The 144,179-nt window shown below is 41.3% G+C and overlaps 2 protein-coding genes and 1 long non-coding RNA gene across 6 annotated transcripts in view; 2 read left to right on the top strand and 1 right to left on the bottom strand.

Moving 5' to 3' along the window:
* Positions 1–62,794: 62,794 nt before the first annotated feature.
* On the top strand, positions 62,795–69,522 carry LOC140134073 (uncharacterized). Its single transcript, XR_011856067.1, has 4 exons — positions 62,795–62,925; positions 63,491–63,559; positions 67,599–67,729; positions 69,086–69,522. It is a non-coding gene; the product is annotated as an uncharacterized lncRNA (long non-coding RNA).
* Positions 69,523–81,256: 11,734 nt separating this feature from the next.
* On the top strand, positions 81,257–140,214 carry MAK (male germ cell associated kinase). 4 transcript variants are annotated; one of them, XM_072152583.1, is made up of 15 exons: positions 81,257–81,408; positions 115,007–115,272; positions 115,640–115,694; positions 116,604–116,725; positions 120,922–121,004; positions 122,610–122,742; positions 122,900–123,071; positions 124,266–124,433; positions 127,816–128,109; positions 130,527–130,708; positions 132,937–133,064; positions 133,821–133,949; positions 134,999–135,124; positions 136,664–136,753; positions 138,653–140,214. In XM_072152583.1, the coding sequence occupies exons 2-15, from the start codon at positions 115,172–115,174 to the stop codon at positions 138,808–138,810; spliced, it is 1,941 nt and encodes a 646-aa protein (XP_072008684.1). In that variant the 5' UTR covers positions 81,257–81,408; positions 115,007–115,171; the 3' UTR covers positions 138,811–140,214. The 4 variants fall into 4 exon arrangements, with proteins under 4 accessions (XP_072008684.1, XP_072008685.1, XP_072008686.1 ...); XM_072152584.1 differs by lacking the exon at positions 120,922–121,004 and adding an exon at positions 119,091–119,170; XM_072152585.1 differs by lacking the exon at positions 136,664–136,753.
* A 1,976-nt stretch (positions 140,215–142,190) lies between these two features.
* LOC140133030 (transmembrane protein 14C-like) overlaps positions 142,191–144,179 on the bottom strand; it is a 13,366-nt gene continuing 11,377 nt past the window's right edge. Inside the window, exons 4-5 of the mRNA XM_072152582.1 lie at positions 143,608–143,695; positions 142,191–142,346 (exon numbers count right to left, since the gene is read on the bottom strand). Coding sequence (XP_072008683.1) covers positions 142,289–142,346; positions 143,608–143,695 — 146 coding nt within the window. The 3' untranslated portion in view covers positions 142,191–142,288. The remainder of the gene's footprint in view (positions 142,347–143,607; positions 143,696–144,179) is intronic.

Raw genomic sequence — 144,179 nt, 5'->3', positions numbered from 1 at the left:
GCCAGCCCCCTTAAAGTATACAGCCTGCCAGCCCCATTAAAGTATGCAGCCTGCCAGCCCCCTTAAAGTATGCAGCCTGCCAGCCCCCTTAAAGTATGCAGCCTGCCAGCCCTTAATATACTGCCAGGCACATTAAAAAAAAACCTTCCATACTCACCTACAGGTGGCTCCCTGATGCTGCATTCCCCGCAGCTGGTCTCCGGTCTTCTCTGTGTTGTATCAGCCGGCAGATACACGTCCGCGCAATCTCCCGGCTGGCGCACAATATCACGTGACGGTGTCGCCGTTGATGACGTCATTGGCTGCGACACCGTCGCATGATATTGGGCGACAGCCGGCAGATCGCGTGGACGCGTATCTGCTGGTTGATACCACACAGAGAAGAGAGAAGACCAGCCTCGGGGAAGACAGAAGAGGAGCCGCCGAACATCGGTAGCCACGCGGACCATCGGGCCTCCGGAGGGTGAGTCTGGAAGTTTTTTTGTTTTTTATTGACTCATGTATAAGCCGAGGGGAGGTTTTTCAGCACAGTTTTTGTGCTGAAAATCTCGGTTTATACACGAGTATAACGGTATCTATCTATCTATCTATCTATCTATCTATCTATATCAACCAAAAAAATGAGGCAGCACTCCAAAATCAAGAGTGAAAAAAGGAAGGGCTTAATCCAAAACCAGCAACGTTTTGGTGTTTTACCACCTTTCTCAAGCATTGTGTGCATACAAGTGAACAATCTTATATACCCCTTAGTGGGAGTGTCTACATAATGACATCATAATAAGAAATATACAAAAAATGTGCAAGTACAAGTATAATCATCAAGATTACAATGGTGATATGGTAAAGTGCAAGTGCGTATATTAGTAATAATATATTTCATATAAATACATAGATTAATAAATCTGATCGCATAATTGAACTGTGTAAAAACAGTGTAAGAACAGACTGATTACCAGTATCCGGCATCTCTGTGCACATGTAATGGCGATAAAGTGCCTAGTCGCGTCTTATTCATAGTTTCATAGTTTATACGGTTGAAAAAAGACACTTGTCCATCAAGTTGCTCATGACACATATCTAGTGTCTTATAGACTGTCTATTGTCTATAAGACACTAGATATGAATATATGTGGATTGTATTATGCACTTGACTCGTTATCGCTAGTTACTTAAGTGTACATAGACATTGCGGTTCCCTTATCCAATATGGCCACTGCTACTCTCGTATCTGTTACTACGTATTTTCACGGGTGGTCCCGCGACCCACATCGCGGTTCGCGGGCTCACCCGTGCCTCTCGCTCCCCGCAGGCGCCGCGCCAGCGCGTCTCACCTCTCCCCGCTCCTGAGTCCCGGCCTTGCTCCGTGTGCGCGCGGCCCCGTGCCGTAGGGCGCGCGCGGCACTTCTAGGAAATTAAAAGGGCCAGCGCGTCATTGATTGGCGCTAGTCATTTCCCAGGAGGCTATTTATATCTGCCTCTCCCATCTAACCCTGCCGGATCTTTGTGCCTCAGAGCCTTAGAGAAAGCTCTGTTGTGATTTGCCTGCGTTCCAGTGTCTCCTGCGTTCCTGACTCCCTCCGTGTTCCTGTGTTACCTGACCTCCTCCATGTTCCCGTGTACCAGTGTTCCTCCATGCTGCTGTCGTGTGTGCTGTGTTCCCGTACCCTTCTGCTTGGACCTCCTGTTGCTGACCCCAGATTGGACTCTGACGTTGCATCTCTGCCGCCTGCCCTGACCCTGTGCCTGGACTGTGACCTCGAGTTTGACTGCTGTTTCTGTACTTCAACCTTGGCCGCCACTGCAGACAAGTCACGCCTGAGAAACGACCTGGTGGTACCACGCTGCAGCTTGTCTAACCCGTTTTGCGGTGGGCTCTGGTGAAAACCGGGTACCACTTAGACTCCGGTCCCAGGTAGTGGCTTGAGTTATCGTCTGCAGTGGTCCAGTGGATCCACATTCCGTAAGCCTGACAGTAAGATCCGGCCATGGATCCCGCTGAGGTTCCGCCTCCCAGTAAGCCTGATCTTGCTACCATCGTGATCCACCAATCTCGACAGATTGCTGCGCAACGAGATCAGTTGGAACAAGTTACTGCCATGCTGCAGCAATTACTTGCTAACCAGCAACAGATTCCTGAGACTATCCCTGCAGCTTCTTTTGCTCTGGCTTGTCTTCCCGCTGCTGAACCCAGACTATGGCTGTCCATGCCCAGCAAGTACGATGGCGACCCCAAGATGTGCAGAAGCTTTATTACTCAGTGCTCCCTGCACATAGAACTTATGCTGTCCCAGTTCATCACGGAGCGATCTAAGGTGGCCTTTATAATCAGCCTTCTCTCCGGGAAAGCCTTAGCCTGGGCTACACCTCTTTGGGATAGTAATGACCCAGTTACAGCTTCTCTTACGGCCTTTCTATCTGAATTCCGCTCCGTGTTCGAAGAACTGGCCCTCCTCAGCCGAGTCGGCCTTGCTGAATCTACGCCAGGGGAATTCCTCCGTGGGGGAGTATGCAGTCCAATTCCACACGCTGGCCTCGGAACTTTCCTGGAATGATGCAGCCCTGTCTGCAGCTTTCAAAAAGGGTCTTGCCTCTCATGTGAAGGACGCTCTGGCCGCTCGTGATCTACCGTCTACTCTGAGTGGTCTCATCACCTTGGCCACCAGGATAGACGTGCGATTTAGAGAGTGTGCTGAGGAGTCACACCTTGAGCAACCTCAAGTTTGTCCTCGTGCCTGCCCTGCCTGGCCCCGGCCTTCCAAAGACCACTCCAACCTCAGGTCATACCATCCACAGAGGAGCCTATGGAGGTGGACAGAGCAAGACTCTCCTCCCAGGAACGCATCAGAAGACGCCAGGGCAACCTTTGCCTTTATTGTGCTAGTTCGGAGCACTTCATCGGGTCCTGTCCTATCCGTCCTCAGCGTCCGGGAAACGCCAGCACCTAGGGTTCTTGGGAGAAGCGTCCCTAGGTGTCTGCCAAGCTTCTCCACGTCTGATGATTCCGGCGCTTCTCGGCATTGGCGCCAGCCCCAGATCCAAGTCTCCGCTTTCTTGGACTCCAGTTCTGCAGGGAATTTCGTGGATGCCGATCTGGTCTCCCGGCATCACATCACAGTGGTTCGTCTCGAGAAGCCGTTGGTCATCTCATCTGTAAGTGGCCAAATCCTCTCTGACCCGGTCCTGTACCGCACCAACCCTCTGTTCTTGCAGGTGTTGCACAAGGAGAGACTGTCCTTTTACGTGCTACCTCGGTCCACGTCCTCTATCCTGTTGGGTCTTCCGTGGCTGCAGCTTCATGCACCTGTTCTCAATTGGATGACAGGGGAGATCCTTCATTGGGGTCCTGAGTGCCGGTCCCGCTGTATGGGGGACTCTCTGCCTGTACCTGTATTGGCCTCTCTGTCTACGAAGCCTTTGGAGGGTTTACCCATGTGTTACCAGGACTTCTCTGACGTCTTCACTAAAAAGCAGGCTGAGACTTTGCCACCGCATCGACCCTATGATTGCCCTATTGAGTTATTGCCGGGCACTTCTCCTCCCAGAGGCCGGGTGTATCCACTCTCCGTTCCTGAGACCACTGCCATGTCGGAGTATATCCAGGAGAACTTGCAAAGAGGTTTCATACGGAAGTCCTCTTCTCCTGCGGGTGCAGGATTCTTCTTTGTTAGCAAGAAGGACGGCTCCTTGCGTCCTTGTATTGATTATCGTGGCTCAATAAGATCACAGTTAAAAAACACTACCCTCTGCCACTGATCACAGAACTGTTTGACCGCCTGCGCGGTTCCAAGATTTTCTCTAAGTTGGATCTTTGCGGGGCCTACAATCTTATTCGTATCCGCAAGGGAGATGAATGGAAGACAGCATTTAACACCCGAGATGGTCACTTCGAGTACCTTGTGATGCCTTTTGGATTATGCAATGCTCCAGCTGTCTTCCAAGAGTTTGTCAATGACATCTTCAGAGACCTTCTGTATACGTGTGTAGTGGTCTACCTAGATGACATCTTGGTGTTCTCTCCAGATCTCAAGACTCATCAATCTCACGTACAGCAAGTCCTTGGCCGCCTTCAAGCCATTTGTCTCTACGCCAAGCTCGAGAAATGTCTCTTCCATCAACGTAGTCTACCTTTTCTTGGTTACATCATATCCGACAGGAGTCTCCAGATGGATCCTACCAAATTGTCTGCCGTTCTGCAGTGGCCACGTCCAGAGGGTCTTCGCGCCATTCAGAGGTTTCTGGGCTTCGGAAACTACTACCGACAGTTCATTTTCATTTTTTTTACTCTTGTTGCTCCCATCGTGGCACTCACCAGGAAGTGCGCTAATCCACGCCTTTGGCCTCCAGCAGCTGAAGAGGCCTTCGCAAAGTTAAAATCCGCCTTTGCCAAAGCTCCGGTCCTCTCTAGACCTGATACGGAGAAGCCTTTTATCCTGGAGGTGGACGCATCTTCTGTCGGTGCAGGGGCTGTGCTTACCCAGAAGGGACCCAGGGAGAAGAACTACTCTATTGCAGAGAAGAACTACTCTATTGGTGACAAGGAACTTTTGGCTATCAATTTGCCCTGGAAGAATGGCGATATCTTTTGGAGGGTGCTCGCTATCCAGTCTGTGTTTACACAGATCATAAGAACCTTTCGTACCTCCAGACAGCCCAACGTCTTAATCCCAGGCAAGCCCGTTGGTCACTATTCTTCTCCCGCTTCAACTTGATGATCCACTTCGACCAGCAGAGAAGAATATCAAGGCTGATGCCCTTTCCTGTGCCTCAGATGTTGTTGGAGAAGAGCCGGTTCCTCAGTATATCATCTCTCCGGAACAGTTGGTTGCAGCCGCTCCTGTGGATCTTCTGCAGCTTCCCACTGGCAAGACGTATGTCCGACCTGCTCTGCGGAAGAGGATTTTTTTTGGGGGACATTCTTCCCGCCTGGCTGGGCACTCTGGGGTGCAACGCTCCGTGGCCCTCATTTCCCGCTTCTACTGGTGGCCTGACTTGGTCAAAGATGTTTGGGACTTTGTGGGATCCTGTGCCTCCTGTGCTCGAAAAATAAGCCTTCTCGTCTAAAACCGGCTGGTCTCTTACTTCCGTTGCCAATACCCAGTCACCCGTGGTCACACGTGGCTATGGACTTTGTCACGTTGCATCTCTGCCGTCTGCCCTGACCCTGTGCCTGGACTGTGACCTCGAGTTTGACTGCTGTTTCTGTACTTCAACCTTGGCTACCACTGCAGACAAGTCACGCCTGAGGAACGACCTGGTGGTACCACGCCGCAGCTTGTCTAACCTGCGTTGCGGTGGGCTCTGGTGAAAACCGGGTACCACTTAGACTCCGGTCCCAGGTAGTGGCTTGAGTCATCGTCTGCAGTGGTCCAGTGGATCCACATCCCGTAAGCCTGACACGCATGTGCACTCCGGATATATTTCCTGTCATGGGCATTTGACACATGAAGACGCGACTAGGTACTTTATCGCCATTACATGTGCACAGAGACACCGGATACTGGTAATCAGTCTGTTCTTTCATTACAGTTTTTACACAGTTCAATTATGTGATCAGATTTATTAATCTATGTATTTATATGAAATATATTATGACTAATATACACACCTGCACTTTACCATATCACCATTGTAATCTTGATGATTATACTTTTACTTGCACATTTTTTGTATATTTCTTATTATGATGTCATTATGTAGACACTCCCACTAAGGGGTATATAAGATTGTTCACTTGTATGCACACATTGCTTGAGAAAGGTGGTAAAACACCAAAACGTTGCTGGTTTTGGATTAAACCCTTCCTTTTTTCACTTTTGAATTTGGAGTGCTGCCTCATTTTTTTGGTTGATATATGCATGTAAGTCTTGTACCAGGACTTTTGAGTCTTTGCAACCCCCCCCCCCCCTTATCAGGGGTTTCTTTGACATTGTGCTGCTGTGGACTTTTTTTCTTTTATATCTATCTACCTATCTAAGTAAAACTACAGCACAGCACATGAGGGGACAGCTTGGAGACTTGGAGAGTCTCTCCTGCCATTTCCTGCTGTGGAGTTTGAGGCGATGGGGGAGGGCAGATTGTGATGAACTGAAGCTTGTGTCTGTGTGGATTATGTGTTTATATACAAGTGTAGGGAAAGCTGAGGGAGAGATAAGTGTAGTTGTTTGGTTACTACATTAGTTAAGGCTCCTGGCAGCACATGACTGAGTGCTGGAGCAGTGAGAAATGAGGTAAACAGCTGAGAGAAGGGATAGAGAGGGGTGTGTGTCTCAATCTCCCTCTGTAGTCAGCTCTCCAGTGAAGATGGAATGTGCCTAGCAACATCTATATGAGAGATCACTGACAACAGGAGGAAGTCTGCAGAATACAAGAGGAAGGAGCAAGATTTAGTTAACTAATCCTATTGCAATAGGGCTTAAAATCACCTGCCCTACAACATATCAAAAGTTTTTTGAAATGACGGTTACTCTTTAAATCAAAGTAATTTTTATAGACTGATATTATTCATTTTATGTTCATGGCATTTCTGTATGCTACTTGTAGGGTTTGATTTTTATTTTTTACTACTTTGGGAACCAGAAGTCTATTGTGTGTAGTGTGTTGCATAAAAATTGAGACATACTGTAATAAATACTTACCATATTTTAAATACACTTTATATTAATAGAATTAATATTAAAAATCTACTTTTTTGTATCTGAAAACAATATAATTAACATTTTCCAAGTAAATAGTCTTAAAGGCCTAGAATTTAACAAACACATTTAGCTGACTATGAGTAACATTTTTCACATACCTACATGCACAAACTATTTAGTTATAGATCTATAGTCTCTCATTTATTGACATAAGTGCATATTTATCAGGGCCTCTGTATCACGTCAGCTTTTTGCTAGCACTTGTGATTATTTAGCCCTCTACGCCACCTTCACGCCAGTTACTGTCCCTGCGCCTGCGTACTTGCTGCAGCCGGCAACATTTCACATGTGATAAGGCAGGGCCTGGCGTAGAAATAAACACTGCTCAGGACCCTGCATCAAGAGGCTGAAGCCAAAATAATCAGATGATAAATATCCCTGATAGAGCCCCTTTACCAACTCATAGATCCAAAGGATAGAGCATATACAACACCAAAAGCATATTAAGGACAGAACCAGAGCCAAGCTGATACCACAAATACAGCCCCAGAAGCAAGTGCATAAATCAGTGTATTAATAAATCAACAGGACCTAGCTCAGTACATAAATACAGCATGAGAATCCAGCTCAGTACATAAATACAGCACCAGATATGATCATATGTAATATCACTCCTGTTTTTGTAAATACTTGTAATCTATATGAAGTAACAATTGTAACTTATCCATTTCTGGGAGATTGTGCTTCTGTTATAACTCTGTATATGTATGAATATGTTCACTACTAGGTATCACATTGTCTCCTGTTATAGGGCTGTGCCCAATCATTTCTGGGGAAACATCCTAAGGACAGGGAGAATGGTAACACTTATTGATAATGAGCTGTGGGTGACACAGATACTTTTTGTAGAGGCAGTCTCTAAGATTCCAAAGAACTCAATATGTGGCTGTGTACTGCTCCTGTAGGTTCCATGTATGGCTGTGTACTGCCACTGTATCTCTATAGGTACAATGTAGCTCCCTCCCATAGGAAAAAATAAGTAAGAAAAACTGAATGTAAATCCAGCAACGCATAGATTATGGGGGTCATTTACTTACTTGGTCCTGTCTCGTTCTCCGATGAGGATTCGGGTCTTCCGGCGATTCACTAAGGTCGTGCGCCCGATGTCCAGCAGGTGTCGCTGCTCCCGAGGTCCGCTGGAGTTCACCAACCTATGCCCGGAGCATGTGAGTGATTGATTTTGCGACAATTCGTTTTTTAAATTCTTCTATTTTCCAAATCCGTCGGGTTTTCCGACGGCCACGCCCCCGATTTCTGTTGCGTGTAAGCTGCCGCCAATGCACCACAATCTGATCGCTAGCGCCAAAATCCCGGGGCAATGGGCACAAATCGGAAAAATTCGGGAAACCCGGCAGAAAAAAGCGATTCGGACCCTTAGTAAATGTGCCCCTATGTCTTCAAAAGTAGGAATTCTCCTTTGCAGTCTTCTTCTGCCTGACATTTTAATGTTTTGTTTTATGTTTAATGTTTTGCCCTGTGACATTATAGAACATTATACCTTTCTAACGCTTTAACATATCCAAGGGATTTTGAGATTGTACTTCAGAATAATAGAAACATTTTTATGATATCTTTTGTGTTTAGTTATGAAAATAATGGAAATTTGGCAAAATTTCTAAAAAGTATTCATTTTCAAAGTTCAACATTTTCTGGGTTTTTTAGGCAGATAGTCGTAGCACCCGAGTAACTTTATAGCTAACACTTCCCAAATGTCTGCTTTATATTGGGGTGGCTTTATATGCATCCTCTCTCTTGGAGTATGTTAATGCATCAGGTAATTGGAAAGTAGAGACACGTCCAGCTGAGCATGGATAGTCGGTCAATAGGTAAAAAATATAAGTGTTTATTTCGTCCTTTTTTAAAAAATATAAACATGCACTGCACAAAAACATATAAGAAGTTAAGGTCGAATCCCACTGCAACAATTCAAGTTCAGCTTCACAATATGTTGGAATATGGTTTACCCCAATCTTTCACTCATTGCCCAAAATCCATAAGGAGATTTTCCCTCCTCCCCTTCGCCCCATTGTTGCGGGCATTGGGTCTCTGAGTGAAAGATTGGGGGAATGGGTGGATCACCACCTGCAACCGTTGGTATGTACTATACCTGGTCTTCTAAAAGATACCAAACATGTCATTTCCCTCCTAGACGGTAAAGATTGGAAAGAGGAATATTATTGGCTATCTTGCGATGTGGTGAGTCTGTATCCATCACTAGACCATGATGTTGCGTTACAATGTCTGTCTCACTGTTTGGAGAAATTTAATCAGTATACACCTGCAGTTAAGGAATTTCTCATTCTATCAGTTGAATTTCTGTTGAAGAAAAATTATTTTGCATTTAATGACGAATTCTTCTTACAGCTTTGTGGAGCCTCTATGGGGGGAAGGTGCTCCCCGTCCCTGGCTAATCTATATATGGCCAGATGGGAAGAGCTCTACCTGTTCACGGAGACCAACCCCTACCTTTCCCATATCAGGTGGTATGGTCGCTATATCGACGACCAGCTCCTGATATGGGAGGGTACGGTGTCTGATGCCAATAGGTTTGTTCACTATCTGAATTCTAACAACATGAACCTGAAATTCACCCATAACATTCAAGACAAAAAAATTAATTTTTTGGATATTGAATTAACGAGCAACACTACAATACAAATTTCTCCATACGAAAAACCAACAGCATCAAACTCTATTCTTTTGGCAAATTCTTGTCACCCTATCCATGTGATCAAAAACATCCCCACGGGGGAATTAATACGCACCAAAAGAAATTGCTCCACATTAACAACATACATGACAGAGGAGAAAAAAGTACATAATAAATTATCGGAAAGAAATTATCCGAAATGGATGCTCAACAGGGCTTCTCATATTGTGAATAACATCTCACGAGATGACCTACTATATTCAACCAAAAAGAACCCTGGTGGGCCAAAAAGTAATGCTAAAATATCTGTAACTACATCCAAAAAACCTACCTCTCCAATTGTATTTTCCACTGCATACAGTGTTCAATACAAAGAAATTGAAAAAATAATTTTTAAAAATTTACCTATATTATACACTGATCCAACAGTGGCGCAAATAGTAGATAAAAACATAAAATGTGTAGCTAAAAAAGCACCTACCTTGAGCAGCATACTATCACCAAGTTTATTCCAACAAAGAAAGACAAATATTACGTGGCTCAGTTCTAAAGGTTTCTTCAAATGTGGAGCCGCACGATGTAAATGCTGCTCCATTGCTGAACCAGACAAAACTTTTTCATCCCATCACTTGGACACAAAGTACAACATAAAACAGTTCATCAACTGTAGTACTAAATATGTGATATACCAGATATACTGTACCGTCTGTTGTCTTGATTACATTGGCTGTACTACCAACAGCCTAAAGACACGTATAAGAAGACATCTATCAGATGCGAGTTTAGATGGTGCGGTTCACATTTCAGCGGTATCAAAGCACATCAGGGACTGCCATGCAGGTGACTGCAGTGTCCTTAGATGTAAGGGGATAGAAAAAATCACCAAACCAAAAAGGGGTGGAGATCTAAGGCGGATACTCCTGAATCGGGAGACGTTTTGGATCTTCACATTGCAAACTAGAGTACCATATGGTTTGAATAAAAAACAAGATTTGATCCATTTCTGTTAAGATGTAGTCCTATATCTAACATCTATTTAGCATTTCAGCAAAAACATAATGTTTTTAACATATACATTTTATTATACATGTTTTCAGCATAGTAAGAGTTAAAATTGACTGTGAAACCATGTGACCGGGAAATGACGTATATAAGGCGATTGTGCAGTAAGTTATGCATAAGCCATGAGTAAGGTTGTGTACCGAAACGCGTAGGCTTGTAGCCTTTATGTCTTTTTTCTTCCTATGTTCTGTGCAGTGCATGTTTATATTTTTTAAAAAAGGACGAAATAAACACTTATATTTTTTACCTATTGACCGACTATCCATGCTCAGCTGGACGTGTCTCTACTTTCCAATTACCTGCTTCATTTGCACCTGTGGCCGAGGGTGTCCGTGCGGGAGCTAGTGGAGTCGGAAAACTGCATTGTCTGGACTTTCTGGTGAGCTGATTTTTTTCTTTTGAGTATATTTTTCTATTTGTTTGTGCCGGATCGTGCACACCAGAACATGCCAGACCGTATTTTTGCACAGTACAATGGATGTGAACCCTGAAGAACCTGGAATCAGGTGCTTAATAGATGTTACAAACTGCACCGATAGAGCTTCAAAAGCCGCAAGTATTTTTACATACAATGCTTCCGAACATCAGGGTTCAAATGATCTTGCAATGCACATGAAGAAACTAGAGGATCTTCTTATCAAAGAAATCAAAATATGGTGGGACTCCACAACTTTGAAATCATATGTTGAGAAAAACATGATCCCGCGGGGCCTGCGGTTAAGAAAATTCCAGACCACAGAATATAGCCCCGAATTCACATTACAATGGAATGCAGTGTTATCAAGCTGTTCCCTAAAACTAATGCAACTCATCATCAGAGAAGAGGAACAGGCTCTCGTTCAGACCCGCAACCAAATAAAGGAAATTCAAGAAATAATACAACCCCTGTCAAATACGGCAGAATTCATTGCAATGGACTCTAAATTACGCAATAATATCACCAAGATTGAAGACGGTATCATGAATACAAAACAAAATAAATTTCAGCGTGATGCACAGGACTATGCTACAGACCAGGTGTACGTTCGAAGACGATATAATGGAAGTATACACAAAACCAGGTCAATCTTAAAAAAGAGGAAATCGCATAAAAAACGCAGGAATGATAGTAAAGTCAGTTTTACAGATACTGACACCTCAATTGCTACCACCTCTGACGATTTGTCAGATTCCTCTGCATCTTCCATCTCTGGAGCAGGCGAGACCTCATCCGGAGCTGTCCCCAAACAACAGAAAGGCAACCAGAACAAAAATAAAGACAAAAAATCGTCAAAAAACGCCGAAGAGGAGGCAGGAAACATCGATCCAGCCTCCAAAAAATACACTTTGAGGAAACAAAAATAAACCATAGCCCCGTGTACAATCTATCGAGCTACATCATTAGCCCTCAACAAATCTCTCTCTTGTCCAAAGGTATGGGTTTTTCCCCTACTAACAATTTTGATGTCTTTCGGACTATTCTGGATGTAAATAAACTGGTGCGAAACATCACACTGCGAAAACATTTTTTCCTATGTGAAGATAACCGCCTAGGTGATGCTGCTCTTGGAGAAAACACGGTTGAATTGAGTCTGAACAAGGGGATGAATTCCTTTGAGGATCAACTTTATATTACAACACTACGTCAACTACAGGGGGAGTCAGAACATGGAACCACTATAAACCTTAATACCACATTTAGAACCACCAACCCATATTTCTACCCCATTGCATCACGTTCACCAGTAATGGATACTTTCCAAGAACAAGTGGAACGGGACCTTATTAAATTGAAAAATGAAACCATACGTCCACAACAGTGTAATATCTCTAAATCGGAACGCAGGGCTATTCAAGAACTAAAAAATAACTCTGACCTCCTTGTTCGCGCCGCGGATAAGGGAGGGACCATTGTATTGTTAAATGCTGAGTTATATAAATTTTTAAATTTGGAAATCCTGGGGGACACAAAAACATATAAGAAGTTAAGGTCGAATCCCACTGCAACCTTTCAAGTTCAGCTTCACAATATGTTGGAATATGGTTTAAAAATAGGGGCTATTACTCAAAAGATTGTTGACTATTTGAATGTAAAATTTCCGGTTACCCCAATCTTTCACTCATTGCCCAAAATCCATAAGGAGATTTTCCCTCCTCCCCTTCGCCCCATTGTTGCGGGCATTGGGTCTCTGAGTGAAAGATTGGGGGAATGGGTGGATCACCACCTGCAACCGTTGGTATGTACTATACCTGGTCTTCTAAAAGATACCAAACATGTCATTTCCCTCCTAGACGGTAAAGATTGGAAAGAGGAATATTATTGGCTATCTTGCGATGTGCTGAGTCTGTATCCATCACTAGACCATGATGTTGCGTTACAATGTCTGTCTCACTGTTTGGAGAAATTTAGTCAGTATACACCTGCAGTTAAGGAATTTCTCATTCTATCAGTTGAATTTCTGTTGAAGAAAAATTATTTTGCATTTAATGACGAATTCTTCTTACAGCTTTGTGGAGCCTCTATGGGGGGAAGGTGCTCCCCGTCCCTGGCTAATCTATATATGGCCAGATGGGAAGAGCTCTACCTGTTCACGGAGACCAACCCCTACCTTTCCCATATCAGGTGGTATGGTCGCTATATCGACGACCAGCTCCTGATATGGGAGGGTACGGTGTCTGATGCCAATAGGTTTGTTCACTATCTGAATTCTAACAACATGAACCTGAAATTCACCCATAACATTCAAGACCAAAAAATTAATTTTTTGGATATTGAATTAACGAGCAACACTACAATACAAATTTCTCCATACGAAAAACCAACAGCATCAAACTCTATTCTTTTGGCAAATTCTTGTCACCCTAACCATGCGATCAAAAACATCCCCACGGGGGAATTAATACGCACCAAAAGAAATTGCTCCACATTAACAACATACATGACAGAGGAGAAAAAAGTACATAATAAATTATCGGAAAGAAATTATCTGAAATGGATGCTCAACAGGGCTTCTCATATTGTGAATAACATCTCACGAGATGACCTACTATACTCAACCAAAAAGAACCCTGGTGGGCCAAAAAGTAATGCTAAAATATCTGTAACTACATCCAAAAAACCTACCTCTCCAATTGTATTTTCCACTGCATACAGTGTTCAATACAAAGAAATTGAAAAAATAATTTTTAAAAATTTACCTATATTATACACTGATCCAACAGTGGCGCAAATAGTAGATAAAAACATAAAATGTGTAGCTAAAAAAGCACCTACCTTGAGCAGCATACTATCACCAAGTCTATTCCAACAAAGAAAGACAAATATTACGTGGCTCAGTTCTAAAGGTTTCTTCAAATGTGGAGCCGCACGATGTAAATGCTGCTCCATTGCTGAACCAGACAAAACTTTTTCATCCCATCACTTGGACACAAAGTACGACATAAAACAGTTCATCAACTGTAGTACTAAATATGTGATATACCAGATATACTGTACCGTCTGTTGTCTTGATTACATTGGCTGTACTACCAACAGCCTAAAGACACGTATAAGAAGACATCTATCAGATGCGAGTTTAGATGGTGCGGTTCACATTTCAGCGGTATCAAAGCACATCAGGGACTGCCATGCAGGTGACTGCAGTGTCCTTAGATGTAAGGGGATAGAAAAAATCACCAAACCAAAAAGGGGTGGAGATCTAAGGCGGATACTCCTGAATCGGGAGACGTTTTGGATCTTCACATTGCAAACTAGAGTACCATATGGTTTGAATAAAAAACAAGATTTGATCCATTTCTGTTAAGATGTAGTCCTATATCTAACATCTATTTAGCATTGCAGCAAAAACATAATGTTTTTAACATATACATTTTATTATACATGTTTTCAGCATAGTAAGAGTTAAAATTGACTGTGAAACCATGTGACCGGGAAATGACGTATATAAGGCGATTGTGCAGTAAGTTATGCATAAGCCATGAGTAAGGTTGTGTACCGAAACGCGTAGGCTTGTAGCCTTTATGTCTTTTTTCTTCCTATGTACTGTGCAGTGCATGTTTATATTTTTTAAAAAAGGACGAAATAAACACTTATATTTTTTACCTATTGACCAACTATCCATGCTCAGCTGGACGTGTCTCTACTTTCTAATTACCTGCTTTATTTGCACCTGTGGCCGAGGGTGTCCGTGCGGGAGCTAGTGGAGTCGGAGAACTGCATTGTCTGGACTTTCTGGTGAGCTGATTTTTTTCTTTTGAGTATATTTTTCTATGTGTTAATGCATCCTCTCTCTTGGAGTGTGTTAACCCTTTAGATATTTCACAGGGGTTAAAAGAAAATGGAGTTGCAATTTACAAGCTGCAATTTTTTTAGACAATATATTGATTTTGGCCAAAAATTAAATAGTCTCAAAATATTAAATGACGAAAAACTCAATTTGGACATATGGGGGATTATTTTCAGATCCCCTTTTCAGGTACATCATTTACGGGGGTTCAATAGCTAATAATCAGATTTTATTAACTTTCTTGACGGTGATTAAAAAAATCATCAATTCTTGTTTATAGTTTTTAGCATTTTTTTCCCAGATATCTACCCTAAAAATAATGTGATATCTTGATTTTATGGGTCATCGCGATAACGGACATCTATTTTATGGTTCACTTGTTTTGCAAAATATAGAAATCATTGTGTAAGAAATTAGCTTATTTACAATGGGTAAAACATTTATATTTTTTATAGTTTTAGAGCTTATTTTTTGCAAAACAAGCTGTACTTTTTCTTGGTGTCATGTCGGGGTAAACGTTGCTTTATAATCCCTTTTTATGTACTTTTTATGAGGTCAGATGTGAAAATTTTGAGTTTTTTGCATTTTTTACAGCGTCCCCCGTGCGGTTTCAGAATCTATTTTATTTTATTGTACAGGCTGTTACAGACGTTATGATACACAATATGTTGTGGTTTTTTTTTGGGTGATTTTTCACTTTTTTATGTTTTATTTGATTATTGCATGGGACTTCAGTGGACTTTTATTCTTTTTTAATTTTAATTGCACTTTTGTTTTAAACTTTTTTTACTCTTTTATTTTGTCCCAGGGTGGGACATGAATAACTGATCATTTGATCACTTGTTCATTGTCATATACTGCAATGTATTTATGTATAATGTAATAATGTATTGCAGCATATAACATAGTCAGCCTATGCATTCTACATAGGTTGACATCAGCACTGTTAGGACCGTGCAGAATGCACAATCCTAACAGGCTGCTACTGAAGGCAGCCTTAGGGTCTTCATCGGACCTCAGGGTTGCCATGGCAATGTCACTGTGACCGCGGTGTCTATAGGCTACCACGTGCTCAGATTCTACGTCGAAGTACCTGCATTCTATGACATAGAATTACATCACGCTGCGGGAAGGGGTTAAAGGAGTATTCCAGGAGTAAGCATAACTCATATTCAAATGGGTCTTTAAAATCTAAGCTTAATGTATTTAGTTGTTATTTAAAATGTTGCTCCCATTAGCAGAAAAATGTTGTGGACATGCAGTGTAATTAACAATAAAAATGCTACTGGCCCTTTAATCAGTCCACTTTGTATCCGTGGAGCAGACACAGGACAGAACTTGGCCACTGGTTATGTGTCCACATCACATGCCCTGCACTTTCCTGGGTAGACCATGTGATCATCACTATGTTTGGCTGTAGTCAGCTGCTTGCAGTATGGTCAGTGTTGTGTTTAGACATCACCTCAGTAAGGTAAAATACAGTGATGGCAGTTACACACATCATTACTAAGGTAACAGAGCAAGACTATTTATGAGATCATCACTGGGAGCAGACCTTAAGAGAGAGTAGCTGTATCTGAGAACTGATGAATCAGAGGGCCGTGGCATGATGCACAATGTGAGAAGAATTATCTCACCTGAGCTCCTACCATACTCTCCTGCCATTTATCCTGCCCAGGTCATTTGCATGTACCGCCAACATCTTGTACCAGCTAGTGTCCTGCTGCCACCAGTGGGCACCTTGCAAAAAAATGCTGAGCCACCAGAAATGTAAAGGAGGAGAATAGAGGGAGAGTGCACTGGCCACGCCATCTAAACAACATGGTGCCACGGCAATGGATCAATTGCAAGCTGTAGCCGCACGGCTGGAGAAATTTGCCAGGTCAGTGCCATCGTCTGCAGGGCAATACTACTCATCTTCCTCCAAAACTCTGCCACTGAAAAGGTGCAGCGAGGACAAAGACTAATTCTACACTGGCATGCTCATATGGTGGAAAGGCTGCTGCATCTGCCATTATACTTAAGGGACCAACTCTGCAAGATAGTTTTGAAGTAGTTAATCAGAGTGGAGCTGCTATAGGAGTGCTGAGAACTGAGGGATCATGGGAGTTGTAGATGGCAGTCATCTTGGAGATATTTCTGCCTACTTTAGAAAGCCCTATTGTGAATCATAACCGCAAACTATTTAAGCAGTGTTATTTGAGTTTTGTTGTATTTATTTATTTATAGCATTATGGGTTTTTGTATCAGATATACATATTCATGGAATACCTTTTTAAGTCTGTGTTTTCTAGACGTATCCTGGGTAGCTTTACAAGTGGCATCTGTGCAATCCTAGAACGCCAGCAGGTTACGCACCATACAAAACACATCTGGGAAAGCCTTCCGCTTCTTTTACTAAACAGACAAATTAAGATAGATCTCAAACATTAAAATAAACTACTTGTAAGGAATGGTCTGTGTTACACTGTCAGGCAAAGGAGAATATATCCAGAAAGCAACATTCAGGTGTACTGCCTGCCTTGTGCACCTCTTATGTTTTTCAAATGGTTCTACATGAAATACCAAGAAACGACATCTCTAAGAGAGACAAATGAGGCGTTCTGACAGCATTTGACATCAAGTCTTTGTTCGGGATTGTTGGGGTCACATGACAAAGACACATTGTGAAATAAACAAAGTTAGGTTCACACTTTAAAGGAAATTGTCCCCTTTTGTGTAAAAGAATCCTTTGGAACTATTGGACCAAGGTTTCTATATAGACACACCACAAGTTCTGACGCTGGATATATGTCTATGTTAATCAGGAGTACGAGAAGCTGCCCATTGATAAAGAATTCTCCAGCTATACAAACACATTTGTCAAAACAAGTACACAAACTACACTTAAACAACTTCTTTTACACTTTATTTGGTATGTGTTAGAGCTACCACTAGGAAGCAGAAATATAGGATGTATCCTTGAGCTTAGATCTATTGTTATGGGAGTAGGAGTATAAAACTATTATTTATACTATATAGTTTAATTATTATTATTTAAGTAAACTACAGAATTCTACAAAAATCTAAAATAATTGTATATTTTTAAATAATCACTTTATTTTAGAATTCTTAAAAATAACATTCTAATCGTCACAAAAATATTATAAATCATACATCACATAAAACTTTTAGTATAAGCTAAAATCTAAGCAAACACTGCTAATTTCCATCATATAAACTGTCAAATAACAAAACCTATAATTGAATATCATAAAAAAATTTTAATAAATAAATGAGTTACACATATCTGTATAAAAATTGGTCTTTCTGCTACAGCAAATAATTACAGAGTAGCTTTCCTCTTTTCAAAGGCTCGTCTCATACAGTATAGAAAAACTGTGGTTGGGCATTTCTTCACTTGAATTTTACAGGAGAAATGCACATTGTTGTATCTTTGTGGTCTAAGATGTCTGTACACAGAGCATCCTGGAAGTGCTTAATGTTAGGGAAATACATGTATTGCTGTATTCAAACAACAGGAAGCTGAAATGTCAGAAGAAAAGTATAAAAATATATCAAATATGTGAACTGACCAGTAACGCAGGATATAACTAAATGGTGTCACTGGGGAGGTTGTAGGTGGTTTGTTACTTATAAGTGATATTGTTTTTCTGATACCTGTAGCTGATACCTGTAAGTGATGACACCAAGCAGACGGGATGGACATATCAGTGGGACAGCAATTAGTGCACCTGCATTCTTCAAACACTTTGAAAGCCTCAGAGAAGTTAAGTGTCTATTGATTTTCTGCATTGTGTCCAACAGTGAATGTCTGCACCTCATTTCCATACCCTTCCATGGGTTCATGAAGCTTTACATGAAATGATTTCAGTTTTGGTAATAAAAGGAAAGACAAGATTCAGAAAGTTTTTAACTTTTTTATTCAGTATATTATTGGTTTTTTATTCACCCTCAAGGATTTTGGGACAGGTTTTGAATGTAGTTATTCTTGGTTTTGGGTGTAAGGACATTAAAGGGGTTTGCCCATTAAAGAAAATTCTCAAATTTCAATCTCCTAGTGATGTTTAAACAATACATTTTTTTAACCCAATCCTTTACAATTTTACTCAGTTTTAATGTTGTTTTAGCTCCTATTGCTCAGTAAGCAGACACTTCATATTTCCTCCAGTTCTGTGAGCTGACAATGTGGTTAGATTATCAGAGAACAGGGATTATATACACTTTTATTTAGATTCTGAACATTCACTAGTATCTGACACATAGAGAAATGAGACAGATCAGAGATGAGAGATGATGAGATCCATGAGATGCATATTACACATGACATTCTCAACTTAACAATCACAGCCATAACATACACAGCACTGCTTTATGCTTCCCTCCCCTGGACAAAGATTTGATCTGTCTGTAGCTTGTAGCTTTACTCTCCTCACAATGTTGTTGTTTGCCAGCAGGAAGTCTCTGTGTGAGCTCCTCATGGAATGCAAGGGTGGGGGATAGAGGCAGAGAGCAGCTCAGTGCAGCCTCAGAAGAACAGTATGTCTTCCCCGACCCTAAACTTAGAAGATCCAGGGTTGGGTCCAGGGGCAACCAAAATTTTATACACAGGACTGATGGAAACAGGTTGGAATGATATCTTTTGAACTTTTTTTATTAATACTGTAATTTGACAATTTAATAATGTAATGTGACATGTGTAATGTGATCTTCTGATCACTTTTTCATACTAATTCTCTCCTATAACAATGTATCAAGTGTCAGCCTATGCACACGCCAGGGGATCGAGCAGGCACATGCCGAGGACAGACCTGGGGACCATCATTAGGTTCCCAGCTGTCCATGTAAAAAGATGGTACCCTGCAATGTGATCGTGGGGTGCCAGGAGTACGAGAGAGGGAGCCCCCTCCCTCACCAGGTACGTAGATCCTGTGGTCGATTCTGTGACCATGGGATCGAACGGGTTGTCATATGTCATTCTGATCAGGACTGTTAGAGGAGGGGCCTGGCTATAATATGACAGTCGGGTCACTGCACTTCTCTGCACGGGGGATCCATGCAGAACTTAGGCTAGGCCAACTGAGAAACCTGTCAGTCAAGCCTAAGGCCCCATTCTGACCGATGTGAAAACCTGTAAGGGTGGTCCCTGAGGGGTTAGTTGATACATTCAACCTCAGTTTGTTACTTTTTTTTAACAAGGTAGGGAGCCGAGTTTTGAAGGGTAGTGTGAACTTAGCTTTATAGTCTTGTGGTTTTATAAATATATTAGATATATTAGCAACTTTAACTGTTCTCATCACAAGCTTGGACACAAGCACATAAACATGATGGATAAAAAAACAATAAAGTGTTTCTACACACCAGCAGTCTATGTTTGAGATAATTTCCTCCTATTCAATAGTTACCTAGGGCAAGTCAAACCCTGACAAAAGATTTTAAGGGACACTAATGCAAGGATAATAAGCAGTAAGCATGACATTGACATATTGGACTACAGTACAACAGTCACAACAACAGCAATTGTGTCTGCAAATTTGTTTACACATAATACCAGTTAATTAGCAAATAACACTAAGTATATTGAAGATCACCCAATGAAAAAAGGGCAAGTGAATTAAAGTTAAAAAAAAGCTAAATTAAAAAAAAAGCTTTGTCTGGAGTTACACACAGTCCTGAAAGAAGAGAAGGTATCTCAAAACTTCTCTCTTTCACATCCCCTTTTGACTTCAACTCTGGCTTTTGCTCTACAATATTTCAATGCTCGTTTTATACTACGAAATCTTGAGGAAGTCCTGTTAGTGACTGAACAGCTGCCATGTTTTGTGTGCATAAGCCGATATATATGTCACCTGTTAAGAGTACCATGTCCTTAATGTTATAGTACAAAAAGATCATACATATTCCTGTAAATGTAGAAAATAAAAGTTATACTTAAAGGGGTATTTCAGAAATATGAATGTCTGATACACAAAATCACAATGATATAAATGAATGAATATAACAAAACTCAATGTCATTAGTCACAAAATGGAGCTAAGTAGTTTGATTTTATGATTCACAAAATGTTATGGGCTTTCTCGGTGGATTTATCACCGAGATGCCTGCCACTGGAAACTACAAGCCCTGTGATCCTTTAGTTCTCCATAACTCCTCCTCCCTGTTATGCTCTGCTTCCAGTGATGATCTAACAGATTGTCCTGCTCTGTTACTATAGTAATGATGTTGTCAGGATTCTGGGATAGTGTAGTGGGGTGTTTCGTAGAGCAGAAACGTGGTCGCGGACAGGCAGAAGTTCAGGGCAGGCAGCACGGGATCAGAGTTAGGGATGTAGCGGAAGGTCAGGACAGGCAGCAAAGGATCAGAGTCGGGAACATAGCAGGAGGTCACAACGGGAATCACACAAACAAAATAGGAAAGCTTTCTCAAAGGCATAGAACACGAAGATCCGTCAAGGTTTGCAGGAAGAGGCCGGCTATTTATAAAAACCAGCCCAAATCAGCGGCCTGCTGGCCCTGTAAATCGTGAAAAGCCAGCGCATGCGCGCTATAGTAGGCGGGGAGGCGCATGCCAGAAAGCGCTGGATCGCGCACAAGTGAGACTGCTGCGGCTGAGCGGGGGGACAAAGGGGCGCACGGTTGTGCCTGTCCAACCCAAAATTGTTTTGGATATTATAGTTGCTATTATTTTTAAAAGTATCAATAAAAGTAAAGTTTTAATGACAAATGAGTTTCAGTGAGGCTTAAGGCCTTTTTTGTAAACGGTTGTGCAGGAGCACTCGTGACAGAAGTCTCTGCCATCACTGCACATTACCTCACTGAGATGGGTCTCATCACAACAATGGCCATACTGAATGCACTGCAACCAACCAACTACTGCCAAACATAGTGTTGGTCACATGACCTGCCCAGACAGGTCCAGGACATATGACGTGGACATGTGAACAGTGGCCATCTTCTGTCCTGTGTCTGCTCCACGCTGAGAAAATAAACAGACTGATTAAAGGGCCAGTAGTATTTTAATTCTTCATTGCTGTGTATGTCAACAGCATTTTTTTACTAAGGGGAGAAAAATGACAACTAGTTACACATTAGCTTACATTTTAAAGACCAGTTTGTTTATGAATGATGCTTATTCCTGGTATACCCCTTTAATATTTTCCCACTAATACATGCTGTACTGCTGACCTAATTCTGCCTGCAGAATACCCTACATTTCCCAATATCCCAGGACATTTACTAATGGCCGTGCACAAGTTTTCTGTTTGAATTTGCACATTCTTTTTACTGCACTAGGCATCAAGCGACACAAATTAGGGGGCGTTCCGGGGCTCAGTCGGACCCTGTGCCTGATTTAACATGTGAAGTCTGACATAATTGTGTCACACGCCCTATGTTAAAAGAGCACCAAAATAAAAGTGGTGCATTCTGTCGGAGCAGTGCAGGGGGCACCAGATTTATGAAGAATGTGTACCACAAATCCTGAATCTGCACTGTTGTTAGTAAATGTGCCCATGTTTTGCAAGATTTGTTTTACAGGGTAAGTTTAAAATCCTAAAGAATTCTCAGAATGGGTTCTGGTTGCAGGCTTTTGAGCCACTCCCACATCTACCTTGTACTCTCTCTGGAAATCTAGGTGGTTCTTTCTGCAGCTCAGGGCTACTTTCAGCTGTAGGTTGAGTGATGCAGGGCCTAGCCAGTTACTACTAGTTTTCTACTAGAGTCTCCACTGGTCTCTGCCCCAACACTCCCATAGTGGTCAGAGAAAGCACGAAATTATCAGGGATGGGGAGATTCCTGTGGTTCCTCTTCCAGAAAATTGGCAGAGAAGCCATAATGAATTTATCCTAATGTGTGGTTACTAGAGATGAGCGAACACTAAAATGCTCGGGTACTCGTTATTCGAGACGAACTTTTCCCGATGCTCGAGTGCTCGTCTCGAATAACGAACCCCATTGAAGTCAATGGGAGACTCGAGCATTTTTCAAGGGGACCAAGGCTCTGCACAGGGAAGCTTGGCCAAACACCTGGGAACCTCAGAAAAGGATGGAAACACCACGGAAATGGACAGGAAACAGCAGGGGCAGCATGCATGGATGCCTCTGAGGCTGCATAATCGCACCATTATGCCAAAATTATGGGCAACAGCATGGCCATGACAGAGTGACAGAATGAAGCTAGATAGCATCTAAAACATCCAATAATTGACCCTGACACTATAGGGGACGGCATGCAGAGGCAGCGGCAGCAGGCTAGAGAGTGTCATGGCGACATACCCTAAATGGACTCAGGCTTCAAACCAATGGGTGGCAGAGAGGAACCAAAGGAGGTGAGCAAGAAGCGCTCAAATAATATCGGTACATGATAAAAGTTTGCCAGTATATTTTGTGGATTACACAGCAGGGTGGCGACAAAGTTAACATGGAAGCCATGAAAACAACCCAAAATTCTGCCTGACACAGCTCGTTTGATAAGGGGACGATGTATGGAGGCAGTGAACTAGTAGTAGATTAAAGGTGCTGCAGTTAAAACTATGTTAGTTGGATCTTGGCATGGAGCTGGCGCTCCGCTGCCAGGCGAGCTTTCGCCAATCCAAGCCCCTGTCTATAGGCTACTCCCCAAACAGCACTTCTAAGAACCTTTTGTATAAGATCAAGTGTAGTAGCGTTCTTATAAGTTTAGGATATGCCGGGTGAGGGGAATGTAAACAGATGCGCAAGAAGCGCTGAAATACAACCCAAATTTCTGCCTGACACACCTTGTTTGATAAAGGGACGATGTATGGAGGCAGCTATATGGACGACTTTTGGAGGTAGCAATGGAGACAACGTGTGGAGGCTGCTATGGAGACAATTTAATTTGGATAGTGCCTGTATGTGGCAGTCCCAAACATTTTTCAAACCAGAGGAGCAGGTAGGTGGCCCTCCAGTAAAATGGGATAGATTGAGTGCCTGTATGTGGCAGTCCCAAAAATGTTTCAAACCAGAGGAGCAGGTAGGTGGCCCTCCAGTAAAATGGAATAGATTGAGTGCCTGTATGTGGCAGTCCCAAAAATTGTTCAAACCAGAGGAGCAGGTAGGTGGCCCTGCAGTAAAATGGAATAGATTGAGTGCCTGTATGTGGCAGTCCCAAAAATTGTTCAAACCAGAGGAGCAGGTAGGTGGCCCTGCAGTAAAATGGAATAGATTGAGTGCCTGTATGTGGCAGTCCCAAAAATGTTTCAAACCAGAGGAGCAGGTAGGTGGCCCTCCAGTAAAATGGGATAGATTGAGTGCCTGTATGTGGCAGTCCCAAAAATGTTTCAAACCAGAGGAGCAGGTAGGTGGCCCTCCAGTAAAATGGAATAGATTGAGTGCCTGTATGTGGCAGTCCCAAAAATTGTTCAAACCAGAGGAGCAGGTAGGTGGCCCTGCAGTAAAATGGAATAGATTGAGTGCCTGTATGTGGCAGTCCCAAAAATTGTTCAAACCAGAGGAGCAGGTAGGTGGCCCTGCAGTAAAATGGAATAGATTGAGTGCCTGTATGTGGCAGTCCCAAAAATGTTTCAAACCAGAGGAGCAGGTAGGTGGCCCTGCAGTAAAATGGAATAGATTGAGTGCCTGTATGTGGCAGTCCCAAAAATTGTTCAAACCAGAGGAGCAGGTAGGTGGCCCTGCAGTAAAATGGAATAGATTGAGTGCCTGTATGTGGCAGTCCCAAAAATGTTTCAAACCAGAGGAGCAGGTAGGTGGCCCTCCAGTAAAATGGAATAGATTGAGTGCCTGTATGTGGCAGTCCCAAAAATTGTTCAAACCAGAGGAGCAGGTAGGTGGCCCTGCAGTAAAATGGAATAGATTGAGTGCCTGTATGTGGCAGTTCCAAAAATTTTTTAAAACAGAGGACCGGGTAGGTGGCCCTCCAGAAAAATGGAATAGATTGAGTGCCTGTATGTGGCACTCACAAAAATTGTTTCAAACAGAGGACCGGGTAGGTGGCCCTCCAGAAAAATTAAATGCATGAAGTACTATAGCAAGAGCCAGTGGGCCCTGTCAAAAAATAGCCAGTTTCCTCTGCTTTACTGTACAAAGAGGAGGAGAAGGAGGAAAATGAGGAGGAGGAGGAGGAGTGGATCAATTATTCAGGTTGAGCTTCCTTCACCTGGTGGAGATTGGAAATTCTGAGAAATCCAGCCTTTATTCATTTTAATAAGCGTCAGCCTGTCAGCGCTGTCAGTCGACAGGCGTGTACGCTTATCGGTGATGATGCCACCAGCTGCACTGAAAACCCGCTCGGACAAGACGCTAGCGGCAGGGCAGGCAAGAACCTCCAAGGCGTACAGCGCCAGTTCGTGTCACATGTCCAGCTTTGAAACCCAGTAGTTGTAGGGAGCTGTGTGATCATTTAGGACGATGGTATGGTCAGCTACGTACTCCCTCACCATCTTTCTGTAAAGATCAGCCCTACTCTGCCGAGACTGGGGACAGGTGACAGTGTCTTGCTGGGGTGACATAAAGCTGGCAAAAGCCTTGTAAAGCGTACCCTTGCCAGTGCTGGACAAGCTGCCTGCTCGCCTACTCTCCCTCGCTACTTGTCCCGCAGAACTACGCACTCTGCCGCTAGCGCTGTCAGAAGGGAAATACTGTTTCAGCTTGTGCACCAGGGCCTGCTGGTATTCATGCATTCTCACACTCCTTTCCTCTCCAGGGATGAGAGTGGGAAGATTTTGCTTGTACCGTGGGTCCAGGAGAGTGAACACCCAGTAATCGGTGCTGGAATAAATTCTTTGAACGCGAGGGTCACGGGATAGGCAGCCTAGCATGAAATCTGCCATATGCGCCAGAGTACCAACGCGTAAGAATTCACTCCCCTCACTGGCCTGACTGTCCATTTCCTCCTCCTCCAACTCCTCCAACTCCTCTTCTTCTGCCCATACACGCTGAACAGTGAAGGACTCAACAATGGTCCCCTCTTGTGTCTCGCCAACATTCTCCTCCTCTTCCTCCTCATCCTCCTCCACCTCCACCTCCTCCGATATGCGCTGAGAAACAGACCTCAGGGTGCTTTGGCTATCAACAAGGGAATATTCTTCCCCCGTCTCTTGTGACGAGCGCAAAGCTTCCGACTTCATGCTGACCAGAGAGTTTTTCAACAGGCCAAGCAGCGGGATGGTGAGGCTGATGATGGCGGCATCGCCACTGACCATCTGTGTTGACTCCTCAAAGTTACTCAGCACCTGACAGATATCAGACATCCACGTCCACTCCTCATTGTAGACTTGAGGAAGCTGACTGACCTGACTACCAGTTCTGGTGGAAGTTGACATCTGGCAGTCTACAATCGCTCTGCGCTGCTGGTAAACTCTGGATAACATGGTCAGTGTTGAATTCCACCTCGTGGGCACGTCGCACAACAGTCGGTGAGCGGGCAGTTGGAGCCGGCGCTGCGCTGCCCTGAGAGTGGCAGCATCTGGGCTGGACTTCCTGAAATGCGCACAGATGCGGCGCACCTTCGTGAGCAAATCAGACAGATTGGGGTATGTCTTGAGGAAACGCTGCACTATCAGATTTAACACATGGGCCAGGCATGGCACATGTGTCAGTCTGCCGAGTTGCAGAGCCGCCACCAGGTTACGGCCGTTGTCACACACAACCATTCCCGGCTTGAGGTTCAGCGGTGCCAGCCACAGATCAGTCTGCGCCGTGATGCCCTGTAATAGCTCTTGGGCGGTGTGCCTTTTGTCGCCTAGGCTCAGCAGTTTGAGCACCGCCTGCTGTCGCTTAGCGACGGCACTGCTGCTGTGCCTAGAGCTACCGACTGATGGCGCCGTGCCCACGGATGGTAGTTCGGAGGAGGAGGTGGAGGAGGGGTGGGAGGAGGAGGAGGCATAGTAGGCCTGAAACACCTGGACCGAGGTAGGCCCCGCAATCCTCGGCGTCGGCAGTATATGAGCAGCCCCAGGGTCAGACTCGGTCCCAGCCTCCACCAAGTTAACCCAATGTGCCGTCAGCGATATATAGTGGCCCTGCCCGGCAGCACTCGTCCACGTGTCCGTGGTCAGGTGGACCTTGTCAGAAACGGCGTTGGTCAGGGCACGGATGATGTTGTCTGACACGTGCTGGTGCAGGGCTGGGACGGCACATCGGGAAAAGTAGTGGCGGCTGGGGACCGAATACCGAGGGGCGGCCGCCGCCATGAGGTTGCGAAAGGCCTCGGTCTCTACTAGCCTATAGGGCAGCATCTCCAGGCTAAGCAATCTGGAGATGTGCACATTAAGGGCTTGGGCGTGCGGGTGGGTTGCACTATATTTGCGTTTCCGCTCCAGCGTCTGGGGTATGGAGAGCTGAACGCTGGTGGATGCTGTGGAGGATCGTGGAGGCGACGATGGGGTTTTTGTGCCAGGGTCCTGGGCAGGGGGCTGACTAGCAGCTGACACAGGGGAAGGAGCAGTGGTGTGCACGGCCGGAGGTGAACGGGCTTGTTGCCACTGAGTGGGGTGCTTAGCATTCATATGCCTGCGCATACTGGTGGTAGTTAAGCTAGTAGTGGTGGAACCCCTGCTGAGCCTGGTTTGGCAAATGTTGCACACCACAGTCCGTCGGTCATCCGGTGTTTCCTTAAAGAACCTCCACACTTCTGAAGATCTAGCCCTCGCCGCAAGAGCCCTCACCACGGGAGCTTCACTAGTTGACAGTGGCGCTGATGCACCAGCTCTGGCCCTGCCTCTCCGTCTGGCCCCACCACTGCCTCTTCCAACCTGTTCAGGTCGAGGACTCTCCTCCGTCTCAGAAGCACTGTGTTCACCCGGCCTCTCAACCCAGCTTGGGTCTGTCACCTCATCATCCTCCGATCCCTCAGTCTGCTCCCCCCTCGGACTTCCTGCCCTGACAACAACTTCCCCACTGTCTGACAACCGTGTCTCCTCATCGTCGGACACCTCTTTACACACTTCCACTACGTCAAGAAGGTCATCATCACCCACAGACTGTGACTGGTGGAAAACCTGGGCATCGGAAAATTGCTCAGCAGCAACCGGACAAGTGGTTTGTGACTGTGGGAAGGGTCCAGAAAACAGTTCCTCAGAGTATGCCGGTTCAAATGCCAAATTTTCCTGGGAGGGGGCAGACTGGGGGGGAGGAGGCTGAGGTGCAGGAGCTGGAGGAGTGGGGATTTCGGTGACATGGGTGGACTGCGTGGAAGACTGACTGGTGGTGGACAAATTGCTCGAAGCATTGTCAGCAATCCACGACATCACCTGTTCGCACTGTTCTGGCCTCAACAGTGCTCTACCACGAGTCCCAGTAACTTCAGACATGAACCTAGGGAGTGTGGCTCTGCGGCGTTCCCCTGCTCCCTCATCAGCAGGTGGTGTCTCACCCCGCCCAGGACCACGGCCTCTGACCCCTGCAGTAGTTGGACGCCCACGTCCCCGCCCTCGTCCTCTACCCCTAGCCCTCGGGTTAAACATTTTTAAAATGAGAGTTATAACTTTTTTTTTTTTTTTACTTCTTTTTGTTTTTTTTGGTGTTTTTTGTGTTTTTTTTTTTTTTTGTGTTTTTTGTTTTTTTTTGAGTTTTTAAAACCAAACAATCCTATCCTATTGCTATGGCTATTTTCTAGCCAAGTATCAAAGGAAGCACACTACTATGCCAGATGAGATGACACTGAGTTATTGCCTAATAGAAATCCAACCCCTACTGAATTTTGCCACTTCGGCCTTTGCTATGGATATGTGCGCCACTAAGCGCAGAACACAGCGGTCGCAAGTCTCACTACAAATTGCTCAGAATTGGCAAGTACATGCACTGCAGAAACTACAGCCACCAGCAGATCAACCAGAAATCAAATATATAGAACGCTACTGTAGGCTTCAAGAAGCTGTTTGTATTCTCCTATGGCTATTTTCTAGCCAAGTATCAAAGGAAGCACACTGCTATGCCAGATGAGATGACACTGAGTTATTGCCTAATAGAAATCCAACCCCTACTGAATTTTGCCACTTCGGCCTTTGCTATGGATATGTGCGCCACTAAGCGCAGAACACAGCGGTCGCAAGTCTCACTACAAATTGCTCAGAATTGGCAAGTACATGCACTGCAGAAACTACAGCCACCAGCAGATCAACCAGAAATCAAATATATAGAACGCTACTGTAGGCTTCAAGAAGCTGTTTGTATTCTCCTATGGCTATTTTCTAGCCAAGTATCAAAGGAAGCACACTACTATGCCAGATGAGATGACACTGAGTTATTGCCTAATAGAAATCCAACCCCTACTGAATTTTGCCACTTCGGCCTTTGCTATGGATATGTGCGCCACTAAGCGCAGAACACAGCGGTCGCAAGTCTCACTACAAATTGCTCAGAATTGGCAAGTACATGCACTGCAGAAACTACAGCCACCAGCAGATCAACCAGAAATCAAATATATAGAACGCTACTGTAGGCTTCAAGAAGCTGTTTGTATTCTCCTATGGCTATTTTCTAGCCAAGTATCAAAGGAAGCACACTACTATGCCAGATGAGATGACACTGAGTTATTGCCTAATAGAAATCCAACCCCTACTGAATTTTGCCACTTCGGCCTTTGCTATGGATATGTGCGCCACTAAGCGCAGAACACAGCGGTCGCAAGTCTCACTACAAATTGCTCAGAATTGGCAAGTACATGCACTGCAGAAACTACAGCCACCAGCAGATCAACCAGAAATCAAATATATAGAACGCTACTGTAGGCTTCAAGAAGCTGTTTGTATTCTCCTATGGCTATTTTCTAGCCAAGTATCAAAGGAAGCACACTACTATGCCAGATGAGATGACACTGAGTTATTGCCTAATAGAAATCCAACCCCTACTGAATTTTGCCACTTCGGCCTTTGCTATGGATATGTGCGCCACTAAGCGCAGAACACAGCGGTCGCAAGTCTCACTACAAATTGCTCAGAATTGGCAAGTACATGCACTGCAGAAACTACAGCCACCAGCAGATCAACCAGAAATCAAATATATAGAACGCTACTGTAGGCTTCAAGAAGCTGTTTGTATTCTCCTATGGCTATTTTCTAGCCAAGTATCAAAGGAAGCACACTACTATGCCAGATGAGATGACACTGAGTTATTGCCTAATAGAAATCCAACCCCTACTGAATTTTCCCACTTCGGTCTTTGCTATGGATATGTGTGCCACTAAGAGCTAAACACAACGGTAGCAAGTCCCCCTGCTAATTCCTCACAAAATGGTAAAAGATGCAAATTAAAATAAAAAAAGTAGAACGTTATTGTAGCCCTAAGAAGGGCTGTTGGGTTCTTTGAGAATCACTCCTGCCTAACAGTAAGCTAATAGAACACCCTAACGCTTTCCCTGAGCAGCAGCAGCTCTCTCCCTAGCGGCATCCAGAGACAGAATGATCCGAGCAGCGCGGCCAGCGGCTAGTCTATCCCAGGGTCACCTGATCTGGCCAGCCAACCACTGCTATCGACGTGTAAGGGTACCACGTCATGCTGGGTGGAGTGCAGAGTCTCCTGGCTTGTGATTGGCTCTGTTTCTGGCCGCCAAAAAGCAAAACGGCGGGAGCTGCCATTTTCTCGAGCGGGCGAAGTATTCGTCCGAGTAACGAGCAGTTTCGAGTACCCTAATGCTCGACCGAGCATCAAGCTCGGACGAGCATGTTCGCTCATCTCTAGTGGTTACACTTTCTCCTGTGACTTGCAGTTCTTTTGTCTTTTTCTGTTTAGCTGGATCTGGAACCCTGTCTCCTCCCTGATCTGGAACCTTGTCTCCTCCATGAATCAAGAAACGTTTCTGTCTGATCCAGAACCCTTAACCCTAATCTGATCCGGGACCCTGAACTTGTATCACGGATCCAATCTTGAGTCTGTACACTGAACCCTGTTTCAGGGCCTGTGCCCTGTACCCTAATACTCTAGTGCAGAGATGGCAAACCTTTTAGAGACCGAGTGTCCAAACTACAAACAAGACCTACTTATTTTTTCGCAAAGTGCCAACACAGAAATTTAATATGTGATTTATACTCCCTTCTCTGTCTCTGTTATTCAGGGACTGTATAGTATAGTAATATATTTGGGGGTAACAATGTCAGTTTTGATATATGCTAGGGGAAAAAAGTGGTTTTGTTATGTAGATTCTTTAGAAGCAAAGTTTGAAACATTGGGGCACATTTACAAAGGGCCTTGTGCCAGTTTTCTGTTAGACTTTGCACGTTCTTTCTAGTGCAAACTACTTGCACAGATATTTAAAGGGTACCTGTCATCAACAATTGGCCTAATAAACCACTACCTGAATATTGTCAAGCAGTGTAACGCCTTCTAGTTTTTGTCTCTTTTATGAAAGTGTGATGGCAACATCCTGAAAAAAAAACTTTGAAGTGAGATGTAAATTGGTTGTATAAAGTCAAGGAGGAGGAGAGTTTAACACTGAAGTCTGGACGATGACACCACACTGGACCATGAAAGAGACATGATCTAGAAGCTACTCAGCTGCTTGACAACATCCTGGTAGTGATTTATTAGGTCAGTTTCTGCTGACTGCTTCCCTTTAACCCCTTAGCGCTCTGCGCCGTAGCTGTACTGCGCTGAGTCCCGCGAATAGCGCTCAGCGCAGTACAGCTACTGCGCAGAGACGATGCCGGTTCAGCGCTGTATAGCAGCCGAACTGGCATCGTTAGCCGCGGGATTTCAACGGTAATCTACCGTTGACATCCCCGGCTAACACCCGCGGTCGGAGTGGGCTCCGATCGCGGGTGTTTAACCCGTTAAATGCCGCGGTCAACGCACCGCGGGATTTAACATGCCTTCTGGGGCTCTTTACCCCACGATCGGCCCCCCCGCACCGTTTTCGGGGGGTCCGATCGCTGTTTTGGCACCTCTGGGGTCCGATCGGGACCCCAGAGAAGCCTGGAGGGTTTACCTTTAAGATGGCGTCTGTGACGTCATCTTAAAGGCAAAGTGTCAGCCTATGCATCTGCATAGGCTGGCACTGATAATACCCTGCAATACATTAGTATTGCAGAGTATTATCAAGAACAAGCAATCAGATGATTGCTTGTTCATATCCCATGGTGGATCAGGTAAAAAAATGTAAAAAAAAAATGTTTTTCAATAAAAAATTACTTTATAAATCACTAAAAATGCCCATAAGCCCCAAAACATATAAAGAGACATATAACACTCAAAAAAGTCTAAATCATAACACAAACCCCACATATATAGTATCACCGCGTCTGTAACAATCCATAGAATAAAACTAAATAACTATTGAACCCATATGATGAATGCCGTAAAAAAAAACGTTAAAAACACGCCAAAAATTATGATTTTTACCTATTATATCCCACTAAAAATGCAATAAAAAGTGATCAACAAAACGTATGTACTCCAGAATGATATTGTTGCAAAGAACAACATGTCCCGCAAAAAACAAGCCATCAACCAGCTCTGTAGCCAAAAACGTAACAATGTTATGCCACTTGGAAGACGGCGATGCAAAAATGATAGATTTTTCCCCACATTAGGGTTTTATTTGGCAAATTTAGTAAAACATAAGAAAAAATATTCATATCTGGTATCCCCGTAATCGTATCGACCCATAGAATAAAGATAACATGATTATTAGGCTATACGGTGAACACGAAAAAAAAAAGAAGTAAAAAATCCAGTACAGAATTGATGCTTTTCTACTCATGACCTCAAAAAAAGTTCCAAAATTTTCAACAATAGGTGATACCAACCCCAAAATGGTAACACTGGAAAAAGCATCTCGTCCCGCAAAAAAAATGCCGTCACATGGCCCAAATAACGGAAAAGCGAAAATTTTATAGCCTTCAAAAGGGGGCAACCAGAAAACTAAAATCCTGGCAGCTGCAGGGTGCTCCTTCCCTTCTGCACCTCGCTGTGCCCCCATAACACAAGTAATGTCCACATGTGGGGGGTCGCTGCACTCAGGAGAAATTGTAGAACAAATTTTATGGTGAGTTTTCTCTTTTTATCTTTTGGAAATGTGTAAATTTTATGGCTAAATGAACGTATAACCGACAAAATTTGACCATTCTAAATTTCACCGCCATTTTGATTCAATTACTATGAAGATCTCAAGGGGTTAACAATCTTTGTAAATGCTGTTTCTGATAGTTTGAGGGGTGCAGATTTGAAAATGGGTTGGTTATATAGGGGGTTTTGTAGCTAAATATGTAAAATTTGATTTCAAACAGTATTTATCCCCAAAATAGTCAATTCCGAAAATACGGAAAATCGCTATTCGATTTGTAGGCCGCGTGACGTCAAAATAAATTATCCAAACATTTCAAAAATTATGAAAATGTAAAGTAGACAAATGGAAAATGTTATTCTGCAAGTTATTTAGGTGGTAAATTTATCTGCCTGAAAACGCGGTGATTTTGAATTTCGAAAATGGCAAATTTTTCTAAAAATTCATCATTTTTTTCTTTTTTTTGTAAATAAACGCAAAACTTATCAGCCAAAATTTACCACTAAAATGAAGTACAACATGTGGGGAAAAAACAATCTCAGAATCGCTTTGATAAGTAACAGTGTTCAAAAGTTATTACCACAGGAAGAGACACTGGTCAAATTTAAAAAAAAAGTTGCGAGCCTTAACCTGCAAACAGGCTGCGTCCTTAAGGGGTTAAGAAGTGTCTGAGACACTTGTGTCGCACGCAACCATTTTGTGGCGCAGCTGCACTAGGCATCAAGCAACACAAATTAGAGGGCGTCCTGGAGCTCAGTCTGCCTGTGCATCAGATATATTATGCAAAGTCAGACAGAAGTGTGTTGAAGCCCTATGTTAAAGGTGCACCACAAAAAGTTAGTAAACTCTGTCAGGCCAGTGCAGGGAGCACTAGATTCATGATTTCTGGCGCCTGTTCTTCATGAATCTAGCGCACCCTGCATTATACACAGGCAAACACATTTAGTGCAGTTTCCACTACTCTTATTAAATGTGCCCCATTGGGTTATCCAGGTGACATTATACTGTAAGTAACTGTGGTATTTTTAGGGGCTCAATGAGGGGGATGTGCTGCCACAAGCTAAACACATCTGCCGGAAAATTCTGCAACCAGATTTTACAAAGATTCTGGACCCAAAGGAGAAGAAAAGTCACCTGTGAGGTATTAGGCCCCTTCCACACTAGCGAGTGTGATGCGATGAACTCGCATCACACTCGCAACGCAAGCTGCCGGGAACGCACGGCCCGAACGCTGCACCGCGGGAGTGAACTCAGCATGTCAGTTCACTCCCGCGGTGCAGCGTTCGGGCCGTGCGTTCCCGGCAGCTTGCGTTGCGAGTGTGATGCGAGTTCATCGCATCACACTCGCTAGTGTGGAAGGGGCCTTAGATGCTACTTCTGCCTGTGTCAGATCAGCATTGTATTCACTGACCAACCTTCTGATGTGAGAAAGCTCTCAGCTTATGTACTGTTATATCTATGGGGTTAGAGAGCCCAGGATGTGAGGTTATTGTCATCAGTTCTTGTAAAGGTTTTAAGCATATTCTTATTGGTAAGTAGGTGTGGCGTGCGAACACTTACATCGATAACCACAGCCCAGCCACCAGCAGAAGGCCCGGGAAACCAGGGGTAACTTTTATACTATCCCTAACATTAACCCCTTAACGCTCTGCGCCGTAGCTCTACGGCGCAGAGGTATAAGGGATGTATGAAGAGGGCTCACGGGCTGAGTCCTCTTCATACAAAGGTGGGGGTTTTTGCATTTTGCACAAAACCCCCACCGCTAATAACCGCGGTCGGTGCTTGCACCGATCGCGGCTATTAACCCCCTAAACGCCGCCGGCAAAGTCGCCGGCGGCGTTTAAAAGACGGCGGCGCGTGGGCGCCGCCATCTTTTTTTCGATCGCCACGCCCCCGAACGTCATCGGGGGGCGGCGATCAGTTGCTATGGTAGCCTCGTGTCTTCTTTTGACACGAGGCTATCTGGCAGCTGCATATTCGTTACAATGAGCCAGTGGCTCATTGTAATGAATGTGCTGCAAAAATGCCATATATTGCAATACAGAAGTATTGCAGTATATGGTAGCAGCGATCTGACTATCTAGGGTTAATGTACCCTAGATCAGTGATGGCGAACCTTTTAGGGACCGAGTGCCCAAACTACAACAAAGACCCGCTTATTTATTGCAAAGTGCCAACACAGAATTTAATTTGTGATTTATACTCCCTTCTCTGTCAGTTTTCATTGATACCAGCACCCTGAGGACACCAATAAAGCAGAAAATAGTCCCAGGTACAGCTGTCACTTTAAAATAGCTCTGTGCACAGCAAGTCCTGGGCTGTCTGGGACTGCAGGAAGATACCTGGAGTCATCTCTGGTGATGGCCTGAGTGCCCACAGAAAGGGCTCTGAGTGCCACCTGTGGCACCAGTGCCATAGGTTAGCCATCACTGCCCTAGATGGTCTAAAAGATAGTGAAAAAAAAAAGAAAAAAAAAAGTTTAAAAAATAAAAAAAATTAATAAAATATTAAAAGTTCAAATCACCCCCCTTTCCCTAGAACGGATATAAAACATAACAAACAGTAAAAATCACAGACATATTAGGTATCGCCGCGTCCCAAAATGCCCGATCTATCAAAATATAAAAACGGTTACGGCCGGCGGTGACCTCCGAGGCGGGAAATGGCGCCCAAATGTCCGAAATGCGACTTTTACACCTTTTTACATAACATAAAAAATGAAATAAAAAATGATCAAAATGTCGCACAGACCTCAAAATGGTAGCAATGAAAACGTCGCCTCATTTCGCAAAAAATGACCCCTCACACATCTCCGTGCGCCAAAGTATGAAAAAGTTATTAGCGTCAGAAGATGGCAAAAAAATTTTTTTCTTTTTTGTACACATTCGTTTAATTTTTGAAAATGTATTAAAACACAATAAAACCTGTATAAATTTGGTATCACCGCGATCGCACCGAACCAAAGAATAAAGTAGGCGTGTTATTTGGAGCGAAGAGTGAAAGTCGTAAAAACTGAGCCCACAAGAACGTGACGCACGTGCGGTTTTTTTTCAATTTTTCCACATTTGGAATTTTTTTTCAGGTTTGCAGTACATGGCATGTTAAAATAAATATCATTACGGGAAAGTAAAATTTGTTACGCACAAAATAAGCCCTCACACAGGTCTGTACACGGAAAAATGAAAAAGTTATGGATTTTTGAAGTTGGAGAGCGAGAAATGAGGCGAAAAACCCTCCGTCCTTAAGGGGTTAAAGCCCTGAAATAACATCACCACTCCAGCCCCTGTACACAAACCAAGAGCAGTGAACTTGTGGAGAGTGAGTGAGAAAGGGATTACTTTATCCTTGGTTTTACTGCCCTCGCTAGTGCTTAGAAATTCCCTTATCCCTGAGTATTTCCACATAGTAATTGGTGGGCCCCCAAAATCAATTTCACTGGTGGGCCCCAGGTAACCTAGTCTGACCCTAAATAGGGGTCCTTCTAAGTAGCAATAAATAAATAATAATAATTGTAAATGAAAAAAATAAAATGTAAAGTATCTCTAAAATGGAGTACCGTTTGAAGTATGTTCATATCTTCCTTCAGGATGAAACAAATTCTCAGTTTCAGATATGAATAACACGTACATTGAGTAAATTATTTTGACTAGGGTGCAGCATTCATGTAATAGTTACAAAGATGTTTTGATCATTACTAGAAATAGAGTCAGCAGTAAACTATGTGGATAAGAGGCAGAGGCACTCGTAGATACAGCACACAGCAACCCAAGCTGAAAGGTGAAAAATCGGCCACATGGGCAATACACCTGTTCAGACATATCAGAGACGCCAACACAGAAGCCACCTTATAAACATTTTCTGTGCGCATCCTGTAACCTGAAAGTATATTGAAATTGTGTTGACAGATAAAGCGATTCCAAATTAAGTCAACCATGGAAATATTAGGCCAAGTTGTTTCTTCTGTGGAATTTACAAAACTGACTTTTCAAAGTGACCTATATTGTGATTCTTAGAAAAAATGTAAAGGTTATTTTTTGCAATTTTTTGCAATTTTTCTCCTTAAACTGACAATTGAGAAATGTTTCTTGCCCCAAGTAATAACAGCTTCGATGAATTGATGTAAAGGGAATGTATATTTGTAGGTCCATATTCGTTGTTCTCTCATGTCATGTATTATTATAAAATATGTAGCTTACAGCTAATCCCAAATGTGTTGCCCAAAGACCCAGTCGGTTTCACTCTGTCACCTTATGCAGAGATCTAGATTTCACTGCAACAAGGTCACAAGCCTGCTGTCTTTTGGAGTAGTCACAGTATAGATACTCAATTAGGTCAATAGACACTGACGCAATGCACAGTGGTCAGCCGAGCTTCAAAGTCAGTCTGGACTGGTAGAAAAAATATGTAATATTGTTGAATATTAAAGTCTAGCCAGAATCTTCATAGAAGCAAAGCAGATCGAGAATATGATACACAAACATCAAGAAAAAGGGATACAAGAGTCAATCATCAAGCAGGAATTGTATAAAATTCCTTTACATCACACTACAAACCTGTGGGTAAAGATTTAGGAAACACAAACCATTGATCTAATATGGTGACTTTTAAAATACCTCCTATGTTCCAAATATAGCCTAAAAAACAGACCCCTCCCCTATTACTTGCAAGGATATCCAGATAGGTCAGTTTCCTTTTTGTTTCAGAAATAAAAATGTGTCCTAGAGTCGGGGAAGATAAATATGCAGACACTAGAGCAGTGATGGTGAACCTATGGCACGGGTGCCAGGGGTGGCACTCAGAGCCATTTCTGTGGGCACTCAGACAATCACTCCAGGACAGAGTTCACCAAACAGGACCAAATCCACCAAATCTTCCTGCAGTCCCAGGAAATATAAGAGATCCTGCTCTCAGCGCTATTTTAAAGTGACATTTCATTGACTGTTTGGAACTGCAGGAAAAATGAGATGGTGTTGACAGAACTGAAACATCTTTAGAGGTGCTCATTCTGGACCCACCATTCTTCCTCTACAGAGAGACCCTGGTGAGAAGCTACAACGAGAGTCTGAATTTGTCCTCCTTCTTTCAACTGTATTGATTGCCTCAGGGGGCCGATAGGATTGAAAGAAGTGGAAGAACAGGTAGCAATAAGTTACTGCTTAAAATGCCAAAATGCGAAACGGCTGTCACCTTGTGTTACCCCCTGCTCCCACCTCTATCCTGACCGGCTTGTGCCACTGTACTTTTTATTTGAAGATGAAATAAAGAAGAAGGTTTTTATGGTGAGTGGCCGCGTTTTCCTATTTCTTTAATGTTGCTTAAAATGCAATGTTGGCACTTCATGGTAAATAAGTGGATTTTGGTTGTAGTTTGGGCACTCTGTCTCCAAAAGGTATGCCATCACTGCCCTAGAGGCTGGCACCTGTGAGGCATCAGCACGTGCATCAGAGAAGCCCCCTGTGCTCTCTGCCTCAGAATCTTCCTCTGCAGTGTGGCTTTTCGCAGTGCCAAGCGCCATCTTGGATGCTGGCGAGGTGAGCTTCTTTCACAGATATTTTTCTATGTCCGCCTGTTGCTTCTGGCCCCTCCAAGATCCTAGGATGTCAGTGGCTTCAGCTTTGTCTGATTTGCACAGTTTAAAGCTGATATAAGAGGATTTTTGTTGTACAGTGAGGATCATTTAGCTATGTGTCCATTGTTCCTGCGGCCAACTCTGCCCACCAGCCCCCTCATTATGTAACTTGTCATACACACTGCCACTCCCTATCCCCCCATGAATTTTTTAAAAGGCCCACTTCACACATTACTCCCATGATTTTTTTTATAGGACCCTCTCATTTTACAACCCCCCAAATTTTAAAAAGGCCCCCTCACTGTTCACTCATGAATTTTACATATGGCCTAGGCCCCCTCATACACACTGCCCCTTCATTTTACTCACTGCCACCCTGCATCCCCCATGGAATTAAAAAAGGGCCCCCCTTATTTCAAACACTGCCCATCCCCATAAATTTTGCAAAGGTACCCTTTATTTCACACATTACCCCCATAAATTTTTGATAGGGCCCCTCAACTAAAACACTGGTCACCCCTTATTTTAAATAGACCCCTTATTGTTCACATTGAACCCCCTGCCCATGAATTTCACATATGGTCCAGACCCCCTCATACACACTGCCCTCCGTCATTTTACACACTGCCTCCCAATGAATTTTACATTGGGCCCCCTCATACACACTGTCCCCCTCATTTTACACACTGCTACCCCCCTACCCCCATGATTTTTACAAAGGGCCCCCTTATTTCACAGCGTACTCCCATGATTTTTTGATAGGGCCCTCTTATTTTACACACTGCCCCCCCCCCATGAATTTTACATAAAGTCCCCTCATTTTACACACTGCCCCCTCACTGTTCAATTTGAACACCCTGCCCATGAATTTAATATATGGCCCAGGCCCCCTCATACACACTGCCCTCCCTCATTTTACACACTGCCCCCCATGAATTTACATTGCTCTCCACATACACACTGCCCCCCATCATTTTACACACTTCCACTCCCCATCTTCCCATGAATTTTACAAAGGACCTCCTTATATCCCTATGATGAATTTTTTATAGGGCACCCTCATTTTACACCCCTCCCCCCAGGCCTCTAGGCCTCTCTATTGGCAAAAGAAAGGCAAAAAGAAACTTTTACTTACCCCGTCCTGTTGCTACTGTTGTTGGTGCCGTCTGCTGAAAAGGGATGAGCGGCCATGTGATGACGTCTTATCGGGGCTGCGCATCAAGGGTCAGACTGCAACGGGTGGCGGAAAGGCCGCATCGAGTACTATTGCAGCCACTGACAGGGCCCTCCACTTCGACCTGCCATAGTGCCAGCTGTCATTGCCCGCTGTATTCTACAGCAAAACAGAAAGTGTGGTGAACACTCAGAGACAACATTAAATGCTTATCTACTGTGTGAAGCTGATATAGAGTAACTCAGCTCAGTTCAACAGCTTCAAAATATAGCTTTCCTTCAATTCTCAAAGTAGCAATGGATATATAGGGCCTGGCATAGAATTTATCTGCTCAGAGCCTCTTAGTATATGCAGCACGACGGGCAGGTTGTGGAGAACATGAAGAGCTGGTGTGTGATGAACCAGCTCTTGATAAATCCTCACAAAGATGTGATAACAGCTGTCAAGTGTGTGTACCATATAAAAAGAAGAGGCGTGCACAGCAAACCCAGTAAATGGTCCACATACAAAAATCATAATCTCTCCCAATTAAATGGGGTAGCTCCACTCAATCCACCACCCCTGGTCTATGAGAGGCAAAGAGGGAATATAGCACCCTACTGCATGTAAACCTCCATGTCATGAAGTCAAAAAGGCTGATCCCAAATGGTAATGCATATGTCATGGTACAGATATGCACAACGACATGTGATATTGTCATGTGATTATTCTGAGAGAATTTTGCCTAAAGTTCTCATTAAACTTGGATAGAGGATCGCTATTAGAGGCAAAACTGTTTGAAGTTCATGTTTATACAATTGCTTTATAGTTTTTAATGTTTAGCACAGAATCTATACACATACACTGCATATTTATGAGAATAAATAATAATGGTATGTCCTCTTGATGTCACCAAATTGAAACAGGATATGAGATAAACAGCGGATTTATGTGCCAGGGCAAAGGTTTTTCTGAAGAGTTATGTGGGTTGTTTGGTACAGGTTCTCCAAGACAGTAGTAGATTAGAATAAAGGTGGTTTGGGCAGTAGCCTGGGGCTCAAGGTTCGGTTGGTACAGGTTCTCCAAAACAATAGTGTAGCATAATATAGGCAGTTTGGGCAGTAGCCTGGGGCCCAAGCCTGAGACAAGAGCCTTTACTCATGAAATTCTCAGACATCTGTTCCTGCTCTTAATACACATGTACATGTATGTTTTTGCGCCATTTTTGTGACTTAACACCAAACTAGCTGCGCAGCAAAAATAACCATGTTTCTCTCATTTATCCTACCAATCCAGATGTTTTGCAGTGCCTAATGATATTCATCATTTGCGACTTTTCATTCAGGCATAAAAACAGGCGCGAATACACTCCAGCACGAAGGTGGCGTAAACTGAGAAATAACACTGAGCTCTTGTGCAGAGCAGCTCATCCCCAACATCAGAGCTCAGCAGACACTAATACAGACATTACAGACACTAATGCAGACTCTATTTACAGTTCATGACCTTCTATTTACAAACAATCTGCAAAAGCCTCAGCTCAGAGCAGCAGAGAAGAGAAGTTTGCAGCATTTTGCTGATACTACAGAGAAGTTTTCCGTGTAGCAGGATGACCACACTGGTGTCTGAGGAGGATACTGCCCAGATACTGGAACTCAACTCTCAGATGGTTGTAGCTTGTGATAATTCTGGCATAACAGTGCGCCAGAGTACAGGCACAGCAACTACACTTAAGCGCAAAAAGTGATCCATCTGGCCCAATGTATCTTAGGTCACTCAGATAATATTGTCCGAAGACTTCACCAAATAAATAAACCACTAGGTGCCTATGTAGTCCTAGGCCAAAAAGTTCTTTATTATTAAAAAGAGAGTTAGTGAAGTTTATTTTACATACATAATTCAAAAACACAAAAATTCATTTTCAAAGATAAAAACACTGTATTAGAGAAAACAGAGGGTTTGGCCAAAACAACAGAATAAAGGCATATAGTGGGCTGCCAGGATCAAATGATTTTTGGGTGGAATATCAGTATTATTTTGCTCTATTTTTGTATTATTTAAAAAAAAAAGGAAAATAAAATTGATTAGGAAAAATTTGCATCTATCTCTGCCATGCCATTGTATTTTCTTATTGCACTGTCCCTTTAAATAAATAAAGCTCCATCTATGAGCATTTATATGACAGCTAACCTAGACTTACAATACTCAAATTGTATTTGTACTTACTAGGGCAGACAGCAGGAGGAGTGAGAGGGCTTGGTAGTGGAGACCCGAGAGAGACACCCTCACCCTATGGTGGCCAATAGTCTTTGACAAAGGCTTACATTCTTTGCATTTTTTCAAAATGTACCATTGCCCAAATCCTTTCCAATCAGGTGGAGCAATTGAGTGTCCGGTGGCCCCCCATAAAAGGGGGGATATAGTAACATCTGTTTGGCATATTTATCATTAGAAGTTTCAGGAGCTTTTTTGAACATCAAATTTATGGTAGTGGCTTCCACAGCTTGATAAATGTGGCACATGTGTTAATGTCGCAGTAGATATGTGACAAGTCGCACATTTCCTGAGGAAGCAAGAACCGCTAAATGCATGTTCGGGCGCCAGACAACAAAGTGTCACTGGACAACATGGGTAACGATTTCCTTATGGTCCACTTTGCAATGTAATCTTGAGCAGGCCTGGCGCCAGCACCCGGCCAACCTTAGTAAATGACCCCCATTGTGTCTCAAGTTCACCTTTTTTGCGCCTGGTTTGTTCCCTTTCTTGTCTTGTGATTTATGAATGATCTTGTTTTGCGTTTTGTTAATTGCCGTATGTCAAATTCATTTGTGCCTAATTTTGCGCCAAAATTGTCTCAAATTATACCCCTACAAAGTAGATCTCATTTGTGATCAATAATGAAACAAAATTGAGAAAAGATGACAGAACATTCAGGGCTTCATTTTTGCACAAAAAAGTAACAGCATGTACAATGACCGGACTACATTTTGTTGTAAATGCAGAGACTAAACATTAAAGATATGTAAAAAAAATGTCTTGCTCAAATGAGTATTTGCCATTTTTATTATAATGTACAAGAAATGGAGTCTGATCAAATTTTTAGATTCTGCACATTAAGATTGACAATAATCCTATTCAAAAATATCATTCTATAGAAAATGATGAAGTCGTTACTTGAGAAATTTTACACTTTAAACCTGCGCTTAAGTATTTTTTCTTGTTGCATTGAGCTAATTTTTCATTTGGGAAGCGAAGATCATTCTTTCCAGTAATGAAAATGGAGGGTTTTTTTTAAAGTACAGCTGCTCAGAGCAGGTGTATTTTTGTGACTTTTTAGCGACTTTTAGGCGCAAAATTGTGATAGATGCCGTGCAAACATCTGCAGAACACAAATTCCCTATTCCCAGATAAGGTGCAGAGACTCAAAACCACTAAGTTCCGGACTTTTGTTGCACCCAAAAAGATAAATTTAATAACAGCGCCAAAAATATGTGCAAAAAAACTGTAAAAACAGTCTAAAAACTATGATCAATGTCCCCCAAAATGGTTGGTATTTATTCCAGAATTACTTTAATTTCCCTTTTGGATAAATCGTTGAAATAAAGAAATTACTTGTGAACATTTAAGGATCACATAATTAGGTGAACAAAAAACCTATGACAAATAACTTCAACAGTCTACTCTAAGAATCTCCTATTTTCTAATTCACATCCAAGACATATTGAGGAAAGAGCATTTCTAGAAAAACCTCCACATAATGAGGGGCAATTATTATTTGTTTTCCAACAGTCTTTTGGCAGACGTTTATCTTATCGTCGCTACAAATTCTCTTCTTTTCCAACACAAATGCCTTTTTTGTCCCTAAATTTGGGCGCAGCTTTTTAATCCCAAATTTCTTGCACTTCTAGTGACTTTTTTTGGTAAATTTTTTGACACAAAATTAGACCAAACAAAAGCAGGTCTACCAACTTCTAAGCTCCTTCATTAATGTGGTTTGACATTTCTGATCCTCATTCTTTTTCTTCTTCTTCATACATTAAGGTCGTGTGCGCCACAACATAGCATCACAGTGCATAAAACTGCTAAAATCCGGCGACAAAAAGAACAACTTGTGCAAAAAATAATGAATGACCAAAAACGTTTTTGACCCGCAAAGTAGTTAAGTGTAACAAAATCCATTGTTTCCTACAGTATAAAAGTGCATACAGTATATGGTAGTAGGAATTGCCTTCGCTCTGATGGAAAGAATGCGTAGTACAAGACACCCAAGTCATTGTAAGATTGAAAAGTAACCTCTTCATCAACAATTAGATTAAACAAAGAACAAATACACAAAAAAAATCTTCCATATGAACCCAAAATGAAGACAGAAACTGTAGAACTGGATTGCATAGTACGTGGCCAGCAAAACATGCATCAGACACAAGAGCAGACAAAATACCACATTGTTTTACTATTCCAAAGTTGAAAACGTGTAAACAAATCAGACATGTCTTCAAACACAATGATAAGATCAGGTTAAAAGGTTTGACAAGAGAATGCATCATTATAGGTGTCTAAAACTTCCTGCAACTCCTAGCAACCCTACATTACAGTTATGAAAAAGCCAGACTAAAATATGTCCAAACAGTTATAATGAAGCCCACTGCTGCTCAGACTCATCTCAAACCAGTCAAAGAATGTAAAACAAGTTGAGCAGATTTTTTTTTTCTTTAGGCAACACATATTATAATTTGACATTTAAAGGTATTTAGTAACCAGGTTTATAAAGCTGCGAGTAATAATTTACAATAAGATTGATAGTGCTCACTATTGAAGAGATATGGAGTCAAAAGGGCTGAGTGCTAGATCGTCCTGTCAGGCTCCAGGGGTAGTGGACCCACTGGACCACCGCGGACGATGGCGTAAGCCGACACCTGGGACGGGAGTCTAAGTGACAACCGGTTTTCACCAGAGCCCATCACAAAGCAGGTTGTACTTGCTGCGGCATGGTACCACCAGGCCGTTCCACAGGTGCGACTTTGTCCGTGGGGGCAGCCAAGGCGAGGTACAGAAACGGAAGGCAGGTTCGGGTTGGGGAAAGGCAGGAGGTCAAGACAGGCGGCTAAGGTTCAGGGTCAGAGGCAAAGCAGAAGGTCAGTGCTGGCAGCAATGGAGTGTAAACGGGAACAGGTCAGGGGTCACAAGGGCAGATCAATACACAGATACATGGCAAAGCAACAAGCTTTCTCTGCGACAAAAAGCAAGAAGATCCAGCAGGTGATGCTGGGAGAAGCCAGATTTTAAGCATTTCCTTAAAAAGAGCCAGCACCAATCAGCGGTGTGCTGGCCTTTTAAATCTTCTGAAGCCAGTGCGCCCTAGTAGGCGGGGACCTGCACACACATTTGCTAGACAGAAGGCACGCCCATTCAGTATCAAAAGGGAATTGACTGGAAAGCTAACTGAAGTATAATATATCTAGGGCACCACCATTTATTAATATAGCAGTCCCAGGAAACAATGAAAACAGGGCAGAGCACATCCAATTATGATCCAACAATTCTTTATTGCATATCCATTAGAAATGACACACAATCTGTGTGCATGGTCGGTGTAGGTACAGCACACGTACGTGTTTCAGTTTAATACAAAGCCTTAGTCATGGTATATCAAGATTACGTTAAAAACACTCTTTATAACACAGTTATACACCTAATCAATTAGTATCTCAATACATCACACCCGGCTAGGTGAAAGTAAAGGTACTCGAACATTTTCATTGCATATATAAACAATAATATAGAACTAACATATACTCATGTGCAATCAATAGATATATGTTAAGTCATTTTTAGAATTCATTCCATTGGGATATCTGGAATTTAAAGCCAGAATCCAGAATGCTTCTCACATTTGATGGCAAAAACCGCAAACAAAAAATTTCTTTCTTTATTAAACATAAAACAATTAAAGGTATTTACACGGTACATTACCATTGCTGTAGGACCGGGCATTTTACAGAAAGTGGAGGGTGCTACAATACAAATTTGGGAACTGTAAACCTTTTAATAACTTTTGGTTAAAAATTTTATGTGTGACAAAATGGCTAAAAAAACATTAATTCAGGCATTTGGCCTTTAAAAAAAAAAAAAAAAAATTATTATTTTTTTAACCTCCCCCAAAGCCTGTTCTCTTATACAATATATTGAATTGCAATTATATACAGGCGGTCCCCTACTTAAGGACACCCGACTTACAGACAACCCATAGTTACAGACAGACCCCTCTCACCTCTGGTGAAGCTTTCTGAATGCTTTACTATTGTCCCAGAATGCAATGATCATCTGTAATGTGTCTGTAATGAAGCTTTATTAATAACCTTTGGTCCCATTACAGCAAAAAATGTTTTTATTTTTTGCTGTAATGGGGCCAAATTTTTTTTGTCTGGATCTACAATTATAAAATACACAGTTTCGACTTACATACAAATTCAACTTAAGAACACCCCTCCAGACCCTATCTTGTATGTAACCCGGGGACTGCCTGTACTTCCCAATAACAGCCTGTCGCATCAAATTTGATGTGTGGAGGCATAATACCTTAATTAATGAACTTGCTCTGTTTCTTGAAATACATACAATCTGTAAAAATAAAAGGATATTTTTAAACTGGCTTTTATCAAGCATTCGGAATATTGAGAACAAGTTGACAATGAAAGAATAGTTTTAGCATGAAAGTCATAAAGCTAAATGTCTCTCAATCTTATTTGTACTTTCGTGTCTCCCTGACAATGATATTTTCATATTTGCTCCCACTCTTAACTGTTTAAAGTATTTGTTACCATTGACATATGCACTTAACCTTTGACTTTTAAAGTCCTTTAATTCAGATTCCTAGATAATCATTTATTATCTTTCAGCACATATCTTCTCTTATTTGCACATTCTCCAAGTACGTCCACCTATTTAAAAATATTTTGATGAACTGATTTGTCGGAAACAGAACAGCCACAGCAATAAATGCAGGTCACAAAGTTGACTGTGAAGTAGTTTTTAGAGAATTTCTATTATCAGTAGATAATAGGATACCCATACACATTGGCCCACATTTATAAAGGGCCTTGGGCCAGTATTCTGGCGATATTTGCACACAAATACATGGGAAAACTGCTTACACGTATACTTATGAAGCTTGTGAGCTAGTATTGTGTGACCATCACAACACAATACTTTGCACCTAAAGGGGCATCCGGTACGTGTTTGCACCGTGTACCACATTAATGTCGACATAATTGTGTCACACGCCCATTAAACAAAACAGAAACAAACTGCTGCGTCGGTCTTCATTAATTGCCTCACTATTAATAAATCTGGACCCTAGTGTTTAACAGGGAAAAAAACAGTGTGGGAAAAAAATGTGCCTACTGTAGATAGTGTTAAGGATATCACACTGGTCTTGAATGCCATCTTACATACTGTCAGACATTTTAAAGACTCAGTATTAATTTCACATAACTTTGTGTAGTGAAAACTAAAGTTTGGGTGGGGTTCGTACCTCAGCACACAAAGACTTAGCACTCGCTAGCACCACCTAGAGGAAGGTATCCAGGTGAACATCTGGGCATTTTATTTATGTGAAGACAGCCAATGGTTCTACATTCCTTTGTGTGCTTACATCCAATAGTGTTGCATTTCCTGGGTCAAACCACCCAGTAGTATTGCCCGCTTGTGTGTTATGACTTTCCAGATAAGAGTTTCAGGGCCAAAGAGAATAAAGCAGTCTTGAGCTAATCTTCAGAAAGGATAATGTGTCTTTCCTGGTTTACTCCATTCCAAGCTGGAATACAGACTCTATAATTTGAAAGTCACCTTTACAATGATTAGGGGTTTGAGCCCCAGATAAAAATCTGTAAGAATAGCTAGAGATCTGAAATACAGATTTTATGTTATAAAGTAATTCAAACAATAATACCATGTGCGCGTCTGTGCGTGCGGCTAATTCGGAAGTGCCGGAGAGCCAGTGACATCACTGAGCTCTCGGGCACATTCGCGCCTGCGCAACTTCGAGTGCCGAAGCTTCCTTAGGGTACTTTAACCGTAGGTTGTCTGATCGATCCTACCATTCACTGCCATACTACAGTATGGCAGTATATGGGGATGTTCCTCCTCATTTATTACAATGTGCTGATAGCACATTGTAATGATTGGGTTAACACGGTGCAGCATCGGGTCTTCATGACGATGGATCGTTGCTCCCTGAGCAATGAACCTCGACAAGATGGCAGCGCCCATGCGCCACCATCTTTTTGAAGCCACTGATGGCGATCGGCGGGAAAACACCAAGAGGCAGCAAAGACTTACCAGCTCTTGAGCCCTCTCCATGCACCCGCACCCGGCATGTGACATAGTATTATTTCACATGTCGGTAAGGGTTAACTAAGAGCATTACTGTTACACAGTGACACAGGCTCTTTGCACTGGTATATAGACATATTGGGGGTCATTTACTAAGGGCCCGATTCGCGTTTTCCCGACGTGTTACCCGAATATTTCCGATCTGCGCCGAGTTTCCCTGTATTGCCCCCGGATTGTGGCGCATCGGCGCTGGCATGCATGCGACGGAAATCGGGGGGCATGGCCTAACGAAAACCCGACGGATTCGGAAAAACCGCTGCATTAAAAAAAAAGTGTCGCGGAGCTTTGCACTTGCCTTCACTAGGAATAGGCCGGTGAACTTGAGTGCGTTCCGATGCTCTTCAGCACAGCAGCGCCACCTGGTGGACGTCGGAGGAACTACCTTAATGAATCCCAGCCGGACCTGAATCCACCGCAGAGAACGCACCGCTGGATCGCGAATGGACCAGGTAAGTAAATCTCCCCCATTATTATTATTATTATTATTATTATTTTTATTATAATGGAGATAATTATTATTATTAATATGCGAGAAGATCCCTCTCTATATACCAGTGCATGGTTTCTAATCTACTTCTAATTACTTACTCTATTCTTTATCCCTTTATTCTTTGAGTCAGGACAATCAAGGGGATACCAAATTTAGACGGGATTTATTATGTTTTAGTAAATCTTTTCTTAGACCAATAACTTTTCTATACTTTTCTGTAAGTAGCTGTTTAAGGTGTCATTTTTGTGGTACTCGATGACATTTAAATTAATACCATTTTGTGGAGAAAATCAAAGTATTTTTTGTGCGCCTTATAGTCTGAAAATTATGGTACTTCAAACAGGCCGCAAAAAAGGAATCATATTTCCTTGTTTGCAGGCCTAAATGTGCACACATTCATGTGCAGGAGGCCTTAAACATGTTTTTCAAGCATTTTTATTACTTTCTGCATAGTCAAAAATGTACATATACTAAGCTTAATATGCCTTAAAACTATTTGGGACAGACCATATGATGATGTGGATGTTGATGAAGTCCTAGAAATAAACATGCTTTCATTCGAAATGTGCATATCAACCAAAGAATTTAGGGGCAAAGCTGAAAAGTAGAGATGAGCGAGTATACTCATCCGAGCTTGATGCTCGTTCGAGTATTAAGGTACTCGAAACGGCTCGTTGCTCGGACGAGTATTTCCCCTGCTCGAGATCGAGCATTTAATTAAAAAAACACAGTGAAGAACAATGAAGAATAGAATAAAAACAGTGAACACAGGATCATTTAAGTGAAAAACACAGTGAAGAACACAGTGAAGAATAGATTACAGATGTTCGGCACATCTGCTTACTTGTCGGAAGTTACGCGCGGAACGGTGCGAACAAAAAAGTATGTGAAGAACAATATATATGTGTGAAGAACACATTGAAGAACACGGTGAGCAGCACAGAGACACCGGGGAGCAGCACAGAGACACCGGGGAGCAGTAGCACGGAGACATCGGGGGAACAGCAGCACAGAGACATCGGGGGAACAGCAGCACGGAGACACCGAAGCAGCACAGAGACATCGGGGCAGCACGGAGACATCAGGGCAGCACGGAGACATCAGGGCAGCACGGAGACATCGGGGCAGCACGGAGACATCGGGGCAGCACGGAGACATCGGGGAAGCACGGAGACATTGGGGCAGAAGGGAGACACCGGGGCAGCACGGAGACACCGGGGCAGCACGGAGACACCGGGGCAGCACGGAGACATCGGGCAGCATGGAGGCATCGGGGCAGCACGGAGATAACGGGGTAGCACGGAGACATTGGGGAAGCACGGATATAACGGGGCAGCACAGAGACATCGGGCAGAACGGAGACATTGGGGCAGAACGGAGACACCGGGGCAGCACGGAGACACCGGGGCAGCACGGAGACACCTGGGCAGCGCGGAGACATCGGGGCAGAACGGAGACACCGGGGCAGCACGGAGACACCAGGGCAGCAAGGAGACACCTGGGCAGCACGGAGACATCGGGCAGCACGGAGACACCGGGGCAGCACGGAGACACCTGGGCAGCGCGGAGACATCGGGGCAGAACAGAGACACCGGGGCAGCACGGAGACACCGGGGCAGCACGGAGACATCGGGCAGCACGGAGACATCGGGGCAGCACGGAGACAACAAGGCAGCTCGGAGACATCGGGCAGAACTGAGACACCGGGGAGCAGCAGCACGGATCCCGGGACAGCTTATCTCCCGACAAGTAAGCAGATGTGCCGAACATCTGCAATCTATTCTTCACTGTGTTTTTCACTGCGTTTTTCACTTAAATGATCACTGTTTTTATTCTATTCTTCACTGTTCTTCACATGGGCTAACTTGTCGGGAGATAATATACGCGCAGAACAGTGAAGAATAGATTGCAGATGTTTGCATACATCTGCTAACTTATGAGAAGACATTCTTTTTCAATTAAATAACACATTTTATTCCCGAACCATGGCCCCTTTGAAAAATGCTCGAGTCTCCCATTGACTTCAATGGGGCTCGTTATTCGAGACGAGCACTCGAGCATCAGGAAAAGTTTGTCTCGAATAACGAGCACTCGAGCATTTTAGTGCTCGCTCATCTCTACTGAAAAGTGAAAAGGCAGGTGTCATCAATGCAGCTATAAATATGGCTCAGTTACACCAGTTATGACAGGAGGAATGGGCCCAAGTTCTACCAACTATTGTGAGAAACTTGTGGAAGGATAACCAAAACGTTTGACCCAAGTCATACAGTTTAATGGCAATAGTACCAGATACTAATGAAATGTATGTAAACTTTTGACTTTGCAGAAAGTAATAAAAATACCTTAAAAAGTCTCTCTCATTATTCTGGGAAATATAATTAATAATGGTATGCCTAATTGACCTAAAAGGAAATGGTTTATTTTGATTTCATGCTAGATAGTGAGAAAATCATGCATATCTGTCCTTTTATATAGTGAATGTAAACGTCTGGTTTTTAAATGTATATCAAAATACAAAATATGCAAAACAATGGGGCAGATTTATCAAGTGTCTGAAAGTCAGAATATTTCCAGTTGCCCATGGCAACCAATCACAGCTCAGCTTTCATTTTACCAGTGTTCATGAATATTTTAAAGGGGAGCTGTGATTGGTTGCCATGGGCAACTGGAAATATTCTGACTTTCAGACACTTGATAAATCTGCCCCAATATATTCTGCTCATTTTATGAGTGCAAAGCTCCACCTAGTGTCCTTGACAATAAAAGCTAGCAAAGTGACTATGCCAGACAATATAAAGGAAATGTGTGCCTAAACCATCTAAATCAGTGATGGCGAACCTTTTAGAGGCAGAGTGCCCAAACTACAACAAAGACCCACTTATTTATCGCAAAGTGCCAACACAGAAATTTAATTTGTGATTTATACTCCCTTCTCTGTCACAGTTTTCATTGATACCAGCACCCTGAGGACACCAATAAAGCAGAAAATAGTCCCAAGTAGAGCTGTCACTTTAAAATAGCTCTGTGCACAGCAAGTCCTGGGCTGTTTGGCACTGTAGGAAGATACCTGGAGTCATCTCAGGTGATGGCCTGAGTGCCCACAGAAAGGGCTCTGAGTGCCACCTCTGGCACCAGTGCCATAGGTTAGCCATCACTGATCTAAATCATAACACTATGTCATACTATTTGCACATGTGTTTCTGCAAACATATTTAATTGATGTTAAGAATAAATCAAAGGAGCAAAAAACTAATTAGATTTTTATTGGTCACTAATATTCTTGGTTGAAAAAATAAGAAATAGTTATCAGACATACAACTAAACACTACAATGGGGCACTACATTCTCTGTGGGGAAGGTGCTTCCACTGTTCTGATATCTCCATGGCTCTGCAGATGCCTTCTGTGTTCTGTTTGGTGCCTAACTAGCAGGTCATGGCCACATATGACAGTGTTGTACCTGGGATAAGTCATATACAATATGTGGGTATAAACTTCTCTTTGGGCATACAGCAGGGTGCAGAAGAAAAGAAACACTATTTAGCTTTTAGATCACAGTCGGCTTGTTTTTTGTATTCCAGGTCACTTTTACAGAACATTGGAGTTATAGTAGAATACCCTAGAAGTGACCTCATTTTGGAAACTGCACCCTTATGAAGCATATACAGTGATGTAGTGAGCAATACCCCAGGTATTGTACTAATTTAATTTCCAGTTATGAATCCAGAGCTATTTTTCTAGAAGTTTGTCATTTCACTGCACAGTTTGTGTCAACATAGTTACACACACCAAATTAAGCAGCAATAACTTGTGAAGTGCATATTCCTCTTAGATAAATGAAACATTTGGAGATAAAGTTTATTTTAAAACATACACCTAATGTTTTACAGGCCGTTGCTAAACAATTCTGTGAAACACATAAAATGCTACCTATACCACTTTTCAAATTCCTTGAAAGGTATAGCTTTGAAAATGGGGTCACTTGTTTATTGTTTAACTGTTTTGGTATCTCAAGGGGTCTTCAAGTACAACACAGACCTAAAATCTAGTTCAACATTGGCACTCTAGGGTATTTCAGGAGAAACTGTGTATTAAACGGTGTGTGTCAAATTCAAATTCACTATGCTTTTTGTGCTTTTTTGATTCAGGACTTCCTTTTTAAGGTAAAAGATGGCGACTACCCTCTTGTATACACATCCAATTGCAGCTTTTCAATTCCATGCAGTAAGACAGGGTCACACTCAGGATCAACACAATGGGGGACATTTACTTACCCGGTCGCTGCGCGATCCCCTAGGTGCGCAGTCCGATGAGGAGGAAGTCTGCCGCGATTCAACAAGATCGTGCGCCCGATATCCTGCATGTGTCGCTATCCCGCTCAGGTCCGCTGGAGTTCACCTTCTTCTTCCCAGTGAATGTGAGTGCATGTCTTGTGACACAATTTGGATTGTTAAATCCCACGCGTAGTCTGAATCCATCGCATCATCCGTCGGCCCGCCCCCCGGACGTGTTAGCCGGCGCAATTGCGACACATTACAATCATGTGCGACGCAATCCCCGGCTCGGTCCCCAAAAATGTTGAAAAACCCAACAGAAATGAAGCCGCGGGACCTTAGTAAATAAGCCCCAGTATGCGTTGTAGACCGTGCACAGGGGTGCTCAATCTCCACATGAAACAACTTGTAGTATGCAATAGAATGGGAGGGCACTCACCAAAGCGCAGTTCTCAAATTTCTACATGTACATTTTCTTTATTTCATAGTGTAAAATTACATACCGGGGAGAGGGAGTGATGCACGCAGTGCACAGCAAAAACAGCGACGGCCATTTCGCGGGGTGTGCGCTTCTTTCGGCTTGCTTGTGATCATGTGACAACCAGATCCCTCCTCCCTAGCTCCTCCCACTAGTTTAATACGAATGTAAGGCAATAAAATATTTCTCGTAGCGTCATAGGCCCACACATGTGTATTAAATAACACCTAATAGGGCTATGTACATACAAAACTATTCAAAAACTAAGACCTTGAAGCTTTACAACCCTGAGCCCTCACGGACCGGGAAAATCCAAAATGGCGCTGAAATATGCATTACGTGCATCACGCCTTCTCCCCATTTTCCAGGTTGAAGTACGCTTTTGCCTCGGTTCCTGTTCTTACTAGGCCTGACACAGAGAAGCCCTTTCATCCCGAGTGGATGCATCCTCAGTAGGAGCTGGACTCAACCAGAAAGGGCCTAAGGGCCAAACTCTCACATGTGGCTTCTTTTCAAAGACTTTTTCTCCCGCAGATAGAAATTATTCTATTGGTGACAAAGAACTGCTAGCCATCAAACTTGCTCTGGAGGAATGACGCTATCTACTGGAGGGGGCTCTCCATCCCGTTTGTGTGTATACAGATCACAAGAATATTCTGTTCCTCCAGACAGCTCAGCTCTTAAATCCCAGGCAAGCTGTTGGTCGTTGTTTTTCTCACGCTTTAACCTGACGATTTCCGTCCCATGGACAAGAATATCAAGGCTGATGCCCTGTCCCATGCTTCGTATGTTGTTTGAGAAGAGCCAGTTCCTCGGCATATCATCTCTCCTGAACAAATTGTTTTTGCAGCTACGGTGGATCTTTAGCAGCTACCTCCCAGCAAAACGTACGTCAGACCTGCTCTCCGGAAGAGGATTCTGTCTCGGGGACATTCTTCTCTAATAGCTGGGCGCCCAGCAGTGCAACGTTCTGTGGCGCTCATCTCCCGCTACTACTGGTGGCCAGACCTAGCCAAAGATGTTTGGGATTTTGTGGGATCCTGCTCCTCCTGTGACCGTAACAAAGCTTCTCGTCTTAAACTGGCTGGACTGCTACTTCAGTTGCTCCTCTGGCAATACTGTCATCTCGGTGGTGACGGCCCGGTTTTCCTAGATTTTCCACTTCCAGGTCTTCCGTGTTCTTCACGACTTGCCAGTTTGTTCTTCAAGCATATCTTCTGGCTGTGTTGACTTCGATACACATTGTGTCCGACCAAGGGGTCCAGTTTGTGTCCAAGTTCTGGCGTTGATTGTGTAACCAGCTGCAAGTGAATCTGGACTTTTCTTCTGCTCACCACCCTCAGTCAAATGGTCAAGTAGAAAGGGTGAACCAGACTTTGGGCTGTTACCTCCGCCACTTTGTCTCAGCCCATCAAGATAACTGGGCTGATCTGCTACTTCGGGCTGAGTTCCCCTATAATTCCCTGGATTCTGGGTCTGCTGGCGCAGCACCGTTCTTTGTGGTCTACGGACAAATCCCTCATCCTCCTCTACCACTGTCTTCTCAGAGCTTGGCCCCCAACTTTGTGCTCTTGTACATCTCTGTCGCTCCGCCACTGATGTCATCTCACCAGGCTGTGAAATCTGAGAAGAAGCAGGAGCTGTACAGGAGCACAAAGGTGGGGGCTAAGCTCTGAGGAGTGAGTAGCACAGACAAGGCACATGTTGTTTTTTGAAATGCATCCAAACCAAAGCCCAGCCCCTGTATAACACACAAGTACACTCACCGGCCACTTTATTAGGTACACCATGCTAGTAACGGGTTGGACCCCCTTTTGCCTTCAGAACTGCCTCAATTCTTCGTGGCATAGATTCAACAAGTTGCTGGAAGCATTCCTCAGAGATTTTGGTCCATATTGACATGATGGCATCACACAGTTGCCGCAGATTTGTCGGCTGCACAACCATGATGCGAATCTCCCGTTCCACCACATCCCAAAGATGCTTGTTAGGATCAGTGGATCCTCTGGACCACCGCGGGAGATGTAACTAGCCAACACACGGAACCGGAGCCTAGCGGCACCTGGTATTCACCAGAGCCCGCCGCAAAGCGGGTTGGACTTGCTGCGGCAGGATACCACTAGGTCGTTCCCAGGTGTGACTAGCCCACGGTGGCAGCCGAGGTCGAGGTACCTTAGCGGATGACAATCTCGTAGACAGGTCCAGGCACAGGGTCAGGGCAGGCGGCAGAGATGCAACGTCAGGTCCAAGTCCGGGGTCAGCAACAGGAGGTCCAGGCAGGTGGGAACGGGAACACAGGCACACGGAACACAGCAACATGGAGGAACTCAGGTAACACAGCAACACAGGACTCAGGAGCGGGAACACACAGGAATACACAGGAATACAGGAATACACAGGAACGCAGGAATACTCGCTTGGAAGCTTTCTCTAAGGATATGAGGCACAAGGATCCGGCAGGGGACACAGGAAGAGGCAGGATTCTTAAAGGTGAGGTTCAGCCAGTGCACCAATTAGCGGTGCGCTGGCCCTTTAAATTTTCGGCAGGAGCCGCGTGCGCCCTAGGAGGCGTTGCAACGTTGCTCAATTGGTACCAAGGGGCCCAAAGAGTGCCAAGAAAATATTCCCCACACCATGACACCACCACCACCAGCCTGAACTGTTGATACAAGGCAGGATGGATCCATGCTTTCATGTTGTTGACGCCAAATTCTGACCCTACCATCCGAATGTCGCAGCAGAAATCGAGACTCATCAGACCATGCAACGTTTTTCCAATCTTCTACTGTCCAATTTCAATGAGCTTGTGCAAATTGTAGCCTCAGTTTCCTGTTCTTAGCTGAAAGGAGTGGCACCCGGTGTGGTCTTCTGCTGCTGTAGCCCATCTGCCTCAAAGTTCGACGTACTGTGCATTCAGAGATGCTCTTCTGCCTACCTTGGTTGTAACGGGTGGCGATTTGAGTCACTGTTGCCTTTCTATCAGCTCGAACCAGTCTGCCCTTTCTCCCCTGACCTCTGGCATCAACAAGGCATTTCTGCCCACAGAACTGCCGTTCACTGGATGTTTTTCTTTTTCGGACCATTCTCTGTAAACCCTGGTTGTGCGTGAAAATCCCAGTAGATCAGCAGTTTCTGAAATACTCAGACCAGCCCTTCTGGCACCAACAACCATGCCACGTTCTAAGGCACTCAAATCACCTTTCTTCCCCATACTGATGCTCGGTTTGAACTGCAGGAGATTGTCTTGACCATATCTACATGCCTAAATGCACTGAGTTGCCTCCATGTGATTGGCTGATTAGAAATTAAGTGTTAACGAGCAGATGACAGGTGTACCTAATAAAGTGGCCGGTGAGTGTATATTGTAATGCAAATGCTTATAAAAGGCAGAAAGGCATTTTTGCACTGCAGGTGTAATGGGCTTCTGCAGCCTGTCTTTAGTGAAAATGAGGTCCATGGTGACAAGTTCCCTTTAATCCGGCGGCTCCCATCACTCCAATCCAGATCATTGAGCTTCTGGTGAGAAGAGAAGGCTTCTTTGTGTTTCCTGTGCCTGTTCCCGTGTTCCCGTTCCTTCCTTGTCTTGATCTGTTGCTGACCCCACATCTGAACTCTGACCTCTGCGTCTCTCCCGTCTGCCCTGACTGCCTGTCTGTCTTTGCCCGCGAGTCTGGGCTTTATTTCTGTACTGCAACCTTAGCTGTTACCGGGGGCTAGTCGCACCTGTGGAACGACCTGGTGGCACCCCGCTGCAGCAAGAACATCCCGCTTTGCGGCGGGCTCTGGTGAAGATCAGGTGCCACTTAGACTCCGGTTCCAGGTGTCGGCTAGAACCATCTCCCGCAGTGGTCCAGGGGGTTCACTGACCCGAACCCTGACACATATGATCCAAAATTTACCACTAACCTGAAGCATAACATGTCACAAAAACAGTCTCTAAATCACCTTGGTAACTAATATGTTATAAAGCTATTACCAGATAATTTGACTCATTGAAGTTTTTTTTTTAACAGGCTTGGTCATGAAAGCACAAATGAGCTTGGTCACTAATGTATTAAAAGAAAGGCCACTGGTATTAGAGCAAATAGAACCAACTATGTGACCATGCAATGGTTTCATTGCTCCACCCTTTTAAAATTTCTCCACAATACTCACCTGCAACCTAGTAACATATTTAAATGTAATGCGGGAGGTTAATTGGATGGCTTTTGGCAGAATTGATAATCACTAATCCAGAGAAGGACTTTTTGTTAGTAACTATTGCCCAATTTCTCTGATTAACCCTTTCCTTACCGGTATTGGTATGATCAAAGAGATACCAAATTTATATAGGTTTTATTATGTTTTAATACTAAAAATAAATGAAATCTTTTATCCAAAAATAAAAATCTTATGGGGAGATAGGGACCCACCTTCGATGAAGGAATGGCAAAACTTAGTGAGAAGTGTGAGAAGATTTGAAAGAATTAGGATGGTAGGAAGCAGGAGTTCTCATAAATGGATCAAAATATGGAGCTTATGGCAATATGCAGATTAAGACTGCGTAGTGGGCCTTGAATAAGATATATTAGTTTTTTTTTGTTTTTGCTTTATTTCCATTGGAGGGATGTGGGAGGGAGAGGGAGGGAAAATGGTCAATATATATATACATACATGATAGATAGAAAAGGAAAAGGGGTCTCTAATTTTATAATAAGATAGAAAGGTTATTTAACTTTCTTGCTGCATATGATATGTTCAATTGTACATTAAGATTATGGAATGTTAACATTGTGATTGTGATATGGATTATTAATATGTCTGTAAACATTTTAATGCTTTAATGGAATTTTTGATTTAACTTAATAAAGAGACTTTATTTAAAAAAAAACTGAAAAAGCAGTGATCATCAAAGGATCTTAAAAAAAAACTTTAAAACAACAGAATGATACATATACTGACATCTTATTCACAACAGGTCAGGTAATAAACAGACTTGTACGGCATGACAAGAGAGCTCTGTTTGTGGCTCCAGGTCAGTGTTTGGGGTCATGATGCTGACATGGATATTAAGACCACTTCATAAGGTATAAATCCTCTGGATTAATTTATACTATCATTCTTTCCTCCCCCTCTGTTTTGAAATGTCGCATTAAAACTGTAATCCACTAGTCTTTAACAGTGTGGTCCTCTCTGAAGATATGCGTGCCTTCTGGAAGATTTATCCTGCTCTTGGTAATATCAGATTGCTCTAAATGAATACACAATGGTCTCTGACCTGTTTTTCCCACATAGAGGGCTGTGGTGGGACATTGTACACACAAGATATACAACATTGGAAGACCTGCAAGAAAATGTACCCTTGATCTTATGCACCTGCTGTGATTGTGATATAGGTACATTAACACCCATGCAATTTTGCTAAAACATTTTGTACCCACATTTTGTACGGACATCCCTGGCAATACAACGGAGGATCTTCAACTGTGGGTAATAGATGACAAGTGTTGGGTCTCTTTATATCCAAATAAGCCTTCTCTGCTAATGGATGCTGCATTACTTTTTTGGTTGTCATTTCCTGCTATATCAGATAAGAGTTTACGTTGTTTGCAGTACTTACAACATATTGGATAATCCCTGTAACTGTAGAAACCAGTGTCATAGAGCTGCTCCCAAGGAAAATTAGATCATGCCGTTTCTGATTACAGTATTCTTTCACTTTATAAGCCTTTGGTCAGACCATACATTAAGCTACATGTGTCAGAATATGGCAATATAAATTTATTTTTTCTCAGAAATCAGTTCTCACAAATTAGGAACATACAGTTAGGGCCAGAAATATTTGTACAGTGACACAAGTTTTGTTATTTTAGCTGTTTACAAAAACATGTTCAGAAATACAATTATATATATAATATGGGCTGAAAGTGCACACTCCCAGCTGCAATATGAGAGTTTCCGCATCCAAATCGGAGAAAGGGTTTAGGAATCATAGCTCTGTAATGCATAGCCTCCTCTTTTTCAAAGGACCAAAAGTAATTGGACAATGGACTCTGAGGGCTGCAATTAACTCTGAAGGCGTCTCCCTCGTTAACCTGTAATTAATTAAGCAGTTAATAGGCCTGGGGTTGATTCCAGGTGTGTGGTTTTGCATTTGGAAGCTGTTGCTGTGACCAGACAACATGCGGTCAAAGGAACTCTCAATTGAGGTGAAGCAGAACATTCTGAGGCTGAAAAACCAGTCGGGTACATTCTGAGAAAAAAGGAATTGACTGGTGAGCTTGAGAACTCAAAAAGGCCTGGGCGTCCACGGATGACAACAGTGGTGGATGATCGCCGCATACTTTCTTTGGTGAAGAAGAACCCGTTTACAACATCAACTGAAGTCCAGAACACTCTCAGTGAAGTAGGTGTATTTGTCTCTATGTCAACAGTAAAGAGAAGACTCCATGAAAGTAAATACAAGCGGTCCCCTACTTAAGAACACTCGACTTACATATGACCCCTAGTTACAAACGGACCTCTGGATATTGGTAATTTATTGTGCTTTAGTTCTGGGCTACAATAAACAGCTATAACAGTTATTAAATGTATCTGCAATTAAGCTTTAGTGTTAATATTGATTCTTATGACAATCCAACATTTTTAAAATCCAATTGTCACAGAGACCAAAAAAGTTCTGTCTGGGATTACAATTATAAAATATACAGTTCTGACTTACATACAAATTCAACTTAAGAACAAACCTACAGACCCTATCTTCTATGTAACCCGGGGACTGCCTGTACAAAGGGTTCACATCTAGATGCAAACCATTCATCAATTCCAAAAATAGACAGGGCAGAGTTAAATTTGCCAAAAACACCTCAAGAAGCCAGCTCAGTTCTGGAAAAGTATTCTATGGACAGATGAGACAAAGATCAACCTGTACCAGAATGATGGGAAGAAAAAAGTTTGGAGAAGAAAGGGAACGGCACATGATCCAAGGCACATCACATCCTCTGTAAAACATGGTGGAGGCAAAGTGATGGCATGGGCATGCATGGCTTTCAATGGCACTGGGTCACTTGTTTTTATTGATGACATAACAGCAGACAAGAGTAGCCGGATGAATTCTGAAGTGTACCGGGATATACTTTCAGCCCAGATTCAGCCAAATGCTGCAAAGTTGATCGGACGGCGCTTCATAGTACAGATGGACAATGACCCCAAGCATACAGCCAAAGCTACCCAGGAGTTCATGAGTGCAAAAAAGTGGAACATTCTGCAATGGCCAAGTCAATCACCAGATCTTAATCCAATTGAGCATGCATTTCACTTGCTCAAATCCAGACTTAAGACGGAAAGACCCACAAACAAGCAAGACCTGAAAGCTGCGGCTGTAAAGGCCTGGCAAAGCATTAAGAAGGAGGAAACCCAGCGTTTGGTGATGTCCATGGGTTCCAGACTTAAAGGGGTATTCTCGCCTGGGCATTCACATTCAGTTTGATAAATCTGCCATATATAAACATTTCTTCAATTAGATGTTATTAAAAAAAATGTTCCTGTGTGAAGATAATTTCTCATAAATGCAGTCATTTTGTCCCTTAGAAACGAGATAGCTTCCTCGGATACGGCCACGTCTGCTGGAGGGATTGCACAAAGAAACAAATTGTTTTTGTATATGAAATGTCCGGGATTTACTACATGACCCACAGCCGTCCTGTGGTAATGATCGCTGAATCCAGGAGGTCAGACAAGACTCAATAGCTCATGTCTGACCACCGCTGCCAGAGTGTGACGTGGTCGTAATCGAGGAAGCCATCTCGTTTCTAAGGGACAGAATGACTACATTTATGAGAAATTGTCTTCACACAAGAACATTTTTTTTAATAACATCCAATTGAAGAAATGTTTATAAATGGAAGATTAATGAAACTGAATGTGAATGCCCAGGCGAGAATACCCCTTTAAGGCAGTGATTGCCTCCAAAGGATTCGCAACAAAATATTGAAAATAAAAATATTTTGTTTGGGTTATGTTTATTTGTCCAATTACTTTTGAGCTCCTAAAATGTGGAGTGTTTGTAAAGAAATGTGTACAATTCCTACATTTTCTATCAGATATTTTTGTCAACCCTTCAAATTAAACGTTACAATCTGCACTTGAATTCTGTTGTAGAGGTTTCATTTCAAATCCAATGTGGTGGCATGCAGAGCCCAACTTGCGAAAATTGTGTCACTGTCCAAATATTTCTGGCCCTAACTGTAGTCAAAAAGTATTTTCCGGTATTATTGCATGATATTTCTCTCACATTAATAGTCGATCAGGGTATCAAATGTGTAGCCAAAAGAGCCCGGACTATAGGCTCTAGTGCAGTGATGGCAAACCTTTTGGAGACCGAGTGCCCAAACTAAAACCAAAATCCACGTATTTTCCCGTGAAGTGCCAACATGGCATTTTAAGCAGTAACTTATTGCTACCTGTTCTTCCACATCTTTCAATTGTATCGCCCCCCAGAGGCAACCAATATAGTTGAAAGAAGGAGGGCAAATTCAGACTCTCGTAGTAGCTTCTCTCCAGGGTCTCTCTGTAGAGTAAAAATGGTTGGTCCAGCACGATGACCTCCAATCATATTGCAGTTTTGTCAACACCTCCTCACTTTTCCCACAGTTCCATCAGCCAATGAAGTGTTACTTTAAAATAAGCATCTCTTAAGTTGCCTGGGACTGGGTGAATTTGGTCCTATTTGGTGCACTCTGTCCTGGGGTGATGGTCTGAGTGCCCACAGAAATGGCTCCGAGTGCCACCTCTGGCACCCGTGCCATAGGTTCGCCACCACTGCTCTAGTGTATCGCCTAGCCTTTTTAAAAGTAAAGAAAATGTGAGTAGGGAATATACTTGGCTGAGTATGGCAGGGACCGACAAATGTGGGCACAAACAATGTAAAGCGTGTGCCTTTATTAAAACAGGCAATACTTTTACCTCCTACTCAAATAACAACAGTTTCCCAATTAAAACGTTTATGAATTGCAATTCTTATAATTGTATATATGCTATAGAATGTACACGCTGCCAGAAACATTATGTAGGGTATACGACAGGACCGTTGAAAATACGAATGAGAAGGCACCTGTCTGATATTGACAATGAAGCGGTCAATGTTTCTGCAGCGTCCAGACACTTCCGTGAACACCACAACAAAAAAACTGAGGGCTTTAGGTGGATGGCGATTGAAAAGGTTTCCTCTCCAGTGAGAGGTGGCAGTATTAAAAGAAAATTATTGAATCGTGAATCATATTGGATCTTTGCTTTGGGTAGCAGGATCCCGTATGGACTCAACAAAAGAACGGATATGATTCAAACATATTGATACCCTGTAATTGATTAGGAGAATAACATCCAGGAAATTAGTGGGGAATATACTGTATATAGGTGATATTAATGAGTAGAGAATATCACACACTCTTGAAGGATATATGATATTATTATTAAATTCCTATTGAATATAAAAAGAATATCATGTAATCAGGTATTGGAGATATTGAATGATTCATACTGCTTCTCTTGTTCAACAATTTGTAATAAATTATCTGATGTACATTTACTCATTCTGTTAACATTCTGATGTCTAGGTTTACAGTATTTTCGTGTTCCATGTATTACATGTTGAATCTTTACAAAAAGTTTAGCTCACTAAGGGTTAAGTCCATTTGACTCACCTGTTGTCATGACGCTGGAGATTGATTGGGGAGTATCCACCTCATAATGGATCCACCCCATAATGGATGACGCCATGACTCCAGGTGATTTAATGCTTAGTGAACAGTAATATGGAAACTGATCATGACTAAGACGCACAATTGTCGAAACGCGTCGATCTTTTAAGCTGTAACTGCATGTTGTTCCGGAGATGTGAATAAAGAGAAAGAAGTTTATTTAAACCAAACCTGGTGGGTTCATGTGAGTGCCGAGATTCCTTGTATCTTTTGCTGTTTCGGGTCCTGGTGGTGGTCTTTCCTTTTTTGTGCACCAAGGCTGATACCAGAGGACTGTGGACCATCACACTGTGGGGTGAGCTGAACACGCACCTTTTGGGGTGCTATCTACACATGTTTAAATTAGTTTTTTTGCTTTAAAAGATTTTCATTTTTTAAAAGGTATTAAAACATAACAACTAAAACTATAGATTTTGTTTCTCTGTGATTGAACTGACCTAAGTTATAAAATGGATACGTCATTTCATCACAGAAATCGGCACAACTGAGATTTTTCTGTCAATTCTGCTTGTGAACGCGGCAGCATCACCTGTTTATTGGCACTCGGACTTCGCAGGCTTTAGGGGGCCTCTGCCATACGCAAAAGCTCTTGGTCCCCTGTCGGCTGCCACTGTACCACGCAGGCAGCAGCTCTACAGAGGCTACTTGTAGCGTGGAGGAGCCTTAGCCCCCGGAGCTCACAGAGGAAGATCCACACCCCAAGTAGCCTCTGCAGGTAATTTGCATATTAATAAAATTATGTTTTATAGGATAAAGAATGCATACAAGGGAATATTAAAAACAGGGTAGAGATGATACAGCCAAGAGGATTTCCAAAGGTAGATTTCCTTTAACTTCTGACTGATGTATTGAGATGTTGGTTCTGTATTGCCACATAATGTTTTTATCTTGTGATGCCATCTATTATGTGACGTCGCCAAACCTTCCAAAGACATGACATAATCACATGGGCTGTCCTAAATTGTTTAAAGGCATAGTAATCTTAGTGTAAGTAAACTTTTAACTTTGCAGAAAGTAATAACAATACCTTAAATAATTTGCTTTCTCATTAATCTGCCATTTGGTTAATATAAATAATTTTGGTAATAATAATTGACCTAAAACAGGAAAGATTTATTCTGATTTTATGTCCTGTCTAAAACAGAACATAAAAACTTTCAATATGCATGTTTATTTTTCCATTCATTAAGACTAAGCAATCAGGAGTACATGCTCAAGCAGAGGGGGGTTTAGAAAGATGCAATTATTAAGGACCAGTTAAGTTTTTTTTGTTTTTTATAAATCACAAATACCAAGTATTTTCAAAGTTCATTTTACGGTTAAAGAGAAAAAAAGACAAATAAGACCACTTTGCCCTGTATAATCACATCAGTATGTTCAACCTCACTGTTCTATCTCTGGTGGTAAGTATTTTCTACATGTCTAATATATAGTGACAACAAAATACAGTTCAAAGATGTTTTTCCATAGATGTGTATCTAGTGTTATAGAACCTCTGCTTCACATCACTTGCACAGCAATGTCACTTTTTGCATGAATCTTAATGGAGATAGATGAGCTGACTCTGGAATCCCAGTTATTTGTAATGATTAGTCCAGGTGTATAACACTACAAAAAATCAGAAAATGGTCCTTCATAAATAGGTATCAGATACATTCATACAACCTGCTATCCATTAGCTGCCTTAAACAATTGGGTTTATGTATTAATTGGGATCCAAGTGTAACTGTCAAAAATATAAAATGTCTTTGTTGACCGTGACAACCAATCACAGCATAGCTGGATCTTCTTGTGATGTTCTTGAAAAATGAATTGGTTTCTATTAAAAAAAAGGCATTTTTTATAAATCTCAGATACCCTCACATGGCAGGTTCTTCTAGTGGTAGTCTTGACTCTTAGGGGGATGATTTTGCTGTCTAGTTTTTAAGTCACAGCAGCTAGGGAGTTAAACCCACAAGTCTTTGTAGTCTTATAGCTACTGTTGGATCAGTTGTTGAAATAAAAATGAGGAGGAGACAAGAGAGGCAAACCAACAGGCAAGCTTTGGCTTAGTTTACTTAACCTGCTTTTTTAATCAATTCCTTCTAAAAGCTAAAATGTTTTTATTAATCTGTGACTATAGTTGTACAGGGTCTTGTTTTATTCGGGACAAAGTGAAGTCTTTACTAGCAACAATTTTTTTCTACTAACTTTTGAACTGTTTCTTTCTAATAAAAATGTATATATTGTGTAACCTGAATAACATGAAAACTTTTTCTCCGGCTCAATATACAATATTAATATTAAATATACAATATCAATATTAAATATACAATATCAAATTTATAAGATATTTTAACCTTCCTTTCAATAATGAAATATTCTTTACCAAAAAGTACCCAGATTTTTGCTTCACCATCTTCCGATTACCATAACTTTTGGAATTCTACCTCTGTGGCTGTGTGAGGGCTTATTTTTTTTTCGGAAAGACCTGTAGATTTTGTTTGCTTAGGGTTCATAGAGATTTTTGATTGTGATTAATATAATTTTATGTGTGATGTGTTTATGATTAAAAAAAAAGTCAATATGGGAATTAATTTTGCCTATTTTTTTAAAAGTTACTCTTTTCGCAAAAAATAATCCCTCAACCAGAATTGACAACAGAAAAATACAGAAGTTATGGCCCTAAAAAGTTGTCAATAGTAAAAACAATGCGATTTTCTCCAATATTGGTTTTGCTCAGGAAAATTGAGCAAAGATGAGAAAAACTATATAAATGAGGTATCAGATAAGATATTATTTTTACATTACGGTGAGCGGGGGGAAAAAAATGCTAAAAATCTAAAATAAAAATTGATGATTTTGTTTGTGTCCTCCTTGAAATAGTTAATAAAATCTCATGAATAAGCTTTAGACTCCCAAAATGAATTATATATACATTGCATCTCATCCCGTAAATAATAAGCCTCATATGTTCGCATTAGCAAAAAAAATAAAAATTTATAGGTCGTACAATGTGACAATACAAATCTGCTGTGAATGGCGCCTCCATTCATCCTATGCCCGGCCGTCCGCCTATACAGCAGGACACCACCACATATGGCAGTGATGGCTAACCTATGGCACTGGTGCCAGAGGTGGCACTCAGAGCCCTTTCTGTGGGCACCCGGGCCATCACCAGAGATGACTCCAGGTATCTTCCTGCAGTCCCAGACAGCCCAGGACCAGCTGTGCACAGAGCTATTTTAAAGTGACAGCTCTACCTGGGACTATTTTCTGCCTTATTGGTGTCCTCAGGTGCTGGTATCAATGAAAACTGTGACAGAGAAGGGAGTATAAATCACAAATTAAATTTCTGTGTTGGCACTTTGCGATAAATAAGCGGGTCTATGTTGTAGTTTGGGCACTCGTCTTTAAAAGGTTTGCCATCACTGACATATGGGGTATCAGTACACTTGGGAGGAATTGGGCATCAAATGTTGTAGTGCGTTTCATAATTTAATTTATTCTGAAACTGTCTGAATGTATTTTCCAAAAAAATTTGAAAGTTTCTAAATCGCAGGTTCATATTGTTTTAACCCATGTGAAACACTTAAAGGGTTAATAGACTTAATAGAAGTTGTTTTACATACGTTGAGGGGTGATGTTTCTATAGTGGGGTAATTTATGGGGTTTTACTATTATTTAGGCCTTTCAAAGTCACTTGAAAGCGGAGTTGTCCCTTAAAATGTGAGCAATTTTCATGAAAATAAGAAAAATGGCACCTAAAGTTCTGCGCCTCATAACATCCTAGAAAAATGAGAGGACGCATAAAATATCATCACAACATAAAGCAGACATTGCATAAATGTTAATTATCAAGCTTTTTGGGTAGTTTTACTTCCTGTCTGGAAAGCAGAACATTTCACACTTGGAAAATGAAGAATTTTTACAAACTTTTGCCAAATTTTCACTTTTTTTCAGAACGAAACGCAAAACTTATCACTTAAATTTTATAACTAACAAGTACAATGTGTCACGAGAAAACAGTCTCAAAATCACCCGGATATGTTAAAGCGTTCCGAAGTTATAACCAATTATCGTGAGACAGGGCAGATTTGAAAAATCGAGTCTGGTCATTAAGTTGAAAACTAGTGTCGGTGTGGGTTTAAGGTCCAAGCACAAAGCTGCCATATTTGTGACATGTATCGGAATACACATACAGACTGGAACCCAGATGATACAGTACTCCATTGTTTCTGTGGTAATGTGTTGCCTAACTTTTATTAACTTTATAAGATTTTTCTCTAAGTCTAGGCCCTGTTGGTCTGCATATCTGTAGCCCTTCTACAATTACTAAAGTCTCTGTGCTGTAGACCCTTCCTGGCCTTTGTGCTTGGGGCTTTCACCCAGATTCGCCTAAGGATAGTACGACTGCTCTTGTACATACATACTATCGTGCAAGTGATGGAGAAACATATTTCTTATACTTTTTCTACTTATCTGTGAGCTGGTTTCTGGTGAAATAGCATGTGTGTCTGGATTTATGAAAAATATTCTCAAACACAGATTCTACCTATTAGTCCAGAAGGATTTCAATCTTTAAGTGGCATCACCAAATTACATACTAAAAGAGCATAATCATATTATAAACTGTGTTAACAATCAAAGGCTGGAAGATAAGTGCAAATCAATATAAACATTATAGAAACATATCTCATGTTAAGAGGCCGAAAGATGAACTTGGGAAACACTATATAAAACAGCAAAATGTATTCTCCCTCTTATTCAGAAGTATAAACTTTAAACCTTCAACTATTTCCTAAATATAAGTGTCACATTGCTCATTAATGGGATTCTGCCAGCACCTTCAATGATATATCTACCCTTTTATTGCAGTCCACTACACCGAAATCTTGGCATGACCAGGGACTTTAGGACATCTTATGTGCTGTAATCCCCAACCTGCAGCTTCAGCGCAGAGAAGAGTGAAGTTGGATGTTGCTGGGGATGTCAATCAAGACAATGTGGTAGGCACAGAGCACGGATTATGGAGGATATCATAATCATGCATTCAGCACAATTTTCTTTCAATATCAGTTTAAAATGTGTTTTCTTGTTGTCTTTTGGACCAATTACCCACAGTTTTAATTGGTTTAACTGTAAGCAAAGCTAAGATAGACTCCTCTAGAATAGAATATATAAGATCCAATGCATATAGGGTATCCCAAATGAATTTTTGTGCTTGAACTGTACCTCCAAATGATGCCAATACATCACTGTAGTATACTTAACTCATCAGTCTTACTTTAAGGTGTTGTCTACTTTCAGCAATTTATTGCTATTGTTTGTGAAAAGTTATACAGTTTTACAATAAACCTTCGTTATTAATTCCTCTTGTTTTGTAGATCTCTGCTTGCCAACATTCAACAGGAAGTTTCATTGTTTACTGTGAATAAAAACCCGCTCATGGTCATACGATGTCACACAGGTGCATGCCTCAATAATATCATAAATGTCACAGGTGCCTCCGCGATCCATGTCACGCCTGTATCCCCCTCCATGACGCTGCTCCCGCGGTGGTCCAGAGGGTCCAATGACCCTGAGCCCTGACAATGAAGAGTAATCAGAGTTGTGTGATCCATGCACCTGTGTGACATCATATGCCAGGGATTGGTTTTAGTCAAAAGAAGTAAACACTGAAACTTCTTATAGAATGACAGCAAGCAGAGATCTGGAAAAAAGTGAAGAATTGATACAGAAAGTACATTGGAAACTGTATAACTTTTCTGTAGTCAGGGAGTAAGAGCTCTCCTTACAGAGACTTAGCCAAATAAGGTTGTCTTAAAGGCGTGTGGAGACTTATAGCAATGGATACTCCACTAGGGGATTCTGGGAAATATGCAAAAAAAGTTTTACAGCATGGGGCAAGGAAAACCACACCATGTAAGGCAACCCTCTAATCAAGCAATCAGAAAGTCTAACGACATGATGTGGGATTAAAGCCAAACCAGTGTATCTGTGCTGTCCACAGTTGGGAATCTGTTATTTCTGGAATAGATATACTGGTTTGGCTTTAATCCCACATCATGTTTTTAGGCTTCCTGAAAGTCATGCTGGATGGTGAGACGACTGCCTTATAAGTTAGCAAAAAAGGAGTGGTTTTCCTTGTCCCATCCTGGAAAACGTATTTACATATTTAACTGTTCTGTGCACAAACAATACCAGTTATTTACTGAGTGGACAACACTTTTAAACTTCCTAAACAGCCATATGTGAGGAGGTCAGTAGAGGTCATCTCCCCATTTACAACATAATGATGATGTTTTATATAAGGTAACATGGACTGAAACAGGACTGTTACAATTGTGCTTGTTAATCCATAGAGAAGAGAAAGAAAATTAAAGCAACCTGAGTAGTGTTTTCTACATAATTTTCAAGCATACAAACAAACAACATCCTCTTCAACTACAAAGAGAGAAAGGACTTATAGCATGAAAAGCTTTCAGGATGCAAGTTTGAGAGCAAATTGTAAGTGAATCATTTCCAAAAGGATAAATCTCAGAATAGTACAGTCAGAATAGAGATCTTACAAAGCGAAAAAAGCCACCATAACCTGCAAGAAGGAATAATCTTATGTGACAACATAAGTGTGTACTTTCCTCTGGTCATGTACTTTCTTTTAACAAAAGATGTTTATAAAAGTACAATAATGCAATAAATATAGCAATAACATTAAACTGCCTTTTATGCTGGATGCTTTTATGCTGGATGCTTAGGGCAGTACATTTCAACTGCATTGCAGACCCTCAGAGAACATCTTCTCTTAGGCTAAAACGGAACAATACATAAAGTGCAGCTTTATAGACCACCATGGTAGCCATGCTTGTCCAATAACTGACTCTCAAAAACCCATACAATAAGTGCATCATTTTTCACTTACTCTTTTCCAGCCTGAAATGCCTGATTATAGTCAAAGTAAATGTGAAGAATCTATACTATGTGCAGTTTTGTAATATTTTATGGCTCCTCTGTATTTTACATTAAAATATTTTATGAAAATTCATCAATTTTATTTATACAGCATATTTTATATATTTCCCTATTGACTACAACTAAACCCCGTGGGTCCCTAACAAAAAAGTAGAACTGGGAAAGGTGTGACGCATACCAGAAAATGACATCACTTATTATGTGTATACTCGTGTATAAGCCAAGTTTTTCAGCACAAAAAAGGTGCTGAAAAACCTCACATCGGCTTATACATGAGTCAATAAAAAAATAAACTTACATACTCACCCTCCGGCGAAGTCCCCGATGCTTGGCACCGCTCCTGATCCTCGGCGCAGCTCCTCTTCTTTGTTCTCCTTGCTGTACTAGCCGGCAGAGATGTGTCCACACAATCTGCCGGCCGGCTAATGGAGCATGGAGAAGAAAGAGGAGCCTCATCGAGCATCGGGGACGCCAGAGGGTGAGTATGTTAGTTTTTATTTTTATGTGCGGGCTGGCTGGCTGTATACTACATGGGGCTGGCTGTATACTACATAGGGGCAGGCTGGCTGTATACTACAGGGGCAGGCTGGCTGTATACTACTGGGGACTGGCTGTATACTTCTGTGGGCTGGCTGTATACTACATGGGGCTGTCTGTATACTACATGGGGGCAGCCTGGCTGTATACTACATGGGCAGGCTGGCTGTATACTACTGGGGGCTGGGTGGCTGTAAAGGCTTGAAAAAGGCTTTGAGCATGCCGAAACATCGCTGTACTTTGTTGTACATCCACCGCAGAGCTATGAGGGGTGTTTGAAGAGGGCTCACTCTTCATACAGAGATGGGCTTTGCTGCAAATTGCAGTGAAGACCCATCGCTAACACCTGCGGTTGGTATTAACCTCTTCTTTGACGCCGCCTAAAACGTGGCGGCGCAAGGGTGCTGCCATGTTACCTCCGATCGTCGCTCCCCCGAACATCATCGGGGGGCGGCGATTGGTTGCCATGACAGCCTCGGGTCTTCGTCAAACCCGAGGCTGCATGGTTTATGCAGATTCGTTACAATGAGCCATTGGCTCGTATGAATCACATGCAAAAACGCCATATACTGCAATACAGTTGTATTGCAGTATATGATAGGAATGATCTGACCATCTAGTGTTAATGTACCCTAGACGGTCTAAGAAATTGTAAAAAAAAAAAAGAAAAAAAAAATATAAAAAAAATATAAAAAATGTATTAAATATTAAAAATTCAAATCACCCCCCTTTCCCAAGAACTGATATAAAATATAATAAACAGTAAAAATCACAAACACATTAGGTATCGCAGCGTCCCAAAATGGCCAATCTATCAACACTATAAAAACGGTTATAACCGGCGGTGACCTCCGAGATGGGAAATGGCGCCCAAATGTCCAAAATGCGACTTTTACACCTTTTTACATCACATAAAAATGTAATGACAAGTGATCAAAATGCCGCACAGTCCTCAAAATGGTAGCAATGAAAATGTTGGCTTATTTCACAAAAAATTACAAATCCCACAGCTCCATACACCAAAGTATGAAAAAGTTATTAGCGTCAGAAAATGGAAAAAAAAAATTCCCTTTTTCGTACACATTCATTTAATTTTTGAAAATGTATTAAAATGCAATAAAACCTGTATAAATTTGGTATCACCGCGATCGCACTGAACCAAAGAATAAAATAGAAGTGTTATTTGGATCGCAGAGTCAAAGTCGTAAAAAATGATCCCACAAGAACGTGATGCACATGCCCTTTTTTTCAATTTTTCCACATTTGGAATTTTTTTCCTGCTTCCCAGTACACATCATGCTATAATAAATAACATCACAGGAAAGTTAAATTTGTTACGCACAAAATAAGCCCTCACACAGCTCTGTACACATAAAAATAAAAAAGTTATCGAGCGAGAAATGAGCGAAAAAGCCCTGCGTCCTTAAGGGGTTAAAACAGTTATCCCCAGTGGTGAACCCCGTAACGGAAAAATGTGCTCAAATGTCCGAATCAACACTTTTTTGCCATTTCACAAAACATAAAAAAACATAATAAAAAGTGATCTAAAGGTCGCACAGTCCCCAAAATGGTAACAGTTAAAACATCAGCTTGTCCCGGAAAAAACTGATACCTTAGCCAACTCCGTACTCTGTCTATGAAAAAGTTATTGGAGTCAGAATTTGGTAAAGGTAATAATTTTTTTTGGTACATAAGTTTTTCATTTTTGGTAAAATCTTTGAACACCATGATAAAACCTATAAATTTGCTATTACTGTGATCGTACCAAACCAAAGAACATATTAGAGATGCCATTTGGAATGTACAGTGAAAGACGTAAAAACAGAGTCCACAATAAAATGGCGTAAATGTGTTTTTTTTTTGTCGATTTTACAGCATTTTAAATAGTATTTCCACTTCCCAGTACAAGGGATGGAATATAAAATACCATCACTAGGAAGTACATTTTGTTACAACCTGTGCGGCCACACCTAGAGTGTGTGGGTGCTCGGCGGGCTCGGGTAACCATTTCAGTGATAAAATATGAAGTGATGCTCAGGCAGTCCTTTAATGTAGAAGATACTTTTATTTCATCCAAGCAAAAGGTAATTCCACAATGAGTGAGATTTTGGCCTATACAGAATTAACAAAGGTTTTTTAGTAATGGGTACATGACTTCATATTGAAAATATACATACAAATCAGTAGTACAAAACACAAAGTACAAAGATAAATATAAATGATTTCAGGCTCCTCAGAAAAGTATCCAAAACTTAGAAAACAGCACAATATCAACATGAAAATCTAAAAAAACAATAAAATGTCACCACCTGGCTGTAAAAATTGGCATTGCATCCAAGGTAGAAAAGAGCATTTATATATATTTAAATATATATATATATATATATATATACACATATAGTATATAAGTTGATGTTGAGTGTCTCACATGTGGTACATATCTCTTCAGGATAGTGATCAGGTATAGTTTTCAGGGCTCCATTTTCATTTTACCCTTGTGAGGAAATTGCATCCACATATTTTTGTGTTGACCCGTGGTCGCATGTGGGTCTCGGTAACCAGACTCTCACCCACTTTGTTGTTTATATGTGTTTTTGTACACTTTTAAATGTTTTTAATCACGCATGTACATGCAAAAAGGACCCAAGGTATTGGGTACGGAAGGTATCTGGTGCCGGCGCTCGTGAATGGAATGCTCCGCAGATGGAAGTTACTTAAGATCGTGTTTTATTTAATATGCAACGCGTTTCGGCCCGGGAAACGGGCCTTCGTCAGGCATAAAACATTATAGGGTACATACATTCACAGTTATATATCTACCCGGTGACCGGAAACGGTCATCAGGTGTACACGTTTAAACTGCTAATAGATCATTTTTAAATATAAAATCAGTTAAAATAGTAAATCCATTTCATACAAGTGCTATAAAATGCATTTGTCTTATAATAAATATAAAATACCAATCCAAGGAATAAATATGAAATCCCAATCTAAAAAGTGAGTGTAATTACTTGGGTCGTCAGGCTTCCGGTTTGCCGTTTGACTTCCGGTGAAGGGTTGTAACCGGCGTCCTGTTGCTAGGCAGTGTGGCTGTAACCTACCGAGCTCAATAGCTTCCGGGGCATGTTTGGTTGCGGGGCAACCCTACCGCTGTAGTGATGCTGCCGGTAAAGGAGGATGCCGTGTGATGGCGCGATGCACTTTGGTAAGTGGTGAGTTAAAAAATGTCAAAAAATGTCAAAAAATTAATGCATTGTATTCAATCAGATATACGAACAAGTGTAATGGTTCAATTATGAAATGAAATTTTTATAAATATATATATGTATAGTTTTTATTATATTGTTTCCAGTTTCTCATTTAGACCATTAGGTGTTAGAGTGTTTAGCTTATATATCCAAAACGCTGATGACTAGAGATTTGTTCTAAGGGAGTTACAATGAGGGCTTCAAAGGAACAATTTTTTTCTACAGTTAAGTGCTTGGACAGACTGTGTTTTAAAAAGCCCGTTTTGGCTCTATGTCTATGTCCGTTTAATCGGACTCGAAGGGATTGTACTGTCCTCCCCACATATTGGAGACCACAGATACAGTCTATCACGTATATGATAAAATTAGAGTTGCAGGACAAATTCTGTTTGATCATAAATCTTTCTCCCGTGGATTTTGATGTCAGATACTTTGCTTCCACGTTAATACTCTTACAGCAAAGGCACTTTGGATGTCCGCATTTCTTCACTCCGTTGTCCGAAATATTCGTCCCTTGGTGTCTTTCGATCTTTCTTAGTTTACTAGGGGCCAAGATATTTTTAATAGTCGTCGATTTCCGGAATGTTATTCTGGGCTCATTGGGGATAATTTCTCTAAGTAAGGGATCTCCTTGGAGGATACCCCAATGTTTGTTGAGGATACTCCTAATTTTCTTGTTCCCTTTATCATAGGTTGTGATAAAGCTTAGTGTGTGGTCCTTCGTTCTTGTTGGAGTAGTTCCCACAGGTTTTTTCGTCCGCGGTTCTAAGATTTCCTCTTGTCCTCGATTGAGGTTTAATTGATAGGCTTTTTTTTTTACACTCACTTTTTAGATTGGGATTTCATATTTATTCCTTGGATTGGTATTTTATATTTATTATAAGACAAATGCATTTTATAGCACTTGTATGAAATGGATTTACTATTTTAACTGATTTTATATTTAAAAATGATCTATTAGCAGTTTAAACGTGTACACCTGATGACCGTTTCCGGTCACCGGGTAGATATATAACTGTGAATGTATGTACCCTATAATGTTTTATGCCTGACGAAGGCCCGTTTCCCGGGCCGAAACGCGTTGCATATTAAATAAAACACGATCTTAAGTAACTTCCATCTGCGGAGCATTCCATCCACGAGCGCCGGCACCAGATACCTTCCGTACCCTATACCTTGGGCCCTTTTTGCATGTATCACCACAGCGTCCTCTGATTGTTTGGAGCAGACGACCGTGAGGAAGGAGGAATCGGCAAGCTATATAGGACAAACTCTGCATATAAGCGCTAATTCTAGCGCCACAAGGTGAGCGCATGATATTGACACCATATACTTTTATTAATTTTACCTACCTACTACACTAGGAAAGCGCCTTTTTGTCTCTCCCTCTCTTCTCTCATCCCCTCCTCTACCGAGTTTCACCCCGTAATTTTCGGGGGTACCGTTTAGAGGGTTTCCAATACGATTTAATCACGCATGTAGGATTTTTTTGATCATTGTTTATGAATTGTAATAAAGTTTACTGACTTTTCAGCCTTTACACACTTGCTCTTTTTCTCTTTTTGGTTATCTTCTCAGAGATTATTATTGTAATTATTGAGACGATTATTATTATTATTATTATTATGGAGACAATCATTATTATTATTTTTATAATAATTGTCTCAATAATAATAATGATGATAATAATCATAAATAATCGTCTCTCTATATATATATATATATATATATATATATATACCGAGACGATTATTTATGATTATTATTATCATATATATATACATATCATATTTTACTATTTTGTACCGCTTTTATAATCATCATAACACACATTTCTATCTCCAACCATCCAGCCATACATTCATACACTGACACACTGAGTCTCTTTTGAACCACACTTTGTTTTTATCAATATATATATCTGTTCTTTCTGATTCTAGATGTACCACATGTGTGACTCTGAACCTGGACTTCTGTAATATAAGATCTAAATTTTGCTTACCTGAAAATTTCTTTTCCTCGAAGTCCAAAGGCAGCACTGATGGGTAAGAGTCTGGAGTCCTAATTATGACAGAAGAACACAATAACAATGTTAATTAACAATAAATCAATTAACCGACTGCCCTATAAGTATCCTAGGAGTCAAGGAAGAGGCGTGTTTTATGCAGCAAAAAATTATTTTATTGGGAGGGAATATAATAGTGCTGCCTTTGGACTTCGAGGAAAAGAAATTTTCAGGTAAGCAAAATTTAGATCTTCCTCTCGTCCTACAGGCAGCACTGATGGGATTTAGGTAGCAAATCAAAGGGGGGGACAAATTTCCGAAGCCACTGTAGATAGCACCGATACGCCAAAGGCTGAGCCAGCTGAGGAGACATCCAGCCTGTAATGTTTAGCAAAAGTATTAGAAGAAGTCCAAGAAGCTGCGTGACAGATCTGATCTATAGAGAGAATTGCATACTCTGCCCAGGAAGTAGCAGTAGATCTTGTAGAATGAGCCCTAATCTGTAAAGGTGAAGGTTGTCCCAAGGCTCTGTAAGCCATAGAAATACTCTGCTTTATCCATCGAGAGAGAGAGGCTGCAGAGGCCTTCATCCCTTTTCTTGGACCTTGAAATTGGAGAAACAGAGATTCAGATTTTCTAAAAGATTTTGTCTTCTCTAGATAAGTCAAGACGGATCTTCTAACATCCAGAAGATGCAGAACTTGCTGATGAGCATTAGCAGGAGTTGGACACAAAGCTGGAAGATAATATTCCTGATTTAAATTAGAAACTGAGGCCACTTTAGGAAGAAACGATGGAACGGTTCTTAGTATGATGCAGTCTGGTCTTATCTGTAAGTGGCTCTTTGCAGGATAAGGCTTGCAGCTCTGAAATTCTTCTAGCAGTGGAAACGGCAACTAAAAAGAAGGTCTTCCACGATAAACATTTGAGAGAAGCTTCCTGTATAGGCTTAAAGGGAGGTTCTGTGAGATGATGTAGGACCAAAGGCAAGATCCCACTGTGGACATGGTGGCCTAATAGGAGGTTTGATGTTCCTTAAAGCCTTGAAGAATCTCCGTACTAAATGATTAGATGAGAATCTATTGTTATTTAAAGCATTGATTGCAGCAAACTGAAGCTTCAAGGTAGCAGGTTTTAAACCTTTATCAAGGCCATCCTGTAGAAAAGTAAGAATATCTGAGACTGAAGGTTCAGATACAGAATTATCTGAACACCAGGATGTGAAGACTTTCCAAACTCTACCATAGGACTTAATGGTCGCTGGTCTTCTAGCTGACAACAATGTCTTTATAACTCTGGATGAAAGACCTAGACCTGTTAGGGTCTTCTTCTCAATCTCCAGGCCGTAAGCTGTAGCTTCTGTGGTGATGGATGGAAAAACCCCATCTGTTCCAAGAGATGTGGAACTGCAGGAAGTTTCCAATATTCGCCCTTGGACAACCTCATTACAAGAGGAAACCATACTCTGCGTGGCCAAAATGGTAGGATCAGAATTGCATTCGGTTTCTCTTCTTTGATTTTGTAAAGTATCCTCTGAATGAGCGGTATCGGAGGAAATATGTAAATGAACAGGTTGGTCCAGGGAAGAGACAGGGCATCCACTGCATAGGGTTGGTCTGACCTGTAAAGAGAGCAAAACATTGGCAACTTCGAGTTCTGTTTGGTCGCCATCATGTCCATTTGTGGACAACCGAACCGACAGACAATCTGTTGGAAGATAACACTGTTCAGGGACCATTCCCCTGGTCTTAGTTGAGAGCGGCTTAAAATGTCTGCCTGAGTGTTCAGAGACCCTCGAATGTGGACTGCTGACAGACTCTGAAGGTTTTCCTCAGCCCAGGAGATAATCTTTTGACACAGTTTGATGAGGGGTGTGCTCCTGGTACCCCCTTGCTTGTTTATGTAATAAACACATGACAGATTGTCGGTCTGTACCTTCACATGCTGTTTTTTCAGCTGGGTCTGAAAGAATTTCAGGGCTAAATAAATGGCTTTCAATTCTCTTTGATTTGAGGACAGAGTCCTGTCTGTGTAATTCCATTTGTCCTGAACCCAGAGATTGCCGAGGTGGGCCCCCCAACCTGAGGATGAGGCATCGGTTGTCAGGATCTGGGGTTGAACAAAACGTAAAGATCTGCCGGACGCCAAATTCTTCCTCAACCACCAACCGAGGCTGACTCTGGTCTGAGGAGTTAGTACAATCGGTTTGTCGAATCCTGCTGGAGATTTGTTCCAAACAGCCAGAATGTTGAGTTGTAGCTGTCTGAAATGTGCCTTTGCCCAAGGAACTGCTTCTATTATTGAAGTCATCAGACCCAGGACCCTCATGGCTGTTCTGACCGTTGTGCATCTTGTCTTGATAAGGTAGTGCACGGGCTGCTTGATTTTCAAGATTCTCTCCTGAGGAAGATGAATAGTCATACTGCACGAGTCGAGAATATACCCCAGGAACTGAATTCTGGTTGTTGGAATAAGAAGGGATTTTTCCCAATTGATTAGGAAACCCAGTTGTTGTAGAAGATCGATTGTCATCTGAAGATGAAGTTTCAAGAGAGATTGATTCTCTGCTATGATCAGCCAGTCGTCCAAATAGGGCACGATCTGTATCCCCCGAAGTCTCAGTGCAGCCGCCAGAACTATGGTGGTCTTGGTGAAGACGCGAGGGGCTGATGTAATGCCGAATGGCAGACAGGTGAACTGGTAGTGAAGAGTTCTTGAATTGGTCACAATTGCTATTCTCAGATATTTTCTGTGACCTCTCCTGATGGGAATGTGGAGATAAGCATCGGCCAGGTCTATTTTGGCCATGTAGTTGCTTTGCTGTAGAATGGCGGTGGCTGATTTTATGGAGTCCATCTTGAATGCAATTTTGGTCAAGAATTTGTTTAGATAGCGGAGGTCTATAATTAATCTCCACCTGTTGTTTGGCTTTGGTACAGCAAATATGGCGGAGTACACTCCTTTTCCTCTTTCTGACAAAGGGACTTCTTCTAGAGCTCTTTTTTGGATAAATTCGTGCAACAAGGGAAGGATCTGAGATTTCTCGATTTTTGTACTCAAAAATCTTTCTGGCGGAATCTTGTCGAATTCCAAAGCGTATCCGTTTTTTACTGTGGACAGTACCCAAGCATTGGATGTGATGTCTGTCCATAAGTGAGCGAAGTCTGCCACCCTTGCACCTACTGGAGACAGACCTGGCATGGCGTCAGAAGTCAGGCTTCTCGTTTTTTTTACTGTGGAAGACAGTTCTGTCTTTAGACTTCTGAACTCCTCTACGTCGGTTACGAAATGCACGAAAAGGTCTTTCCGGTCTTGCTTTTCTAGGTGGAAAGCTCGGTTTTTTGGAGGTACTGGCTACTTGTGGAAAAGAGTTCCCCTTATCTTCACTAAGATTCTTCAACACCTCCTTCAGGTCTTTCCCAAACAAGGAAGATGGGTGGAAGAGAAGTGAACAGAAGTGATGTTTGGAGGCTACATCCCCTGTCCAGGGCTTTATCCACAGGGCACGACGTGCAGAGTTAGCCGTTAGCATGTTCTTAGATGCAAGTTTTAAAGAGTCAAGAGAAAAATCACACAGAAAATCGCCTGCAAGTTTAACAGAAGACAAATTCTCATAAATTTCTTCTCTAGGGACTCCATCCAAAATGTCCCGACCAATCTGGCTTAGCCATAATCTTAAGGCTCGTGCAACAGGCACAGTAGCAAGAGATGCCTTAGCCATGGCTGCTGAGAGTTGATAGCTTCTGCGGAGCATAGCGTCAGCTTTCCTGTCAAGAGGGTCTTTAAGTAAAGAAGATTCATCTGCAGGAAAAATAGATTTTTTAGATAGTTTAGCCACTGGGATATCAATCTTGGGAGGCAATTCCCATTCTTCAGATTCTTTAGGGTCGATTTTGTATACTGCTCGAAAACGAGACCCCAAATCAAATCTTTTTTCAGGCTTAGACCAACCCTGTTCAAAGAGGACTTTAAGATCAGGATGACTAGGCAATACTTTGGCTTTTTTTTCTGGGAAAATAAAAAAGTGCATCTTGGTTAACAGAGTCATTATGAGACTCATCTGTCTCCATTACACTTTTAACCGCCTTGATCAATTTAGAGGTTTTATCTTTGTGAAACAGAAAAAAATCCTCAGATACATCTGGCCCAGAACCTTCCGATTCAGGGCTATCCCCAGAAATTATCTGGGCTTCTGAGCAGCTACTAGAAGATAAAGATATAGAAGATGATTGCCTATGATGTTTTCTACGTTTATGATGTCTTTTAGACTTCTTTTTCTTTGAACTCATCTCATCAAACACAGCAGACATTTTCCCTCATCCACTGTAAAAATACGTCTCCTCCTGAAGTCTGAGCAGGAGCTGCACAAGGGGCACAAACATCATCAGGGCAATCATCCGGTATAGGCTGCTCACAGCTAATACAGTCTCTATGATGAGACTTTCTCTTCCTTTTACCAAGGCTGGACATCTGTAACACAAACAACAAGTGTTAGGACATGCCAAATGAAGGAACAAGGGCACTCATGAAAGGAACAAACCTTAAGCTCAGACTGACTCTGCTGCCTGGCAGGTGCAGAGAGCATACCTGAACAGTACAGCCTTGAAACATTCCCAACAGGAAATGCAATGCACCTGGTCAGAGGCGACACCCGGGCTAACAACCAAATCCTTCTAACATAAGAAACGGATGCAGGGGACGCGCTGAGCCCTAAGGTTAGCAAGAGCTTTGTTCACAACAATATAGAAACCACCTTACGGTACATTGTAGATGGTGGCTTCAGGAAGGGGGAGATGCGGCAAAACAGCAGCTATACCCCAAAGTATTGAGTGCAACACAAATCTGACCTCCACTTCTCTGCTTATTCAAAAGCCGTACCTGAGAATACAGCGGTTCCCGCTTCCAATGGGAGACGCAGTAGGAGGGGAGTTTATCCAGAAACTCCGAAAATACTGGACTTCCGCCACCACGGGGGGAAGGACAGCCTCAGAATGTCGTTTCACCAAGATTGCCACTGGTAAGACATTTGCTTCTACCCTGCTGGACGTGCACCACAGCCCAGGCCTCAGGGGAGCAAGAGGATACTGGCAGTAAACCTAATTAGGACAGAAGAAAAAAACACGCCTCTTCCTTGACTCCTAGGATACTTATAGGGCAGTCGGTTAATTGATTTATTGTTAATTAACATTGTTATTGTGTTCTTCTGTCATAATTAGGACTCCAGACTCTTACCCATCAGTGCTGCCTGTAGGACGAGAGGAATATGCTCTTTTTTACCTTGGATGCCATTCCAATAATTACCAGCAGATGGCGCCGTGGTATTTTTGTTAGCTTTTCATGTCATGGCTCGGCCGCCTTGAGCTTACCACGATATGTGATACTACAGTATTGTTAGGAGCCCCTTGAACATATTTGTATGTATCTAGTGTGGTTTGTACTACACTACATGAAGTCATGTACCCATTATTAACAAGCTCTAGTGATTTCTATCACGGATGGTGAATTTGTTCGGAATAAATAAGTTAAGGATAAAATTATATTTTCCCAATGAAAGGACTGGCTTCTTATGTTATGACTGGAGTACAGTATTATCACCTTCACCCACTACAGTAACGTGCGCTCTGGAGAGAGTGACCTCTGACCCCCTCCTTCACGTGTGTCACCTGTCACCTGTCACAGTCCTCTCCTCCTCCCCTCCTGTACCCCGTGGAGGACACAGCCGCCATTGGAGGAATCGGGCTGTCACTCACACGGGTTTATCCCGCCCCTTCCCATATTAGGTTGTATAGACAGACGTCATTCGCCATCCGCCCACCCCGCTCTGGCTGCTGTTACCAAGGAGACGAGTCTCACACACATCCAGAAAACTTGGGAGCAGGAGACTGTCACGTGACTCCACCGGCGAAACCCCCGGATTCTGCTACAGGTGAGTGCGGGGAAGCGCGGTGTATTCTGGGGATGTGCACCCCCAACTAGTCATCATCAGAGAACCAGCGCTATCAACAGTGCGCTGTGCAACTACAAGTCCCAGAAAGCTCTCTATCTACCGACCTATATTCTATCAATCTACCGACCTACCTACATTCTGTCTACCTACCTATGTTCTATCAATCTACCTACATTCTGTCTACCTACATATATTGTATCAATCTACCGACCTACCTACATTCTGTCTACCTATCTATGTTCTATCAATCTACCTACCTACATTCTGTCTACCTACCTATATTCTATCAATCTACCTACCTATTTTCAGTTTACCTACCTACATTCTAACTATCTACCTACATTTTATCTATCTATCTATGTATATCATATCTATCAATGCATATCCTATGTACCTATCTATCTATCCACCTACCTACATTCTATCAATCTCCCTAGACTCTACCTATCCACATATTTATTAGTTAGCTGTAATATTTTAATATCTTTTAAAAAAGTGCATATATTTGTATACGTAGATGTACAGAGCTGTGAATATGGTAGTTTTTTTTTTTTCATTTCTGCGATTTTGGTAAATGTATGATCTTTGGATCACTTTGTATTGAAAATTTTTATTGGCATCATAAAATCGAAGCATAACATTTTTAATAGTTTTTCATAGTGATTTTTCTCTAATAATTATTTTTATATTTTAATTAATTGGACATATTCAGAGCCAGGATCACAGAAAATGATTATAGTTTTTTATAAACTGACAAAAAACTGAGATACTTCCCAAAACAGAACATAATGAATTACTAAAATTTACATTGATGTCCATGGGATTTATAATTGATATGTTAAACCTCCATTCATTACTTTTTTAACAGAGGAATTTGTATATTTTTTCCAATTTGTTTTTCAGACTCCTAAGCATTTTTGAACCCTAACGGGGCAGACAGCACACAGAATTTACTGCAATACAACTGTGTATTGTGAATTTACTGCTGCCCCTGTGGGGAGGTGGGTTTTATAGTGCTAATATGGCATTGCCCATACAGGGTCGTCACTAGGAATTTTGGGGTCCCTGACTGATAACATTTTTGCCCTCCCCACTTTAGTTTCCATCACATATACACGCATCATAAATTCATTCTCATATATATATATATATATATATATATATATATATATATATATATATATTTAGAGTTAGTACAGCACCCCCAATTTATTATACATACTTCACTGCACATGCCCCCCAATACATAGGTAGCCGGTGCAGCACATGCCACCCCCCCCCCCCCAATAGATAGGTAGCCGGTGCAGCACATGTGCCCCTGTAGATAGGTAGTCAACACATGCCCCCAATATATAGGTAGCCAGTGCAGCATATGCCTCCAATAGATAGGTAGCCAATGCAGCACATGTCCCCCTGTAGATAGGTAGTGAACACAGCACATTTCCCCCTGTAAATAGGTATTCATTGCAGCACATGCCCCTCCCCCCGGTAGATAGGCAGCCAGCGCCACACATTTTCCCGGTAGATAGGTAGCCAGTGCAACACATACTTCTGGTAGATAGGTAGCCAGCGGAACTCATGCACCTTGGTAGATAGGTAGTCACAGCACTGGCCCCACCAGTTAATGGCTACCCACCATGTTTCCTCACTTCATATCCACCTCAACTCCTTAGCCTTATTCAAACTCTCTTAAAAACCCCCTTATTTAAGAGGTTCAAGAATTTTAGCTATAACTGTATTGCATTACTATAAGGTTACGCACCTCCCTAGACCTTATAGTAGCGACTGTATTCTGTGGTGCAGATCCATAGAAATGTCTTTATCAGAAGTGTCTGAGAGCTGAACTGTTCTAGTTGCCCATGACAACCAACCAGAGCTCAGCTTTCATTTTATAAACAACTGTGAGAAAATGTAAACTGAGCTCTGATTGGTTTTCATGGGCCAACTAGAACAGTTTGCTCTTAGACACTTCTGATAAATCTCCCCCTATGTTTGTACCAATGGGAATAAAATAGTGCCCAAAATTAATTCTACCACAAGCCGCCTCTATTACATAAGTCTTAAAGGAGTTTTACAGCTTCTGTTTCTGATATAAAGATCACATCTAGGAATCCTTTCATCTACCACATACACAATTTTATAAGTTTCTCCAATTGAGACATGCATACGAAAAAACGAGCAAAGATGAAAGGATTCAAACCTCAAACCATAGTGTCCTAAAAATAGTAGTAGGAGGGGGTTCGAGTAAGGGAATTATATCCTGTATTTATTCTAGATTATTAGAAGAATATCTAAAAGAACACCCTCTTAATATAAAGGAGAAATGGGAAGCAGATCTGGGGGAAATTTCTGACGCTCAATGGGACGTAGTCTTGGAGAGTATACCATCATTGTCTCCGTCGGAGGCCCAAAGGTTATCACAAATTTATATCCTACACAGGGTGTATAAGACGCCAAGCTTGCTCCATAAAATAGGACTTCGGAATGACTCGTGCTGTCCTAGATGCTCAGCTCCAAATGCTAAACTGCTTCATATGTTGTGGGAGTGTAAGGAGTTGGAGGAATTCTGGAAGCAAGTTCTCCATTTAATTATTAAAGTATTATCGGTAGATCTAGAACCGGACCCGAGGGCTTGTTTATTGGGTCTGATAGAAAGTGACACCATGGAAGGGGCTACATTGTTATGTGCACAGAAAATGTTATATTTGGCTCGTAAGGCCATAGCGGCTAGGTGGATTCAAGCTCTGGCACCTACAGCGCAGGAATTTATAAACAAGGTGTTTCAGGAGTTTTACAGCTTCTGTTTCTGATATAAAGATCACATCTAGGAATCCTTTCATCTACCACATACACAATTTTATAAGTTTCTCCAATTGAGACATGCATACGAAAAAACGAGCAAAGATGAAAGGATTCAAACCTCAAACCATAGTGTCCTAAAAATAGTAGTAGGAGGGGGTTCGAGTAAGGGAATTATATCCTGTATTTATTCTAGATTATTAGAAGAATATCTAAAAGAACACCCTCTTAATATAAAGGAGAAATGGGAAGCAGATCTGGGGGAAATTTCTGACGCTCAATGGGACGTAGTCTTGGAGAGTATACCATCATTGTCTCCGTCGGAGGCCCAAAGGTTATCACAAATTTATATCCTACACAGGGTGTATAAGACGCCAAGCTTGCTCCATAAAATAGGACTTCGGAATGACTCGTGCTGTCCTAGATGCTCAGCTCCAAATGCTAAACTGCTTCATATGTTGTGGGAGTGTAAGGAGTTGGAGGAATTCTGGAAGCAAGTTCTCCATTTAATTATTAAAGTATTATCGGTAGATCTAGAACCGGACCCGAGGGCTTGTTTATTGGGTCTGATAGAAAGTGACACCATGGAAGGGGCTACATTGTTATGTGCACAGAAAATGTTATATTTGGCTCGTAAGGCCATAGCGGCTAGGTGGATTCAAGCTCTGGCACCTACAGCGCAGGAATTTATAAACAAGGTCAACAATATAATTAGACTGGAATGGGGAGTATATTTAAAAAGGAAATGTCCTAAGAAATTTGACAAGATATGGGGCAGATGGCTGAGTACGGCGGGACTACCAAACAAAGCTCTTATAGATCTGAGAAATAGTACTCGATACCAAATGATGTTACTAGGCACATAAAAATCGATACTTTTCTGTCTAGGTCCCTTACACTCTCTAGTGTGAAATGTAAGATCCGAATGAGTGGTCCTTTGGTGCAATCATAGAATTTGGCCTTAAACTGTCTGCTTGGGGGTAAAGGGGAAGGGGGGTGGGGGGGGGTGGAATGTTAAAATGTTTTATTACTTTGGTCTTGTGTGTCGTAGACTGTATGTTATAAAAATTGTAAAAAAACACAATAAAAATGTTTTGATCAAAAAAAGATCACATCTAGTGTACACTGGTAGCTGCTGGACAGATTGTCTGATCATTCTATGGAAATTGATCCTGGGGGAAGTTTCATTTTCTAGTATTTGTTGCTGTTATTATTATTTTATTTTTCCAGAACCCCAATAAGCCTTGTAATTGATAATTCCATGATGTTTCATATTAAACTGTCTATTACTAGTAAGATATAACATAGGTTCTGCTACATGTACAACCAGCTCCTCCATGTATCCTTTGCAGAAGCTCCTATGTTAGCAGGATCTAGTAAGGGGACTTGTTTCCCTATAAATAACCAATAACTTCAGACTAAAATGGATCAGCCCCTGGTGACAGCAGCTTGTTAAGCTGATCTTCTATAGCTGGAAGCATCTCCAGCACCAGCTGTCAGGAGACTTCTGCCCCCCACAGACACCTGCTGCCAGCGGGCTACAGACTGGGGTCTCTTACAACATGCTTCCATCTCTTTTTAGTTACATTGAGCAGTTGGTTCCTGTTCCCATCACAATGGACCTTAGTTGGGCCAAAGGATTTGGCAACCTATGGAGAGATGTAAGCAGTCAATGGGGTCATTTATCTTATTTCCCCCTTCCCTGAGCTCTTTTTGCATCTTTTGTGAATCTATTTTTTGCACCTGATTTGTCTTTGTAGATTTGGCTCTTTGAAAAATTTAGATTTTTTTTGAGACTTTTAAAAAAAGCGCAAATTTTGCGCAACTCATACCACTGCTTTTCCTACGCATGATCAGGGCTGGCGTGTTTCTGCACAATTATTTGCACCCTTTTAGATGCAAATCAATGTTAATTAAGGCACATACATATGGAAGCAGGAGAAATATAGCGACAAATTAGATGCAAACAAGGTTTACGGCTACACCGCAAACTCTTGGAAAAGGGCACAAAAATTTTCAAAAAATTTAATTTAAAAAACACTCATCAGACTAAGATAAAATTGCATAAAATACCAAAAGAAGAAACAAAAAAGGAAAAGAAACACAAGGCTACAAAATGAGTAATGGAAAAGTGATCATCTTTATTACATATCAAAAAACATAAAAACTATATAAAAATAAAAGATAAATGCATCACAGGAACGAGATACATAATACACGGCAGGTAATAGGTCCTGATAAAGTAAAGTATCAAAAGAGTAGTACAGATAATAAGTAATATAAAGTCACAGAAGCACATATAATACAGCCAGAGGTAATAGACCATAGACACTAGTATACGTATACATGCTTACAAAAAGCAATAAGGTGCGAGGTGTACCATGGCTACCAACAGATGTACGTGACAAGAGACATAACATGATCAGTGATAGGTAAGTAAAAAAAGTGGCGAAAATTACGTTGGAGAGACAATGACAGGACAGACTATTACCTGGTGTGCAACCCCGACGCGCGTTTCAACCGCAGCAGGTCTTTGTCAAGGGAATTTATGTGATTATTCAAAGAGGTTTTTGGCTCTTTTGGTACATATTATTGTTAGATGTTCTACAGTATTTATTTATGTATGACATATTGTTTTTGGTTTATAAGATAAAATCGACCCAAGTTCTCTAATAAAAAATCATTATTTTAATTTCTGTAATTGCTTTGTTATATTTTATTACATTTGCGTTTAGTTCATAACCATATTTTGGAGCATATAAAAACTCCATGAGGGTCATTTATCTTTAGGTAGTAATAGTGTGCCGTTTTTTTTGTATAGTTTTTCTGCTCCCAGATTTATTATAGTGAGTTTTCTATTTAGATCTTCATATGAAGTCCTGAGGTCTGCAGTGATCTTGCGTCTTTATAGTTGCACAAAAGTCGCACATTTTTGAGCAACCGATACTAATCTATTTCCTATACCAGTAGGGGATTTGGGGAATTTTTAAGCACTTGTTTTTGGTGCAATCCAATAGTAAATCAAGCGACAACATCTGGAATCAGTCACAATACAAAGATAAATAAGATGCAAACCAGCAGACCAGTGTGGGTTGATCACTGCAGTGTTCACTGGCCTCATAAACATCTCCCATGTCACATCATCTGACAACACCAGAATTGGGGTTACAGCAGCTGTATGTGGCCGGCTGCCCATAAAACAATGGGTTATGGTTATGGTATGATTTTAGATCAGTGATGGCAAACCTTTTAGAGACTGAGTGCCCAAACTACAACCAAAATCGACTTATTTACCATGAAGTGCCAACATGGCATTTTAAGCAATAACTTATTGCTACGTGTTCTTCCTCCTAAGGCTACCAATACAGTTGAAAGAAAGAGGGCAGATAGATTCTCTCCAGGGTCTCTCAGTACAGGTAGAATGTTGGGTCCAGCAGGATGACCTACAAAGATATTGCAGTTCCAAACAGCCAATGAAGTGTCACTTTAAAATAGCGCTGAATGCAGCATCTGTTAAGTTGCCTGGGACTGCAGGAAGATTTGGTGGATTCGGTCCTGTTTGGTGAAAGGGCTCTGAGTGCCACCTCTGGCACCCGTGCCATAGGTTTGCCACCACTATTTTAGATGGTTAGTTTACCATAATGCTTCATTTAAGTTAGGCTGGACAATCAATAAATTAAGGACATTATAGCTGCATGGCAACAATGTCAGGCTCAGTTACCACCTGCTTTGGGGGTTTCCATTACACTCTCCGTTTCAGGTGTTTCAGTCACCCTTAATTACTCATTACCTCAATGTATGGAAAATTCTGCAATAAATAGCCTACATATGCTGTGCTATTTTTTCCATTATTCGATATAAGTGAAATGCAACCTGTTGAATGCCTTAAAGCGTAACTGTAAAGTTATAATGATATTACCAAATTATTATATGTGATTTCCCCTTTGAAAACAAACAGAACAATGCCTACTTTGTGCTGCTCGCCCTTTTCTTCCCAAAGTTCTGGCATTTCTGTTCTGAAGTTGTTTGACAAAAATCTTTCTTACTAGAGGTGAAGTGGGCCGAGACTAATATCTGTCAGTCTATGCCCTCAAGCTGAGGCCAGTTATCTTGCTCATATATCCCATGATACCTTGTTTTCTCTCTCAAAGTAATTTAGCATTAAATCCATTTAGTTTTCTACAAGTAAATCTACTGAACACTGCAAGCCTGGCGGCTTCCATCACATGGAGAAGCAGGGAACATGTAATAAGTGGTAGAAATCATTTGTACACCAGTTACATGAAATTTATAGCCTGTGCTGTGTGAGCACTATGGGTTAATAGCTCATCTGCACAGAGCTGATACTGCTGATGACAAGGTGGGGGAAGAGAGCAGCATCAGACAGACAGAGAAAGTTCTATAGAATCACAAACTGGGATGGGGGACTGATAGGAAACAGGGGAGATCTTGTACCTCACTATTCTGTGCAGGAGACTTCTGTATCCTCAGTCTTGCAACACATCCAGCTCTGCTTCATACACAGAGAGCTCTGTCACATGACCTCCTCCTCTGTGAGCAGGTAGCAGCAGATCCTCCCCTGGCATGAAACTGACTGATAAACTATAAACAAAGTATGGATTCACAGGGCTTTTCAGCACATGGAGAGGAAGCAGCTATTGTAGCTCTGAGGTAATCTGATACAAGTAATAGGGAGGACACAATGCACCCCCACCAAATCAAATATGTTGTTTCCAAAATCAAATAACACCACAAAAAAAGGGGAAACAAAAAACTAAATTAAGAATGCATAAAATGACCAGATCATTTTATTAGATCAGTTACAATAAATCCATTTAAAAAGACAACATACGCAGAAAAGGTCCACCAATGGTCAAAATAATGTTATTGATACTCCTGACAAAGCAATGGGCAATAAATTTATTTTAACCCTTAATAGCATGTCATGGTTCAGCTGCGGGTGCATGGAGAGGGCTCACAGGCTGAGCCCTCTCCATAGCCAGTAAGTCTTTGTTGCATATCGCATCTCTGGGAACTCCTTCAAGACTGTTGGAAGACCATTTCAGGTGACTTCCTTTTGAATCTCATCAAGAGAAAGCCAATAGTGTGCAGAGCAGTAATGAAAGCAAAACTTTGAAGAACCCAGAATATAAGACATATTTTCAGTTGTTTCACAGTTTTTGGTAATTCATAGTTTTGATGCCTAGTTTTTATGACTACAATTTTTATAGTCATGAAAGTACAGAAAACTCTTTGAATGGGGAGGTGTGTCCAAAGGTTTTACATCCCAAGAGCTATTGATTTGTGTGGAAAAACCCTTTTCAGTTACTCGTTAACCATCAACTACATTTATTATTTACATCTATGATTCTTCCTTATCCTGTACCATAACTCATAGCACTTGTAATTTGAACTTTATACACACATAGGTATAACACATTGGGGCACATATATCATTAGTCTGCGGTTGTGCATGTGCATATCTATCTTTAGTGTTTGATATGTGTTAAAAAGTCGCAATATGCCCTAAATTACTTCCCTCCCCTGGTGGGATTTATGCTAAAATGTTTGACTGCTGTGCGACTTTTTTAAACAAAACACCTGGAATCTGGAGATAACTTATACTGTGGCAAAATTTGAAGGGAAGTAATCTTAAGCCAAAAAAAGGGTGCAAATTCACAGCTGCACCCCAAAAAGTTGCAAGAAATAATGATACATCTGCCCTATTATTATGGCAGGAGCCACCTTCCAATATTACCGCATAAACACGCCAGGTAAAAAAAGAGAGAGAGAGATAAGTGGCTGCCAGACACATGATGCCACTTATCTGGGAGAAGCAATAGGATCACAGGGGTTGAAATCCAATCTGTATAGACTAACCCAACCTATCAAACCTGTACATCACAGGTTAATCAGACCTCCCATAAAGACTTGTCATTGTAGGAAGCAGGTCAACTTACATACAATTACATACAATATTGGCACATTGTACTGAATGTCAACTAACTCTATGGTATTATTATGGAATAATCTGTGATTGAGCCCCTGAAGCAGATGTGAACCTTTCTTTGCCAAGTTGTTAAGAATTTATTTCAGAGACCATAGATAATAATATTTTTTATTATTATTATAAATCCAGAATTTAGGAGAAAACTGATAGTGGACTTGAACAAGTAGTATGGACATCGGTAGAAAAATACTCCATGATTTATGGTGGTGGGCGCAGTTGGCGAATATTAGGTGCAGAGCGTTCCTGTCCCCACGCCTGTGCACTTGCTGCAGCCGTCAAATTTTCATATGAGAAAATCCGCCGGTGGCATCTATTCCTACGCCAGGCAGGGCCAAGCATAGAAATAAAAACTGCATGGGCCCTTGATGTATGCAGCTGCTCCACAACAAGAGCACCGGTATATGAGAAATAACCCCCATTGTATCTATCTGTTGGATCTATCCGAGTCATCAACAGGAGTATGTTACTGTGCCATGAGGTGTTGCTTTCTACATGCGATGGAGATTCTCCACAACTTTCATTTAGTCGTGCCCATCTAACACGGCTCTAGTACGGTAGAAAGCACTATGTCCATGGCTACGAAAAGTGTAAGACCTCCTGGGAATATGGAGGCTGTTCCACCATTATACTCATTTATACCTGCAGCTTGTACTCGCTGTCATCTCCTTGTAGCACATTCAGCAAAAGTTACCCTCATTAGGCTTTTTTTTCCTCAGAAAAATCATTTTTGGGCAAATCCTGCTAGACTAGCATTTGGCTACATAACAGCTGTTCAGTTGCATTAATGATAACCATTTTTTCTGGAGTCTTTGCACTTTAGCAGATATGTTGGGACAGCTTTTACCCAGGTATAGAAGCCTCATCACTATCTAGCAACCAGCAATGATACTGCACTTCATGAAAGATCCCAGCTCCTGTTTCAATGGCCAGGATTGGAGGATTAACCAATCTCAACCACTTAGATGCTGGTAGTGAAAGCAGGAAAAGTTAGATGCTAGGGACATGATTGTAAGATGCCAGTGCACTGCCTTGGTAATAAAAGTGGATGTATCCAAGACCTAAAACGATTACTTATAGGTATACTAGCAGACATACCACCCATACAGATGGCCTGTAGCATATTTAAACAGCAATTGTGAAATTACTTGTGATGTTCCTACTTTTACAGAGAAGTGCAATATAATTTATACATAAGAAAATGAAATCTAAAGAAAATACAGAAAATACATTATTCTGACAAAATAGTACATATATTTAGTATTGACACAATAATTATACAAACTATATAATTATGTTCTTCATCTTGCAAAATGAATCAAATTATAGGGTAGAATTTATCATACACCAGTGCAGGTCCGGCCAAGAAATGACGCAAGCACAGCGCAGGAAAGGCCTTTTTAGGCCCACTCCTCCAGCAGCCTCTCCGCTTCACACCCACATTTCATAATTGCACAATAAGGGCGCAAGAAATTGCAATTATTTTAGTGTTTCTCTGCCAGAAACCCCCCATATTGTCACTAATGTGAAAACATACAGAATAGTTCACTGAAGCTTCTTATACACTGGTTGTCAAAATTATAGAACAATTTATGATCACTTGATTTTTTCCAAAATAATGTAATCTCCATTGATCAACATTTTAAAGGATTTCTGTAAGTGGTATCTGGGGCTCAAACCCCTAATCATTGGTGACTTTCAAATTATAGAGTCTGTATTCCTGCTTGGAATGAAGTAAACCAGGAAAGACACACTGGGGCAGATTTATCAAGTGTCTGAAAGTCAGAATATTTCCAGTTGCCCATGGCAACCAATCAAAGCTCAGCCTTCATTTCACCAGTGCTCATGAATATTTTAAAGGGGAGCTGTGATTGGTTGCCATGGGCAACTAGAAATATTCTGACTTTCAGACACTTGATAAATCTGGCCCACTGTCCTTTCTGAAGATTAGCTCAAGGCTGCTTTATTCTCTTTGGCACTGAAACTCTTATCTGGAAAGTCATAAAACACACTCTGAAAGGGGCGTGCAAGTACACAAGCAGGCAATACTATTGGGTGGTTTGACCCTTGAAATTCAACACTATTGGATGTAAGCACACAAAGGAATGTAGAACCATTGGCTGTCTTCACATAAACAAAATGCCCAGATGTTCACCCGGATACCTTCCTCTAGGTGGTGCTAGTGAGCACTAAGTCTTTGTGTGCTGAGGGGCGAACCCCACCCAAACTTTAGTTTTCACTACACAAAGTTATGTGAAATGAATGCTGAGTCTTTAAAATGTCTTATAGTATGTAAAATGGCATTCAAGACCAGTGTGATATCCTTAACAGGTACAACATGCCACCAGAACAGTGTTTTTTTTACAAAATAACCAATGTATATTAACATTAAACTTTTATTTTGCTTGATGATTATAATTAGAGAACAACGATGACTGTATCACAGAGAAAAATTATAACTATGAGATGAGCAGACCCATTGAGGTTCAAGTTTGGCTAAAACTGAACGCCCTGCTATATATACCCACGAGCAACTGCGTGACACCATTTTTCTTCTGCTGTCTGCATTCCAATAACATGAAAAATAACGCCAATGTGAATGAGTCCTAAACTGCATGGTAATCAGTTTTTAGGTGGTTTTAGGTGCAGTTTTATTTAAGGCCTCTTCCACACTAGCGTTGCAGATCACGTCAGAGTTCAATCAGTTTTCAGTCAGAGTTTGTTCAGTGTCTCAGTTTTTCATGCGCATTTTCAATGCAATTTCAATGCGTTTTTCACGCGCACGAAAAGGACTCAGGATTGAGCTCTATCTTTTCCATGGTAATTGATGCGTGAAAAACGCATTGCACTTGCATGTATCTCAGAGTGCAATGCATTTTTGTTGCATCTCCATAGACTTGTATGGTGCGTTTTTCACGCACGTGGCTTGGAAAAGTAGAGCATGCTGAGATTTAAACATGCGTTAAAATAAATTGCGCGTGTTTGCATGAAAAAAAAATGCAAGTCTGAAAAGACCTATTGATTACAATGGGTCAGAGTGCAATGCAAGTTCTGCGCATCAAAAGCATGCACAGAACACTCACGTGAAAAACTCAAGTGTGAAAGGGGCCTAACAGGTAAAATACATGAACTTGAGGGGTGAATTTGATTTTGAAGGTGAAACTTGTTCTTCAAATGTCATCATCCTGTTCAGTTCATGTCTTTCACTTGTTAAAATAATCAATACGCATAATAATGCTAAGAAACTGACATATGTAACTCAGCCTAGAATAAACCCAAGGATTTCGACACTAAATCAGAGAAATCTAAGGCAGTGCACAAATACATTGTCAGTAAAAGTATATGTTTATTTGATTAAAAAATCTAAAACATAAAAAAGAGGAAAAACACATAAAATAGAGAAAAAAACACAGAAAATACAAGGCCCACATCAGGTCACAATGTATACTAGCAAAATATATGTGGAGACTCACTCCAACAACACTGAATCCAATAGCCAGATCTCCTACTATATATCAGCAGAAATCCTGCTAGGTAGACAAAAGGGCTGAGCAAGAGGCAGTATGAAAGTGTATGTGTACAGACCAAAGGAGCCGATCCCCGAAATGTTTCAAGTGTTTCGCGTAGGGTGCTTTGTCAAGAATATGCAGGGTAGACTGCACCTAAAACCACATTATAACTGGTTGCGATGCAGTATAAGGGTGATGCCACACATGGCATTTTTTGTCCATTTTTTAAGCATGCGTTTTCAGTCCGTTTAAAAATGCATCTGTTTAACAGTTTTTGTCAGTTTTTCCCAATTATCTTTAATAGATAAACAGGTTGTAAGCAGCCAATGCATGATGAACGGTCAAAAACGGATGCGCTTTCAAAAACCATGAGTTTTTAAACGGACTCAAAACGTATGCTTAAAGACAGACCAAAAACGCCATGTGTGGCATCACCCTTAACTGTAATGTGTGGCATCACCCTGAAACTGAATTGTTGTTCTCTAATCAGTGTCTTATTCATTTATCTCATTTACCGTACATTATTTGCTATTATTCTGTGCTTTAGAAAAAATTCCATATTTCCATGTGCTTTAAAGGAAACCTACCAGTTATAATGGCAGGGGTAAGCTGTAAGTACCGAGCACCAGCTCAGGGTGAGCTGGTGCCTTATAACACTAACGAAAGTAAGTACCGGCACCAGCTCACCCTGAGCTGGTGCTCGGTACTTACATCTTACCCCTGCCATTCTAAATGGTAGGTTTCCTTTAATGTAGAAAGGTGGTTAATCACAACCCAACAGAGATTATCCAACTCATGGCTCAGGAATGCTCAAGAAACTGAATTGAGTTGTTGGGGGACATTTCCATGATCGGTGGACCCTCAGGACGTAGTCACACGTTCTGCTAGTGTTGCATTCATAATGCGACACTAGCGCACAGAGGGCGGCCCTCGGCCAGATGGCATATGCCTTTACCTGGAAACGATCGGGCCGAGGCCCGCCCCGTGTGCGCTAGCGGAAAGTGTGACCTCGCCATCACAGATCAGCTTCTTATTCCCTGTCCTGTGGATAGGGGCTAATATGAAAAATTGGCAATTTTTACTTTTTCTGTGGAATTTTATCTATCACATATATGTGCTTAATGAAATGGCTTGCTGTCCTCTACATGTCCTCTGCTCCAGTAATTCTCTCCTAATCTTATGTAAAGCGATTAGTGTTTAGTGTCAGTAAGATGACAGTCTGTTCACAAATGGATTTTTTTTTCTATTAGCTTAGTTTCTGAGTATTCATACTGATGTTTTTATATACTTACAGATAATAATTTAATAATAATTCCTTTATTTATATAGCGCCTACAGATTACTTTGCGCTGCACAGAGCTTGCCAAATTGGTCCCTGTCCCCATGGGGCTCACAATCTAATCAAATAATAGATATAATCTATCCATCAGACGATCCATCGGTGCAGTACATGACAACATCACGTGACTGTATTGCCCCCTCTTATATCCCTGCTATTAAATACTAAAAGATATGCTGGGCACCCTAGGATGCAGCTCACAAGGGAACCTTACAGATCTACCTGCCTAAGGCTGTGGTCACACGTTGAGCTTTCCTTGCGTTTTGAAACGCATTACTACAGCTGAGAAGAGTTGATTTGCCTAATTACATTATTGTTAACATTTGCATTTACAAAATGCATCATAAACGCTATGTTAATGCACACATTATTTAGAATTGACGCATGCGTTTTGTTCATCCATGCGTTAACAAAACACACATGTGAACGCATTGTTAACACATGTATTAACATGATGGTAACACATGTGTTAATATTGTGTTTACTATGCATTTTGTAAATGCAAATGTTAACACTAATGCAATTAGGCAAATCACCTCTTTTCATGGTTTTCAATCTGTTTGGTTCAATGCTGATGAATGTTTTTTGTTTCCTATTGTAATGGATTAGTGGACAGTATGCACCCATGACCCATTAGGCAGTGGTCACACGTTCCGCTAGCAGACCGTTCATAACGCGATGCTAGCACACAGGGGGTGAGCCTCGGCCAATAGCATATGCGTTTCCAGGGAAACGCATGCGATCGATAACCCGGACTGCTATGCTAGCGGAATGTGTGACCGCGGCCTTAGGTGTGGGTAAATCTAATGTGTGAAAATGAATAAAACAAGGACATGCCGAGATCTGACTTGGTCGGTTCAATGAAATAAAGGCTTTCATGTGAATATACCTCAGGGTGGTGGCACACGGGGTGTTTTGAACCCATTTTTAGGCTGTTTTTAAGCAGTCCGTTAAAAAAAGATAATTAGAAAACGGACAAAAAAGGTAAAAAAACGGATGCGTTCTTTTAACGGACTGTTAAAAACTGGTTCAAAACGCCACGTGTGCCACCACCCTAAGGGCCGACATACTCACCTGTATGCTAATAGAATTTACCGGACCAAAATTAAAGTTACGGAACTGAACTCATCATCATGGCCGTTCATTTTAGGGATTCTAGATTTAACCCCTTAACGACGCAGCCCTTTTTCGTTTTTGCGTTTTAATTTTTCACTCCCCACTTCAAAAATCTATAACTTTCTTATTTTTCCATGTACAGAGCTGTGTGATGGCTTATTTCCTGTGTAACAAATTACACTTCAAAATGGTTTTATTTAATATTCCATGCCGTGTACTGGGAAGCGGGGACAAAATTCCAAATGCAGTAAAATTGGTAAAAAAAACGCATTTGTTCCGTATTCTTGTGGGCTTGGATTTTACGGATTTCACTTTATGCCCCAAATGAGATGTCTACTATATTCTTTGGGTCGGTACGATTACGGGGATAACAAATTTGTGTAGGTTTTATACTGTTTTCATAGATTAAAACCTCCTGTACCAAAATTTTGGGGGATTTTGCCATTTCTGGCGCGAATAACTTTTTTATACTTTGGTATACAGAGCTTTGGGAGGTGTCGTTTTTTGTGGATTTTGATGACGTTTATAATGTTAGCATTTTTAGGACTGTACGACCTTTTGATCACTTTTTATAGAGTTTTGAATTTTTTTTTAAATGGCAAAAAAGCTTTTTTCGACCTTGGGCGCCCTTTTCCGTTCTGGGGTTAAAACGCAGTGAAAAACCGTTATTATATTTTGATAGATCGGGCATTTTAGGACGCAGCGATACCTAATGTGTTCTATAATTTAAAATATAAAATATGATTTTTGCTGTTTATTTATATTTATATCAGTTCCAGGGAAAGGGGGTGATTTCAGTTTTTAGGGTTTTTTATTATAATTTTTTTTTTACCTTTTTTTACTTTACTTTTTTTTTTTTTTTTTTTACTATTTTTCAGACTCCCTAGGGTACTTTAACCCTAGGTTGTCTGTACGATCCTACAGTATGGCAGTATATGTGGATTTTACTCCTCATTCATTACAATGTGCTGATGGCACATTGTAATGAATAGGTTAACCCAAAGTAGCCTCGGGTCTTCGGAAGACCAGAGGCTACCATGGCGACGGATCGCCGCTCCCCGATGACGTCACAGGGAGCGTCGATCCTCGGAAAGATGGTGCCGCCGGCGGTGATCAGCAGGAAAACACCCGCAATCGATGCTGGCACCGATCGCAAGTGTTACCGGTATACCTTTGCTGCAATATGCAGCAAATACTTACCGGCTATGGGGAGGGCTCAGCCCGTGAGACCTCTCCATGCACCCGCACCCGGCATGTGTTGTAGTATTACGTCACTTGTCGGTAAGGGGTTAATCTAGTGGGGTATCATCAACAAGTTAAGGGATATTAGCAGGTGTGCAAAGAACCGCTATCCCGGGTACAGTGGGATGTGATCAAAGATACAAAGCTTGCAGTGTGCACCACTCACTCTTATCCCAATAGAGATCCCAAATCCTCAATTTTATAACTATTTAATAGAGTAAAAGACACAGTTATACCAAAGTACTACAATATAGCATGTAAACATCTAATTAATAGCAAATACACATAGGGTACATCTAATTTATATAGTGCTGGGCCCAAGCACTTAAAATAGTAATCTCTCAAAAAAAAAAAAGTATAAAATAAGTTGTCCTAAAGTGTCCTTAGTTTGCTGCTTGGTCTGTATATATTATATGGTTAGCGTTTTATATAAAACTTTTTGGATATAGGTTTTAAAATACAACATATAAGGTGCCTTTTTCAGATATGTATCATATTTCAACGTCCAACGTTTGAATTTTCATTAGACATTGTCCTTTGTAGTGTGATATACACTCACCGGCCACTTTATTAGGTACACCTGTCCAACTGCTCGTTAACACTTAATTTCTAATCAGCCAATCACATGGCGGCAACTCAGTGCATTTGGGCATGTATACATGGTCAAGACAATCTCCTGCAGTTCAAACCGAGCATCAGTATGGGGAAGAAAGGTGATTTGAGTGCCTTTGAACGTGGCATGGTTGTTGGTGCCAGAAGGGCTGGTCTGAGTATTTCAGAAACTGCTGATCTACTGGGATTTTCATGCACAACCATCTCTAGGGTTTACAGAGAATGGTCCGAAAAAGAAAAAACATCCAGTGAGCGGCAGATCTGTGGGCGGAAATGCCTTGTTGATGCCAGAGGTCAGAGGAGAATGGGCAGACTGGTTCGAGCTGATAGAATGGCAACAGTGACTCAAATCGCCACCCGTTACAACGAAGGTAGGCAGAAGAGCATCTCTGAATGCACAGTACGTCGAACTTTGAGGCAGATGGGCTACAGCAGCAGAAGACCACACTGGGTGCCACTCCTTTCAGCTAAGAACAGGAAACTGAGGCTACAATTTGCACAAGATCATCGAAATTGGACAGTAGAAGAATGGAAAAACGTTGCCTGGTCTGATGTGTCTCGATTTCTGCTGCGACATTCGGATGGTAGGGTCAGAATTTGGCGGCAACAACATGAAAGCATGGATCCATCCTGCCTTGTATCAACTCTTTGGGCCCCTTGGTACCAATTGAGCATTGTTGCAACGTCACAGCCTACCTGAGTATTGTTGCTGACCATGTCCATCCCTTTATGACCACAATGTACCCAACATCTGATGGCTACTTTCAGCAGGATAATGCGCCATGTCATAAAGCTGGAATCATCTCAGACTGGTTTCTTGAACATGACAATGAGTTCACTGTACTCAAATGGCCTCCACAGTCACCAGATCTCAATCCAATAGAGCATCTTTGGGATGTGGTGGAACGGGAGATCCGCATCATGGAGGTGCAGCCGACAAATCTGCGGCAACTGTGTGATGCCATCATGTCAATATGGACCAAAATCTCTGAGGAATGCTTCCAGCACCTTGTTGAATCTATGCCACGAAGAATTGAGGCAGTTCTGAAGGCAAAAGGGGGTCCAACCCGTTACTAGCATGGTGTACCTAATAAAGTGGCCGGTGAGTGTATGTCATCAGGATTGTGCAGTTATTCACGTTTTACTCACCCCTGGCGTTCCCGGAGGTAAGCTGATGAGGTGGCTTAAATTTTATTTACAGTATTGATGAAAATTCATTTTAGGGGAAATGTGTGGTTTAACGGACCATAAATGGAGGAAAGGCAGTAGTTTTATAATGATCTCCATGTAGTAAACAGTCCTGTTGTATAGATGGAGAGTTTATCTTACTTGCACATGCGCTGTCATCAATTGAGGCGCACTACAGATAAATATATATATTTATATATATATTATATATATTGAGCTCTCTAGTTGGATTTACTACGATGGTTACCTATAAAGGTAGCGAGAATTAAACACTATCCACGTGTCAGGATAGAGACAGAGATATCACCATATAATGTAACTTTGTCCAATCTGTCTAGGTGCATTAACTGAAACATGAGTGAACACAGCTGTGTAACACCCATCCTGCAAAGTTAGTACGAAACATTATACAGTATATGTGCTGTGGATTAGTTTTTTCTTAAAATGATTTTATTTTGAGGAAATGTTTACTTTGTACCAACTGTAATAAAGACAAATTACAAATAAATGACAACAAATCAGAAATATTACCTCTGCTGTGGAAAAGTATTTGTTATATCTTATATTTCTTCAATGTTTACATCTTTCCATGATGTTTTCCATCTGTTTTTCCAAGAAGTTTGAAGTGCCTTTTTTATGTTTTGTATCTGTGTGTCAGTTTTTTCATAGATTAGTTGCATCTTCCTGGTACTTTTTTGTGTTCTTGAAAGAAAACCATGAATTAGCATGTGTATGTGAGTGTGTATTAGCAACCATCCGTTCTTTACAGACTGTACTCGAATGCCCTCTATTTTTTTCTCCCATTGACTTCTGTTGTACACCCTGGTTAGTGAAAACGGTTCAGACTACCTTTTAACAGGAGGGACACATGTTCCGTAAACAGACATGTGCATTGATACATTAAAAAGCTTTGTACTATTTTGTTCAGGTGTGTGCTATAAAACAGCATTAGCAATTAGTTTACATACACAAGGGGTGCACAATATTTGCAAGCACTTGTTATTTTCATATAATTTCCTTTAGCGATTTGTGCCGTACTAGTATGGCCCAGAGTACAGCCTTTAGCGTAACGATGCTGGTTCAGCTCTGCATCGGAGCTGAGCCGGCAACGGGAAACGCAGGGTGTCAGGAGATTCACTGCTCGATCGACTTCCACCGCAGCGCTTTCGAGGGGGTACCGATTGTTGCTATGGCAACACCGGAGTCTGAGATAAGACCCCAGTGTTGTTCATAGTAAATATCTGTAAGATCCTGTTACATACGGGACCTTACAGGCAGTGTGTAAGCCTATGCTGATACCCTGCAATACATCAGTATTATAATGAACAAGCAATAAAGCAATAACATGGAAAATTGTGGTTTAAAAAAAATTAAAGCATTTTTTGCTGATACAAAATATTCTGAAATGTGGCAAAAATGAGTTTTCAAATTTTCTAGCACAACAAAAACACCAATATAATTTTAAAGTTGTGTTTTACGGTGGTATCCCAGAATTCCAGGGTATTATGGAGCAATAATATGTTCAAGTGTAAGATATCTTAATGTGATTTAGATCAATCCTTTAATCTGCTGCAGCGAGCTGAACAACATATGACCCAGCAGCAGGCGCTTAGTGATCCTAGAGAAACAGAACTGTGGAAAAGATTTAAGGATCTGTTCACTTCTGCATTCATCATAGATTCCACAAAAAACCTTTGAAAAAAAGCTCATCATCCGATTGTGAAGCAGAACATCATAAGTTCCAGCACTAAACTTATTTTTATCTATCTAAACCCTAAGAATAAGTTATCTTTTCAGCACAATTTTTTGGGTGAAAAAGCCACGCTTGGCTTATACTCTATTGTATAAAAAAATAAACGTACTACTTACCTCCGGTGCTCTCCGCAGCTCATCTTCTCTATCAGGGTTCCTGTGTTGCAATGTGGGTATAGGAGGGTCTATTCACAAAGCCCTCGCACACACTATGATGGGCAGGGTTGCCCCACAGTGCATCATGGATGAGCCTTTGTGCTGCATGGGAGAAGAGGTACTGAGGGGAGTGCTGGAGGTAAGTACAGAGTTTTGTTTTTCCAGTATAACTATGGGGCCTTTCTGCTCTGGACATTATTAAGGGGGCTTTGCTGTGGAGATTTTATTAATGAGGGGGCTGGTGTTGTCATTTTAGATAAATAGATAGATACGATATAGATATAAGATGGTTGGGGTGAGACATTTGTTGTTACACTCTTCTCTAGTTGCAACAGTTATAATACCGAAAATTTTCTTGTCTTTGAATAAACCTTCACATTTTCACGTACCCCATGTATACATGAGTATAAGCCGACCCGAGTATAAGCCGAGACCCCTAATTTTACCACCAAAAACTGGGAAAAACTACTGACTCGAGTGGCCCCGATGTCTGCGCTGCTCCCCCGATCTTCTATCTTCTTCTGTCTTCTGCAGGGCGCCGCCATGTTTTTCCCGGGCGGCAGGTGCATAGTATGACGCGGCCACTGCTGACGTCATACTATGCGACGGCCGGGAGAAGGACATGGCGGCGCCCTGCGGAAGACAGAATATAGAAGACAGAAGAGGACCCGGGCGGACATCGGGGGAGCAGTGCGGATATCGGGGCCACCGGAGGGTGAGTATATAAGTTTTTTTTTACTGCTGGGCTGGCTGTATACTTAAGGGGACAGGCTAACGAACTGTGCATGTCTAACAGCTGTGGCTTTGATTTTTTTTTTTTTCATACTGCTCAGTATATATAATTGCTTCTTATAATTCTATGGAATCTATTTGTAAATTGTTACCGGATGATGTGTTCTCCCTGACCGGCACTAACCTTGGATAAGATCTAGATAGTACCGTGAGACACTATTTAGTCCACTATATATATATAATCAGTCTTGTTGGGAGACACTGAATTGGTGGCATCGTGTGCAAGGGCAGCACTAGAAGTCCGAGCATGATGACGAGACTCCAGATGGGTTCCACCTCAAAGCGCTCAATCTTCTGAGTGCTAAATAGTGGTGACACCCTTGCCACGATCCTAGTGGCTTAGGAGATACAGTTCATCCCGATGCGACTGCTGTATATTCTGCCGTGACACGATACTTACCGTGGTGTTACCCTCACTCCACATTGGCTTAGACCAGGTTTCCCTATACCAAGATGGCCATACGGTCACGGGAAAGGATCTCGCGAGATCCGCCGGGGCACATGACCTACCAAGCGCCACAATCTGAATTCCAGAGTCCGGACGCACGGATCTGCAAGCGCGATCGGGCTTCTATCCTCTATGGCGCTGGACTGGGTAAGTGCCCCTTATGCGGACTACTCAAAGCCTTCCCACTATGATGAAGACCTGACTAATCTTTGCCGTGGAGAGTACTGACGGGCGTGAGGTTGCTTAGCAACCCTGTGACATGTGCTCATCTGTTTACACATCTAATGGCGTGTTATGGTAGATTTTCTCCTTTTTTATTGCCACATATGTTGTCACACATCACGATATGACACAGATGTATAACCAATGTATGTTTTGTACATTATTACAGTGTATTACTTTTTTAATTGTTGATTTCCTCTTTTTGATGATGTCACATCCTGCGGGGGATATAAACCCGCCTTGTATCACTTTACACATTGCTTGAAAATGGCTACATGGAGTTAGCTGAAACGTCGCATTGTATTACCACTGGTGTATGAATAAACACTGATCACCACGGAGTGCTGCTCTCCTGCTGTTTTCTTTGGATCCGTTCTGAGCCTTGAGTCAGGCCCACAGAGCTTGCACCCACCTGGATATCAATCCGATTGCTTTACTGTGCCGCCCTTACCTTTTTCTTTTGCTATAATCAGTCTTGTATAATTCCAAGGATTCTACTTTGATAATTGTTGTATTCTAGTACTTCCTTCTACTACTTGGCCTAACATTTTAGGAGACCTTTTACTATTAATTGTAAAGCGTATACTGGAAGTTACTGTAGTCTACTATACATGAATAGCTTGGTATAACCGTATCGATCCTATTTCAAAATCTCTATTTCTCTTACCAACTAAAGAGTGCTATATCAAGGGTTTTTGTATAGTATAGAACCTTCAGAATGGCGTCTAAAAATAAAGCATCTAAGAATAGGGGGACACCTGAAAGGATTTGACAAATTCCTAAACAAATCAGTTATGGATGAGACACACGATTATGAGATAGCAGGTTCTCAAGGAGAGGGTCATAAGGACAAATTGTCTCTAAAGGACATTTCGGATCAGATCAAGCAATGTTTTGAGGTCGTGAAAGAGGTTAAACAAGAGCTGACCGTAATGAGGAAAGATTTCTCAGCGATTGGAGAAAGACTACAGGAAGTATAGACAAGATTAGGTAATAATGAGGATTGTACTACAGAGCTGAGAAAGGAGCTACAGGTGGTTACACAGACCAATAAAATATTAGCACAGAAGATCTTAGACCTGGAGAATAGGTCCAGGAGGAATAATCTTAGGGTAGTTAGTTTACCCGAAAAGGAAGAAGGGGAGGATCCGGTGAAATTTTTTACTGAATGGTTTAAAAAGCTCGTTGACCCTAAGAAGTTACCAGAATGGTTCCAGATAGAGAGAGCCCATAGGGTCCCTATGATAAGAAGAGTTCCAGGGGCTATGCCAAGAGTTATCCTGGTTAGGTTCCTGTCAACTAACGATAAGGATTTGGTTTTTAGGGAGGTTAGGAACCAAGAAGTAAAATGGAACAACAATAAGGTTCTATTATTCCCGGATTACCCAGCGGAGGTACAAAAGAAAAGAGTTTCTTTTAAAGATGTCAAAAAACAACTGCTAGAGAAGGGTATCAAATACTCCCTTATATACCCCGCTAAAATGAAAATACTTTATGAGGGAGAATCTTATATTTGTGATTCACCTGAGGAAGTGTTAGGTTAGGATGGATCAAAAGCCACGTTAAATGATGTTGAACAGTGTTTATTTCGGGAGGGGGATGTTAAAGTGCCATGCTTTAGTTTAGGATCTACCTAAGGGTGGATACTTGTGGGTTTTTTGTGTTTTTTTTTTGTTTTTTTTTTTGTTTTTGCTGTTGTTGTTTCCTTCTTCTCCAGCGTACCTCTCCCTGCAACCCCTCAATGCTCTCTCTCTCAGATATTTATTTTTTGTATTTTCCAATGTCCTCTGCTCACAATATCTCTACTTGATGTTAGCATCTTGTCCTAAAACTACTCTATGACTAAGGAAGTATTAAATATTCTGTCATGGAATATTAGAGGGCTTTCAAAGAGATTAAAGAGGTTAGCAGTGTTTAATGTTATTAGAAATTATTTGCCCGCTATTGTTTGTCTGCAAGAGACACATTTGGTTAAAGATAAGTGTGGGGAATTGCTCTGGTAGTTGACTGGTAGCAGTGCAGGAAGCAGTGACACACGCAGGTTTAAAAGTCCAACTTAAGTGTTTATTCACACTTGCAAAACAGAACACAAATTCAGCCTTGGCTTAGGCACATGCAAAAACATTATAAAAGTAATTCCTGCCCGGCTAGGCGCTGTCTAATACATTTGGAGGACCCTAGCTATCCAGGTACCAGGCTGCCTGGCACACGCTCTTGGCCAGCAGCAAGACAGGAGGCTCTCAGTTACCTTTGCTGTCAGAATGCAATCTCGCTTTCAGCTCTCCAGGTAGTGCCTCCTACTGCTTCTGGCCTGCAGACTAAATCAGACCCTAACGAGGCCTGTGACCTGCACCTGTGGGCTATACAAAAGCCCAGGACCGAAGCCCGGGTGGAGTAGGAGTCCCACTACCAGCCTACCCCTACTCCATAATAAGCAGGCCCAGTACGGACATTACCAATGTGTCTGTGTTAGCTAGGCCAACACAGACAAAACAGACTATTCCTGCTTATCATGTCTGCATTAACCCTTGGGTTACTGCAGACAAACCCAGGGCTTTTACCACATGTATTTCATCTGCCTGTAAGACAGATAGCGGTTTTCCCACACAATACCTCTCACTTTCTCACATAAGGTACAGGTTCTTTCTAAAGGTTGGATTGGGGCTAGCTTACACTCATACCACTCTTCATATTCCAGGGGTGTCTCTATCTTATTCCATAAAAACTTACCGTTGGAAATACACTTAACTAAAATAGATAGCGAGGGAAGATTTATTTTTGTTTGTTGTACTATCTATGGCAAGAAAATGGTTTTGGCTGCAATTTATATTCCACCGCCATTTAATTCTGAAGTACTTTACACTTTATTTGATTTTTTTGTTAGATAAAGGGGATGCGGTTTTGATAATTGTGGGCGATCTGAATAATGCACTCGACTTTAAGCAAATAGAAGGTGATGGATTAGCCAAAGGTAGTAAACGTAGGAACAATAAATTTAAGCTGTTACTTGAAGAATTGGGATGGATTGATTTATGGAGGGAAAAGTATCCAGATGGTAAAGCGTTTTCTTGCTTTTCAAAAACACACTTTAGATTCTCACGTATTGATTATTGTTTTAGGGAATAAGCACACATTAGAGTCCTTGATAGATGTGACATATGATACTAGGGGAATTTCAGATCACTCACCTGTTCACGTCAAATTGGGTATTAAAAAGGAGGAAAAATTTGCAATGCGTAGATTTAATGCGGGTTGGTTAAGATTGATATGTAATAAGGAGGGGTTAGAGAGGGAAATTAGGATATTTTGGATAAAAATAGAGGTACAGCCCCACAGAGAGTAGTTTGGGAGGTGTGTAAGGGTTTTATAAGGGATTTACTGTCTAAACAGGTTTCTCTATTTAAACGAAAGAGGAAAGCTAAAGAGCAGGAACTAACAAGGGCAATAAAAGTTGCAGAACAGATGGTATGCGTGGCACCTACTAAAACTAACGGGGACATTTGGCAGAATAGCTTGGAGAACTATGAAGAATTTATCTTTTATAAAGCAGATCAGGAGCAGAGCTTATTGCAGTATTATGTTGATGTAGATCTATCAATGGGGGGTAGAAAGTTAGCCAATATTGTTAAAAATCAGAAGGACAAAAAATATATCTCTTCTATTAAAAAAGAGGATGGAACATGGGCAGTAGGGACGGAGCAAGTGAAGGACACCTTCTTTGAGCACTTTAAGAATCTATACTCCTCATCTATCCCATATCACAGGGGGCGATGTAGAGAATTTCTATTGAAGGCGCACTTGGGTAAATTGAGAAGTCAGGAGGCTATTTGGTTGGATAGGCCCCTGGAGCTGGAAGAAGTGAGGGAGGCCTTGGTCGCATCAAAACGGGGGAAAGCCTCAGGGATAGATGCTATTCCGGTAGAGGTACTTCAAACCTTCGAAGAGGCCCTAGTAAATGATTTATTTGATACATTTAGGGAAGCCTATGAAAAAGGGGAACTTTTGGGGACTATGAAAGAAACACTGATAATCTTGATTGCAAAAGAGGGGAATGATAACTCCCTTGTAGAGGCCTATAGACCTATCTCCCTCATGTCAGCAGACGCCAAATTGTTGGCCAATGTATTGGCCATTCGATTGAGAAAAGTACTAGGGGATCTTGTCCATAAGGATCAGGCTGGTTTTTTGACTGGGAGGGGTACGGATGAGAATCTTAGGAGGTTATTCTCAAATATACAGAAGAGCCCGGACAATGTTGGAGAGAGGTTGGTTCTATCGTTGGATGCGGCTAGAGCTTTTGACTCAATAGAATGGGAGTATATGTGGGAAGTATTGGAAATGGTAGGAATAGGACCAAATTATATCAGGTGGATAAAAATACTCTATTCCGATCCTATGGCTAGACTTCTAATAAATGGCTCCGTTTCAGAACCCTTCCCAGTTAGAAAGGGCACTAGGCAGGGGTGTCCTTTGTCACCTCTTTTATTTAATTTGATGATTGAGCCCCTTGCGTGTATTGTTAGGAACTCCAATGATATAATGGGATTTCAATATGGAAATAAGGTTGAAAAGATATCCTTGTTTGCAGACGACATTCTTTTATATCTCGGCAGCATGGATGCTGTCGAGAAGGTATTGGAGGTTTTTCAACAATATGGGCAAGTTTCAGGAATTAAGATTAATTGGGGAAAATCCGTTATAATGCAGTTAGATCAAGGTAGGAAGCTGCCTTTACTCCCATTAAGGAGGAAAGGGGGAACACTTTAGATATTTAGGGGTAAATGTATCAAGCAATATAAATGAATATATGGAATTGAATATCCTTCCAATGATAAGGTTTATTAGGAATAAGGTGCAAGCATGGAAGGGACTATTGTTGGGTATGGCTTCTAGGATAGCATTATTAAAAATGATCCTATTACCTAAGATACTATATACGTTAATGAACTCCCCAATATGGATAGAACTAGGAATATTCAAGACAATTGATGGTATCCTATCGGATTTGGTCTGGAGGGGAAAGAAACCCAGAATGAAACTGGAAACAATGAAAAGGAGTACTCAGGAAGGGGGGTTGGCCATCCCGGACCTAAAATTATATTTCTTGGCCTCACAAATTGATAACATTTTTTGCATGAATTCCCCTTTTGGACTAATAAAGGGATTAAATATATGGGACAAATTTTCCATAACCAGGCTCTCAAATCATGGCTAATGCTTAGGGAGGAATTTGGATTGGGAAACCATGATCTATTTAGATATTTTCAGTTGAGGCATGCCCTAAGAAGTCAGGTGATGGATATGAACCATGAAAAAAATCCAGTAAACGAGTTTCTAAAGAACTGTGAAAGTTTGGGGAAAAAGGGGAGAATGGCATCTATATATGGGAAACTGTTAAGAAAGAAATTTGAAACCCCCTGCTTGACTCCACTTTATAAATGGGAGAAAGAGTTGGGTGTAAATGGATTGAAAATTGGCAAGATATCCTAAAAAGTATACCAGAGGTTTCATTTAACCCACAGTTGAGGATAATGCAGTTTTTTATTGTTAATAGGCTTTACTATACTCCTTACCGACTCTCTAGGACAGTGATGGGCAACCTTTTGAGCCTGGTGTGTCAAAATTCGCCAAAAAACCGAGCATAACTCGGGTGGTGTGTCACCTTGACAAAAAAACATAATTTTGTGATATTTATAGTTTAAATAACAAATAAGTATACTATTTAACTTATAGGGTACTTTAACCGTAGGTTGTCTGATTGACCCTACCATGTACTGCCATACTACAGTATGGCAGTATATGGGGATTTTCCCAATCATCTATTACTATGTGCAAATCGCACATTGTAATAGATCGGTTACAATCAGACAGGTGTGGAAATGCTTAGTAACCTGCAACCTTTCAGTCATGAAAGTTCATAGGTTATAGCGAGGGCGCAGGCGCCGCTGTCTGCATCTCCCTCATGCCCTGTCTGGCGATTTGCAAGGCGTTGCGATTATTTCAGAGCTTGTACATCACAAAACTGACACACAAGCCCTGATGACTGTCTTCTATCATACAGTCACTGACATTACTCACTGTATGATATCTTGTATGTATGATGAGAGTGGTTGTCCTCCCTTGCCCCTGTTGTGGAGATGGTCAGTGTAGAGGTGGCAGCTGCTGGGTCATCAAACAAGGCAGCAGCGATGTGACCTCTGACTGTGCTGCCATCTTCCCCCCACCACAACTATCAGGAGCTGCAGAGGAGCCTCCTGGGTGTATGGCCGGGTCACCTCTCCTGCTGTGCCCTATGCTGATACCTGGGCTGACTGGAGACACTAGGCACAGCTCACACATGGGGAGGGGCCGGCCGGGGGAGGGGGAGGAGGGGGGAGTGCTGGAAGCTCAGTGCAATCTCTCAGCCTCCCGGCTACTGCACCTGGTCGTGTAGGATGAAACTTAACTCTCAGGCAGCCGTGTGTCAGTGAAAATGGCTACGCGTGTCAGCACTGACACGCGTGTCATAGGTTAGCCATCACTGCTCTAGGATGTACAAGGAACACAACTCAAAATGTACTAAGTGTGGGGAAGAAAAGGCAGACTTTGTCCATTTGTTTTGGAGTTGTGCTTATATTCAAGAATATTGGGAAGGGATTATTGAGATCATAAATTTAAGACTTAATTTACAAGTATTGTGTGATCCAGTACTATGTATATTTGGTAATCAGGGAACCTTTAACCCCTTAACGCTCTGCGCCGTAGCTCTACGGTGCAGAGGTATAAGGGATGTATGAAGAGGGCTCACGGGCTGAGTCCTCTTCATACAGAGGTGGGGGTTTTTGCATTTTGCACAAAACCCCCACCGCTTATAACCGCGGTCGGTGCTTGCACCGATCGCGGCTATTAACCCTCTAAAGTCGCGGGCGGCGTTTAAAAGACGGCGGCGCGCGGGCGCCGCCATCTTTTTTTCGATCGCCACGCCCCCGAACGTCATTGGGGGGCGGCGATCGGTTACCATGGTAGCCTCGGGTCTTCTCTTGACACGAGGCTACATGGTTCATGCAGGTTCGTTACAATGAGCCAGTGGCTCATTGTAATGTAAGACCTGCAAAAACGCCATATATTGCAATACTGTAGTATTGCAGTATATGGTAGGAGCGATCTGATCATCTAGGGTTAATGTACCCTAGATGGTCTAAAAAATAGTGAAAAAAAAAAGTTTAAAAAATAAAAAAAATTAATAAAATATTAAAAGTTCAAATCACCCCCCTTTCCCTAGAACGGATATAAAACATAACAAACAGTAAAAATCACAGACATATTAGGTATCGCCGCGTCCCAAAATGCCCGATCTATCAAAATATAAAAACGGTTACGGCCGGCGGTGACCTCCGAGACGGGAAATGGCGCCCAAATGTCCGAAATGCGACTTTTACACCTTTTTACATAACATAAAAAATTAAATAAAAAATGATCAAAATGTCGCACAGACTTCAAAATGGTAGCAATGAAAACGTCGCCTCATTTCGCAAAAAATGACCCCTCACACATTTCCGTGCGCCAAAGTATGAAAAAGTTATTAGCGTCAGAAGATGGCAAAAAAATTTTTTTCTTTTTTGTACACATTCGTTTTATTTTTGAAAATGTATTAAAACGCAATAAAACCTATATAAATTTGGTATCACTGCGATCGCACCGAACCAAAGAATAAAGTAGGCGTGTTATTTGGAGCGAAGAGTGAAAGTCGTAAAAACTGAGCCCACAAGAACGTGACGCACGTGCGGTTTTTTTTCAATTTTTCCACATTTGGAATTTTTTTTCAGCTTCGCAGTACACGGCATGTTAAAATAAATAACATTACGGGAAAGTAAAATTTGTTACGCACAAAATAAGCCCTCACACAGGTCTGTACACGTAAAAATGAAAAAGTTATGGATTTTTGAAGTTGGAGAGCGAGAAATTAGCCGAAAAACCCTCCGTCCTTAAGGGGTTAAACTAGATAAGAAAGAAGGTAGGGTAAACAAGCTTCTATGCTGGGCATGGAAAGTTATTCTCTACAAATGGATTTCAACGGATCCCCCAAGGGTGAGGGATTGGATTGTTTACACAAAAAAAATGTTGCTATATGAAAAAGTCTACCTGGAAAGAACTAATAAACCAAAGCTCTTTATGGAAATATGGGAGGGGTGGGGAGAGGGAGATTGAGGAAAATTCTAATTAGTGATAACTACTCTGGGAGAGTAGAGAGAGGGAAACAATGTATTTATTTTTGTCTGTGTTTTGTGTTTTTTTTTGGGGGGGGGGTGGGTGGGGGCGGGAGATAAGTATAGTATGGAGTATAATCTCTAGATATATGTATATGAAATGTAACATCTCTTGCCTAAGGTTGGATGTTTAACTCCCAATATGTACTCTGTTTTTGTTTAGGCTAGAGATGGGAAAGTATATTATCTACGTGATTGTTATGTTCTGTATACTATATGTATATGTATTGGAGATTTATATATGTGGATTATAAGAAGAAATAAAAAAACTTTTAAAAGGAAAGGGGACAGGCTGGGCTGGCCGTATACTTAAGGGGACAGGCTGGGCTGGCCGTATACTTAAGGGGACAGGCTGGGCTGGCCGTATACTTAAGGGGACAGGCTGGGCTGGCTGTATACTTAAGGGGGCAGGCTGGGCTGGCTGTATACTACTGGGGGCAGGCTGGGCTGGCTGTATACTACTACGGGGGCAGGCTTGCAATATACTGGGGGGGTCTGTGATGAATGCATTTCCCACCCTCGGCTTATACTTGAGTCAATAGGTTTTCCCAGTGTTTGGTGGTAAAATTAGGGGTCTCAATGTATACTCGGGTCGGCTTATACTCGAGTACCGTATATACTCGTGTATAAGCCGAGTTTTTCAGCACAAAAAATGTGCTGAAAAACGTCCCCTCGGCTTATACACGAGTCTATTATAAAAAAAAGTTACCCAGTTGAAAAAAAAAAAACTTAAATACTCACCCTCCGACGTCAGCGCGGCTCCCCGATGTCGGCGCTGCTTACCGATGTCCCCGATGTCCGCGCGTCCCGTCTTCTTTCTTCTCCGCGGCTCCTCTTCTCTCTTCTGGCATGGACGTGGCCATGTTTTCTTCATGGCCGCGCATACTATGACGTCCGCAGTGGCCGCGTCATAGTATGGGCATGCTAGAGGAAAACATGGCCGCGTCCATGCCGGAAGAAAGAAGAGGAGCCGCAGAGAAGAATGAAGACGGGACGCGCTGACATCGAGTACATCGGTAAGCCGCGCCGACATCGGGGAGCCGCGCTGACATCAATGGTGAGTATTTAAGTTTATTTTTTTAAGGTCCGTGGGGGCAGGCTTGCTGTATACTACTAGGGGTTGCTGTATACTACTAGGGGCTGCTGTATACTACTAGGGGCTTGCTGTATACTACTAGGGGCTGCTAAATACTACATGGGGGCTGGCTGGCTATATACTACTGGGGGCTGGTTGGCTATATACTACTGGGGGCTGGCAGGCTGTATACTACTGGGGGCTGGCAGGCTGTATACTACTGGGGGGGGGGTGACCAATGCATTTCCCACCCTCGGCTTATACTCGAGTCAGTAGTTTTTCCCAGTTTTGCTGTATACTACTAGGGGCTGCTGTATACTACTAGGGGCTTGCTGTATACTACTAGGGGCTTGCTGTATACTACTAGGGGCTGCTAAATACTACATGGGGGCTGGCTGGCTATCTACTACTGGGGGCTGGTTGGCTATATACTACTGGGGGCTGACAGGCTGTATACTACTGGGGGCTGACAGGCTGTATACTACTGGGGGCTGGCAGGCTGTATACTACTGGGGGCTGGCAGGCTGTATACTATTGGGGGGGTTGACCAATGCATTTCCCACCCTCGGCTTATACTCGAGTCAGTAGTTTTTCCCAGTTTTGCTGTATACTACTAGGGGCTGCTGTATACTACTAGGGGCTTGCTGTATACTACTAGGGGCTGCTAAATACTACATGGGGGCTGGCTGGCTATATACTACTGGGGGCTGGTTGGCTATATACTACTGGGGGCTGACAGGCTGTATACTACTGGGGGCTGACAGCCTGTATACTACTGGGGGCTGGCAGGCTGTATACTACTGGGGGCTGGCAGGCTGTATACTACTGGGGGCTGGCAGGCTGTATACTATTGGGGGGGGGGGGTTGACCAATGCATTTCCCACCCTCGGCTTATACTCGAGTCAGTAGTTTTCCCCAGTTTTTGTTGGTAAAATTAGGGGTCTCGGCTTATACTCGGTCGGCTTATAGTATATACGGTATGTTATTTTTTTTTTTAACTTGGAATGAAGGTTACAATTATTTTCAAAGTTATATTCTCCCCCCACTGAACACTCCCACTGCTGTGATTCACATCATTCACCAGACTCCTGGAGAGTCAGTAAGTCATCTCCCTGGACACAGGGACGTCTACTACAGCAGAAGGGCATGATAAGGTAAGGGGTAGGTTGACCTAAATCAGTGTCTGCTGACAGACTGTTACATTACTGGTTTGGTCTACCACTAGATGTAAGATTTACAGAGCTATTGGGAGATGCTTGGATGACAATCAGGCAGATCCTAGACACTGAGTTCCTCATGAATCTTTGGCCCTGGGAAGTATGTAGTACTTTAACTTGTGCAAGGCTGTTTATACTAGAGATATAGGAATGTCAAGGACTCCTTCTCCTTTTGGAAGTGTTTGTGTATTCTCCCACATTTCTCTATGTTAAAGGAGTTTTCACACAAATAAAACCAAAAGTAATATCAGCCATAAAAGAAGAGCATTTAATTCTATTATTTGGGGTAATAAAAACTAAAATAAGGGGCAAAACAAGGTGGATGTGCTGTACTATAAACTGAATAAAAGGAAGAAGGGGAACTAGAGGTGAGAGTTCACTTACGTATTTTGCAATGTTTGAGGCATTTCCACGCTGGAGTTGCGTCTTTATAAGTTCAAAGAAATGAATCCACAACTGTACAAGAATAAAACAAATAATACAAATGTGCAAATCAGTAAAATATGATCATACAGAAATATGATGGAGTAAATATATAAATGAATAAACAAATATATAAATAAATTAAATGATAAATGACAGAGAAAATATAAAAATGTACATATTAGAAATCTTAGTATTTGATATTGATAATTCATAGTAAGAAACTTCTCTATGCACAAGCACAGAATAGTTCATAGTAACAAAGTACAAAATCATTAAAATACTTAAAACATATATGGTAAGAGTCAGAGTATGCTACCGTAGAATTTGAAACTAATATATATATTTCATAAGTAGTCAATAAATAGATAAATAAAGTGACTGCTAGCTTGCACTGAAGGAGTACTGTACCTCAGGGAATGCAATCTGCTGCTTGAATGAGCCTCAACTCAAGAGCTCATATACTGAATGGATGAATCCGAAGAGTAAAGAGAAGTGATTCTTCAAACAAATAAAAGGATGTGCAATGGGTACAAGATTTGCACCCTCATACGGCAATTTACATATGGGATCCTTTGATGCACGTTACATCCTAGGTCCAACAAGAATACCATGGACCTAGCTTTCACTTCCAACCACACCACGCACTATATAGCACTTCTAGATTTGTCAGTCCAGCTAGAAATAGACGGCACCCTTTCCACCAGTACACACTTTAAATCAGTAAAGATTCAAATTTTCACGGAGCTCACTATAAACCTTGGCCACACAACATACTGTATGACCAATTCAAATGCATAGAAAAGAATTGCTCTAGTGATACAATGTTCAAGCAGCAAGCCAAGTTCTAAAACAATGTTTCAAATATAAACATTATCCTAAACAGATAATTCAGGATGCCTTAATAAAAACAGCCAAACTTATCAAAAACCAGTGCTTGAATCCATTACTGAAAACTTACTCATAGAAACATAATACATCCCCCACACTGAATGTCATCTCTACATATAATGTGGAACACTAGCACATCAAACAGATTCTCGCAAAACATTGGCCAATTCTCCTCAGTGACCTGCACCTCCGAAAATCTGTCTTAACATCCGGGAGTCACATTCAGAAGAGCGAAAACACTCCCCAATGGTTTAGCCCTGAGTAAACTCTAAACATTGCAAAATAAATGAACTCTCATCTCTACTTCCTGTTCTGCCTTTTATTCAGTTTATAGTAGAGCGCATCCACCATGTTTAGCCCCTTATTTTTGTTCTTATTAAGCCCTTAAATTACACTGAGTCCCTCCCAGCCTCGGGGCCAGGTGAAGCAGTACACCTCTACAATTCCCTTAGCCAGTTGGTGACATTACACACATTTTTGTTACACACAATTCTGTTTAAATTTGCTTTACTATCCCATTTGTATTTTTTTGGTTTATTTTAGGTTCCCATGAAATGGTTACACAGAGGAGCTGCCTACAGTCTTCAACTTAAAATCCCAAAAATAAGTTCATATGTATATATTATCCAAACAACTAAAAATAAATTGTGACCATTTCTTAGCTGCCACTTTCTGTAAGCTTAACTCTTCATTCACTGCTTGTAAAAGATGAACCGATATACAACATTTAAACAACTTGGAGATGGCACCTATGGGAGTGTGCTCATGGGAAAAAGCAATGAGTCTGGAGAACTCGTGGCTATTAAAAAGTAAGTATAGAATTCAATGTTTAGCTTTTTAATAATACTGCAACACATATAAGTGAAGAAATGCAAATTTCAGATGTGGAAAGTTTATAACAATAAAATATTGAGTGATGGGACAAAGACGCTTAAGGATTTTCACTGCAAGTGTGTCCAGGTACTGCGTAAAGAAATGCAACAAAAGAAGTGAAAAATCTGCACTTCTGGAGTAATTTGCGCATTTGTTTATAATTAATGAATGTGGCACAAGGCATTTTAAACGCTTCAGACACATTTCTTTTTAGAAAAGACTTTTCTGACCAGACTAGAAGGTTAAAATATGTTTATGTCTATCAAATGTACTGTAATGGCTTTTACTGATTGCTTTCTACAGGATGAAACGAAAGTTCTACTCTTGGGATGAGTGCATGAATTTAAGAGAAGTTAAGGTAATGTTCATGTGGGTCAGTGTGCATTAAAGGAAATCTACCATCGAAATCGAGTATGATAACAGGGGCACTTACTCATACATCCAGGCACCTGACTGTGGTAATCTTCCTATACTTTATATATATTATCCATGGTCTTCTTCCTTTTAAAATCAACTTTTATAATGAGACAGATGGGCTCAGGGGGCATTACATGTAGCTTCACAGGCTTTTAAACTGTGCAGGGAGTACTTCCCCCTCCCACTGTGTGCTGAAACTCCCACTGCTGCAGTCAGATTACAACAGGAAGAGGGATGGGTGAAAAGATTAGAGAGCACGGGATAGACAGTGTAACAGCCTGTGTACCTGCAGCACGGGGCTCTGGTAACCCTGTCCACAGCCCTTCTGACTCATTAGCATAATTGTAAAAGTTCATTTTAGAAGGAAGGAGGCCCTTAATAACACATATAATAAGATTACCACAGTCATCGATGAGTAAGTGTCCCTGGTTTATCATGATGGATTTGGATGGTAGATTTCCTTGAATGACTACCATCTTCTAAAACTAAACTTAGCATTTTTCCACATAGATAGGTGATAGGAACTCAAGGATTGTGTAAAAGCCCTTGAAGAACCCTCCTAACCAACATACTGTATATAAATTTCTTAGTGCGTCAGCTATTCTACCACATGGTGGCAATAGTAACCATCGTTCTAGTTCCATAGCAATTCTACACCCATCTTCAGTAGTGATCTGCACTGCAATGTAACATGAGGAATGGCTTTCTTGTATTTCTCTGTATGTAATTAATAAAATTAGCTTGGGGGGGTTATATGATGGGACATTGGCTGCAGAATATTATTGGTTAGTGGTCCAGTTTAGGTCTATTATTAACACTTATTTGTGTGTTTCTGTTTTATTCCCTTCAGTCGTTGAAGAAACTTAATCATGCGAATGTGATCAAACTCAAGGAGGTGATAAGAGAAAACGACCAGCTGTATTTTGTATTTGAATATATGAAAGAAAATCTTTACCAACTAATGAAAGACAGGTATGAACATATGGAATAACACCTAACACCTATGTGCCCATTCCTACTGTAAAGGGGACTCGGGACTTTAACCCCTTACAAGGGTATTCATATTTCACACATTAATGTTATTGCTTGTATTATAAAAACATATACCATTTTCCAATATACATTCTGTATCGACTCTTCACAGTTTTCTAGATTTTGCTTGCTGTCATTCTATAGAAAGCTTCTATGTTTACTTTCAGTGGACAGAAATCTGACCATGGTCACACAGGTGCAGGAGCCGTTATTACACAGAGAGTAATCAGATCTCTGTGTTTTAACGTGCTGTGCAGCTGTGTGACCATGGTCAGATTTCTGTCCACTGGAAGTAAACATAGAAGCTTTCTATAGAATGACAGCAATCAGAGATCTAGAAAACATGATACAGGAAATGATACAGAAGGTATATTAGAAGATTGTACAAGTTTTAAACATTAATTTGCTGAAATGGGAACACCCCTTTAAGGAATCCAACCTTTTTTCGCTCATTTTTTGCAACCCATCTATATCTAACTTTTTATTTTTTTCCGTGTACAGAGCTGTGTGAGGGCTTATTTTCTGCGTAACAAATTTTACTTCTCACTGACGTTATTTATTATTCCACGCCGTGTACTGGGAAGCTGGAAAAAAACTTCCAAATGTGGTGAAATTGGTGAAAAAACGCATTTGTGTCACTTTCTTGTGGGCTCTTTCACTGTCACTTTCACTGTGCATTCCAAATTAGACGTCTACTTTATTCTTTTTTTCAGAACGATCACAGTGATTTCACTTATTAAAACAATCTTCTGACCCTAACTACTTTTTCATACTTCAGTCTACAGCGCTGTCTAAGGTGTCATTTCTTGCAAGATGAGGTGACATTATTATTCCTACCATTTTGACTGTGAAACCTTCTGCTCACTTTTTATTACATTTTTCATGTGATGTAGAATAGTGTAAAAGTCCCGTTTTGGATATTTGGGCGCTATTTTCCGTTTTCTCTGCCAGCAATAACCGGTTTTATATTTTGATAGATTGGGCCTTTTGGGAAACATGTTTGCTTTTTTTACTATTTAATTTTGAAACAGTTTTAGGGAAAGGGGGATAATAATAATAATAATTCTTTATTTATATAGTGCACACAGATTACGCACTATATGCACAAAGCATGTCAAATTGGTCCTGATTTGAATCTTTAATATTTTATTATTATAATTTTTTTCTATCTTTTTAGACTCTCTAGGGTACTTTAACCCTAGATGGTCTGATTATTCCGTTTTTGCATAGGATTCATTACAATGAGCCACTGGCTCATTGTAACGAATCTTCAGAAACTATGCAACCCCATGTCTGATGAAGACCCGAGGCTGTCCATGTCACAACCTTCTGCAGCATCTATTTACTAATACTAATGTACGGCACGGTGGAGCTGCTGCAATGACTGCCGCTAGGTCTTATTTTCAGGGGAGGCCTTATATTTCTAAGCCCAAACAAAATTGTACTAGGTCTTATTTTCGGGGGATGTCTTATTTTAGGGGAAACAGGGTATATATATATAATATATATATATATATATATATATATATATATACATATATATATATACATATATATACACAGAAGAGATATATTGTAAATTGTCCAACACGTTTAAGATGAAAATTGATTTTCACTCATCTGGGATGCAGGAAAGACTCATTTTCAAGATACTGTGAAAACTTTTTGACACTCTCAAAGTCCTCAGAAAAAAAGCGGTTAATTTGCATAATATATTAAGGAGAAGTTTCACTATATAAGCAGATTATATGTAGTGTACCAGAAAAACTCCATATAAATATTGACGGTAACATATGAAATATGTAAATCTTTTATTTTATTACATGGTGTTTGCTTTGCTGCCAAATTGTAAATTAGAACTGTATATTATTACTGTATATAGCTCCAGACAACAAAAATTTTTGTCCCAGTGACGATTGGATTTTTTAAATTTTGTGCTGTCATGGGAACAAGGATTATGAAAAAAACTTCATTACAGACACCTTACATCTGATCATTGCAGCCTAGGACAAAAGGAAAGCATCAAGAAAGCTTCACCAGAGGTCCCATTGGGCAGAGAGGTCCATCTGTAACTCATTTGTAAGTCGGGTGTCTTTAAGGAGAGGACCGCCTGTAGTGAAAGTGGATAGAGGAGGGTTCAAATAGAAGTGTTCAGATGAGCCCCCTCTGCAATTTGGCTTTGGTACAGATGCTGTGCAAAACAAAGAAAAAAAATTATATAAATAAATATATAGATTTATAGTCAGGATCCCGTCTCCAGCGTAAATGAAGGATTGTTTGAACTGTTGAATTTGTCTCTTCACAGAAATAAGTTGTTTCCTGAATCAGTCATCAGAAACATAATGTATCAAATATTACAGGGGCTAGCCTTTATCCATAAACACGGTAGGTTTTAAAGATAGTCCAATGCAACCTTTGCAATGTCCTCTTCAGGTGATGGGTGCTTTATTTGAGCTGTCACCCACCATGGGGGCAGCAGATTTTTGCCAGTTACTGAAATGTCACCATGAAATGTGAGACATATAATTAATAATATGAATATGACCAGCATCATTTAAGGGGGTTTTCTGAGTGTATTCAAATGTAAGCTAAAAACCAAAATGCTGTTACAGTTCTGAGAACTTCCTTTTTATCTCCTCCTGGAAATCCCTTTAAATGCATGCAAAATATGACATTCAGATAACCTTTGTATTTGTGTTTGTGTTTTAACTATACATCATTTGCTGCAGCTTTCAGAGGATAACTGATGCCATTTTAATAACAGCAGAATATCTACACAATGACTTCTGTATTAGGTACACCTATATACCTGCTAACCATTGTAAAGTTTACCCAGCACTTCATACAGCGGCAGCTCAAACATGGAAATGTGGTTTCAATGCTCGGCTGTCATTCAGACCACATATAAGAACAATGAGGGAGATTTATCAGAAGTGCCTGAGGTAAAATTGTTCTAGTTGCACATGGAGACCAATCAGAGCGCAGCTTGAATTTCATAAACAGTTGTGAGAAAATAAAAGCTGAGCTCTGATTACTTGCCATGGTTCTGCTCTCAGATACGTCTGATAATCTCCCCTAATGAGTGCCTACCAATCTTTTAACCCCTTACATACCTGAACAATGAAAAAATATGATCTTCATGACTGAAGACTTATTTTAGCAATGTTGCATAATATATATATATATCTGTTACAATATGGCCCCTAAGAGGTCCTAAAAGATCTTTACTTCCCCATTTATTTTCATTGAGCAGAGTACTTTCTGCTAAAATAAAGCTCATTTACAGTAACAGTGGAAAACAGCAGAAGTCCTGAGGAAGCAGGGGGAGGGTGAAGCAGTGTAACAGCCTTTAAAGCCAGTTCACAGAGTAGAGTAGAGTACTCGGTAGAGTAGCCCCTAAGGGCTCATTAGCATAATTTTAAAAGCTGATTTTAGAACGAAGGAGGCCATGGATAACAAATATAAGATTACCTGAAGAGTATCTGGATCTATGAATAAGTGGCCCTGGGTTATCATGATGGATTTTGAGTAGTAATCCACTGGTCTGGACAGTGTTCAAGTGATAGGGATTGTTTATTCTAGCAGGAATGCACAGTTACGGATCATCTAGCGGTCCACACCTCACAGCCGTGAGCTAGTTACCAAGACAGCAGCTAGCTCACCGCCGCCATAGACGTGCATTGTGAGCACATTGTCTTTCCCCGCACAGTGTACAAGCTGGGCTGCCACTACGCAAAAGATAAAGCAGGTCCTATACGTGCCCTGTGGCCACTCAGCTCGCTATGTAGAGGGGAGGCGGGAGACGCGCTTACCCTTCCCCTCTCCTCCGCTCTTGCAGCTCATGGCACACGTCCTCTGCTGTGGACGTTTGTGCTTTTTAACCCATATTACAATGTTACAGAGCTCCTCCTAGAGCTAGAATGGTGTATATAAGAAAGGAGTCCTTGAGTATATTATGCTGTTTGCTTACAGATCACCAGACCAAATACATATTATTTACATATGTGCATATATATGTAAGTATAAAATCAGGTGACTGAAATGGTATCAGGAGTCCATCAATTAGACTCTTTTCTTTACATTTCCTTTCTTTTTTTCCTTTTCTGTTTTTCTTTTTGCTTTCCGCATTCTGCCAGAGAGAATAAGATGTTCACTGAGAATGAAATAAGGAACATTATGTTTCAGGTGCTTTCTGGTTTAGCCTTTATACACAAGCATGGTAAGCTTTTTCATTTTCTGCCTGGCTATGATAGTGGCTCATTGTATGAGCCATCATGAGTCGTAGCACTACACAGTCCTGTTCTGTCTGGTATTGTCACCACCTTTAAATGTTGCTTGTTACATTACTTCAGATCTCTAAGCTAAACTCATGGAAATACAAGGAATATTTCAGTATACTTCATGTTTATATTCCATGTGGACACATCAGAATCTGCATGTAAAATGAGTCCTGCCTTATATTGCCATGGCTAGAGCCCCCAAAACCGTGCTGCAAACGTGCTGCAAATTCTAGACGGGCTGAATTTTGTTAATGGCTCCTTGGTAACATTGTTGCCGAATTCTAAGAGACTTTACATTTCTGAATCAAAACATTTCCTGATATTTTACCTCATGTAAACTCTGGTTAAAATCTGCAGCAGAAAAGGCCACTGGTTTTAACCACGTCATCTGCACTGTGTGAGTAGGATTTGTCTGCATATGACATTCAATACTCTGCGGTGTTATGGTGCAGCTCAGTGTCTCCTGTCATTCCTTAGATTGTGTTTGTTATTTTTATATCACCTGGGGTCCATACATCAAGAGTGTGCAAAGCAGGAATCAAAGCAAAAGCTGGAGAACCTAGGACAGTGGTGGCGAACCTATGGCACTGGTGCCGGAGATGGCACTCGGTGACCTCTCTGTGGGCACTCGGGCTGTCTCCCAGGCACAGAGTTTGCCTGACATGACACCTTCCTGCAGTCTCAGGCAGTCCAAGTAGTGACCCATCCTGTGCTGCTTGGTCCTGTCTGAAGAGTGAGGAGGTGTGGACAGGGTCGGATTGGAGCTCAAAGATTCTGGTAGCAATAAGTTTGTTACTGCCTCAATTGGCGTGTTGGCACTTTGGGAAAAGCTTGTGTGTTTTAGGTCTCATTTTGGACACTCGCTCTCTAAAAGGTTCGCCATCACTGACCTAGGATATAAGACATATTTTCAGCTGTTTCACACTTTTTTGTTAAGTATATAATTCCACATGTGTTAATTCATAGTTTTGATGCCTTCAGTGTGAACCTACAATTTTTATAGTCATGAAAATACAGAAAACTCTGAATGAGAAGGTGTGTTCAAACTTTTGATCTGTACTATATATAGATATAAACAACCCCTTTCATTAGAAGGTTTCACACAGTTTGAATACAGCCATATTATATCTGTTAAAAATACAGTTACAATTGAGGACAGTTGGTAAAACAGAGACAGGATATCATGGTCTTTAGAAGTAACTGGAACACTGAATGTTAAAAAAAAAACTTTGTCCAGTTTACCTTCAGTAGTGAAGTCTGTCCTGTGATGGATCAGAGCAGAAGGGTTACCTATAGAATATTATGCATGCAATGTTAATGTCATGGCTGTTCATTGTATATAGGAACACATTGTTGTGATCCGTGCAGTGCTCAGTACTTTCACTCTCCTGTATCTTCCTCTGCTTATTCTATCCTGAGTGGCTGTGTATTCCCTGCTGATGCCTGTTACTTGTATCACATCTCCTGTTTGAAAAATCCTTTTCTGTCTGTTGATTCAGTGAGTAAAAAGATGTACTGACAAATTTCTTTGAAATCTGAATTAGGTTTTTTTCATCGAGATATGAAGCCAGAAAACCTTCTATGTATGGGTCCTGATCTTGTAAAAATTGCAGATTTTGGATTAGTTCGGGAGCTGCGATCTCAACCACCATATACAGATTATGTATCTACCAGATGGTATGTTCTTCATGTTTACCACAAAAAATAAAAAGCATGTGGAATGCACATTTCTAGAGATGTTTACGGGCAGTATCTTATAAGACGTGTAGCTGCTCTTTGTTCTGCTTATGAGACGTTTGTATGGCTTATCCAATAGATTTCTTCCTTTTTTCAGGTACAGAGCTCCTGAAGTCTTACTAAGATCATTGGTATACAGCTCTCCAATAGACATATGGGCAGTTGGGAGCATAATGGCTGAGTTGTACACACTTAGACCACTTTTCCCTGGAACAAGTGAGGTTGATGAAATCTTCAAAATTTGCCAGGTTCTAGGAACACCAAAAAAAGTAAGTGGGTTTTAATGATTTACTTAAAGGAAACCTACCATCAAGGATCTACCTAAATAGTTGGATCTGATGGTAGGTTGCTGTTAAATATTCAACCCATAGTGTTTTTTATAATCATTAAATTCAGTATAAGCCTATAAAATCCTTTTGCGCCGTGAAGCAGCCTCTGCGTGGAGCGGGAGTAAAGGCTATTCCATGTCCCAGTAGTGGCGGGGCCTTGGCTCCATGCACAGTAGCTCTGGCTTCAGAGTCAAGTTACAGGAAGGAGCATGAGGAAGATGCTCTGGCAGGCGGCATTGACACAAGCTACTGGGGCGTTACATAGCCTTTACTGCCGCTCCACGGAGAGACTTCTCCACGCCCCACTACCCTCTGCCGATAATTACCATAAATTAAAGAGCCAGATTTTATGGACTTATACTGAATGTAATGATTATACAAAGAGACTATGTGGGTGAACGTTATAGCAGCAACCTACCATCAGATCTACCTTATTAGGTAGATCCCTGTTGAAAGGTTTCCTGATAAAAATCTGTAAAAATTAGTGAAATCAACATAAAATGGTGAGGGTGGCCACACTGATGAGATTTTCTGTGTAGCATAAACTTAGAGCCAGAAGCATTTGGCCATGTGCTCTGGTTAGTGGCCAGAAGCCGCAACTGCAGCCTCAGATCCTATTAACTTCAATGGGATCTGCACATGCAGTTACAGCTTCTGACCACTACCACTACAGAAGGAACACATGCTTCTGGCTCTGTGCTTATACTGATCAGATTATCACTCCACAAATTAGATATGTATGGCTTATCCTGAGGATAAGCTATCAATATAAATTCCCAAAGAAGCCCCTTTAAATACTCTAGTGATGGCACCAGGAGAAATGAAGCATCACACAGATAACTAAGATGTCTTGTGTGATGCAGGGCCGGACCTCCAGAGCACAACATGTTTTTTCCTGGATAATGGAGGATTGTTGTGATTCTCTCTAATTGAATGTGCATTTACAGTGGGTGTCAGTGGGTAATACTTGATTGTTACATCTTCCAGTTGCATACATCAAGGCTTTACTTCATATTCTGAATGTGAACTGCAACCCCAGTAACCAAATAACATTTGATAAAATATAAGTTCTATACATGAACATGTATGATTTACTACATACATTTTAGATAAATCATCTTTTTAACTTCTTAGAGCGATTGGTCTGAAGGATATCAGCTAGCAGCCGCCATGAACTTCCGCTTCCCTCAGTGTGTTCCTATAAATCTGAAAACTCTCATCCCAAATGCTAGCGAAGAGGCACTAACTCTAATGAGAGACATGCTGCAGTGGGATCCCAAGAAACGTCCTACAGCCATTCAGGTATGCAGATTATATTTTCAATATAGGAAAAAGGATGCACTATCTATATCTTCTATTGACTTCTGGCAAAGACACTGATCAGCTAATAGCAAGAGCTGCAGCACCAGGAAAGTAACTGTGTGGATCCAGAAGTGCACAGCTTCATACATTCTATAGAAACCAAGTGGATGGAATAGTTTACATAAGGGTGCATTCTGTGCGAGAATACCACCATGTGCTGGAGAGGAGGAGGTGACCCCCTCCATAGAAAGCAGCGGCGCGCAGCCGCACACTAGCAAAAAGAAAGAGTATGCTCTATCTATTTGTGGTGTAAGGCGTGGATCGGTGCCGCCATTGCCGTCTATGGGGACGTATATGTGCCCGCAAATTTGCGGCCGCACGTACGGCCCCCCAGGCGGCCGTGTGAATGAGCCATAAGTTTGTACTGAATAAAGATTTATTATATTGCTCACAGATTAGTCATTCTTTAATAACATTGTTACTGACTCGTTTGTGGGATTATATATTACAATCTGAATTTTCAGGGAGCATTGTTGACAAAAAGTGTAACCTAGTAAGTTTAACTAGCAGGAGTGTCACTCTCTCAAAACGATATGCTGCTACAGTGCCGCAGTGCATCCCTCCCATTTAGCTGTGAGTCATCTCACAGCTAAATGTACTCCCTGACAGTGGTGTGCAGCAGCGGTGCCATGCCGCCACAAGCTCCGCCTCCAAGTTACTGACTTCACTTCCTGTTGCTGACTGTCACTCTCTGGGAGGGATGTGCAACAGCAGTGCCACAGTGCATCGCACCCAGAGACAGTCAGCTCACAGCTGATTGCCACTCTGCTCTCTCTGACAGCGAGGCCTCTATCATATTTTGCACCTAATGGCCCCCACCAACCTTAATCTGGCCCTGATGTGGCACTGTAACTGCTACTGTGTGTCTGCTGAAGGGGGTTAGCACCATATTGTCTGAATATAATCTGTTCGAAGTGAACTACAAAGATAATGCTTTCTTCTGTTTTATGCTTCAGATTATGGGAGTATTTTATCATTATATATTCCTATAGTTTTAAAAATACAGTGCATTCTACTTCTAGGGGACAGTTCACACCTCAATTATATAATAGGTTATTTTCATCAGTTATTCTGAGCCAAAACCAAGTGTGGAGACTGCACAGCAAACCTTTAAGGCCCAATTGACACCTATGTCTGGAGTTTTTGCTACACTCTCCATTTAAGGAGACTAAACAGAAACTGAAAATGGAAGGTGAACGAAAGATTTTCTATAGACTTGACTATTTGTTATTTTCCATTGGGAACTTAAAGGGGTTGGCCACTTTTTTTAAATCAGGTAACTTTTATGAAATCATATGTGTATTACAGCATACATATACAGATAACACAAGTTCAATTGTAGATATAAAGCATTAGTTCTAAACATACAAACATTCCCTCCTCCCCAACTCCCCCCCCCAACTCCCCCCTCCTAGGTCTGGCTGTACCATGCTCCTCAAGAAGCATTCCATAGTCCATCTCCCAAAGAGCTATCTCCTTTTAACCTCAGTTCACCTTTTCGCTCCCAATTTCAACTATCCTACAGGGCATACCCTTTGCCATCTCCGAATCAGATCTTCTGTTCCCATTCCTGGGCACTCCAGCCATTTTTTCCATTGTTTCCCGAACTTCTTAACTGCATCTCTCTTCGGGTATACTCCCAATTCCATCTTAATTGTGTTATTCAGTGAGCTTTTGATTTCTGACATACTCGGGGGATCAGCATCCAACCAATGCCTTGCAATGGTCTTACGCACTTGATACAACACCTTAGCCACTGCCGTCTGTTCTGCCCTAGTGACATCTACCTCGCCCACAAATCCCGATACACACACTTTAGGATCTTGCTGGATCTGAAAGCCATACACCTTTTGTATCAACCGCTGGGTCTTGTTCCACAGCCCCCTTAACTCCGAGCATGTCCAAAACATATTTAGTATGTCAGCCCCCTCAGCTAGGCATCGTGGGTAGTTTGAGTGCGCCCTCAACCCCATCTTATACAACACTACCGGGGTTCTATATGCCCTGTGTAGAAGAAATAGTTGGGATCGCCTCTGTGCTACATTCAAGGATATTTTGTGCAGAGACTCTAAAATCTCCTCCCATTCATCATCCGGCAATTCCCCGACCTCAAGGTCCCATTTCCTCTTTGTTGTGTTCATCAGATCACCCAGCTGTTTATCCAATATCGCCCCATACAGTATTGATATAAGACTCCTCATATTCTGGGCTTGCACTACCCCTGTCATAACCCCCAGTGACGAAATCTCTATCTCTTCAAGTCCAAACTGCGCCTGCAAGCTGTGTCTCAGCTGCAAATACTGGTAAAACATATTCCTGGGCACCCCAAATTCCTCCTCCAATTGACTAAAAGACTTAAGGTTGGATCCGTCATATACCTGGCTTAAATATTTTACCCCCTTCTGTTTCCAACTTTGAATATTATCCAGCATGTACACCACCCCCAGATATGGATTATCCCATAGCGGAGTATATTTTGTCCAAGATCCTATCCCCATTATCTGTTTGTAGACCTTCCAAATTTTTTGCATCAATACTAGTGTTGGGTATCGACTCCCTTTATTCCCCAATTTTCCCGCCTCTAATACAGCCACTGGATCCAACGCTCCCCCACAATGCCTAACTACTACTGGGCACCAGGACTCCGCACCCGGTCTCTCCCACCCTCCGAAGGGCTGGCATTGAGCTGCCATATAGTATGCCCACGCATCCGGGACCGCCAGCCCCCCTCTATGCTTAGGTAATTGCAGTTTCTCTAATTTTATTCTAGGCACACCCTGCTTCCAGATTAAGTCCCGAAACAGGCTATGGATCTTTTTAAACCAAAATTTCGGTATCCACACCGGAGCATTATGTAAAATATATAAGAATTGTGGCTGGGTTGGCCACTTTTGGCCATTTTTTGTAATGTGTGTGTAATTTTATGGATAGGAATCTCTGGCTGATGAGGTAAAAGGCAGCAGGCTTCACTTTACATATCAAGAAAGCGGAGCAGTACCTTTAATAGATGTATATTGCTAAATTACCTCATATCCTGCCCCCCCCCACACACTTACAGAAACATTACAGAAAACATGAGGTGAAGTGGCCCACCCCTTTAACCTAACTGACGTGCATTGTGTTCAATCTGTGATTGAATATGCATTCTACAAGAACTAATCACTGTAAAAAAATGTTCTAGGTTTATGGGTAAGTATTTCAAAAATAAAATTATACTGTTTTAGAACTGCATTTACTTTTAGAGTTAATGGAAGTATCCATAGAGATGTAGTCTTGTGAAGATCAATATAAAAAACCCTATAATCCATTTGTTCACATTAAGGCTTTGAGATACCCTTATTTTCAAGTTGGACAAGCACTTGGCCCTCCAGCGCAAGTGGAGCAGAAAAAGCCTTTAGAGAAACCGACGCAATACATCGAACCGCAGCCATTATCTGAGATGAAGAAGAAAACCTCCCCCCCAAAGGAAGCGCCAGTGAAGATATTGCCAAGTGACTCGCCCTCCGTACACAGACCACTGCAGCAAATACAGCTGCCACAAAATACAACTAGCAACCAGCTGCCATCCATCGCTCCCCAGGTAGCACCCCCTAACATCAGTAAAGCCACCTCTCCAGTAAGTGACCATTATAAACACACTGAAGATAAAAACTCAAGAACAATGTATGCTAACTTGATTCCTTCACAAATAATGCAATCTCAACATTTGATGGATTCTTTGTAAGGGGTGCACCTTGCCACTAAAACAGTGTTTTTCAAAATTACCAAAGTATATCAACATAAAACCTTTATTTCACAAGAAACGTAATGATCATGATTAGAGAACAGGGGTTTCTTGGTTTCCAGAGATTTTCTATTGGGTTTAGATCAGGACTCTGGGCTGTAGCCATTTCATTGTTTCATTGTTTTCTGTTTTTAAGGAACTGCTTTACCTGTTTTGTTAAGTGACAGGGATTATTGTTCTGCTTGAAAATTACTGACTGAGTTATGAACACAAGGAAGGAACCAGGTGTTGAAGAAGGTTCTGATTCACACTTGCATTCACTCTGTCATGTAGCTGTATGAGAGGTCCAACTCCTGCTGCAGAAAACATTCCCCAAACTGTGACACTTCCTCCACCACCTTTCACTTACTTCTCTAGACACCTTGGGTTCAGTCTTTCCCCAGTTTGTCGACAAACATAATGGTTCCCATCAGATCCAAAGAAACGATGCTTGCTGTTATCACTAAAATGAACTACTCTGTCCACATAACAGGTTTGGTCACTGCAGAGAGGGCTTTCAGTCCAAAGGGAACTTGTCACCAGGGACCTCATTTCCACTTATGGTTCAATATCACTCTTTATTGAACATATCAACATGTTATAACATACAATAAAGTATTACATATCTTGTGATCTTTAGACATGTATAGACATTCAAATTGTCAGAGGGTAGTGCATGTGGCACCAAAAGCCACAAATAAACTCATTCTGGGAAGAAACCTAACAAAATGACATTACAACCTGCCTAAGGGGGTTGGGAAACTTGGAGGTGATTTACAAATACAAGACAAGACAGAATACGAGAGGGAAGTGGGGGTTAAGGAAGGGATCTTACAAGGGAAGGGGAGGGTGCTGCAGAGCAAAGGAGAGGCCATAGTAAGTATTTCCCATTCCATTCCTACTCTAAGAAACATGAGGGTTCCCACCTGCGGCCAACCAATCATGTAGAGCAGGGGTCGATCTGTAGTCAATCCCAGCAGACCAGATGCTATTGAAGTGCTCATAACTGCCCTCGTCACTGGCCTTTAATTCCTCCTTGTGTCTAATTGAATCCAGCGCCTCTATCCATTGTAGTCTGGTGGGTGCCTCAGTAGATCTCCATAGTCTGGGGATTATTTGTCGCATGGCCATAAGGAGGGACCTCATTTCCACTTAAAACAGCTTTGTGAAAGCCCATTACAGCTGCATTGCAAATATGCCTTTCTGCTTTCTCTAAGCATTTGCATTTCAATATAATTGTGTGTTATAACTTACCTTGCACCCTTACAGAATCCTCTGTGTAGCCCTAGGAGGTTAGGCTTTGGTTTGGATGCATTTCAAAAAACAACATGTGCTCATGTTGCTCAGCTCTTGGCCAGCTCTGAAGCACAGACAAGTCACTTTTTTTAAATGCATCCAAATCAAAGCCCAACCCCTGGCACTACACAGAGGATTCTGTCAGGGTGCAAGGTGCAATAAATTATATTGTAATGTAAATACTCAGAGAATGCAGAAAGGCATATTTGCAATGCAACTGTAATGGGATTCTGTAACCATCTTTAGTAAAAATGAGGTCCCTGGTGACAGGTTCCCTATAAACTTTGAGACGCTATACGAAAAAACAGATCTTTACCCAGTTCAGTGATGAGCTAGTGAGCAATTCCATCTACAGTGTTGAAACGATTACCTGTGGAGATACTCTGTATTATGCTGTGGTCTCTTGCAATTATCTTTCAAGGGGCGATTACCCTTCTTGGGTGACTTGAATGAGTCTGTGATTATGTAAAGGGTCAATATTCTGGAAATCACAGACTTCTCTTGCTATAGATGATAGAGTCACCCCTTTGGCCTACATCTGGACAACCTGCTTCCGAGCGTTTCAGTCACTTTAGAAGGGCAAACCATTTTATTGCTACTTTACTCACATTATGGTATATGCATAGGACTACATAATCACCTTGACAATTAGGAAATGGTTTGTTGTAGATAAGGCATATTGATTTCATCATACTTTTAAACAGAGATATAAGTCAACCAAACCCAACGATTCTAGCCGGATGTAGCGATAGTTCCCTGTTTATGGGGGCCTACCAAGTGCTACCCATGATGGCGGATGTGAGATTGACTTTGTTGTCTTTAAGACTCCTAATCCTTTCTGCTTGTGGGAAGGCTGCTGATGTAAGAGGTAACTGTTATCTGGAGGTAACTACTAGCTGTTAATCCAGCCAATCTCATCCTCTAACTGACCCACTGTAGCACATAACAAGTCATTCTTTTTCTTCCTTACATAGAAACTGGTAACCAATGGGCCACAAAACAATGCTGTTAACCTTAAGCATGGAAGACGACGCTGGGGCCAATCTGTTTTGAAAGACAGCTGGGATGAGTTTGATACAGATTTTGGCATCTCTTTTTCTAAGAAGCCCAGCATGACTATGGTTAAAGAGAACAACAATGATGACTCTTTACATGGGTAAGTGATAAAGTCATGCAAAGGATGACTCCAATATTTCAACAAGACACATTTATGGCTTATACCCCAATCATAATTCAAGGAAACATCTACTTTTTTCTGTTACTGCTAAAGGGTCTGTACAATGTGGCGCTGTGCGTTCTCAATTACTACTACTACAGGCACTTGTAGTCACTGTAGTCCTGAATGCACCTATTGCTGGTTTGGATCAACATCATCTAATATTTCTATTGGTTTCTTTTTTTATTTGGTGTTATACTAAATATAGAGGTTTATTACATTTTCTATGTTAATGTCATGTTGTATTTCATTCAAATATTGAATGATTGACGTTTCCATGGTCAAAAGTGGTAGTAGATTCCCGTTACAAATTTAACAATGTTAGGCATTGGTCCTGGAGATCTATGTAAGCATAACTTTGTGTTTGTTGGTAGTAGCAGCAGAACTGTGAAAAATGGATTTATATATCAGTTAGTATTTAGACCTGTTCACTGAAGGAGTATCCTCAGTTTATAATTGCAGCTCCTCCCTCTGCTCTGGGCAACTGCTGTACTATACTACGAAAAAGCCTTCTACAGCTTTTGCTTAGAGCATGGGGTATAGGTAGATTGCAAATATTTCACAAATCACAGATGCCTGTTTTGGGTAATCTTTCTAAACTTAAGCAGAGATAGCTTGTCACCTTAGGCAAATTCACATTGCCATTATACAACGAGAGACTGATCTATAGAATACTATAACTATACTATAATACTATAACCTTTTCTGGTGTCCTTATAACTTAATAGTTACATGGTATTTGGTAAAGATGCTAAACATAGTATAACAGGTAGTGACAGCATTTGACTGATCATGCCCTGATACACTGATAAAATAGACTGCTAGTTGTGTTTCCATATAGTATGTCAACCTTCATGACACAAGGTTTAACTTCTCTGAAGTTCATTTTGTCATCATGGACTTGTACCACAGTCAAATATGAAATATGATTCATTACTCCAAAGAACGTGTTTATCCCTTGGTCAACACCATTGCTAAATAATAAGAGCTACAGCCTACTTGGGATGATGGCGTACATTTCACAAAGTGACTTGTGGCAATTTAAAGTAGTATATTCGTCCCAATTTGACATTGGGTGGTAAAGAAGTGCATGCCCAGGGTAGTACCACTAACAAGGCAACTATATGATACACATTGAGTGTCATTTGCAATCATGCTGGGAATTGTAGTTCCTTCACATTTAATGCCAAAGACAAACTGAATGGCCCAGATTTATTAAAGCCAGTGCACCAATTTATTGTCTGACTTTGCACTTTCTTTTCAGTGCAAACTGCTTGCATATGTATTTATAAAGTGTCCAAGACACATCTGTGGTACATATTATACCCAACACTACACAACATTCTTCACAGAATGGGGCGTTCCACCACACAGTCGAACCATGCACCACATTTACCATTCACTGTACTACAAAAATGTGTCAAACGCTATGTTAAAGGTGCAGCAAAAAAAAAAATAGTTTGGAACAGTGCAGGAAGCGCCAGATTCATCTGCAGCACCCTGCAGGCTCCAATAACAATAATTGATAAATGTGGTCCAATAGATCTAAACGCATGCATGATCATAAACAAATGCTCCTCAATAGAGAAACATTATGGATGCTTTCTTTAAAAACATGTTCCACTCCCTTTTTATATAGAAAACAGGATGTGATTTATTTTTATTGATTCATAAGTGTATTCTATTTATTTGTTGCGATCAGCATTGCTACGCAGAATACAGTTGAGGATATTATTTTTATGTTTATATTTTTGAGAATATTGAGCAATGGTAATCTATGTATCTTCACTTTAGCCACTCCTTTTAGCTGTCTGGTTCCAAAAACACAGGAGGTGTTTAAGTTAGGAGAGCAAATTTAGATAAGGCTGGGCCTGCTGGGTGTATAATTATGGATTTTAATTCCAAAGAATAAAGAATAAGACATTTTATCTTAAGAAGCTTGCATGTAGCTGGATTCCTTCCACTTTTGAATATATCATTTAATGTCACTGACATCTTTAGTATGATCACGGAGACTGCATCACTTAAATCCAAAATTCAGTGGGATGGCTGAAAACCTGAAACTGCAATTTCAGCCACATTGTCGCTAAGTTGAATCTATATGCAGAAGTCCATACTTCATGTTCCACCCAAGGTCTCTAATACTATATGTATTGTTTTGTTTTCAGTTTTACAGATTCTGTTCCAAATGGAGAACTAAATAAAGGTTCTTCAAATGTGGGAATTATAAGGACAGATTCTGGACAAACCACATCTGCTAAACAACACTATCTCAGACAGTCTAGATATCTACCAGGTAAGTAGTCATATGACAAGAGGACAAGGAACAAAGCCTACAAAGGCACAACACCTGTGTTAGGTTTGGTTGTCCAGGGGTAACAGAACATTCTTTGGCAGCATTTCAAAACACATTCTCTTCCGAGGATATTATTCTAGATTTACCACAATGCCTACATGTCTATGTCTTCAATTTAGACAAGACAGTCTTAAACTGCTGCAGATTTAGAGATAAATCTGGCATTTCATTAGACTGCACAACTTAAAGCCAACTATTATTAAGATAACAATACCTTTGCCAATTTTGGTGCATGATTGTTTTCATAAATTTGGAGGAAAATTTGAAAATATCTGCATAACAGGCAAGTTAGAAAGCTATTATCACTGACTTGTCAGGAACTATAATTCTTTTCAATTACAGTATCATACTCTCATGTCTAATCAATGTTTATATGTTTTATGTTCCAATAAACAATTACAAAAAATATTGCGCCCACCTCAGTTTTATGCCAAGTTTGCCTATAGCCTGCTTCCAATCCTAACGTAGGCTGTTTTTCTAGTCCTGTTGTTGGATCAACAAGTGACTAATATGAATATTGGCTGGGACTGAATCGTCCTTTGTCTCCAAAAAGAGAGTGCAGAAATTCACAGACAATTACCAGTCACCCATTAAGAAAGTTGGAGGTTTCTTCCATGAGTTTTACTAACCTTACACAGCTTTCTTTGGTTAGGATATATATTTCATAATAATGATTTAGTTTTTTACTATAATAAGGTATGAACCCAAAGAATGTAGGACTCATATCTGCTAACAAAGAAGCAAATCATTCCACCTGGGGAAGTGCTCTGTCCACGAAACCACTTGCTCCAATAGGGGGAATGACATTCAGCAGGAACAATGCAGGTACGTCTGCTTATAAAGTTGTTTTTACAACATCTGTGCCATTCGTGGAGATGATAAAAACAGTCCCATACCCTGGAACAGATGGCGAGCATGTAAGCTAGGATAGTCTGCCAACAGTAAATATGATGCTAGATGTCCTTTAACTTTTATACCCTTGGAACCATGCCCTTCCCACATTCCCAAAGCCATCATTTTATTATCTTCCATTATTATCTGTGGGACAAGCTTTATTTCCTAGTGCCTTCATTTAATATTGTGTGCTATGTACTAGGAAGCTGGAAGACGTGGTGGAATTGACAAAAAAAATTTGCACCAGCTTTTACCATTTTCTTGTAGGCTTTGTTTTTACAGATTTCATGGTCAAAATGACACATCCCATTTATTTTCTGGGTCAGTAGGATCATGGAATTTGATGAAAAAAAAGTCTATGTTTCACCTAACTTTTTGATACTTTGGCATCTGGGGTTATTTTTTATGGGATGAGCTGATGTTTTCAGTGGAAATCTTTCCAAAATGGCACTTTGGGTGTTTCTTCTGCCATGGCGTTTACAATAACGTTCGCTGAGAGTTCTTATGTTCATAAAATATACTGAAGTACAAATGTTTGGCAGGGTATAATTGATGACAGAGTGGTAGGCCTGAGAGTCTCCGGGAAGCAATGGGGTGGGCTGGGAAGCATATCAGCACCAATGTGGTAATGCCCATGCCCTGCCACTGTTGAGGTGCAGTGGATAGGTTGACTATGGGACATTTCGGGTCAGACACAGTTAATGGCAGGGGTCTGCTGTATAATACAGTTGACTCATGTCCTGTATGGAGCTTTGTTCATACATATTTAACAGCACCAAAACTTACAGCTGTGTGAGAAGGGATTTATCCATTTTTGAGCATAAAAAATATAAAATCTGTCATGTAAAATACACAGCAGTATTTTCAGAAAACACCAAATGAATACAATATGCCCTTAACCATCAATAATCTAACTGGATGTTAGATCCCAAGATGCCCTGGTGCTGTAAACCAACATTACTATTATCTGCTTTCTGCAGGAAATTTAGGAGGACTTGTAGGCCCTTCATACAACACGACAGGAGGATACATCCCTTCATTTCATAAGAAGGAAGTTGGTTCAGCAGGACAGAGAATACAACTTGCTCCAATAGGACCTGTAGCAAGTAAGAATTTTTCTTACAGAAATATTTTGTTATTGTCTATATTATGTGCATAACTACATTTTAACTAGAAGGTTTCCAAACTCATTCTTGAATTTGTATTCTTATGTACATGATCATTCTCGACAGTTTGACATGACTGCACTGAATAGGATAGTGCATAGGAATACGGACAACTGCACACTTGAAGATACATCAAGAGACTAAGGACTGGCGTAGTTCAGCGTAAAAACCTAAGAACTAAAGTTTGAATGTTTATTAAAAAGTATAAAGGCACAGGACAGGAATGCCCTGCTGGTGGGGCTGTGTTGTCCTCAATGAAGAGATCTCACACAGGTCCAGCTATAATCATGGCATATAAATCGGTTTTCAAAGTCCTGCTTCTACTTACAACATACACATATCCTTTATAGCAGAACTTGCTAAATTCATTACACACCAATTGCGGTTTAAAAGTCGACTTGACAAAAACTTCTTTGCTCCACTGATTGCTGCTAAAATGTTGTGAGGAGTAAACCTAACACGGATCTAGAGGATTCTGCAGGAAGGCGCTGTGCAATTCCTTCATTTATATTCTCTTCTGCCATAAAACTGCAGTAAAATCAGCTGCAGTTAAAGGAGTATTCCTGAAATATGAACGTCTTATACAAAAACCCATGATGCTATAAATAAATGAATATAACAAAACTAAATGTCATTGGTTACAAAATGGAGCATAAATAGTTTGATTTTATGATTCCAAAAATGTAATGGCCTCTCTCCAGTGGCGGTTATAACTTCACCTTCTTTAAACTACAAACTACCCTTTAGTTCTCAGTAACTTCTCCTCCCTATTATTTCCTGCCCCCAGTGATGATGTAACAGACTGTCCTCCTCTGTTACCATAGTAATGATGTGTAACTGCCATCCTTGCACATCACCACAACACTGGCCATACTGGATGCACTGCAACCAACCGACTACAGCCAAACATAGTGATGATCACATGATCTGCACAGGCAGGTACAGAACATGTGATGTGGACATGTGACCAGCGGCCATCTTCTGTCCTGTGTCTTCTCCACGCAGAGGAAATCAATGAACTGATTAAAGGGCTAGAAGCATTTTAAATCTCCATTATAGTGTATGTCCACAGCTTTTTTTCTGCTAAGGGGAGAAAAATTTTAAATAACAACTAATTACATACTAGCTTATATTTTACTGACTCATTTGTATATGAATTATGCTGATTCCTGGAATACTCCTTTTAGCTTTCTGTCTCCAGCTGAAGGACAGTTTCACACATCAGTATTCGGATGCCAGAACCAACAGATCATAATGCAGATAAAAGTATATACAAGTAGCTGAACATCTTCACTGTTCAGGATCCATGTCATAATTTGGGCTCCCAATGCTCACCAGAAGTTTAGAAAACAGGCCATGAAAAGAGCCCATGCAGACAGCAATTGCTTTCTTCTACTTGTTCTATGACCTACACCTTTCTGGTACTTTCTTCTCTTTATTCCTTTATTTCTTTTCTTCTTCTTTCTCTGTTCTTATCAGCTTTGGCCAACAGTGATCCTGTGAGCAGTAAACCAAAAATTATCAAACCAAAACCTACCTGCCAAAAGGCAGTTATTGAGAATATCCCAGGTAACGTCTATGCTTCTAGATTGTGAGTGCTGCATTCTTTACTAGCCTTAGGCTGGGTTCACATGGATTCCTTACAAGAGTAACGAAGAGTGGCTGCTGCCAATGTACGGGGTGTTTCCCCAGTAATGGCACTGTCCTTATATGGGCAGTGACATCACTGGCGTCCTTGCTCCTGCTTAGCGATGTTTCCTCTCATTAGAGCTGGAGGAGGGATACAGTATGCTGCATCTGCTCCCTATAGGCTTCTATTGCCTCTGCTGAGTGTATACATTGTTCAGCAGAAGGGAGCAGGATGGAAAGAGTGCCATCCCAACCACTACTTCGCCACTGCTATCCTGAAATTCATGCTATATCAGGCACACAGCAGTGCTGTTGGAGGTGCTGGAAGAGCCTGTGAATCTGCAGCATGCCTGGGCTCTGCTAACACCCCCAGTATCCCTTCAGGCTCGTTAGCATAATATCAAAAGTTGATTTTAGAAGACAACCATGGATTACAAATATAAGATTACCACAGACTAAGATTGTCATAGTTACTGGATCTTTTAGTAAGGCCTCTTGCACACAAATTTATGTAGGAGAGAGGAGGGTTGAGCGCTCCTCAGCCCTCCCCTCTCCATCGAAAGCTGAGTACCTGGGGCCGTAATACTACATAATGTAGGCCATGTCCTATAATTTCCCGTGCTCAGTCATGGTGCAGTGAGACAGCGTGTTCTCACCACACTGTGACGGGGTGTCATAGACTCCTCTGGGGGAGGCTTCTGGTCCGTTCGTGTGAATCAGGCCTTAGTGTCCCTGGTTTATTCATGCTTGATTTTGATGGTAGATTTCCTTTAATTGCAGTAGCCTTTTCCTTCTAACTGAGCAAATATGGCCTAAATATTTTACCATGAGAATTACAAGTTGCTTATGTCTACCAAATGAGCTTGTAGCTAATGAAGTCATGTGATTGCAGCAGCCTCATCACTGATTCATAGAGAGCATAGGAGTGTGCAAACAGAAGACACAGGCTAGGATACTCTGCACTTGTGCCAAGATCAGTGAAATATAGAGTGTAAATAGTATAAAATATAAGACTCAGTTCACACTACCGTTTAAACCTCTGTTCCTTGCCTCTGTTAAAAAAGTAAACAAAGGTTTAACAGATGATTTAAAAATCCCTTATGCATGTTTTTTTAAAGAAAAAATCACTGCAGTAACTGTACTGTTTGTAAAAAAAATGTGTATGATGTTATCATTTTTACATTGAAGTTAATGACAGGCGGATAGTAAGAAAAAGTTCTTTTTCTATTGGTAATTACATCAGTATTAGATAGTAGAGCCCAGAGCAGCTCTGCAACAAAGTATAATCCTTTGTTGGAAATAGGTGGCAACCAACGAAGTGTGGTAAACTTCATATATCCAAAAAACAAAGAAGGGCAGTGGCCAAAACATAGCCATGGAATAAAACCACCTGTATTTCCACCTTGAAATACTACCGGAGCGCTGCCTCTCTTTTTTTTGTTTTGTAGATAGAGGTCAGTGTGGGTTGTGTGTGGCAGTAGCATCTGGGGGTCTTAGCATACACTCTTGTAAGATGGAAGGGATATATAGATATGAGATATAGTTCAATGATTTCTCATGAATGGTTAAAACAGACCGTAACTGACATGTCTTCAGTTATGTCCAAATTCTTTATTTTTCATTATTTTTTAATGGAGATAAATAACGAAATTGCTGACAGTAGTGTGAACGTAGCCTAACTGCAATACTTTTCAATGGTTCAAAGCACATGTCAATATTTTAATGGACTGTGTGTTTCATTTAAAAGCAGAGCATTTCTAGTCTGAACCATTTCCACAGACCCATGTGTACTATGGAACTCAGAAACTCAGCATGCTTTTTATCTTCTTTCTATTTTAGATTACGACACGTGGAAAACAAAAGCCGTCCGTTCTCAGTTTGGCGCTCCAGCTTACAAACCTGCAGCGAAAAATCTCACTATGCTAAACCGCCAACAACCAATCCAACCAATTCATGGGAGAACAGACTGGGTTGCCAAATACGGTGGCCATCGTTAGATACAGCTTCAGTGAACTTTTACGTTTTCCACACTGTGAGTGTGTACAGGATTCCAAAATTATACAAATATACCTGCCAAAAACGTACAGAAGTAATGCATCATTAACACAGTTCTGGGGAAACGCTCAATACTTGATATACTGTTTTATGCTATAATATGGTCTACACAGAAAGTACCTCTTTTCTCCATACAAATAAGGAATGTGGAGGATTTACAAGTATACAGGGTAATAAAATTCCATGTTCATATAGCTTAGACTGTCTGCTCCAAAAATACATCAACAACATTAGATAAAAATATAAAGAAAAACATGCAAAGCAGAGTCACCAACATTATGTACTAGAATTGCAGACTAAGCAAATGTACACGCACAACCTCTTTCAATTATTGTACAAATTAATTATTGTACAAATTAAAATGAAGCAAAAATCAGAGGTGCAGATTGTAAACATAACTAAAACTATTGCATCACTATCGGAGAAGCAATACATTTTTCTTACCACACAGCAAAATTTTAAAATTTTTTTTTGTGCATAAATTTAGCAACTTCTAAGTGTATAAGTAATGTGAATAAGCACCTACCTGCCATCCAATCTTAGTTTACATTATAATTTTTATAACCACTAAAGAATGGGATAATGAGACGTGAAAAGAAATCCACGGGTCTCCTCAGAGAGCTGGGTGTCTTTTGAGGAATTGTTGTTCTATAGTGCTCCCTGCTGGTCATCTTGTGTAGTGCAACTGAAAACCGCAATCAAAATGAGGGATTTAAGTTTAACATATAACACACCTGTTTGCTTGTCATATGTCACATACTGCAGGAAGCAACTTGCTCTGATACCTGTTCTACTTATGCAAAGTTTGATGAAAAGTTAGTTGTTTTTTAAAGTATTTTTTTAATAGGAAGGAGTGTAATACACGTGACAGTACTATATGTAGTTAGTTTATAAGCCACCGACATCCACGATAACATCCATCAAATACATGAATCAATCCAAATGCTTCAGCTCTTCTCATTCTGTCCTTATATATTGTATGTGTATTTACCATATTATAGTTCTCGGAGAAACAATTAGATCTTTTCTTGTCCATTAATATTATTCATCAACATAAATATTTTAGATTTTTTTTTAACAGATTCCAGCACGGCAACAAAGTTGTTCCTGTGGGAAGAATTGCGATGGTTCTTCCTGATGGATTAGTTTAGAAGAAGGTCAAACTAAGACCTCACATAGTAAATACAAGCACATAGAACTATTATATATGTTACCGTAGTGTACATTATGTAAACATAGGGCTACCTTAGATTTTATTTACCATGTTATAAATATTAATTTAGAAGAATTTATTTTTTACGTAAAACCTTATTGTACTGTATACAAAATAAAGCATTTTTATTGGTTTCCTTTGTACTTTGATGTATTTCGGAGTGTTGTGACCTGTGTTATGTTTCCAGAAAACGATGGAATAGGCTGCAGTACTATTTCAACAAAGAAAATAGAAGGGGGGCACAGATTGAGTTGTTAGCTGGGCATTATGTAACAGCTACAAATATTTTATGTGTGCATTCATCTGGCAACTTAATATAATTGTGGGGTTTAATATGATCGTGTGAGCATTCTATCCAGAACATACCATCAGAGGTGTAACTAGAAAAGGCAGGGCCTCATAGAGTTCTAAAAAATACATATTTGTATACTCACATGTTACAAACACGCACAATATATGCACATACACTCACCGGCCACTTTATTAGGTACACCTGTCCAACTGCTGGTTAACACTTAATTTCTAATCAACCAATCACATGGCAACTCAGTGCATTTAGGCATGCAGGCATGGTCAAGACAATCTCCTGCAGTTCAAACGAAGCATCAGTATGGGGAAGAAAGGTGATTTGAGTGCCTTTGAACGTGGCATGGTTGTTGGTGCCAGAAGGGCTGGTCTGAGCATTTCAGAAACTGCTGATCTACTGGGATTTACACGCACAACCATCTCTAGGGTTTACAGAGAATGGTCCGAAAAAGAAAAAACATCCAGTGAGCGGCAGTTCTGTGGACGGAAATGCCTTGTTGATGCCAGAGGTCAGAGGAGAATGGGCAGACTGGTTCGAGCTGATAGAAAGGCAACAGTGACTCAAATCGCCACCCGTTACAACCAAGGTAGGCAGAAGAGCATCTCTGAACGCACAGTACGTCAAACTTTGAGGCAGATGGGCTACAGCAGCAGAAGATCACACCGGGTGCCACTCCTTTCAGCTAAAAACAGGAAACTGAGGCTACAATTTGCACAAGCTCATCGAAATTGGACAGTAGTAGACTGGTCTGATGAGTCTCGATTTCTGCTGCGACATTCGGATGGTAGGGTCAGAATTTGGTGTCAACAACATGAAAGCATGGATCCATCCTGCCTTGTATCAACAGTTCAGGCTGGTGGTGGTGGTGTTATGGTGTGGGGAATATTTTCTTGGCACTCTTTGGGCCCCTTGTTACCAATTGAGCATCGTTGCAACGCCACAGCCTACCTGAGTATTGTTGCTGACCATGTCCATCCCTTTATGACCACAATGTACCCAACATCTGATAGCTACTTTCAGCAGGATAATGCGCCATGTCATAAAGCTGGAATCATCTCAGACTGGTTTCTTGAACATGACAATGAGGTCACTGTACTCAAATGGCCTCCACAGTCACCAGATCTTATTCCAATAGAGCATCTTTGGGATGTGGTGGAACGGGAGATTTGTATCATGGATGTGCAGCCGACAAATCTGCGGCAACTGTGTGATGCCATCATGTCAATATGGACCAAAATCTCTGAGGAATGCTTCCAGCACCTTGTTGAATCTATGCCACGAAGAATTGAGGCAGTTCTGAAGGCAAAAGAGGGTCCAACCCGTTACTAGCATGGTGTACCTAATAAAGTGGCCGGTGAGTGTATATACAGTACAATATACACTTATGCATCATATGCACAGACCTAGAGAATATACATATCACATAGGCCCACACACATACATACAATTCAATATACAGACAAACAGCATATGAACACCCAATATCCAGGATGCTGGGGCCCCCGGACACTGCAGGCCCCATAGTAGCTGCTATCACTGTAGTTACGCCCCTGCATACCCTTGTGAGGACATTAGTGCGGAATAGGAGATACAAGGGAGATATACATCTTTATATCATGGATCAGCTTTTATGTAGTGTATATATTGGCGTATCAGCAAGATCCCCGCTTTTACTGAAAATATGATCCCTTGAATTTTTTTTTTTATATAATTACCGGTATACAGACATTCTGCGACTTGCACATTTATTGCATATATATGACATATTGCTTATAGACAACATATAAATGACACAGTCACAATTATTACTTTGTAAAAGCATGATAGTTTTACTTAGAAAAAAATATTTTTACATGGATCTGAACATTGACTTCATACAAAGGTTTGGTTGCTTATTACATCAGGTATCATGAGGCTTTTGCAGCATCTTGAATCCCAGTCTTCCTAGCATCAAGATGCTGTTTGAAAAAGAGAAAAGAAGATTATTTAATAATACAATTGCGGGTGATGAGAACTGTAATATTTTTGCAGCATTGATAACCCTACATTTCCATGTTAGGGTGCCGCTTTTAGAGTAACATCATGTAGAAAATTATCAAGGCTATGCAATATAAATAAAATTATTGGTTACATACATGGGAGATTATTGAAAGGACTGTTATTGTAGAATGTTTATTAAAGTGCCCCCTTTACCCATTTTGCAGGGAAAAAAAACTGTTCCATTAGCCACTAAAAAGTAATGAGTTAAAGTCATAGTGTACACTAATGGTGTCAATAAAAACTACAGTTCATTCTGAAAAAAAAATGAAGTGCTTTAGACAGGCCTTAACAAATATGAGGTTGCTATATTTATACTTTTTACCAAAAATCATTCCAAAAATGTGTTACCCAAAAGACTACAATGTTATATAAATGGGGATCACTACAGTACAATAATATACAGCATAAACCTCTGAGCTTAGTAAAATGTTCAGAGACAGTTGCTGCAGGGTGTGGTGGCACAAGAGCGGCTGGACACTGTGATAGTGACAGTACAGATAAGCAGATACAGGCTTCACTCACTCCTTACCAGTTAGAAAACAACTGCACAGGTGACAACAAATGACAAATAACAGCGCAATGTGCCAGAAAGTAGGGACATTGTGCGCACATCTAAAAGACAGATTCCACTCTAACTTTCGTTCTATTTGTTTCACCTAATCAGTCCTGTCAATGAGCTTATCAGATGTTCTGTGGAAGTAATGTAGTGCCAGGATACTGTACTATACTCCAGTCCTCCCCTTTATTGTCCATATGGCTGCTGCTATGTGTGCACTAGTATAATAGTAGTATTTATGTTTTAATGCACACCACTAGAAAAGTCATACAAACAGCACAATCTTATACACCTGCTGCATCTTTCTGAACCAATTTATTACGCACTGCAAGAAATTGTGATAATTTATACACAGCAATCAGCAGAGTGGGCAGGCCCGGGGGATTCCACCTTTCAGTTCACCAGTAAAATGCTGGACACCAGAATGGGAGCACAACAGCCATGTATTTAAGGGGGTTGTACCGGCTCCATTTTAGCCCTGCATTTTACACATCTATTATTTTTGATGTTTGGCTCCTATAATGGAAGCGTGCATTTATCATAATTTACATACTTTATCTACTCAAGTGCCTTGTCTGGCTTCTGTTAGAACATTAATAATAAAGCAATAAAGATGTCCCCACCTGGCACCAGCAATAATCCCGGCAGGCATCATCTTTCCAGAGTTGTAGAATCGGTATCCCATCACTCCTGCTAAAGTTCCTGAGGCAACTTGAATATCAAGTACATAAAAGGTAAAAAGATTGCATCAATCATATACATTACAATAGATACTGTGTTTCCTGGGTAAGGGGAGATTTAAAGGTTTTGGAACCCAGTACACATTTGGCCAACTCATTACATTTTACACTAAAACAATATACGCATTCCACTAATAAAAGGGGTTGTCCAGAAATATATTAATCATACTACTAGTGGCCTTAAGATGGGCTACAAAAAACACAAAAAAAGCACTAATACAGGCAGTCCCCGGGTTACATACAAGATAGGGTCCGGAGGTTTGTTCTTAAGTTGAATTTGTATGTAAGTCGAAACTGTATATTTTATAATTGAAGTTCTAGACAATTTTTTTTCTTTTGTCCCAGTGATAATTGGAGTTTCAAAATTTTTGCTGTAATTGGACCAAGCATTATCAATAAAGCTTCATTACAGACACATTACAGCTGATCATTGCAATCTGGGACTATAGTAAAGC

Source organism: Engystomops pustulosus, chromosome 5 (genome assembly GCF_040894005.1).
Source record: "Engystomops pustulosus chromosome 5, aEngPut4.maternal, whole genome shotgun sequence".
Lineage (NCBI taxonomy): Eukaryota > Metazoa > Chordata > Amphibia > Anura > Leptodactylidae > Engystomops > Engystomops pustulosus.
This window is presented reverse-complemented; position numbering and strand designations above follow the sequence as displayed.

Excerpts from the sequence above, each read along its gene's own strand:
- MAK (XM_072152583.1), top strand. The coding sequence starts at position 115,172 with ATGAACCGATATACAACATTTAAACAACTTGGAGATGGCACCTATGGG. Across the intron at positions 115,695-116,603 it reads TGAATTTAAGAGAAGTTAAG|TCGTTGAAGAAACTTAATCA; the intron begins GTAATGTTCATG and ends TATTCCCTTCAG. Across the intron at positions 128,110-130,526 it reads TCAGTAAAGCCACCTCTCCA|AAACTGGTAACCAATGGGCC; the intron begins GTAAGTGACCAT and ends TTCCTTACATAG.